Consider the following 144,179-nt stretch of genomic DNA (forward strand, 5'->3'; position numbering starts at 1 on the left):
CTCCTGGCTTCTATACTTAAATCCAATTCCTGCTTCCACCTCTGATTAATCTGTTTCCAGTCTCCTTGGGTAACCCTGATCTACTGCTTACATTTGGCACAGTCCCCTGGCAATAGTGTCCCTTATGGATTCCCCCAGGGCTGGGAGACAGAACCTGGCCAGCTCCCACCTACCTTCCAGCTCTCAGATCTCATATAACAACTCCTCTCCCTCCCAACCCATACCATGCCAAGGCCTCTTGAACTTGACTGCAAAGGAACAAGTACTTGCTCAGTAGCAGGGTGGAGAGTGGGAGGTAGTCCTACCCTCAAGCAATATATTTCTTTGAATGTGAGTGTTTTTATTTGCAAAGGGTCACATGCTTTAAGAAAAGCTTTAATCATCGAGATACGATTTATGTATAACATACATTCTTAGAAGGACACAAAACATAAACACATAGCAAATGAATTATCACCAGACACATGGCCATCAGGTAAACAAATGTACCAGGAGACCTCCCCTTTATACCTTACTATCTTCTTTCCAAAGGAAACCAACCACTATTTTGACCATTGATTCCATTGCTGAGTTTTGCTTGTTTGGAGATATTATGCAAATAGTATCAAACACTATTTTTTCCTTTGTGTACGGCTTCTTTCACTGCAAATGTTTCTGAGATTCCTCTGTGATGCTCTGTGTAGTTCTAGCTCACTCATTTTCATTACCATGTGTCCATTGAGTACACCACAATTTATGTATTTATGCATCTTGTTATTGGGCATTTAGGCTGTATCCAGTTGCTGGTAATTATGATTAATATTGCCATGCACATTCTTGTAAGTACCTGCTAGTGCACCTGAGCATGAATTGGGACCAGTATATATCTAGAAGTAGACTGCTGGATCATAGGGTTTGCATATTTTGACTTAAGTCAATACTCCCAGTTTTCCAGAGTGGCTGAATCAACCTGTACTCCCACCCTTCTGTCTATGAGACTTCTTGTGGCTTCACGTTTCATAGGTTGTTTATTCTTTATTCTCTATGATATAGCTGTGTTCATTTTCATTTTTGCCTTAAAGGGGAATGATGCTTCTGAAAGATGTACCAAGTTGGCTGCAGTTTCACCTGTCCCCGAGTTGGAGGAGCTCAGCTGTGTATCAACCAAGCAGCAGTGGTTCTTGCTCAGTGTCATGACCTTCTAGCCTTTCACCAAACTTCTTCAGATTCTCAGAACAGCTTTTCTCTGCTGCTGGAATAGCACCTGCATCATATTGGTTGAATGTAAGGAGGATCCACTGCTGACCTCCAGTCCATTTTGCCGAGACACTATTTATCTGAAGTAATATTATTTTGATTTCAGGTTCATTTATTTGTCACCTTAGATAGCCTCTAAGTCCTTTCAAGGAAGTGGACCATATACTCCTTTAATATATTCTTGGGATATAGAATGCTTGGGACCCCATGTGGAGCAATCAGTATTTGCTAACTGACTGACTGGCTCAGTGTAGCTTAAAATCCATCTTTATTTTTACATGATAGTTTAAGTGATTTAATGAGTGGCTGTCACTGACAATGCACTTGGGGACTGTACATAAAATGACACAATAATATAAAAATAAAGCTTTGCTCAGAGACTGATGCACAGAATTACCTTCTGTGTACACATTACTCTTGATACTGGAGGAAATAATTCTTCCTTTGGTCAAGTGCAGTTGTTCTCATTGATAAAAATAAATAAATCCACATTCCTTTTTGCTGCCTTATTTGAATGCTTACAAAATCAGGAATCATATATAATATTCATTTCAGCAATGAATATGCAGAAAGTGCAGCATTTCTTTATTTAGGGATTTTAAACATTGCAGTCATGCTCATCATGGTGACTGTAGGCTTTTATATCTAAGACAGACTTATTTCTCAAAGTCATATTTAAATATCTCAAGTGGTAGTGTTGGCCTCCTGGGTACTACACAACATACAACTGAAGAAGGAAGGTTGATCTCACCAAAAAAATGTAAAGAAAGGGCGCAGCTGTGGATATTTCATGTTTAGGAAGCAGAGGGACCAAAGAAGAACAGAGAATTCTAGGGGAAAGAAGCTTGCAATGAAAATCTGGATGTTAGCTACATCTTAGAGCAGAGAGTGGGAGTTGTTCCCTAACTTAATGATGCTCTAAGTGAAGTATACAATTTTTTTCTCACTTGCATGTTTTATAGGGAAGGTTTTTCTTCTGCTCCTCTCAATAATCTAAATACCAAATACTGACAATCCAGATGGTTATATGGACCTAAGCACACACAGTTTCATACCCATGGCTTTGCTCCTGATTTTAGATCCTGAGATAGTTTCTTTCATTCATTCATCCATTCATCCATTCACTTACTCTTTCACTGAGTTGTTCATTTGTTTAATTAGATGATCAAGTAGGAAGTAGCCAGTATCTACTATATACACCATGTTGTGCTTGGTGCTTAGTGGACAGTGATGTGTCCTAACCAGACATTATTCAAATAATTGTAAAGCTGCATCAGTATTAAGTGCTTCTGAAGGGAGAACATGGTGCAACAGAAATGTGTATGAGAAGGATTTGGCTTCTGGGAAGTGACCTTGTGGAAGTGATGACTGGGCTTATATCTGTTAAATGAGCGGGTGAGTTAACTAGGCGAAGCAGTGGGAGGGGAAGGGAACTTGAGGAAACAGTTCATGCAAAGGCCCTGTGGTGGGAGAGCATGTGACTGATACAGAATGAAGGTCAGTGTGGTAGGAGTGGAGAGAACAAAAGATGTGGGCAGGACCTTGTGGGTCCTAAAGGAATTTTATCCTTATCTTAAGGGCAAAGTTGATACATGGGGGGGAATAGGTAGAGGACAGGAAGAAATCCAATTTCACAGTGTGGGTTGTGGAACTCAGAGGTGTACAAGGAAGGGGGTTTTAGGACTTCTTGTCCTTGCCTCTGTACAGTCTCTGGTCAGCAACCTGACTCAATCACAGATGTCCTCTGACAGCTGTTAGCTGTGGGATAGGCTGGTGCCCCAGGCCCAAGTGGATAATAGGGAGGATGCTTGGGGTGGCAGAAAGACATGCTCCAGTGGTCCAGATCTTCTCTCTCCTCTGCACCCAATAAGCTATTTGGGCAGGAAGCCTGAGCTTGCTACTCACAGAGCCGAATGTGTTTAACTGTTAAGGCCTGACAGGGAGGCCTGGTTTCAACTTTAATAGAATGCAGGGTGCCCAACCAACTGGCATAATCTCTTCCCTGAAAGGTAATGTGTGGCCTTTGTGTGCTGGGGCTTCAGTTTGCAACCAAGATTAAATATAGACAAATTCAAAATATAAACGTATGGACTTGATTAATAATGCTAATAATAAAACACATCATAATAGCATTTTCACACTCCAGGTATTCAACATTTGGAGATTCAAAAGATCTGAAAAATATCTGTGGTTCAAGTTATTATGATGCATAGCATTCTAAGACAGCAGCAGATCTTGGAGGGGCAGAATTCTGGGCTGGAAGGAGGGGGAAAGGCAATTACTTCCTGACTGTTGACTGTGATTGTCACAGAGCAGGGTTTCTTGGCCTCGGCACTGCTGACACCTGGGGCTGCTCACCCTCTGTTGAGCTGTCTTCTGTATTGCATGCTGTTTGTTGACAGCATCCCTGGTCACTACTCACTGGATGCCAAGAGCACCCCACCCCTGACTGTGACGTCCCAAAATGCCCCCAGACATTGTCCAATGTCCCCTGGGGGGCTAAGTCCCCCCCACCCCCAACTTTTGAACAGCTGTAAGAGGATCCATAATTAATGCACCTGGTGTAGAGGGTTTTGTGAAATAAAACTAAGCATGGCCAATAATTTGAAGATTGTTTTACAAACACATTTTAAATGTTCCCTATGGAATGTGGCTAGGGGTTTTTCATCCTAAAATCAGTATCACTTCTCAAACGACTTTGTCACACAGCCTGCGTATGACAAATGACTGGACCAGAGCCTTCCTTGAAACTCCCAGCCAAAGGGAAGATGCCTTCCTATTGACGGAGAGAGGTTGAGCTGAATGATGCTGCAAGTCAACTTTTTAATCTTAAGTTTGAGGTGCAAAAACTGCTTTGTCGTTTCTTCCCTTGCAGAGGGACAAAAAAGGAACAGGATTGTTTGGTTTCTGTACACTTGAGACTTCTAAGTCTTTCTCCCCATCTCAGTTTTGGTGGGAGATGGGAGGGTATGAAAAACTATAATACAACCATTTGGATGCTCAACCATAGTCTGGTGGAATTGGAAAAGCTTTGTAAAATTTCCCAAGAGAATGCAGCGCTCTGTCGGGGTCTACTGACCCCCATCCTGTGCTGGGACAGACGTCTCTGCCCAGCTGGGGCTGCTGCAACCCTGTGGACAGAAGATGCTTGACTTTCAGCCTCTTCACCATGCTGTATGTGACCTTGAAAATTGGCTAAATCTCCTTGGCTCTCCACTGTGCTTTCTCTGAAAATTAAAATTAAAAACAGTGACTTGTCCGAGTCCGTTGTCCAGGTGTTATGAGGTTGAATGAGATCACAGTTCGGGAGCAGGGTCACCCTTTTGAGGGGCACTGCTTCTCACCTTGGTGCTGCTGGGGCTGCCCTGTATTTTATCTAGTTCTTTATGTTAAATTGGCTAGGCAGGCAGGTGCTTCTTTTTACAAAATTGGAGATGCAGGATTTAGAAACATCATGGAAGTACCAGTTAATCACCCTAAATTTAAATCTGGTGAATTGAGATTAGATCTCAGCAAGTTTAAACTTATTTTATGTGTACATGAAATACATAAATTATATAAACTTATTCTATATACAAAATAAGTTTAAACTCATCTCTAATATAGTTATTTGCTCTATATATGTAATGTATAAAATAGATTCAAAATTTATATGTGTATATATTATAAATACAACAAATGTCCTTGAATAGATGTATAATGTGAGTAATGATAAAATACCAACTAAAATATTAATAATACCGTGGCTTATGTGATTTGAAAAAGCTGTCGGTATTTTAGATTAGAATGTATAAACTACACGTACTAAAAATGTGAAGGGAGTTAGAAAAACTTAGTGTGACTATCAGAAATCCCTAGACAGAAGTGGCCCAGGCAGCCTACGTGTTTATCTGGGGGAAGAGAATTTATCTACAGCCCCTGGAAGAATATGGAGCAGGGCTTGTTTTGTTTTGTTTTATGGCCTATGCTTCAGGCAGTGGAAGGACTAGGCAGAGAACTGTTGGTCTGTTCACATTAAGCCTAAAGACTAATGTTGAAATTAACCAGATAAACTTGGGTAAGTCCAAGAAGAAATGCAAGTAATAACATGAGACCAACATCTTTGGAACTAGAGCATGATTTTGGAACATTCCAGTGGTAGCAGCATGAGATGTTTGTCTTACAAAGAGTGTGGGAGGGAAAGCCCTGTGAGTTTTTCAGCCGTGACACCCAGAAGTGTGTCCTTTGAATAGCAAAACTTTCCTCCGTGTCCAAAATGATACTAATAACCCCTCATTTGTGTAGTTTGCAAAGCACTTCCCCAGCCACCATTTCATTGAATCGTCAAAGCAATCTTGAGAGCGGCTTTCATCATTCCCAGTGTGTATAAAGCCAGTCAGAAGGGTCAAAGGACTCGCTCAAAGGTGCTTGATTGGAAATTGGTGGAGAACCAAGTCTATCACACACACCAAGTTGATTCTTAAAAAAAAAAAAAGACAAATTCCCTTTTTTAAAAAAGGTAAATTAAAAATTGAGAGCAGTCAGGACTCTAGATGGAATTGGAAATCAACAGAGTGGTTTTGTTTGCTTTTAAAAAAAGTTTCTTTCCTTCCAATTTAACCACCCTTCCCTTTTCATTTTAAATTCCTGCTAGCAGTGATCTTTCATTTTAAAAAGGTAAGAAAACCTGTCTGCTTGTTAACCACCATATCTCTCCCACTCTGAAACTTCCTGTGGGTTATTTGGCCAAATTTTAACATGAGCTGCCAGGCATTGTGTTGCCTGGTGACATGTACATGCACAAAGGCATGTTGTGGTTTCATTTACCATGATCTCTCCAAGGACCATGTCTGTCCTCCAGTGTGTGTGCATTCCAATTTATTAGTTTTAAGATGCAATGAAGAGAAGTCTGTTCCTGTAATTGACCACGAGGTCTTAGCCCTGGAAGGCATGAATCTTCTGATGAGTATGTGACCACCCTACTCCAAAGCCAAGCTCACATCTAAGCAGTTGCTACTTTCACTTCTTGGTTTTTTGTTTTTAATTTCCTAAATTTTTTATTTGCTTTTGCCCTTCGCTGATTAGGCAAATACATTTATACTTTTCAGATAGGTGTTTAAACCATTTGTGTTCAAAGTATTTTTTTTTAATGGTGTCCTGTCAATAATACGTTGAGGATACAGTTTTAAGAACTCAAAATCTGTTTAAACACAACTTCCTAAGTGTTACTGCCCATCATTTGCAATTTCATTTTGTTTAATGCCATATTCAATGTTCTTTATTGGGAATATTTTCTAACTTATTCTTGGTCTTGAAGGCACTATTTTTTTTTCTTTCACATGTACCCCATTTAATTTTTTCCTAATAACTGTTGCTCAAAATATACTGGATTTCTATGTAATTCATATCTACTTATGTGTCTGCCTGTCTATCGATCTATTGTCATTTATCTATGCAAATAAAAAGTGCTTACTGCAAGGCGCTGAGACAGTGCACCATCGTATATCTGGTCCAGAGGAGGTTCTTTGCTATACGGCCCCCGGTGAGTGTCACACGGGATTGCTTCTCCAAAGTGAGATATCCAGTTATCACTCACCAACCTGTTCAGCCTTTTACGGAGTAATTTTGTCACCTCTCCACGTCACTCAGATTTGAGAGAGTTAATTATTTAATATGTTTTTCAAAGCACATTGGGTTCCCTAGAGAATGTATGCCACATAAGTATATATAAATGAATAATTAATTAAAGTTGAAGCAGGTTACTTGGTGAGTTCTTCCCTAACCGCTCCATTTTCCTAATGAAGTATTTTGAAGTTACCATGCAGGTTTGGTTTCTCACCCCTCCCCCTTTCCGGCGCCTTTTCCTTCTTCCTCTTTTCATTTCCCTCCCTTCTGGTCGGTTCCACCAGTGCCTACCATCCTGTGGGCCCTTGATCAGTCACACTGACTTAGCACCGGATCTATAGGTAAAAGCCTTCATTAACTCCAACGAGCATCATAAGCACTCTAGAGTGAGATTAACAATTAGATAATGATATTCATACACTGTGAAAATGAGAAGCCAGGCTCATGAAATGCCGAGCATGGTGTGGTGATCAGTAGTTGAGAGACCCTTGTTTACTGACCGCTTTTCTCTGATCGGTTTCAAGTAAAATAAGAGATCCCTGATACGCTAAAAATTATAGGTCAAATCAAATCTATCCTACATCCTGACTCCTCTCACTGGCTAGAACAAAATCAGGAGCTTGCAATTAAAGAACACAGTTCAGAGGTCCGTTGGACTCTCCTTGAGGAGGGAACAGTGGACTAATTTAGATGGCGTTTGAAGGCGTGACATAATTGCTTATTGAATGTTTGACATCCAAATCCTAGTTATACCTTTACCAGAGATTAAGAAGAATTAGGGAGCAGTTCACATCCATCCTGCTAAACCTGACCCAGTTTATTTACACTGTAATCTTACTTCAGAGCATGAGAAGTAAAATGAGCTGCTCTTATCAATTAATAGCTGAAGAAAAATTTATATCTCAAGTTCAATGTAAGAGCTATTTATTCCAAAGCACTAGAGAAATGAAGAGGCCCTCCCTGATATGCTGGAGAGAGGTGCTGGGGGCAGGGGAAAATGCTGAAGAGTATTTTTTATTTCCTTCCTTCTTAAGAGTTTGAATTACTGTGCAATCTTGGATTTTCTAGTGACCTGTGTTAAAGCCCTGGGGCTAAAGGAGACCTATAATGGATCTATTTCTGAATTGTTCAGCAGTATTGGAGGTTAAGACAGCAGTCGTGGTACATGCGTATAATGAGGCCAATGCCTCCTTGTAGCCAGCAGGGCATTGGTCACAGCCCTGCATGGCCTCTCAGAGCAGAGAGGAGAGGACACTCCTCCTCAGCCCACTTCCAGAATTCTTCAAGTGGCCAGTCCTGTCCTGGGAAGACACAGAAGTTGCTTTAGGGATATGAGATAAAAGGTCAGTGAAAGACCCTATGGTTGTGCCCAAATCTGCCACACTTAGCCCACTCCTACCCTCAGTCTCATATTCCACTATCAGAAATTCACTTTCCTCCATTAAGGCACTATTCCCCATTCAAATACCTCTGGGAGGTATAACACATTCTCTTTACCAGTCATTAATAATTTAGTGTTCACTCGACAAACAGTTTTTGTTCATTGAATTTATCTATAACATGAGTTAGAGTCAGGGAGTGAGAAGATGTTTTGGAGTCCAATGCTGCCTTTCTGCAGGTAGCATGACCCCTTTGAACCTCAGCTGGCACACCTGGAAAGCCAGGGGGATGGACCAGGAGATGTCCTAAGTTGCTTCTGGTTCCAGCACCATCTATCTCTAAGACAGCTGTGGGAATAGGCAAAAACCAGACAACAGTGATGGGTGGGGGGATTCTGGGTGTAGAGATCCTGGGGGAATTCTGAGACACAGCAGGAGGAGAATGGAAACTCATGCAAAGGCTCCGGATCTTTGATTTGCTTAGTGTCAACCTGTAGACTTGGGTCCAAGCTCAATAGCTCAGCATAGAGCCTGGTACACAGTAGGTAACCAATAATACTGGATTAAAAAGTACAGGGAAAACGGCAACACCTATATATTAGTTTCCTAGGACTGCTGGAAGAAAAATTCTCCAACTGAGTGTCTTGAAACAACAGAAACTCACTGTCTTATAGTTCTGAAAGGCAGAAGTCCCAAACCAAGGCACTGGTAAAGCCACGCCACTGAAGCTTCTAAACAAGCATCCTTCCTTTCCTTGTGCAGTTTCTGGTAGCCCCAGGTGCTCCTTCAGCTTGTGGCAGCATAACTCCAATCTCTGACCCCACATGGCCGTCTTTACTCTGCATCTTCACATTGTCATCCCCCTGTGCATGTCTATGTCCAAATTCCCATCTTCTTGTAAGGACAGCAATTATACTGGCTTTGGACCCATCCTATGACCTCATCTTAACTTGATTACATATCCTAAGACCCTATTTTTGACTAAGATCTTACTTGCAGGCACTAGGGGTTGGGACTCCAAAGTATCCTTTTAGAGGGTACAGTTCAACCCATTGTAACTTATTCCACAGGATTGTGGAGACAATGAACTGAACTGTGGATGTGAAATGTTTTAATGATTGGAGAGTGTCCATGCAAATGTAAGATAATGAACTCAGCTGGGATTTGAGTCTGGCCCTTTCTCTCCAACCATTAGGCAATCCACAAAGAGTTTTAGCATAATGACTCTGAAGTCCAATTTAAGGGTGCGAAGATGAATGAGGGAAAGAGTATAGAAAATGAGATTAAGTACACATAAGACAAAGTTCACTACCTTCATGGGGTTGCCGGGGCTTCGCTCAGGTCCCAAGTGAGTGAGATGACCTCAAATAACCCCTATCCTAACCCAGATTTTTCAGAATGGGACCAGCAGGCAAGCAACACCCATTCACCAAGGCCATGCTGGAGAGCATGGAAATCATTGATTCACATTCATCTTTGTCTTTTATTATCACAGGCTTGGAAGGTCACTTAGTGAAGAAAAGCTTTAATAGGCACCAGTAAGGCATTAAGCATTGCTCTATTCAGAAAACAGATATGGTTCCTGGCCTTCCAGAGCCCAGGTTCTAAGGAGAGCCATGTATATATTTTAGGTGTTTTCCCTTTGCTCTTTGGAGGTTAATACCAGGAAAGTGTTGCATCCTTAGGAATCAAAATCTAAATTTCAATTCTGGGCTGAATAGTAATTTTTCCTGAAGGTTTGAATAAATTATCCAATCTGCTTCCATTTCAACTATTCTCAGCATTTCTATTTTAATCATTAATTTTGGCTGCTTAGGACCCCAGAGTCACTGAACCTGTTTGTGACTTAATTTGGGATAGGAATGAGATAGGAGGCAGAAGATGCTCTGAGAATCAACCAGGAGGAAATGGGCTTGAGCTACAGCCTGAAAGATTTGGAACAGATGCAAAGGACATTTGCTTGTTAGTGACAACTGTAATTCTTTGGTTTCCTCTAGGAAGGCAGATTTTAGAATTTGTACAACTGTAACTTTGATAAAGACAGGAAAAATTCTCATGTAAGGAAGATTATTTGATTTTCATTCTGATGTGACTGCAAGGAGTTGAGTCAGATGAACTATCCCCATAGGTAAATTCATATCTCAAGATAGTAAGAATTTCATATAATGCATCCTGCTTCCCTTTTTGCTTTGAATGCCAGGAAGCTCAAAGCTCTCTAAACTGCTCAGTTAAAACATTAATATCAGCCTAGGACACTCTGCCAGTTATCTATTGCTGTAAGCAAACTCCCTACAAATTTAGTGGCTCAAAGCAAAAAATTATTTTTATCTTTCATGGTTCAGTGAGTTTACAGGACTCAGCTGGGCAGTTCTTGCTCAGGGACTTGCAGTTTCAGTCAAATAGTGGCTGGAGTTGGAGTCATCTAAAGGTTCAGTGTGGGTAAGCATTGGAAATGGTTTGCTTATTCCCATGTCTGGCACCTGGGTTGAGATGGCTGGAATGGCTGGGAGCTGGCTGAGGATCTCTCTCCTTCCACATGGTGAACTTGGACTTTCTCACAGCATGTTGGTAGTGACAGTTCACACAGGGCAGCTGGCTTCCCCTAGAGGAGATACTGGGGGTGGGTATAATAGTAGGTGCGCTTCATGGGAGAGTTCATCTTTGGAGACATGCTACCATAGGTATTTATGGACCTTTTTCTGTCTCTCATGGTCTTACAAGGGATGAATCTTTGTGAAACTCATTTGGAAGCAGGCAAGTATGTTTGATACACAGTGTTTCACTCTTGCGTAGGGCTTGACAATTCACCATGCATCCTCACCTATGCTCCCTTACCTGGCCTTCACATCACCATATAAACCAGCCAGTCAGTGGCTTTATCCCTCCCTTTTTTTTTATAGATGTGGAGACTGAGGTTTGAAAAGGATTAGTGACCTGCCCAAGATAGCATAGCTAGGAAGAGGTGGGATAGATCCTGGACAGGTGTGTCTGTCATGGCAATGTATGTTCTCAAGCACATGGTGGAGTCCTGGACAGAGACCTAAGTCTCAAACCCAGGTGTGACTCTCCACATGCTGTGCAACACTGGTCTCTGTAATACCCACTTTCACTTCAGGAGTTTAGTTAATGGTATGAGTCTGAGTCCTTAAGCAAAACTACCAGAATCCATATTGGCTCCGCCACCTTGTGGCTGTGGACTGGGGAATCTTTCAATGACTAGGTTTCTTCATCTGTAAAATGGGCAGATGCTCAGACTTCAGGAGGATTAAATAAATTAATGCAACAAAGTGATACTTGATAAGAACGTTAAAAAGGAACCTCTCCATGAAAAACTGTAGAGATGAGTAGCTATTACGAAGACCCTGGTCTAGCTTGCCATCTACATGCCATTCTTGATTTTGTACAGATCTAAGTGTCCATACAAGTACAGCTGATCTTGATATTTCACTTTACTTGATATTGTATATTACTGAATAGACTAGAAGCCTTTAAGCTGATGTTCAAGCCTGCCTGAGTATCATGATTTCAGATGCAGGCTGCAGTTAGAAAATGTTGTTGGGACAATCACAACCTGCTTTTCCCAAGCTCTCACATGTCTTCACTTTTTCTCTTCAATCACTGATGCTGACATTCTCTCCCTCAGTGCCCAGTTGCTCCCCCCCTCCACTCTGTCCCAAATGGTTCTGCACATTCACACCCAACTTCTCTCCACCCCACTCCTTTTTCACACACATTACTCAACATGCTCACTCAAAGATATACTTCCACCTACAGATACATGCTCTTGACCTTCTGCATCCCAGAGTGTCTTCCTTCCTCGGAACCTCAGTATACAGATGTTTCTGTGCTCACCAAGCCTGAAACGTCCCTCCCTCCCATCCCAGGTCTTCAAGGATGACAGGAGAAGTTTTTCCAGTCATGACCAGTGGGCAGGATGCAGACGAATGTATGAGTGAGGAAGCTTTGGACACCTGGCTGCACTTGCCTGGGGATGTTCCACTCACTGTGCTGCCCTTCAGGGGTCTGATGGGCCCAGAGAGAGGATTTCCTTGCTGTTCACATGGACACTGTACAAACAGCTGGTACACAGTCCAGAGGGCTCATGATAGCTGCTGCTTAAGGGGCAAATGCTCCTGACCTGGGAGAAGCTTGCCTAAGGAAAATTGCCTGCTTTTTCCCAACTCAGGGTAGGGGGAGAATCAGGCTGAATATGTACCTTTTCAGAAGGGCAAAGAGCCAAAAATAACTAGGAGCAGCATTTCATTTGACAGGCCCAGAAATAGAGCTCATTTTAGAGCACACTGGGGCTAAGGAATGAGTGATTCTGAGACTTTCAGCATTTCCACAGAAATACATGGACAAACTCCCAGGTCATGTAAGTCCTTCCATCCCTTCTTTACTACAGTTTCTCAAATCTGGTGCTCTGTGGCCTAGCAGAAAACAGTCTTCAGAGTCAGAGAGACTTGAAGGCTCAAAAGATGGGGTCTTGGGCATCCCATCTGAAGATGGTATCTTGTGGAATGTTCTAAGGAAGAAATAGGAAGTAATTAACAAATATGAAGGATGCAAAAAAAGAGGAACAGATAGGAAATAGATTTAGGGAATGTAAAGCCTAAGTGTTGTGAGAAAAATGGAAGTATTGAACATTAAAAATTGCCTGCAGGGTTAGCTGGATCCTGAAGGTCACGTTGGGCAGAGAAAACGGCCATGCTTTCCCAAGAGGGCTGAGGAGTGTGTTACCTGACAGCAACCTCATCTTCTATTTTTGTTTTCTTCTCTTGTATTTTGATGTAAAAGGCAAATGTTACAGTTCTTTCACCTTTTTTCTGAGTATCTGAAATTGCAAAGAGCAGTGGGAGAGGAGAGATGGCAACGGGAATGTGGAGGACAGTGACTGTGGGAAAAGCTGGGTTTGAATAGGAAGAAGATGGAGGAGAGAACAATGAATATGGAAGGAAAGAGGGAAGGAAGGTAAGTAGGAAGACGGAGAAGAAAGTGCACAGAAAAAATGAAAAAGGATGATAATGGATGCAACTTTATTTAGTGAATATGTCTAAGAACTTTCTACATATAAGGCATGGCGGGAAAACACAGAGCTAATTAAGAAATAACCCCTGTTTTCAGGGAGCTTAGAGTCTCCTGAAGGGGGGAGAATGGACCAAGAAACCCACCGCAATGTGAAGCAGGGTTAGCCAGCCGATTGCCACATGGGGCTATGGGCAATGCTAGATGGGGGCAGAGATTGACAGCCCATTAAGTTTTGACCTGAGGTCACAAAGGAAGGCTCCTTCGAGTTGGTGGAATTTGTAGGAAGGCAGTGGTGGAGGGACCACTCGTCACTTGTACACAGTCCCCTTCCCTGCCACCTCTTATAACGCAGAGGTCAGTTGTCTCTACAGGGGCAGATCTCTTCACCCTGGACATCCTTGGTCCCTAGAAATGTGGTTTCAAGTGCCCTGGCATGGAAAAGGCCCATCCTCACATAAGTTTCAGCTGGTCCACAGCAAAATGAGACAATGGCAAGTTGGGGGTTTTTCACAAGCAAATTATATTCAGTTGAAGGGACTGTCTTTTATTATATTAGGTCCTTCCTAATCTTTGATGGTAAAAGTGCCTTGTCTCTCAATAAAATAATGTGGATAACGGAGATTATATCTGGGTTTTTTTGGTGTATTTTAAATACTGTCACTTGGCAAGTTAATAGTTGGTCAACTGCATTGGTCCCTGAGATTTTTACTGCTCTTAAACCATCTCAGAGCCTGAGAACTCCTAGCCTGGGAAGTCATCCTGTACCCACGCCACGTCCACAGAGGCGGTGCATTCAGTGGATGTGCTGCCTTCCTTCTCCAGCCCCTCCCCTCCAGGCCTCTGGACACCCCTCCACCTGAGCCTTGATGAGCAAGGCCACCATCCTCCCTCAAGACTCCACTACCTGTGTCCTTTTCCGTGTGGACTTACTCTGCTCGCAGGCACCTAGAGGGGATGTGGTGAACTGACTTATGCTAAGGCAGTAACGAGCAATACCAGTTAATACCGTCTCCCCAAGGGCCTTCACAGTTTAGTGGAGTATTAAAACTTAATTCAAACCAATGAATTGTAATGGTGGAATTTTAAGCTCTTCCACAGGGCAATAGGAAAGAACAATATTTTTAAATAAAGGGTCTTTTTCTGAAATTGGACCATACCCTTCAGATTACTGACACAAACAGCTGGAGAGGAGGCAAGGGCAATAACTGATTCTGTCTTTGGGATCAAAATGTCACACTCCACTGTGAATAGAAATCCTGACGTTCTCTTTCTCTGCCCCTCTCCAATACAAAATGAATCAGTCAATCCTGCCACCCCCTGGCCTGGGTGCCAGAGCAACCCAGAGCAAAAGATAGAAGACCAAATTGTGTCATGGTAAGTTCCCTGCATGCCTGCTGCTCCTCATGGAAATGAATGTTCACCCCCAGATTCCAAAGCCTTGGGTGGTGCTTACACCCAGAGTGCATCAGAAGATGGGGAAATGAGAATTTCCATACACCAGGTTAAAAATAGGCCAGTCCCCTCCAGGATGCCTCCATGTTGACTATAGTTAGGTAAATTCAAACCCTTAAAACTCACAAGGCTTTGACAGCTCTGATTCTGTGAATCCCAATTGCAAACAACCTGAGTGGACCATTCAGTTCCTTGAAGACCAGTTGAGTCTGTGTGCAGTGAAAGAGGAGAGAAATTCTCGAGAAAAGCCCAGGGAGACAGGTGGAACCCCCAGATATGTTATGAAGCTCCATTCTGCAGACAGGGAACAATTTTCCTTCCACATATATTAAAAAGTATATTCTACACTTTGACCTGAGAAGAAAAAAATATGGACACAATCTAGGACAAAGCCACTAAATCTTTTATCCCCTTTGACACTTGATAGAATAAATGGTTTTCCATATCACACAGGAGAATTTTAAGTGCTTTGGGTCTGTGGAAGTGGGATGGCTTTTTGGGGACATCTAACAAAGAAACCCTCAAATCCTTCTATGTAGGGCTGCTGGATCACAGAAAAGTGACCCTTTCCTATGAGCCAGTGCTTCTGGAAATGGGGTCTCTGGGCCTGCGATGACATTACCGGGGAGCTTTGTTGGAAAGGCGGCTTCTCAAGCCCCATTCAAGACCAAGTGAACCTGAAATTGTGGTGGGACTGCCCAGCAATGTGTGTTTTAACAAGGCCTCCTGATGATTTGGATGCAGGCAGAAGTTTGAGAACCACTGACACAGGCATTACCTTGCAGTGAGTGACTGTGCCAAGAGCTTGACCCAGGGCCACAGCCCTCAGGTGACTTAGAAAAAGTAAGGAATGACTCAGCTGAGTTGCTCAGTGCACAACCAGGCACAGAGATTCCAAAGCTGTCCTAACCCAGCCCTGTGCATCCCATTTTCACCACCAGCCTCTCCGAAGCCTGCCATGACTTGAACTTTCACAGTAGCACCTTTACAAGCAAAGGGCTGTGTTGTCTCAGATTCCCAGTCTATCATTAGTGCCAATCCGTGCAAATCTACCAATGCCAAAGGGAAGCTTTTTAGAACTTTTGAAGATGGATTAACTGTTGCAGAGTAGCAGCCACTGACCCCAAGCAGGTGTCTGAGCCACTAGACGCAGCCATGAACTTCCCAGAACGCCAGGGCAGCAGACAGCTGGGGCAGAACCCAGGCTGGACAAAGAGCAGCCAGTCCCAACCTGCATTCTCAAGGCGGAGGATGTGCCTGGATTTTTTTTTTAAAAAAAAGCTGTTTGTGCACTTCATTAGCCTCACCCTTTTTCATTTGTGGCTTCAGTACAGTTGCATTGACCTAATTAATTCATTTCCTTTTCGGTCCAAAGTGGAAGCCAGGGCACAGGGATGCAGATCACATACAAACCCGCTTTGGGCGCCGACACCCTGGACAATTAAAACAAAGAGCGCGGCGGCGGTGGCACCGTACGAAACCCCTCGGGAAACATCCAGAATGTACCACCAACCAGCCGGCAGGGTGGGGCGCAACCCGGGCTTAAAATGCGCCAGCAGGGAGGCGGCTCCACCCCTGCAGGTGGACAGGTGGAAGTTGGCAGGGGTCAAAATCCATCCTTAAGGACTAGAAGCTGGGCAGCTGCGTGGCGCAACTCCAGGGGGCACACGCGCCCTGCGCCCAGCGGGAATGGCGTCCTCGCCAAAAAAGCAACCAAACAAAAACCCATTGCCCGGGCGGGAACTGGGCTGCGTGACCCGCCAAAGGGGTGGGTGGGAGAGGGAGAATGCGGGAGGGAGGGAGAGAACGAGAAGGGGAAGCAGAGCGGGGGCAGGGAGAAAGGGGCGAAAGTGGGAAAAAAGGCTGTTAGGAAGAGAGGTGAGGGGAGAACAGGGGAGCGGGGAAAAGGGTGACGGAGGGAGGGGAGCGATCGCGGCGAGGAAGGGCGCGCTAGGGGGGCGGCGGAGGGAGGCACAGAAAGGGGGACGGCGGGCGGGCCGGGTCGATCCCCACCTGCGTGGGCGCCGGCTGCCCAGGGGGCGGCCGCTGGGGGCCCGAGGGGGCTGCCGGGCGCTGGCTGGGCAGCGAGGCAGAGGGGAGGGACGGGGGCTGGGAGGGGGGGAGGAGCCGGCGCTCGGCGGGGGCTGCGGGGGCGGTGGCGGCGGGTCCGGCGGCGGCAGGTGGCCCCGCGCGCGGCTGCCGGCCCGGCCGAGGGCGGGCGGGAAGGTGGCGCCTCGGGCGGGGGCCGGTCCCTGCACCAGGTGACCTGTTCCGGCCCTGATCCGGCCGGCCACGCCATGCAGCCGCGCGGCGCGGGGTTCGGGTGGCCGCGGAGGCAGCACCAGCCCCCGCCGCCCGCGGTCGGCTCCCGGGCCGCAGCCATGGACCCCCCGAGCGGCGGCGCCCCCCCGGGCCTCGGCGGCCGCCCTGCCTGCGCGCTGCTCCTGCTCTGCTACCTGGTGAGGTCCCCCCCCAACGCGCGGGGCCCCGGGGACGCGGGTGGGGCGGCCGGGGGCTCCGCCACGCGGGGCGGGTGCGGGGCTGCTAGTTTCCTCTTTTTCTCTGGCTGCGCACCGGGCGCGCCGGCACCTGGGATGGGGACCCGGGGCGCGGAAAGGGGTGCGTGGAGCGGACTCGCGGCGCTGCGCTCTCGCTGGTGTGCATTCCTCTTTCTCCGAGACCCGCTCCAGACCCGAGTCAGGGTTCCCCTCCAGACCCTGCCCTTCCCTCCAGACCCTGTCCTTCCCTCCACCCCTCCTGGGAGCCTCGCAGCCCCTCGTTTCCTCCCTACCCCGCCGCGCCTGGCTCCCCAGCTCCCTCCCTCCCGTCCTGGGCGTCCCTCACAATCTCCCCCCTGCTCCTTTCCTCCCCCTGCCCAACTTCGCCTCTTTCCGCCAGTGCCACCCTCCTCGAACCTCCTCTTAGTTTCCGCCGGGTCCTCATGGCCCGGACCGTTTTCTGCCAGCGCACCCGGCGGTGAACCTCGTATTTCCAGCGCACTTCAACTCCTCCATGGTCACTCCGGCCAAGTTGCGGATGCCAGAAAGAAATCTAGTTCTTTGTAACACGCTTGCCACCAGAGTGGTGACTTTAGCTGCGTCTTGAACACTGTCATTTCAGAGAATACACTTGGCTTATGCATGTCAGTTTACAATGTTCACACTTCTTGGTTTTAGTCATCAACTAAATGGCAGTAACCAATTTTTCAAAACCAGCTCATTTAAAGCATCAGAGTAATTTAAACCTTCAGAACAAGGTGGGGGAATATTCCTCAGTTTCTTTGATGGCTTTCTTTCTTCTGCTTTGAATTCTTTTAAACAATGGTACATTTACAGAAGGTGACACCCTTCCTGTCCAGTTTACCTTATGTTCCAGGATCCTGCAGAAGCCCTGTGATATCTTGCCATATATTACTGTAAATAAATGATATGGAAAATGCTGAATCATGAAACTGATGTAATAGGAAGTTCACAGAATGCTAAAAAAAAAAAATGAGCAGTGTCATTGTCCAGAATTTTTTTCATTTTTCTGGCATTGTCATTATTCAGAGTCTTTCTTCTTAAAGGCTAAAAACTGCTTAGGAGATGTTGGCAGGCATTAGAATTTGATGCTAAAGAAATTTGCCACCCAGCCCAAGTTTCTTTTAAAGTTCTTTTACTTCTCGGGTGTTTTGCTTCTTGAAGCAAGAGGGTGTATAAAGGCAAATTACAATTCTGCTTTTGCATCTACCTGTTGAATAATCCATGCTTTTCCTCATAGTTTAAAATCAGCCAGTGCCAAATTTTGTAGTAGGATTTACTTCATGTTTTCAGAAGAAGCTGTCAGTTACCATGAATGACTTTTTTTTCACCCAAGAGATTATTATTATTTAATATTTGTGCCACAGGGTCATAGCACATAGGCTTATAAATAGAACTGCCATAACAAATGACAGGGTTTCATTTCAAACAGGTGATCTCTGTCCACAAGGTGCTGGTTACCAACTCACAGAGGCAGAAATAATGTAGTAGGGTAGAGTGGTGAAACGTGAATGCACAGGTAGTCTGGAAAGTTCCACATGGAAATCCCGCTGGCGAGAGAAGACCCCTTCTTGATGGTTCCAAGAAATCAGAGTACCAACTGCAAGTCTAAAGGCCCAGTGGTACGCAGGAAGGGAGAGAGATAATGGAGCAAGTGTAAAGGTTCTGTATGGACCAGGGGGGATTGAAGAGAACAGATCGCAGAGAGGTAAAGAGTAATGTTCTGCATAGATGAGACTGAGGTAGTGAAGTGGTGAGGTAGGGCTCCGAAGAGAGAGATTATAGAAAAAACGGTAATGTGAGAAATAACTAGAGCATGGATGAATGTCTTGGCAGACGGGAAAGAACGGCTTTTGGAACTCTCATGGAGAGGAAAATGTCAGTGCTTCCTGATTGTGTTTCCTTCAGATGGGTTTCAGATATGCTACTGGAAAGGAAAGACCTTAATAATCAAGAAAGCCATTTTGCAACTGAATGTGAAGATTTTACAAAACCCAGGGGAGCAAAAATGTGACTTGGAAGGTGGGCTCCACCTATTGTTCTAAAGGTCCAGTGTTTGCTAGGGATATTGCACTAGAGGAATGTGCTACCCAAAATCCTGCTGAAAAGGTAGGCTTCTTGACCTTGGAGAAGTTCAGTGTGCAAATTGGGGAAAATAGAAACAACTGCATGAGACACATGAAAAACCTAAAACATGGGGAAAAGAATGCGTGTAGTTGTGTCCATTCTGCCCAGCAAAGAATACTTCCTAGAGGAAGAGATTGGTCAGGGAAGGCAGGGTGGACAGAATAGGTAGGCAAGATCTCAGGAATATGCAGACACTAGAGGGAGAAAGCTATCCCATAATATGGAAGCCTAAATAATAAATATGATGATAGTAATAATAATAGTTTGACTTATTACTAAGTCATTTATATGCATTATCCAACATTAATTTTTGTAACCTTATGTGGTAGGAGCTATTATGATCCCCATTTAAAGGTAACTGAGGCTCAGAGAGGTTAAGTAAATTGTGCTGGGCTACACAGGTAGCCCAAGATTAAAACCCAAGTCTGTCACCTTCCAGAGCCCCAGTTCTTGGCGATGCTAGCTTACTGCCTTTTGGGTTTTGGTGCTTGTATTTCTTTAGATGTATGTGCCATCAGCAAAGCCCTTCCAATTAACAGCTGCTGTGCAATTGACCAGGATGTGAGGTCATGTCTAAAGTATTGTAAAATATACAAAGCAGGAAGCTCAGACCATGGAATAGAAGCAGGATGTTAAAGAAAAAAAAAAGGTAAAACCAGGAAATATTTGCCATCCACATGGAGAGGTGAAGGATTGGATCTTTATGTAGTCCAGAGGCAGCTGGTGGGGTTTAGCACTGGAGTTTCTTATGTGTGTGCAAGTGTAGAGTGAGTGTGCCTTGGAATGCATTCCAAAGCAAATTGACCATGATGTGGGGACCAATTCCTATGTTATGTTATTTCCGCTGATTTGTTTGTTCACAAGGACTGGAGGTTGAGAGTGACTTTCTGAACAGATGCCTTTAAGCTGCTGCCCTCATGGGGAGCATGCTTCCTGGAACCAGGGTCCTGAGGCAGTGGGCATCTTCCTACTTCATTGGCTGGGACAGAGTGACCTTCAGGAGCAGCCCGAGAACAGTACTGTGACTGTAGCTAGGATACTGCTAAACCATGAATAATTGTGAGGAAGCCTGAAAGATAAGTCACAGATTGATGTCAAGCAGATTTCTGAAAAGATGATCTCTGGTTCCAGCAGCTGCCAGAACATTCTGAGGTCACCAAAGGTCAAGACACAGAGGGCCTTGTCAGAAATAGTGAGGCCTTGAAAGCAAAGGTAATGAAATTGCTTCCACTGTGGTCACTGGTGCTGAGTGGTGTGGTCCATGCAGGACTTGCTTTGCCAACAGACCCCTTGCCATTCTTGTACAGCATTGATTCTTACCTTCCTCCGATTTGGCTGGAACAGCCTGAGGCTGCCCCAGCTCCATCTGTGACAGTGGCACTTGCAGAAAGCAATTGTGTCCATTCTGAAGCCTAATTTCAAAATGTTCAATTTTTTCTTCAAAGAGGAAAAAACAAATCTAACAATGGCTAGTATTGATGTTAGCTGTAGAGCTGAAATATTCATAGTGGACATTCGCACTTGTTAGAAAAAGAGAGGACAGAGAAATAAGAGAGCATTAGTGGCACAACTAGAGGTGGGGTCATTAGCAGGTGGTAGCTGGGACAGTCTTGTAGAGAATTCTCTGTAAGTGACCACAGACCATTGATTATCCCTCTAGAAATATTCATTAACTCCTTACTCTGTAACACAGCACCTTGGAAGATCAAAACAAGGTATAGAGACCCTCCATAATCCAGTCTGTGCAAGAGTGATCATGGATTTCTGAAATACAGAGATCCTCCTCAAACTTCACATCAGCCAGTGGCTTCTGCAAGTGTCCTGAGAGCTCCTAAAATTGCCAAGCTGTATTCTTTCTCTCTTGCCTTCTTTTCCTCTTGGCAAAGGGGTAGGAGCTGTGAACTGGCTGACAGGAAGCAGCCAGAGGAAAGGTAGGAGAGAAGATGTAAAGAACCCAGCAGTTCACAGTGAGGATGGGTAGTCTCGAGGATACCATAACTAGCCTACGGTGAATTCAGTTGCCCTGTTTATTGGCTCATCCCATTCCTCTGAGAACAGGACCCCGGGGCAGGTGGGCTGTGCAGCATGTGAGGAATTGGCGAGGGGATTCTGCTCCTGTGGCCCTTATTTGTCTCGCATCCTCATTTGAAGAAGGGCTTGCTTATTTGGGCTGGGGAGCTGCTTCAGTGCAGTGCGTGTGTTTGTGGGGAAGTTGATATCAGTCCTCCCCAGACATAAGGTGTAGTGACCTGATGGGGGTTTTATTGCTGCCCCCCCCACCATCGTCAGCTTTCAAGATGGGAATGAGCAAAGTGGTGACAGGTGTAGAGATAAGTGGGTGTGTTGAGGGCATCATTTTGGATGTTTCTGGAAGGTGAAGAGGCCATTGCTGACGACTTTGGAGCCAGCAGATATGGATTTGAATTTTGGTTATGCTTTTTAATAGCTACTTGACCTTGGGCAAGCGACTTACCTTCCATTCCATCCCATTTCCTCAGCTGTAGAACTGGAATGCTGTGTCCCTCACAGGGCTGTTGTGAGGATTGGGTCTGTGAAGTCCTTTCTGAGAGGATGAGGTTGAGAATGAGTGGCAAGAAAGTCTGTACCTGTCCAAATGCCTGGCACACAGTAGGTACTCAGTGAAATCAAATCAAACCAGACCTCAGTTACCCTCAAACGATTTGAGCTGTAAAGAAATAGCATACCAAATAGTATTAAAGAGGGGAGAGGACCAACACAGTAAGAGTATTGATCATTACTGGGATGGGGTTTCTCTGCCCAGCTGTCAGGTTGGGCAGGCATATTGGTCAACTGGGAAATATTTCACAAGGCACGTCTTGGTTTTGAAGTCCGTATCTACATCACTGCCCATGCTGCTTAATTGCATGCTTTGTTGACATAAACAGAATTTTTGCTTATTTCCAGGCAGCAGAAATTGGAAAAGTAGGTCTTCTAAGCCAATGTAATTACCTTTTTGACCTATGGAAAGTTTGATCCAACCAGTTTGGAGAGAAAGTGCTCAAGAGCCAGCGTTTTCTTAGGTGACTAACAGGGCATAATGGGGAGAAGTGAGAAACACAGACACTCAATTATTGTTTGCATATCAGACAAGCCCACATACACGTGTAAGTGTAAATGAACTTCCCAGAGCGACATAGTGAATGATTTAAGATTTTCCAATCTTTCTGTCTCTTCCTTAGTTAAATAACTTGTGGATCATAAAGAGAACACAGCCAAGCTTTCTCAGCTCTTTGGAACAAGGAAGGGTTATTTGAGTAGAGTTTCTTCTTATTGATTTTGTTTAAAGGAATCAGATGCAGTCATTCTAAAAGAAGTTTAGGCAGTATTGATAGATTTTTCTTTTTTTCCATGCAGGAGATACATCTGTTCCTCAATTCCCAGGCTGAATTGAAATTTAGATCTCTGATTTTGGGTCTTTTATCATGAACACAACATTAACTGACCCATTTCTTTCTTAAAAAAAAAATATATCACAATACATACACAATTACACAAAGACAAGGGAATCTGTGTTTTGTGACTGGGTGTGACATTGTCAAATATGACTTTAACTGAGGCTTACTTCTGATATAAACAGATGTTTGCTGGCTCACTCACCTTTCAGAGCCCAGCTCCGCTGTGTGCAGAGCAGATCAGTATCTTCCGAGGTGGAGCATCTATGTGGCCACCTAAATGGTCTAATTTGAGGGGCACAGAAATGCCTCCCTTCACTTCAAAAATCTTGCTTACAGCTGCAGTGCATTTGAGCTTTGCTTTTAAAGTATTATCTCCACCGGGCTGGCATAGAAATGCAGATACGTGACATTACTGCAGTAGTTTCTTCCATTATCACATTAACATGGATGAACTTACCCGATTGGATAGGAGTCCAACAGGGAGTGGAGGGATAGGAAACTTCAAAAATTTAATTTGTATTTTTGGTGTGGAGAAATGGAAGAGTTCTAGAATGTTAGGGTGGGTGTCCGAAATGTCTGGAGGGCTTGGGTGGCTGGGAGAAGTCCACCCCAAGTGTGTAAGGTGAGTGCCAGAATGCCAGCTTCCCTGACCTCACAGTCCCCTAGGTCCGGTCTGACCCCCAGGAGTCCAGTGAGATGCCAATGGTAAGTGCTCTTTGGAAGGAGGCTGGATGGAAAATAGGGCCCCTCCTCACAAAAGAACTTGTGAATGTCAGGAAAGTGGGGAGGACTTAAGATTGGATCAAGTCCTTCCTTCAGTTTATATCCAGGTGGCCTCAGAAGGGATGACTTGGGATGCCCCTGCAAGGTGCCTGGCAGAAATGCCCATGACCAGTACTTTATGTCAGCAAGAAACACTTACCAAAATCCTACTACGTGCCAACCTCTGTTTCAGAAGCCAGAGACAAAGCAATGAATAAGACATGGACTCTGACCTCATGATTTCTAAACAAAGGGATGTTTGGGTAATTTTTAGCTTGTGTTAATGTAACCTGGCATGTGAAAATACCTATGAAGGTTGGACACGTGTCATGCCTGTAGCTGAAACTCTTCAAGTTAATTGCCTTATTTTCTTGGCAGGAAACAGCTCATAAGCACACACATGACTTGAGCCAGGAAATCAGCTTCAGCTTAATCAATATTTAGAGTGTGATGTGTTGCTAATCAGTGTTGGTTTTGTACATAACAAAGGTAACCACAATTCATGGTGTAGCAGCTTCCCACTGGGCCTGCTCCAACCCATGAGGTGCCAGCTTCCTGCATTGCATAGGTGTCCAAAAGACTGAAGATCATAATGCGCTCTTGAGGGGTTTAGACGGTGCCCCTAAAGCCCTGTACAGGGATTTTGAAGTCCTCTTTGGGGCCAGCACATCCACTTTATATTAAAACATTTCCCTATCCCTCAAGTTGCTCTTCTCTTTTACCCTAGCTCTCTCATGCTTGTCCCACTTCTCAAATAATCTTTCTGAGCCCATGAAATTATATGTCTTTGCTCAGCCGAGCTCCAACTTCTCATCTTCCTTAGATCAAAATTGAAAAAAACAGTAACAAGATGTCAACACCACCACCAGGGAATCTTAGTAAAATAAGAAATCAAGCCCTATCAGGTATGCATCTATGAAATTATGCCTAATTGGGTTATTCATTTTATTTCTCCTGTATGATAATTCCTTTAAAAAGCATACGTTCTGTCACTCTGTGTTCTTCAGAGCTCTATCTAGGACAAAAGTTTGATAATCTATAACAGTGGTTGGCAAACGGTGTCCTGGGGGGCAATCCAGCCAGCCTCCTGCTTTTGTAAACAAAGTTGTGCTCATTTGTTTGTGAGTTACTTGTCTGTGGCTACTTGCATCATACCACAGCCAAACTGAGCAATTTTGATGGACATTGAGTGGTCCACAAACTTAAATATGTACCATATGGCCCTTTATAACAGGAAAAGTTTGGTGGCCTCAAATCTCGAATAGTGTCTTTCAGTAGCCACAAATATGTAAGCCACAAATGAGAAGCCGCATATGTAATTTCACATTTTCTGGTAGCCACCTTAAAAAAATAAACACAAACAGGTAAAATTGATTTTAGTGACATTTAATTTTACTCACTATGCTAATATTATCATTTCAACATGTCATCAGTGTAAAGATTATTAACGAGATATTTTACAATCTTTTTTTTTTTGTATTGTTTGTGAATTCCGGTGTATATTTAAAGCACATCTCATTTGGACCAGCCACATTGTGAGTGCTTGATACGCCTTGTGGCTTGATATGACTTGTATCAGATAGTGTATTAAATTACAGAGCCCATAAACCTTGGATTTACTTTTATTGCACTTAAGACTTTGAAGCTGGTGAAAATAAAATAATCTTCCTATGAGTATATGGAGATTCCCTTTAATTTTGAGGGCAGGCCCTGGAGAGAGTCCATAGTCAGGTGTCCTATACCTTCTTCATTTTCATCTGTCACCACCAATCTCCGCAGCAAGTCTGAGGTCTGCAAAGTCGCAGGTCGTCAAGCAAAACTGAAACCATATGCAGCGTGCTGCAGCTTATTAAAGCAGAAAAGCAGACTGATGCATTTTTTAGCCATAAGATGGAAAATAATGAACACAATTATTATTAACTGCACTTTGCAGTGAAGTCAAACAATCTTTCCTTCCAGCTTTCTGTTTAAAAGAGGCATTCACTGGAGTTCCCAGTGCAGCAATAAAAAAAGTGATAAAAAAATCAAAGTGGAAGAGCTGGGCCGGGGTTAGTTTTTAAGGCATACATGAAAAGAATGAGGAAGAGGTTTGAAGTCATTCTTTGAAAAAAGAACACAATGTGACATTTAACGCGCCGCACCATGTCCTGGGCTGTGCTTTCTATTGTGTCACTGACTAGGCAAATTTCTCCTTCTCATGGGTTAAGGACAGCACCAGGAGCATTGGGAATGAGAGCGGCCGGCGTCAGTCCCTTTTGGCCTGGCGTCCAGCCGTACCCGCTGTCTCTGGCTTTGGCTGGGCTCTGGTGTGGGCTTAACAGCTTGATTTGCATCTTGAGAAGGGGACCCATCGAGGCACATCCAGCCAAATGAATGAACCACTGCAGGTGGACAATTGCTGGGTGTACCTCTAATCATATAAAAGCAGAATTCAGCCTGCAGTCCCTGGGAGAACACAGGAGTGGGAGTGGAGACCAGGAGCCGGGCTCCTGGGCTTGTCTCTGCTAAGCCACCAGCTGGGTGACGTTGGACACCATCTCCTCTCGGTTGCCATGTCCTTGTCCGAGAAATGGGGTGGGCTGGCTCATCACCAAGGACTCATCCATTCTGATGTTCAGTACTTCTAGTTATAAGACTACTTTTATATTTGGAAGTATAAGTGAGACCCTAGAGCAGTTAGACCTCTTACTGCAGGGAGTGGGTAGTTTGGACTGTACCCCCTTTACACGTCCCACAGGTTTCCCATGACTAATCAAAGGCAATGGCCAGCCCTTCTTTTTCCTCCTCCTAATGTTGGGAGAAGCCATATTTTCCATTTTTATCTTTTAGGACTCTTCCTTTTCTCCCCTCCTCTCCCTCTTTTTTTTTTTTCCAATAGGTCAAAATTCAAAGGGTAAGTAAGAATATACAATGCAGGCCTCTCTCTTATCTTGTCTCCTGGTCACCTCATCTTTCTCCATGCAGGCAACCAATGCTGTGTGTATTCAAGCGAATATATATTTTTTTTCCTTTTTTAGCTCGAATGGTACTTCTAAACTTTGCTTAAACAAAACAAAACAACTCACACTTTGGAGATCATTCCATTATCTGCACAAGCAGATCTTCCTCATTTTAACAGCTGGATGGTTCTGCAGGAGTGGATGTATTACAATTTATTAAACCAGGCCTCTCATGATGGACATTTAGTTTTCCATCTTTTGCTGTTAAAAACAGTGCTTTAGTTAAACATTCATCATTTTGCACAAATTTAAGTGTATTTGTAGGATAAAGACAATGAAGAGGAATTATTGGGCCGGAGGTGGGTGCCTTTTCCCTTTTGATGGATATTGCCTGATTGTTGTGCCCAGAGATCACTCCCATCAGCAGTGTAGAAGAGGGTGTGCTTCCGTACACCCCAGCCAGTGCAGTGTGTGTAGGACTTCCTGATGTTTGTGAATCTAATAAGTTCAAAATGATGTCTTGGTGTAGTTTCAATTTGCTTTTCTTTTACTATGAGTGAGAATTTACTTATCAATGAATCACATCATCTGCTCATTTTTCTTCACTGTTAGCTTTGTTTCTAATTAACTGTCAGTACTTTAAAATAGAACCACTGTCCTCTTTCATAGAAACCTTCATTGCTCCTTCATTGTCAGTATAATAAAAGTGCACATTCACTGGACTGGGACTGGTGCCCATCAGAGCCAGGGCCCTCCTTTTTCTTCAACCTCATATCCCCGTGTCTTTTTGGGTTTTTGCCCCTGTTCTATTCTCTGGTCAAACCAAGATGCCCTGTAGTTCCCCCCCGCCCCCCACTTTGCATCTCCCTGCCTTCTCGCCCCTGCTTACGCTGCTTACACCACTTGCAGTGTCTTCTCTTTGCCTCTTTTCGTAAAAAACTCTTCATCCCTCAGAGCTCAACTGGGTATACCAGTCCTTCCATAAAGCCTGTTCTGGAGCCCCAGTGAGAATCACTCAGTTAGGGCTGTGCTCCTTTAGGGCATGTTTATTGTTTGACTGTAGCCGTGACCTCATTCTATGGAGCCCTGACCACGTTCTGCCTTGTGTCATTGCTAATGGTAGACATGGCTGCCTGGTACCTGGCTGTGTGTCTTACCCACCTTTGCTTCTCCTTCAACCCTAAGTCAGAATTGAAGGAAGGGGCCCCTATTTCTTCCTTCTTTGGAGAATACCACAGTGACATTTTTCTTAAAAATTGTGGTGTAAATATTCCTAGCATAAAATCATTTAAACCATTTAAGTGTACAATTCAGTGACATGAAGTACATTCATATTGTTGTACAACCATCACCACCATCTGTCTCCAGGACTGTCTTCATAATGTAAAACTGAAACCGTATGCCCATTAAACACGAACTTCTCATTCTCCCCTTCCCCCAGCCCCTGGCAACCATCATTCTGCTTCCTGTTTCTATAAATCTGATTTAGGCACCTCATATAAATGGAATCATGCAGTATTTATTCTTTTGTGATTTGATTATTTCACTTAGCATAATGTCCTCAAAGTTCATCCGTATTATAGCATATGTCAGAATTTCCTTTCTTTTTAAGACTCAGTAATAGTCCATCATGTATATATCACATTTTGTTCATCTATTCATTCATCAATAGATATTTCGGTTGTTTCCACCTTGTGACTACTGTGAATAAAGCTGCTATGAACATGGGTCCATGTGTATGAACATAACTCTTAGGATCTCTGTTTCTGGCTTTTCTGGGTGTATACTCAGAAGTGGAATTGCTGGATCATATGGTAATTCTTGGTTGTTTTTAAGGAACTACTATGGTTTTCCTCAGCAGCTGTACCATTTTGTATTCCCACCAGCAGTGCGCAAAGGTTCCAGTTTCTCTACATCTTCTCCAACACTTGTTATTTTTGTTTTTTTCCTATTTGTCTTTTTTTGGATAATAGCCGTCCTTATAGGGTGAAGTGATCCAAACTAACCTTTTTTTGTTATTGTGTTATGGATGCCTGAAGCGCAGAGATATATTTAGAAGAGCTCTTTGCACCCCCATATCAGTGCCAAACATTGCCTTAATTTCATGATCAAACTTCCCAGATTTCTTCTGGAAGGAATGTCTATGTTGACAGGGCTTTGTCATTTAAAGAACTAGATAAGTAAACAGGCAGCTAAAATCTTTCTTGGCACATGTGGTACCATCCATGGTGAAAGAATCAGACAACACAGTCTGTGGTCCAAGCCTGCCTGTGTGTGATTTGAGTAATAGAGATCTGCTGGTCCATCCTTCATACATGCTTGTCCTGGCCCAGAATTTACAGGGAGGAAAAGATGCCACGTTGGCATCCCTGTTATGTTCCCTCTCGGGTACACCTTGAACTCTTCTGTCCCTCTTTGATTTGGCTGTATTTGACCACCATTTGAAGTCAGGACAACAATTTGGAAGTGTCTGAAGCTTGCTTGTCTCTTTTTCGCTCTAAGGCAGAGTCACTGCTACTAGATTTGTAGTGAACAAGTTCCTCCATTTGGAAGCCAGTTCTGGGATGATTGCCACATAGACTTGAAAGTCACATTTTGATCAGCAGATGCTACTGAGTCTGGGGAGAGACAATGTGGCCTCATCTTCATTTGTATGTGTGTTGGTTTTTCTCCAATGATTCAGCAGTGGTTTCAACATCTTTTATCTTCCACAGTCATTGCTTTATGTGGATGGATGTTTTTTATCCTAGGAAAATAATGATTCATGTATCTGTTAATACAATGATTTTTAAACTTCCTATATTTCTTTTCAGAATTTTGTACCATCTCTGGGCAGGCAGACTTCCCTGACTACACTGGTGATACCCGAAGCTGAGCAAAGTATGGCTTACAAAGACTTTATTTATTTCACTGTCTTTGAAGGAAATGTTCGCAATGTTTCTGAAGTCTCAGTTGAGTATTTATGCTCTCAGCCTTGTGTTGTCAATTTGGAAGCAGTTGTGTCATCTGAGTTCAGAAGTAGCATTCCTGTGTACAAGAAAAGGTGGAAGAATGAGAAACATCTTCACACCAGCAGGACACAAATAGTACATGTGAGATTTCCAAGCATCATGGTTTACAGAGATGATTATTTCATCAGACACTCCATTTCGGTATCCGCGGTGATACTACGCGCCTGGATTACTCACAAATATAGTGGTGGAGACTTGAATGTTAAATGGGAGGAAAATTTGCTTCATGCTGTAGCAAAGAATTATACTCTGCTGAAGACAGTCCCGCCTTTTGAACGTCCTTTCAAAGATCATCAAGTGTGCCTTGAGTGGAACATGGATTATATTTGGAACCTTCGGGCAAACAAGATTCCCCAGTGTCCTCTTGAAAACGGTAGGTCATTTGCCTTCTTAGGAACCTAATGCTTATTGCTTTAGATAGCATGTATTCTAAAAGTGGCAGGTAAAAATTCTAATCTAGCAGTGAGGGAGGCAAGGAAAATGGAGGGACACATTGCACCTATAATTTAGGGGACAATGGGGGAGAAAAATAGAAAGGTGAAGAGAGGAGACAGAGTGGGAGAGACCAGGACTGGAGAGGCAAGTGAGGCAGGGACAAGGGACCTTGAGAGCCTGGATCTGTTTTAAGTTGGAAAGGAGCATTCTTGCCACTGAAACAAGGATTGGTAGACTCTTCCTCCCTCTCTCGCCTCAAAAATCCCTCAAGCGTCGGTTGTTTTTAGCTGGAGTGTTTATCCCAGAGGAAACGGAACCAGAAGGAGCCTCTGTGTCAGACGGGAAGGTAGAAGCCCACAGTGGTTTTCAGCCAAGTGCACCTGGGTTCAGTTCCTGCCTCTGATACTTTCTACCTATGTAACCTTGGAATTCTCAGAACCTCGGATTTTTATCTATAAAATGGGGATAATAAATAACAGTGCCCTTGGAGCAGTGTTGTGAGAATTAAATGAGATGTAATTCATTTAGCACATAACCAGCATTCAGCAAAAAATAGCCACGATGATGGTAGAGTCCAAACTGTGCATTTTGTACCAAATAACGCATGGTCACAACAACCAACAAAGGACTAGTGCAGGAGGCTCCCATGCCCTTTCAGCTTCCCGTAAGCACTGGGGTTGGAGATCTCTGGCTACTCACACTTAGAATAAGGAGTCTGGAGTTCTCTTTGTTGGTATGGGGTGAGGGGACATGTTGCTGTGTGGATGCTGAGTGCTCACCAGCTCTTCTCCCTCTGCTGCAGCGGGGAGCCTGCCTGGGCATGCTCCTGGGCACCCACTCGGAGTCAGGCAGTGCTTCCTAAAGTGTGGTCCTAGGCCCACCTGCAACAGAATCATCCAGGGTTCTTGGTGCAAATGGAAATTCCCAGGGCCCATCCATTACCTACTCAGTCAGGATCTGTGGGGTGCATGGTCCAGGAATCAGCATTTTAAACACATTTGCATGATTCTGATGCACCCCAAAGCTTGAGAACCTCTGGAGGAGGGGCAGAGCTGGTGGAACTTTGGTCTGGAGTTACTATGGCCAGACCCTCAGACAGCCTTAGTAGGTGAAGGAATTTCAGGGGCTGTGACAGCACAATCATTCCACAGGACATAACTGATACCTCCTAGTCTTCAAGACAACTTGTTTGGGACAGGGTGATTTAGGACACAGCAGAAACAATGGCAATGTGTATTTCCTGGGGCCAACCCAAAGCAACCCAGCATATAATTAAAGCTTGAAGGGCCTGGGCAACCGTATGTCCTAGTTGCTCAGAGACCACTTGCCACAGAACCAACATATTTGGCATTTTAAAAAAAAAGCTCTCTTGAAATAATTGTAGATTTTCAGGAAGTTGCAAAACTGGTAGAGTGAGTTCTGTGTCCTGTGTGAGCTTCCTCCGTCTTCCCTTAATGGTGACACCTTCCATAACTGTAGTAGAACATCAAAACCAGGAAATTGATGTTGATCTAATACTGTTAACTAGATTATGGACCTTTTTCAGATTTCACCAGTTTTACATGCACTTGTGTGTGTGCAAGTACAGTTCTATACAATTTTATCCCCATTTTGTTTTAATAGCCCTGCTCTGTGCCTAGCTTATCCCATGTGCAGTGCTTTAAACACAGAGATGTTGGGAGGAAGAAAGCAAATTCCTTTTCTGTGCATGTATGTGTATGGGGTGTAGGGTGGGCAGTGATTAAATGCCTGCAATAGTCAAGCCACATGCGTTTTGATGATCAATGTGCATCCCTCCTGCAGGCAGAAGCCCATGCTAGCATCTTTCTTGAATGCCTTCCACAGGGATACCTAATTTATTAAGGAGAAGGAAGCACGGGGCATATACAGCCAGTTTTGATTTGCCTCTGATTCTGTCAGGGCTTAATGATTCCATTTCATGTTTGGCAAATCACATATTTCTCATTGAAGAACAACTGAATTGCAAGCTGGAAGTTTTCAAATGAAGTCATTTACGAACTGGCTGAGTTCTTAGGGTGTCTGAACATACCCTTAAAATGTGAAACGTCTATTCTTTCTTTTCTTGTTCCTTCCCATATTCACAGGACTTCAGAATAGCACAGTGGGATTTTTCTCCTCACCTTCAAAGCATGACTTTTGGGGTGAGAACCAGTATATAAAAAGCAAAACACAGAGAAAAACCTTTCAAAGAAAGTCACAGAAAATAGGAGGTGCTCCATACACCCTCAAAACCAGCTCATTACAGTTTGCATGGCTGTAATTTGTTCACCAAAAGAGGGGAGCATTTCCTCTCCCTCTGTCTTTAAAAGACAATCAAAAGGGCCCTATGGGAAGTGTCCATGACCTTTTTGCTTGATGTTGGCCGTGCATGGAAGGGGGCCAGGATTCTGGCTGTTCTTAGCAGGGGCTTCTTTATTCAGCTCTTGATGAACAAGAGTCAAGTCAGAACAAGAGGATGGCATTAGGGGGTCTCGGGGTTGCCTTTCATGTCTGGCCCATAGCAGTCTGCAGCCAGCACTGTGGTGGTGCACAGGGAGTGTTTTCTGTGTCCAGTGAGTGCCCTGTGTCCCACGGGGGTTCTGCCTCTGAAGTGAAGTGCCCTTGGATTTGCGTTCATTTTCTTTTCCCGTTATAAAGAGAGAGAGCCCACATCCTAGTGCACCATTGTTCTGCCAAGTACAGCTGGAGTGCCTTGCACCAACAGCTTAGGTGCAGACTCCCAGGAGAGGGCTGTGCGTGCCTGGACACACCGCTGCCGCTTATCTCCTCTGCCAGCACCTGTGCCAGGCCAGGCTGGTGGTCTGATTTCTGATGGAGGTGCAGCAGGCTTTTGTCCAGCCCTGCTGAGTGAACCTATCCTGGATCAAAAGCCAGCAACCTTTCAGGACACGTGTGTGCCCAGGCTCTCGCATGTGCCCTTCTGGGCATGTGGGCCATAGGTGGCTAGGCGCACCATACCTGTGCCTCCACTTGTCTGTTTCCTTGGGGGAGGGAACCAAACATTCGCTTTTGTCCCTCACCAGTCACACATGTGCCTGATTCATGTCTGAACTGATGGAGAGAAAGAAATCAACACACAGGCTGGGAACTCCAGGCCCATCTGGACTTCTCTTCCTGTCACCTCATGTTATGAGAGGTCAGCTGGTCCTGTCACTTCCATCTTCAGACTATATTGCATATTTAGTCACTCTTAACCATGTGCATCGCTGTCATCCTGGTCTAAGCCACCACTGACCATGTCTGGACTCCAGCCACAGCCTGTAAATGGCCTCCCAGCTTTGCTCTCATCCCCTAGACAGCAGCCAATGCAAGCAGATCACATCACCCGCGCAGGTGGTTAGGAAGGATCCACCCATGTCCCGTCCGTAGCCTGAGGAATCTGTCTCTGTCCCTTCCCTGGCCACATGTGCCATGCTCCCCCTTGCCCACCTGTTCCAGCCACACATGCCTGCTTGCTTCTCCTAACATACCAAGTTCCATCTTGCATTGGGACATCATCTTACTGCTCCTTCCATCTACGTGGCTTGCTGCCTACATTGTTCATTCCTCTGCACAAACATCGTCTCTCTCCCGACCACCTTACCTAACCCAGCAGCCACCCCCTGCTGTCCCCACTGCATGTCTGTCCACCTGTGTTTTGCTTCCGAGCTTCATTGCTGCTGAACATGGTAATGAAATACGTTGAGTGTCTCCATTCTGGAACCTGAGCTCCATAAGGCCAGGGTCCTGGTTTGTTTTGATCTGATGACCAGCACAGTCCCCTGCACACAGAAGGTGTGCAGTGACTATTTGTTGATCAAGTGTTGAGTGCTCGTCGCCAAGGGGCAGGGAGCTCTTTCTCTCTGTGACATCCTCACACAGCTGTGCAGCCACATTAGGGAGCCGGCGGGGGGTCAGGGCAGCTGTGTGCCTTCCCCGGGGCTGGCATGCACTCTGCGGCTTCCCTTCCCAGGTGGAGCCCGCCTGGGCTGTGGTGGTTAAGGTGCAGCCTCCGGGTCAGTGATCCTGCTTCACAACCACACGTGAGCTCACCTTCCCCCTGCCTTTTACTGGGAATAGCTGCCACCCTTGGCTTCCAACCGCCACTATCCAACGCCACCTTCCCTATTTTCCTGGCCAAATCATACCCATTTTTCTGTAGCCAGTTCAACTTTCCATCCTTCCCCCACCCCTGCACTGAAGTTTTTTCTTTTCTTTTTTTTTTTTTTTGATACCTACAATCAGAAATGAACTGTTCACCCTCTGGCTTCCCTTTACCCTCTGTTTGTACTAACCCAGCATGCATACGATGGGTGTCATGTTCAAGTCAATTAAACAGAGATTGGGAGCCTACAATAGCTCCATTTTCCTTTACCAAGCCTGGAAGCTGAAAGATGCAGACATGGTCGCTCTGTCTCGTTAGGTGGTTACGTGGGAGGTAAACACAGCTGCCAATAGTAACAGCCACTTTCTGTTACTGAGCACTCACTATGTGCTAAGTGTTTTGAGTCTAAGGTAAATATGCTCAGTGCTTTACTGTCATAGTTACAGAGGCGGAAACAGACTCAGAGAAGTGGGCACTTGTCTAAAGGTCCTGCAGCTCTTCAGGATGGAGCTGGGATTTGAACCCAGTTTGGTCCCCACACGTCACGCTTCCTTATCAGTCTATGCTTCTGGGTGATACCATGTAGTTATTTATCTGTTTGCTTTAAGTCATTCTTTCATTGAGAAAGGTTGTGGAGTAGTCTGTGTGTTAGGTGCTCTGCTAGGCTTCTTCACAGGGAGGTGACATCTGAAGAGATACTTGAAGGATGAGGAGAGTTTTCATAGTCAGCAAAGGAATGGAGGTAAAAGGGCATCCGGGCTGAAGGGAAAGCATGGACAACAGCGCACAGAGAAAATACAGCGCGACAGGGAAATGGTGACGAGCCTCCGTCCCTTGATATGAAGGACGGCAAATATGTTTCATCTTGCACATCAAGTCAAAGTGCCTGGGGGTGACTCCCCAGAGTATAGTGTTGAGAAAGATTCTGAGGCCGAGTCTGTGCCTAGTGAGAAAGAGTGGCATGTTTGATTGATGACAGCATCTGCCATGGGGCGGGAGTGTGGAGTAGCAGCACTAGTATGTGTTTGCTCCCCCAGGTGGAATCTCAGGTGCAAGGTGCACGATTCAGGAAATAAGACTGGAAGGGCAGGTGGGGGTCCCACTTTGAAGGGTCTTCGATGTCATGCTAGTGATGTATTAAACAATCTTCCCTGCCTGACTCTATGAGCATTTTTCAGATCTTCTCTCTTAGGCCAGAAACTGGGGAGCATGGCAATTTTCTTCTTCTCCCCTCTTTTACTTTCACTAAAAATTCATTCTCATATTCGGATCCAATGGATTGGAAGTGTGATTTCTTATAACAACATTCTATTACAACAAAATAACAGAAGCCTAAGCAAACATTGGGGCCAGACTTTACCCGTGTTTGTGAAAATGTCAGTTTATACTATGCAACTATTCAAATCGATGACATGATAGTACTTTTTGTAATTATAAGAACTATATATTTGGCACTTTCAGGAAAAAAAGACTCTTGGTTCTTTTTTTTTTTGCTCCAGTTAATCGCAGTAGTCTGAATTTTTCAGTAATAACACTAATTAATGCCTAGTATCTGCATTGCTCTTTATGATTTTCAAAACACTTTTTCCATGTAGATTGTCTCACTTAATCCTCATAATAGTCTCACGGGAAAACATATTATTCTCGTCTGCTCTTTACAGAGGAGAAAACTGAGGTTCTGGGAGCTTTTTAACTGGAGTCCATGCTTCCTGATTCTTCAACTTTCTATGCTGCCTCTCTGAAATATGCTAATGCAGCCCTAACCCAGGTTCTAAATTAGAAAGAATACTCTTTTTTTAAGTTGAATTTTTACTGATGTGAATCATCCTGTTTTCCTCACCCACTGGACTTTGTCTCTTTGAAGAAAACTGAACAGCCTCAGAGGCCCAGGGCAGGGAGGCCTGTGGAAGCGGCCAGCTCCTTCTCCCTGCTTGCATGGAAACACAGAATCTTGTTCCCTTCCTTTTCAGTCAAAAAAATAATACACGTGCTGGTAAAAAACTCAGAGAGTGAAAAGGGTTTGGGGGAAGAGTAAGTTTCCACCCACTGGTCTTCTAGTCCTGAGCGATACTCAGAAACTCAGTAGCACTTACATCTTGTGTCTCCTTCCAGAAATGTTCGCTGCACATAAAGCATTAACTTGATAGATCCTTCACTTTATACACTCAGGGGAGGATCCTAAAAATTCTGCCCTATGCTCACAATATAGGAGAGGTTTCCTGTATGGGTACAGACTACTAGGCCTTGTTCTCTTCAATAGCTGCTTAGCATTCCTTTGCCTGACAGGCCATAATTTATTTAACCTGTCTCTTGCTGATGGTCATGCAGTTCATTTCTAGTCTATTATTATGAACAGCAAAGTTTCGCCAAGCATCCGTGTACCTGTATCTTTGGGCACATAAATAATGTAAGTATTTTGGCAGGATAAATTACTGGGAGTGGAAATTATTTTATTCTTAAGACTCCTATTAGAAAATATTTCACAGCCCCTCATTTCACTGCATCGTATCCTTTTGGAGGGAAGTTCTGACTTAAATCATACTTGCTAGGAAGTAGAATTATTTTTCTCAGGCCATGGCTTTAAGGAAAATAAAATGCCCGGTGACCATTGCCTTCTTAATGCCCTGTGTTTGGAAAGCATGATTGGGTTGCCTGTGCTCCAGCTGACCTCTCCAGGTTGGACAATCTTAGCTTCTTTTCCCCTGGGTTCCGCTTACCGACCTTCAGTCATTCCTTGCTTCAAGACTGTCTCTAACTTCTACACACATGGGCTGAGGATCTTAGCTGCATCATAGTGGTGCATTTGAAGCACATCCTAAGTAGGGTTTTGCTACATGGAAGTAGAACCCTCCCCAGAGCAGCTGTCCCTATTAGAGCTCTGATCACTCTATAATGAATTGGAGAATGGACTACAGAACCCCCCCAGCCATCCTAGTTGTGGGTGATACTCAAAATACTTAACAACCAGCATGAGGTGGGGGCCCGTCAGTCTCCTCAGGTGCCAGACCTAGTGCTGAAGCAGGGGATGCTGGGAAGCCTGGCTGAGCCAGCCTCTGTCCAAAGCAGAGGCTAGGGTGGGTAGTGGGTAGTTGGTACTGGGGCCTTGGAGGTTCAAGGAAGCATCATTCACCTAACCAACATAGATATATTCCAGCGTCTTAACAACCAGTATGGCTGTGCAGGTTTTGTTGGATACAAAAAATGTTTTTGTAAAATTATTTGGGTCATTGGGTCTTAATGTTTTCCCTCCTGAAGCGAAAAAAGTCAGTCTTTTGCTTCAAGTTCTCCTGCCCTACCTGCTTGACTTTGATCCCTGAATAAGGGAGAGGCTCATCAACATTCCCTTTTAACTCCGTTCACTTTGGATGCCTACTTTATGAAGTCTCCTTCTACTAGAGTCGGGCTGGGCGCAGTCACATCCCACGCATCTGGATAAGTGTTTCCACTGCACACTAGGTAACGCAGCAGTGGTTACGGGCAGAAGGCTCCCAGGGCCCCCCCGGGCCATCTGCACTCTCCTGGTCCATGCAACACCTTGGAAACCAAACCAAGTTGGGATGATATCAACCTCTTAGTGAATTTTTGCCATGATTCCAAAGACACCCTTGCAGTATTTCCATTTCTAATCCCCTTCACCCCCACCCATCCTTATAACAGACCAGTGAGTTCAGTTTGCCCAAATTGAGCACAAATTATAACCCGGTGGGGTTTCCAAATGCATCTCTACCTATAATAAAGCAGGTAGATTTGTGAGCTTTGGAGGAAATTTGGCTTATTTAATTCTACTAGCTACAGTCACAGGGGTCTGAGATATGAAAACTTTGCTCATGATTTTAATGAACCAGAGGTATCATTCTCTATAATAAAACATTTTTCACCATTGAGGAACAAGGACTGGGGTGTCCAGTATCCCAGGCTGAGGCCCCCATAATTTGTGCTGTGGCATTTGGTAACTTGCTCAGAATTTAATTCTTCCCTCTCAAAAGCCCAGGAAAATACATTATTTCCACCATTTAATCATGGATGTTTAAGCCAAGGAGCATTTTAAGGAAGAGAAAAGTAATCTTTATTCTTAGGTTGAGTTCAGTGAATTCATTTTTCTTTGAAGTGGGGCTGGGGTAGATATGGGAAATAAAGAATTTATACTAGACTTGTTTAAAGCAGTATGTGTTAATATAGATGAAATAACTCTGTTCTCCCTTTAAGATTTGTTATGGACACACCTATCTTATCTAGAGCCACCGAAAAGCATTGTCCCACATTTACAAAATAAAGTGGAAGGCTCCCTAGTTTAAAGGGATATGCTTAGTCATTTTTGCATAGGGTAATGTGTTAATGTATGTGGAGAGTCTGCACAGAAGGAAAAAAAAACCCTGTAATTTTAAGAACATGGATTCTGAAACCAAAATACTTGAGTTGGGATCCTCTTACAGTCTAACCCTTTCTAAGGCTCAGTTTTTTCATTTGGTAGATGGGGATAATAATAGAACTCATTTCTAGAGTCTTTATGAAATTAAATGAGATTTTCCCCTGAAATGTGCTTAGCATGTTGCCTTGCATGTTCTGTGATAAATAAATGTTAGTTGCTACTTTGGCAGCTGTGCCTCCATTTTAGCATCTGTAGACTAGGAGTAATAAAGAGGATTAGATTGCCCACATGTATATATTTGTTACACACACATATATATTTGTTACAGCAGCATGGACCATAGTGAGTGCTACTAAAGCCATAACTGCTATTATTATTACACAGATTCAAAATGTTTTCCTTAGCCTTAGAAGGGCAGCACATAAAATGGTTGTGCACGCTGACCCTTAGCTCGACACTTGAAATCTGGCTCTATGACTTATTAGCTCTCCAACCTTAGGCAACTTACTCTACCTCCCTGTGCCTTGGGCTTTTCACCTGTAAAATGGGACCAATAATAAAATGTTCTTTATAGGGTTACTATGAAAATTAATGGAGATTAGCTCTGTAAAGTGCTCAGCAGGTGCTTGGCATGTATTCAGTGCTCAATAAATGTTTGCTGACATTTTCAGAATATTGCATGTAAATGTTTGATTGGATCGAGGCAGAGGGTTCCAGGAAGAATGTGCTTTGGGAAGCAGTGCTTTTCTGGAGATAACTGAAAGGCAGCTGTCTTGCTGTTTGTAGATGTGGTCACCCTCCTGGGCTTTCTCTATGCCTCCAGTGGCGAAAACACGGGCATCGTGAAGAAGTTTGCGAGGTTTCGGAACCGAGAGCTGGAGGCTACGCGACGCCAGCGGATAGATTACCCAGTGTAAGGATGGGCAGGTGATGGGGGCTGGTGGGCGAGTGCTCTTTTTCTCTGAGGACCAGAGCAGGCTAGCGGAGCCCCTTAGGAAGACACACCTTTGTTACACGCTTTGTTGAGATCCACACAACTTAGACAGAATCTGTGCACCTGACAACCTCATAGTATTCCTGAATCATTCTTGCACTTAGCGATCCTTGTTTGCCAAGGGTATTCTATACAGTTTGCCTTGGACTCGCTATGCTGGTCCCAGGAATGCCATGAGCAGTGAACGAGGTGTGGGAGCCCGAGGCCTTACAGGGCTTCAGGGGCAGCCAACCTGTGCCAGCACAGACTGTCTCCTTTGCCTTCCTTTTTCTGTCTTGGAAGATGGGACAGGCTGCTTGAAATTTCACAACTTCTGATCTCCTCCATTAATTTCAGCAAAACCCAGGTATATTTTTTTCCTTCTGCTGAGTTGAAGATGCTGAAAATGGTTCCTGGTTCACCTCAGAATGGATGGATTTAGCAGAGTGATTTCATTCTTCCCATGCTGCTGGCTGTAGAAAGATCTTGAGTCACTTTACTGAGCGTATGTTCTTGCTAAGCTTCCTTGCAATAACTTATCTTCATGAGCTTGCTCAGCTGGGTGGGTCAGGAGGGAGCTGTGTGGCACCATCTGTTTGCGTATCTTACCACCATGGATTTTGAGGCCAAATTATAAAGCCCAGAATGTCCTAAATGACTTGTTTGAGGTAGCCCCAAAGAACTTGGGGCCACTGTCACTTTAACCCACATAAAGAGAATTCTATGCATTTATTTTGACCTTGATTCCTGTTTCAAGTGCAAAAATGCAATGACTGCCCCCCATCCCCCGCCAGCTCCCCATCTTTGTACTGCTGGTCAGTAGCACCATGTGGGCATCAGGCAAGTGTTCAGCAAATATTTGCTGAGTGATTGAAGGATCATGTATCTTGGCCAAATGTGTCCTAGTTGACTACTGCTATTTTATTCTTACTCCACAAATCACAGATGTACAATATATATTTTTTCAACTAAAATAGCCCCAGTCCAGAAATGGAACAATTAGATTAGTTGTTCCATATTGGTCAGCCAGAACTGTGACACTGAACAACCTGAATGTGCATGGAAATAGTATCTATGTGTTCCAATTAGCATATAGGGATGCCATTTGCCAATTATGACATTTTTCTACCTTAGAACTTTTATCTTTGAAAGAAACAAAATTACTCAAAAAGCCCTAATTATGTTTTTTCTTTTAATCATTGAAACTAGAATATCTTCTTATCAAATCGTCTCTTAATTAAAATCCAGATTTTTATTCTGTGTCTGGCTTCATAAACCTTAAGAGTTCAAATGGTGGGTGTGTGAGATTCTCAAAGAGGCACAGAAACAGTTTTTGGTGCGAGGTACAGTGGCTGCTAGATTTGTACAAGGATGCTTAACTCCTGTCTTTTGCAGTTACTATAACTACATCCTTTGCCTCAAAAAATCAAGCTTTGCAAGCTGATCTCCCATGATGAAGGCAAATTCATCCCTTCATTGGAAAGAAAGCAATTTGCTTGCTCATTGTTAACTATAATTACCTGTTCTTGAATGATATCAATCTGCAGAATTTTTTTCTCTTCACTCTTATAGGTTTACTGTTTCATTGTGGCTTTATTTACTCCATTATTGCAAGGCCAGTCTCTGTGGGATTCTGTATTTTGTCGATTCTAATGAGATGTACGGCACACCTTCTGTATTTCTTACTAAAGAGGGTAAGTATAAAACAGAACCTTTAAAATGATGTTGTAATTTTTTTACTCTGTCTACTGGTAGATACATCTGTCTAGAATAAGGAAGATATTGTCAATGTGGCAGCAGTGAGAGTGATAGCTTTCAAATGTGGGCTTCAAATTACCTTTTCTTTCTGGAAGCTTGACTAATGTCTTCTTTACAAAGGAATGCATTTATATGTTCTTTTGTTTGGCTTTGTTTAAAAGTAGAAAGACTGTGATCTAATCTTGTAGCTTCTTAAGACGACTGTTGAAAAGGTATAGCCCCTTCATTCATTCCTAAGTATTTTGTCATTTTCATGAGCTTTAATTTTCCTTTTAGGCCACTTGCATATTCAAATGCACCTTGTCAAAGGAGAAGACCTTGCTGTAAAAACTAAATTCACCATGCCTTTGAAGGAGTGGTTTCGACTGGATATCTCTTTTAATGGAGGCCAGGTATCTGGATACAGACTCCACCAGGAATCCTATCAGCATCACCACTTAACATTAAGCATTGCTATAAAGTCAGGGAGCAAGAAAATCTGCAAAAACAAATTTTGTAGCAAATGATGAGCTCTTTACAACTATACACTTTTTCAATCAAACTTTTATAGTTGGAAGTTTAAATCATATGAATCCCATCCCATTTAATTAACTTTTAAAGTGCTTTCTTCAACCATATTGTGAATGAGTAAATAATATAGCCGGTTATATACCTCAGTATATGAGCAATTCAGTCCTCTTCCCCAAGGGAGATAGGCTCTGTAGAGATAAATGTTAAAACAGCACCGACCATGTTTATATAGTGTTATCAGAGCTACAACTTTTTTTTTATAGGAAATTTATTTGGTTAGTTCAGCTGAGAAATAATTTGACTGTTTTTGGCAGTTGAAACAATTGCTTATGTTTGACATTAAACAGACAAATAATGCCAACATCCTAAATTATAATATCAGTGGGACAGAGGGTCTTTATCTACTCTGTACTATAAGACACTGCACGTAAGTGTTTTTATAAGACAGGCTCTCGTAACACAGACTTTATGGATTATGGTAAATCTGTTGTTATATTTGAGGACAATCCCATTTCTCAATATACACAATGCCAGTATGCTACTTTTTTTCCTGGTTACTTTACTTCCTCATCAGCTTTTCTTATTGATTTGTGACTTTCTAGTAACAACACTAGAAGAGACATTTTGTTTGTCTTGTGTTGTTAGATAATATGCAGACTTCCCTCCATGTTTGGGTTTATCACATTTCCTTTTTCTGAAGAGAAAAGAAATCAGGTCAGGCCTTGTAGCTTTCCTGAGAAGAGTCTGTAACATGTTAGCTGGGATTTTTTTTGTGTTTGTTTCCTTGATGATGTTATTAAGGTGACATAAGGTGGCATAGCTGTGGTCCCAGAGTTTTAGTTCCCCGTTTACATGAGGATTGTGATGGCATAGCTGGGTTGCTGCTTTCTCCCAAGGAGAAGGTCAGCTCATTATGTGTCACTTAGGTGTCAAATTGTCAGCACAAATCATAGATCTTATTTTGCACCTGCTGTATGCAAAGCAGTATGCTCAAGGAGCTTTTAGGCTATTTATGGAAGTACCATTAGGCAGGTAAAGGGATGTCATAAGGTGAGCTTAATTGCCAAATGATTCATACTGATTCAGAGACGAGAGACAGCCCTTCATGCTGGGATGCTCAGAGAGGGCTTCATAGAGAAGGTTCATACAAGTTGGGCAGAATTAAGATGAGGATGAGAGGAGGGGTCATTTTAAAACATCACTGGGGGTTAGCAGATAAACCAGTTGGGAGCAGAAATTTGCAGACTATAGAAAATGAATAGAAGCAAAAAATGTCCTTCGGGCTAGAATGTAGAGAATCTTGAATATCAGGGAATTTGTGTGTCTACTTGCAAGGCAGCGAGGTGTCATGGAAGACTTTTGAGCAGAAGAAATCAGAGTAGTCCTTTAATTAAAGTAATGAATCTAATGGCAGAGTCCACGATGGGGTAAAGCAGGAGAGAAGAGTTAGGAACACTCTCTGGGTTGGAAAGAAAAAAGTAGTTTTGTATTTTAGTAGACTTTTGCCATTTGTCCTTCTTTCTTGCCATCCTACCTGGTTTCCCTAGTATATGTAGGTCCCAAAACAATAGTGATGGTTGCTTTTCTATACAAAATCCACCTCTGTGGTGGTGAACAAGGGGCTTAAAGTAAATGGTTGACTAGCCCATTTTATGAGTAATTTATGCCTAGAACTGTATTTATGATGTGGGGTGTGGAGTCATAACTGATCCTTGCCTATCTCTCCCAACATAGATAGTAGTAACCATCACCATTGAACAGGATTTGAAAAGCCACCATAATCAGACCATTAGGTAAGTGCAAATTTTCTTTTTTTATTCAAAAATTTGCTGGATGAGGTTTAAGGAATCCTCACACGCAAATGTTATTCCCCACCTCCTTATGCAACTTGCCCAAGTGTGGAATGTGGCCAATCTGCTCTGCTAGTCTTTTTTTGTTTATAATTTTTAAGTTAAAATTTTTTTTCATGGATATGTTTATTTATATTTTCTAAATTGAAACATAGCGGATAGAGAATATTCTATTGGTTTCAGGCCTACAATGTAGTGAGTTGACAATTATACGCATTACTGACTGCTTACCACCGTAAGCAGTCTATTAACATACAAAGATATTGCAATATTATTGACTGTATTTCTTGTGCTGTACATTCATCCCCGTGACTAATTTATTTCATAATTGGAAGTTGGAGGCTCTTTATCCTCTCCACCTTTTTTGCCTGTCCCTCTAGCCTCCTCCACTATGGTAAACACCAGTCTGTTTTCTGTGTTTATGAGTCTATTTCTGTTGTGTTTGTTTATTCATTTGTTTTGTTTTGTTTTTTAATATCCACAAACTCTCTGTTCCCCCCACAACTGTTTTCTCTAAGCAAGAGAAACTACTTCTCTTTCCAGATTTCATTGTAAATTCTTCCTTTCATGGCACTTTATAATTCATTTTCTTTGAAAATTATCTTCTACAGAGGTGTCTGAAAAATAAATCAAGGTATTAATGCTGCTTATTGAGAATGGTTGGTAACTTTGGCCGTGTATAAAACATAAAAGCAGACAGTGTTCATATTTGTATTTATAATCTAAATTTGAAGCGTGTACCACTATTGATATTGGTGTAACTTTTCATCCTTATGTAACCATTCTCCACAAGAGTTACAGAAATTGAGAATTGGGTCCCTTGCCTTGTATTTCATAATTTTTTAATTTGCTTCTATATCCCTGTGTGATGGTGGGTTTTGTTGTGGCAAAACTATGGGGTAGCCTTTTTCAGGAACTCAGGATACCTCAACATAGCTAGATAATATACATATAATCAAATATTTTAGAATAAGTATAAAGAACAGAAACAAAAATTACAGCTTTCTGTGTATAATTTATATATCTATGAATAATAGATACATACCATCTTTGTATGTATAATATAAAAAATGTATCAGGCCCTTTGGCTGGGGGAGGGGAGGCTCATTCTCTATCTTTTTGTCGTTTCACTACACCAAGCAGAAAGCTGTCTCTCCAAACAGCTTCCATGCACTCAGAATCCCCACACAATCCAAATTTCCTGGAAACCAATTATTTAATAAAGAAAACAAAGAGGGATGGAGACAGGAGAATAGAGAGGCATACACTTTCCTTCCCCTACCCCATCAATCATTCTTGTTTACATTTAGGTCAAACTGATTTTTTTCAGGCTCTGGGCACATAGAACAATTCTTAATTTCATGGCCAGATTAAAGGATTAGAGTTATATGGGAGGCTTGAGAATGTTATTCCTTAGCCTGCAAAAAGAAGGTAAGAGTGACTTGAGATCTATATTGAAGCATGGAGGCTGAAGCCTAAGAACGGAGCAGAAGTCTTAAAGGCCTCCAAGTGGATTTAGACCGGTCAAAAAGTTCAACAGATATGAATTTTGTTATATAACAGGTGACCACAGGCTCTTTTCTGGGGTGTTCAAGAACAGGAAAAGCCTGGGTGTTCACTTTGGACAAGCAGATGCTGTGTGGCTCCTTTGGAAATCCCTTCTGGCGGCCTGATCTGGGAAGCAGACCCCAGAAATGAAGGGTTCAAGCATTTTGGAATGTGAAGTCTAAGCAATACCTTTTTCTTTCTACCCTGACACCTACCTCCAACCCATGACATTTTTGACAACCAGGAATTTCCTAGACTCTTTTTCATAGTCTTTGGAAGGTTTTCCTTTCTTAAATCCCAGAAACTGAGATGCTAACAGGAGTGAGTCCTAGACGGAGAGATCACAATACGATCCAGGGCTGGAACTGGCATGAGGGGAGAGAGGCACATGCCTTCCACATAAAATTCAGGAAGTGTCAAAAAAACTCTGTAATTGTATTTGTTTGCTAGGATTGCCAGAACAAATACCACAAACAGAATGGCTTAAATGTCAGGAATGTATTGCCTCACAGTTCCAGAGGCTGGTGGCCGAAGGTCAAGGTCAAGGTGTCAGCAGGGCCGAGTTCTCTCTGAAGCCTCTAGGGAAGGATCTGTTCTAGGCATCTCAGCCTCTCTCCAGCTTCTGATAGTTCCTTGTGTCATGCAGCATGCCTCCAATCTTTACAGGGCATTGTCCTGGGGTATGTGTATGTGCATCTGCATCCAAATTTCCCCTTAGTACAAGGACACTGGTCATATTGGATTAAGGGCTCCACCACCATGCTAGTAGGCCTCCTGTGAACTAATTACATCTGCAGTGACTCTATTTCCACATATGGTCACATTTCAAGGGACTGGGAGTCCAGACTTCAACATAGGAATTTTGAGTGAAACGCAGTTCAAATTATAACAGTAATCATGATTAATAACATTTAATACAATATTTTTAAAAATCAAAATTAATGTAAAGAATCAATGATGAACAAAACATCACAATTTTAAGTAAGTACAGAATCAGTGTAATTGTATAGGATCCCAGAGATGAGGACTGATTTTCAGGCACATGTTCATTCAGCATCCCACTGAAAGCATTGAAATGGTTCCCTACCCCGTAGTACTGGCAGTCCTGAGACCCAGCAGTGCCCCCCCAATACCACCTCAGCTGCTCTTCCTGTATTCCTGGGAACTCACCCATCAATAAGAGTACTAAGATTTAATGCCAGGCCTAGGGATAAGATATTTGGAATCTCATCCATCAGAGATTTCAGAGTGGCCCAGCCAATGAACTAAACACCAAATATTTCAGAAGTTGTATTATAACAGTGATAAAAAAAAAATTACAATCTGGTACCATAGGGACCGAATAATTCATTTATTCATTATTCATTTATTCAGTTAAAGCAAAGACCCATTAAAAAAAAAAGATGCTGTAAACATTTATTCTAATTAAAAAAAAATACGTATGTACATTCATTTGCCAATCTTTCCAGATAGGACTTTTTCTTCGATTAGAAATCTGAGGGATTCCTGGTGGTCTTTTGTACATATATGGTACCCAAGTTCTGTTTCTTCCAAATGAAAACAAAGACACTTGTGTAACTGTCAGAGCCCAAAATCCAATTTCAATTTCTTTTCCCAAAAGTTTTCAGTTGTCCTGATTGCATGACAGTTTTTTAAGTCACCTTCTTGATAGTCTACCCCAAATACTCAATGTAATTTTTACAAAATAAGAAACTCTTTCTTCCCCATCCATATTTTATTGAATAACATTTAATTAAATCGTATGATTACAATGCTCATACAATTGGCATGAACACATCTGGGAACAAACACATCTTCCTCTTACTAAGTATGCAACTCAAGAGATGGCAGCCAACAGTCCAACAGTGGATTAGGTAAATAATAATTATAACCATAGTTAACAGTTATGGTGCTTACTATGTGTCAGACACTGTTCTAAATGCTTTGTTAAATATTAGTTCATTTTACCCTTGCAATGACCAAGTAGGTAGGTACTGTTATTATCTTCATTTAAAAAATGAGAAGACTAATGCTCCCAAGAGTAGCCTCCAGCCACTGGGGATCCAGCCTGCCGTAGGGATTGGCTAGCAGGTGAGTTGGTAAGTTGGGTAAGAAAGTTCCATCAAGAGGGGTTCTATGCAGAAGCATTGCTTCATAGCCACCAAGTGCCAGGTACTGTGTCCTGAGCATGGTTGCAGTGTTCATGTCTTCCTAAAGTCTTGAAAAATAGAATCACTTCACAGCCCTTAGACATAGTAACTTTGTGGCTCCACCTGACAAAATGGGAAGAGACCATTATCATCTTCTCATGGCCTTTCCAGCTTGAGATTCTGGAAAGAAAAATATTAGCTGACGAAGCACTTCTTTTCCATTTCTGTGGCTTCCATACAAAGCTGATTTCTGAGTGCTCACTTTGGCTGCATCAGCTGGTGTTATCAAAGAGTGTTTTTTCCTTTACCCTTTTGTCTTCCTCTCAGCCAGGGGCCCCTGCTCAGGGCTGGGTTTCTTGCTAACAGTCAGTGTGTCTCCTCTCCCAGGATAACCCCAAGTCCCATGGCTTCTCTGCCCTAGCTGCTGGTAGCTTGCTCGGTCCCCGGTGGCGTCACCCTGGCCCGTTGCTCTCGCAGCTTGCTGGGTTCCTGGCGGCCTGCCTGACATTCTGTTTTCTTTCCTTTGCTTCCATCTGCCCTCACGCTCCCTGGCTCTCTCCTCTTTGCCTGGCTTCTCACTTGATGTTTGTCTTGACCCCCAACCCCTTGCTGTTCACATATGTTCTGATTGCACCTTGTTTACCCATTCTTATTTTAATTTTTAGATAGGTAATAAAATGCACATGGTTTAAAAAAATCCAAACCATATGAAAAGCTGTATAGTTAGATGTCTTGCTTCTAGCTCTGCCTCCATCCACTCTATCCCCTACCCACCCTTCCATGGAGAAATATTTGTATTAGTATCTTGGTTATACTTTCAGAGGTTTTTTTTAATGCAAATTCCAAAAAAATCCATTCTCCTTTTTGTTGGATAAAAAGTATACTCTTTGAAGACAAGTAGTGAGTCTGTGGCATCTTACTACACTGATGGACAGTGACTTAAACGGGGTGTGGAGGGGACTTGATAATATGGGTGAATGTAGTAACCACATTGTTTTTCATGTGAAACCTTCATAATAAGAGTGTATATCAATGATACCTTAATAAAAATAAAAAGTATACTCTTTGTTCTGCACCTTGTTATTATTTTCAGTTAACAGGGTGTTTTAGACAGAGTCCTTTGTCCCTTTTTTTAAAGCTGTAGAGTTAAAAAGCTCAGGTCCAGGGTCCCTTGGATGGATGTGGGCCAGTCCTGATAGACACCTGGGGTTCTTTTTGTGAATATAAACAATGCTGCAAGTAAAAACTTTGTGCATTTTATTCATGCCAGCCCATTTTTTCCCTCCCTTTTCCTTTCTGATCCTTCAAGTCTTTCAGGATGAAAAGGACTTGAAGCACATTATTTGTGCTGATTTCTGGTCTTTGGCCAAACCCTTTGACCATGCTGTGGCCGCCTCCTCCTAACTCATGTTTACCTCAGTCCTTATCTAATAGGATATGTTGCTCATTTTCCTCCACAGCTGCCTTCAATTCATTCAATAAGATTTTTTTTCCCTTTTTTTGAGCAAAGTATTTCCAATTAAAGCCAGCAGTTCCAAATAATTCCAATGATTCCAAACACTCTCACCAGTACCAATAGCTGCTGGTATGTATTAAGTATTTACATTGCCCAGGCACTCAGCTGGATGCTACACACCTTTGAATTTCACTTAATCTTTTTAGCAATTCAGTAAGTAAGGAACTAATTTACTAATGTGAAACTCAGTCTCAGAGAGGTTAGGAGACTGATCCAAAGTCACACTGCTAGTAAACAGCAGAGTTGCAATCCTAGCCCAAGTCTGCTTGACCGCACTGTGGTCCCGGGCTAGAACTCAGAGTAAAGGGCTTGGGGAAACCTGGGATTTTAAATCAAGGAGGATCGATGAAAGCATCTCTTTTTAAAAAATTTGGCTCAAACTCAGAACTCCTTTGTTCTTCTCTAGCTTCCGGGAAGATTTCCATTATAATGACACGGCTGGATACTTCATTATTGGCGGGAGCAGGTATGTGACTGGCATTGAAGGATTTTTTGGACCCCTGAAGTACTATCGCCTCCACACTGTACACCCGGAACAGGTGAGCCTAGGGGATCAAGGAGACATTTCAGATACTCACGGGTGATGGGCATGTGACTCCGGCTTGGAACCCGGGGTAAATGACAGACTTATCCAGGCTGGACCTTACATCGGCTCGGTCATCCAACATAATTAATATTGAGGCTTTCCTCCAGCAAAGACGATAATAGATTTCTGTTAATGTTTGGTTCATTTAAGACGCATAAAATGGAAACCATTTGCTTCCTCTGTTTTAATAACTACTAGCTTAATTATAGAGTAGATTTTTATCAGGCTGTTGCCTATCCAGTGATTAAGCTAATGGAAGGAGAAAATCTTAGTTATTTGGTAAACCTTCTTTTATATGCTATTATTTAAAGTATCAGAAGAGGTGAGGCTCGAGCAGATTAAAATCTTGGTTCCTTTCACTGCTCTCTTCAGAAGGGAGGCTCACACTGGCGTGGTTTGGCTGCATTGTCGAGATCGCAGAGGGCTTTGGATTCAGAACAGAATCTACTACATAGTGACTCACATCTAAAACCCACCCACAGATGGGATTGTCCAGCTCCCCAGGCCGGCTCAAGCAGGGCTGGTATCGGGAGAGGAGGGCTTTCCTACAAGGGGCCTGCATAGCCGTTGTTTCTTCTGCCTTGGTACAGAGCTCACCAGACAAATGAACAAGGAACATTCTTACATTCCTGTGACTGCACTGGTTTGTTCTGGGAAAAGCAGGAGTCACTAGGAAGTAAATCAGAAAAATGTCCTACCACCCATGGGAGCATCTTTAAGCCCCTATTGAGAGACCTGTATGAAGAGGGAAAGAATGAAATTAATTTATTCATTTGTGCAGTAGATACTGTGTTCCTACTCTGTGCCAGGCTAGGTGTTGAGGTGTTCAAGATGAACTAAGATAGTAGCTTTCAAATTTTTTTGAAGGTGGTTCACAATAAGGAATCTATTTCATATCATGAACAGTAAATATATATACATACACACAATACATACATACACACAAACACATATGTATACATACAAATACAAATACATATATATGTAAAGCACAAAACCAAAACAAAAATTTACTAAGACTGTATACTCTTGCTACATTAACTGTCCTCTGATATTTTGTGTTCTACTTTGTAAAAAAAAAAAAAAAGTAACTGCTGGTTACAACCCACTGAAATCATTTCATGAGTCTCCAATGGGTCACGTGTTTTGAAAACCACTGAGTTGAGATAAGGTCTTTGTTCTTGAGGGGCTCCCTGTCTGGCTCTTAAACACATTAAGTTATGAAAGACTACAGTACATGCTTTACTTCAGACTTTAATTCAGACGTGAGCCCAGTGTTTGGGAGCCCTGAGGTGGGAACATTCGCACAGACACATTTGTGAAGGTGGGCTGCTAGAGAAGCCGCCCTGAAGCAGTGACCATGGATCTGGCTCCTGGGGTTGAGGAGGAGACTGCCAAGCAGGAGAAAATGGGAGGCGGTCCCCCAGGCAGCAGCCCAGCACAGGGAGACAGGGCTTCCCTTGGGAATAGAAGAGGCAATGAATGTGAATTTCTAAGGGCAGTGTAGGTGCAGAGAGACGAGGTGGAAGCCTGGTCTCTGGGAAATCTTGATATTTAGGAAGCTCTGCAGAGGAGATGATGCTACAGAAAGAAGCGAGAGGGAAGCGGCCAGAGCTGGTGTGTCTTTGAATTAAGCCCTCCCTTTGTGAATCCGGAGTGGGTGATCGGGGTGCAAACAAGCCATCTGGTGATAGCAATGAGCGAAGGAAGTCAAGCCGGACGCAGCCTCATAGGTATCAATGGGTGTTTGATGATGATTTTTGTTCATTCGATTTTCTTAACTTCTTGCAGATTTTTAATCCCCTCCTTGAGAAGCAACTTGCCGAGCAAATCAAGTTATATTATGATAGGTGTGCTGAGGTTCAAGAAATACTGTCTGTGTACACATCCAGGGTCGAGCAGGACAGCGGGAGGCAAGAAGCATGTGAGTATCCAGCTTCGGGAGAGCACCGTGTAGCTCTGTGCATTTGTGTCAATACATGTTTGCCTTCTCTGTCTAATGGGGTTAAAACAGAACATATGTAACTTGACCAGTGGGGACAAATATGATCTTGATCCCTTCACAGATGATGCGAGTGAAAGCGCAGATTCCGTCTGGGGTCCAGCAAGACCAACCACCAAGAACCCAAACTTTCCTCAGAGCTTCAACCACACGTGATTTAGCTTAAGAATACAAATGAGTGTTGTGAGCCTCAAATTACATTATTCCCATCTGCAAGGGGAACCTAGGCCAGGCTAAGAAAATGAGAATGAATTGGAAAATAAATTAATCATTAGGAATGTTTCCCCATCGGTGCACTGTTGTTGTGGGCCATTCATATCTGAATATTAGCTTTCAGAAATGTTGAACAATGACTTTGTTATTTAGGGCTCCGTTTTATTTTTTAAATCCTTGAAATTGATTCATTCTGGGAGACCTTAGTAATTTTCAACAGAAGGAATGAATTTCAAATCGACTACTTTCATGCCAGCTTCTGTCTGCGCTGACATCCTTTCACCCATACAGGGAGGGTGTTGACGGTTCTAAAAGTTGGTCCTGTCTTGTCTTCTGCTGTTCCAGCTTGGATCTAGCACTTACAATGTCTCTGTGCTGTAGATCTTCTTGCTTCATATCATGGCACTAGAGTGAGTCACATATGTTCCTTCTGGAAGAGACATTCCTCAGGGCCTTTGCCATCAGCACAAGAGAGTCGAGAATTTCAGTCTTGCCCACATATCTCACCATCTCCAGAGCTGAATTTCTCATTCTAGGCTGTGGAGGGATGGACACATAGTGAACCCAGTCCAGTAGGGTTCCCACAAAACAGTCTCAGGAAGTGTTTAGAGGTGGTGATAGGTAAGGGTGGAAAGGCAGGATTTCTGCAATTTAATTTAAGAATAGGCTGTACTGGTCCCCAGCTGCTGCTTTCACTGCTGAATCATCCAGAAAATACGATGCTGTCAGAAGTGGGTGGGGGAAGATATATAGGAATAGTAATATCCAAAGCAGGAAAGAAACTGATTTTGATAACTAATATAATTTCAGGAGAGATACCCTGACCTGGAAGGCCAGCCTTGCTGATCTGTTTGGTGGCACTGGGAAGATTTTCCTGACACCTACTGCCTTGCCTCCCTGGGGGTCCTTGCGCTTTGCTCCTCAACTCACACTGCCAACAAAATGGCCTAGATATTGGCCTCCTGGGGACCAGCCCGAGGCCAGCTGCTCTTTCTGTAGAATTATTCAACAGCCATCAGCAACTTTGGCACATTTCCCTGGGCCTTGGCTTTGAATTTGTGACCCAGAGGCAAAGGCATGGGAGCCAATTTCAAATCCCTGATGCACCCAAATCAATAGACAGTAACATTAGGTCGGACCTCTTATTTCTGTAAGGGAGTTCCTGTAAGGAAGCCATGATTTAGAATGGGGAGACTTTTCCTCTCCTAAAGTGGGGTCGTATCTTATGCCTCCCCGTGCTGCAGGTGAGCTGCGGAACTCCTACCTGGACCTGAAGCACAGGTACGAGAGCCTCTCCACTTGCAGAGCCCTCCCCTGGGAGAAGGAGCTGAGAGACCAGCACCCCAGCTTGTTCCAGGCCCTGCTGGAGATGCATTTGTTGACAGGTAATTGTGCCTTGGCCTCATCTTGGATGAGGCCATTTCTCTGTAGTTCCCTTGTCCTCTTAGATGATTTATGCCCCAAGGTTATTTTTAACCCTAGTGTTCTAGCTTCCCTTCAGATTCAAATTCTGCCCTTCTACGTCCACAAAGCTCAGGATGTCTCTGCATATTTTCAGCACTAAATACAAAAACTTAAATTCATAAACCGCTCAAGCAATGCCTTATTTAAAACCAAGGCCATAAACAATGGCTGGCAGCCAGAGCTGGCCACCAGATGTGATGGGTTTGGCACATTCAGTATTGTCAGTTAAAAAAATAATCAGTTATCAGTACCTAAAAGCTTGTATAAAAAAGCAAATTTTTATCTTTTCTTGAACAATCCAAAGATCTGGCAACGCTGGGCCTCCCACATGGCAGCACCCTGGAGGTGAGTGGTTGGCACAAGGAGTGAAAGGGATAGAGGGGATGAAAGGAAAAGAGGGGAGAGATGAAAGAAGAGAGGGGATGTGAACTCAACAGTCCAAGTAGGTTTACTGCTGAACCTGAGAGGGACCCCCCTGTCCTGGCCTGCAGAACAAAGGAAGAGAGTCGGGAACAGGTTAAGAGGCGTTTTATGGCCAGGGTTTTCCGTGGGATCTTTGAGGGGAGGGGTCAGAGGAAAGGTGGGCTTGTGGCTTGCTGACGTGTCCTTTGGAGGATGCTTGTAGCCCAGGTGAGATGACACCTAGGTCTCTCTGTGATGGTGGGTGGGCTCATCCGAAAGGTGGTCCTCAGGTCCGGATTCTGTCAGGGACGTCTGTCCATCCACAGCCTCTGCCCTCTATTTCAGTGCCTCCTCCCTAATTCATGGATCCTACCTGTGTGGGCCCGTAGGCACTTGAACTTGGGACCTCTGATTTGAAGTAAACTTTAAGCAGCATCCCAGAATCTGTGTGTACTACCCAAAGTGGCCAGCTTCTCCTTTGGCTCATTGTGATTTGGGTTTGTTTAGGTAATTAAGTACACACTGTAGGGTCACAAGGAATCTTAAAACCATGTCCATTAGGAAAAGGACAGAAGCTAGGGTAAGGGGATGCTGAGGGGGTGGTGGTAACCATCTTAGTGGTTAGGGGGCGACCCATGTGTTCCTAGTCAAGGCAATGGAGAAACCCGCCTCTGCTTCATGCAAGAACTTCCTAAGAATGGCAGTGTCCAACAGAATAGATTCTCTTTGCAAATAGTGACCTTCCCCACCCCCATCATGAAAGAATGCAAGCTGTACAGGATATTTCATCTTTGTTCATTTGATCCTTACTGAGTTTCTCAGTTTCTTGGCTAGACTTTACAGATAAGGAAAATAACACAAAGTCCCTGCCCTTGAGGGGTAGACTTGAAGGCAAGGGAAAATGGTAATGCATTTTTAATAAAAGCTGTGGGAATATATGGTGGGGGCACAAAGAAGGGAGTGGTCAATTGTACCAGGAGGCTGTGGTGTTCCGGGAAGGCTTCCTAGAGGAGGTGACACTACGCTTTATACTTGAAGTGTTAGTAGGTGTTTGCCAGATAACCAACGTGGAGATGGGCATTGCAGACAGAGTGGGGGCAGAGTGGTGGAAATAGCACAGCATTTTTAATGATGTGCCAGGGTTTGGGGAGGCAGGAGAAGGCCTGGAGAGTGATAATTCCCAGTGGAGCTCAGACACCATCCTGAAGAGTGTGGGCTTTAGCTTGTAGGTAACAGGGACCTGTTGAAGGGTTTCAAGCAGGGCACAGAGGCATGACCAGATTGGGGTTTTTGAGATGGCTCTGGCAGCAGTGGGAGGGTGGTAGAGGTAAACTAACACGTGTGTGGAGTTGGAAGCAGGAGTCCATTGCTATGGTCTAGGAGGAGAGGATGCAGGCCCTTCTGGTGCCAAGTCTGCTTAGGTGTCAGAGATGGAGCTAAAGGATGTAAGAGGCTGGCTCTGAAGGACTCTGTGACTGCTCAGATTCAAGCAAGGAGGACGAGGAGCATGAAGGCTCTGTGGAGTCATGTGGCAGCACAGCCTCTAGAGCCAGGTGGCCTGCTTCTGATTTAACTTAGCATCTACCAGCTTGTGATCCTGGGCAAGCTACTTCATTTCTCTGAGCCTTAGTTTTCTCATCTGCAAAGTGGATCTCATCTGCAAAACCTCTCTCCTAGTGTCGGACTAAATCAATTGATACTTAGAACAGTACCAGCATGTAGTGAGCTCTGTGTAAGCCACGTTTCTCAAGTGCAGCCCTACTGACATTTTGAATAGGAGAATTCTCTGTTGTACGGTCTTTCCTGTGCATTGTGTATGTTTAGTTGCGTATCTGATGTCTGCAACTAGATACACCACCTCCCCTCCCACCACTGCCCTCTTGAGTTGGGACAACAAGAAATGTCTTCAGTCATTGCCAAATGTCCCCAGGGAGACCAGATCTCCCCCAGCTGAGACTCGCTACTCAGTCAGTGCTGCAGCTATCACCACCAGGACAAGACAATTCCCAGGTTTCCGTCGGTCACCTGGGAGGTGGTAGAGCAACTCACCCAGACAGGAGATGCACGTTGAACAATTTAGGTTAAATGGATTGAGACCACATACACATGAAAACTGTTTCTATGAGATTTCTGATATTTAAATATATTTTGTTGATTGGGAATAGGAGTGAGTCATTTTCATAAGACATTCTTTTTTAAGTAAATACTCCCAATAAGAAAGAATGCTTTCATGTCATTTTCACAACTCAGAAGTTCTGTGTATAAGAATTCAGAATTATTTTACTCTCTGTGGAGGCCTGGAAATGGAATCTAATTAAAAACCCCCATCATGAGCCCCTGAATCTCAAGACTTCCTGGGCTGTGGCACCATGCGACGCTACATTGCAGTGCAGCAGCACGTTCTGCTGACCTGTTAGGCTTCTGGGATCCCATCCACGGTGGAAAAGGGGTGGATCCCATCCACCCCTGAAGCCAGACTTGCCCCTTTAGGACCCACTGGTGGTGCCAAACTAGCCAGTCGAGCCCTTCTGGTGCCAAGTCTGCTTAGAACATTGCCAAGGAGCTTACCCCGAGAAGCTATCCCTACCACCATGGCATCTGCCTCCCTTGGGCATACAGCCACCTCCCCTCCCTGCCATTTCCTGGGGCCTAGGAGCAGGCAGGGAGGGGAGCCGGGGAGGCAAATCTCCAGAGCCAACCTTAAGTTCCCATCTGCCTTTAGCCCTTAGTTTTCTAGGTTACATTGCCCCATTAAGGACTGGGGAGTCTCTGCAGAGGTAGGGCATACATTCCTCATTAAATTCATCTCTCTGCCTGGCACACTGCCCTTGTTTGAGGCTGTCATATCCTTCCACTAACCCCGGAGAAAGGGTGGTGTTGCACATTGTGCCCAGTGTCTAATAAGGCTGAGAGAAAGCAGAAAACATTTGATTTCATAAATCGGGGATAAAGAAAACAAGTTTACATTTTTAACATATCCTTTACCCTGGTCTCCTATAAAAAGAATAATAGTAAGACCTACGTGTCTATATGTCTATTCCTGCTTCCTCACATATCCTTCCTTTCGAGTTCACCTTGCTTTGGTGTTTAGTTGGCTTTGGAGTGTTCAGACAACTCTAGTTAATAGGCACCATGTTTGTGTTATGTTTTCAGCTGCTGTCCCAAGCTGTTCGGTCCTGTTGACGAGTAGACTTTATTAGAACATTGTCATCGTATTACATTTTTTATATCTGAGATCAACTATGAGAACAGATTCAAGTATCAAATGTTTGATGCTTAGAATTCTGGCTTCAGGAACTGAATAGGTGCAGTAACAAAGATAAGGAACTTACCTGTGTGAGTAACTCCTTATATTGCTCATTCCACAACCTTCCTCTCATTCATTCACTCCATGAGTATTTACTCAGTGCCTGCTCTGAGCCAGCTTAGGACAAAAATGGGACCGTGTTTAGAAAGAGAGTCATTTAGGTAAATAAAAGAGAAAAATGTCAGTTCCCATAGTTCCTACAAAGGCAATTAATTTGTGGGCCTATTTTTTTTCTGGCATCTTGAAAAAATAAGACAGTGTGAGACAATGGCCTGTGATTTCTGGTTCTTTGTGACAGTCATCTTTTCTCCTGGCAGCAGCCCCTTGCATATACGGCCGACTCCGCTCTCAGGCTGCTGCGCTTGCACATATCAGACCTGAGAGTTCTTTTCCCCCACACTGTGTAATTCTGGGCAGATACTCTGCTCTTGCTCTCAGCCAACATACTTCAAAGGAGTGATGAGGACATTGCAGGGAGTGGAGAGGAGGGGGCTCGGGCCAGGTCCACAACCAGTAGGCAGCCCATAACAGAGTGTCCTCTGCTTTCCGGCCCAGGGAGGTCGGGGCTGGTCACCACTCCAGTTGTTCCTGAGAGACTGAGCTGTGTTTTCCTACTGCATAAGAAAATTGCCAAGTATTTATACTCTCACTCTTGAAAGACTGTAATTTAAGAATTTTCATGGTGATACAATACACATAATATAAACTTTCTCCATTGTGACCATTTTTACATGTACTCTTCAATAGTGTTAAACACGTTCATGTTGCACAACAGATTTCTGACCTTTCTCATCATGTAAAACTGAAACTCTGCAACCATTAAACAACTCCCCATCCCCCTTCCCCTGAGGACCTGGTTACCACTAGGCTATTTTCTGTCTTTCTGAAAAAGGCCCTTCATATCAGTGGAATCCTACAGTTTTCGTCCTTTAGTGACTGGCTTCCTTCACTTAACATAAAGTCCTCAAGGTTCATCCATGTTGTAGCATTTGTGAGAATCTCCTTCCTTTTTAAGGCTGACTAATATCCCATTGTATGTATTTAGCCCATTCTGCTTATCCACTCATCTGCCCATGGAACAGTTGGGTGGCTTCGACCTCTTGGCTACTGTGAATGGTGCTGCTATGAACATGGATGTGTGCAACTATCTCTTTGAGACTCGACTTTAAATTCTTTTGGATATACTCAGAGTTGGGATTGCTGGATCATATGATTAACTTTATAAGGAAACTCTACACTGCTTTTCTTACTGGCTGCACCATTTTACATTCCCAGCAGCAGTGCACAAGTGATCCAGTTTCTCCGCATCCTTGTCAACACTTGTTATTTTCTGTTTTTTGGACAGTAGCCATCTTCATGGGTGTGAGGTTTAATTTACGTGTGTAGTTTATGTACTGGGAAAAGTCTGAGTTAATAGCAATTAAGAATTAAGTTGTCACAAAATGACATATCTATGAAAGAGCTTCATGGACAGAAATGTACCACCTGGACATGAGGGATAAAGTGACCTGCATAGAGCTCATCTCACTCTGCCTTGGGTTACAGCCATTTAGTCTTATTTATGTCTGTGTATCACTTACTCAATTGCAAGCTTGTTGAGAGCAGTGCAGGAAGTAGGAAGTATCCCATGGACACTGCCAATTCTCTGCAGTGCCTGCAATCGTGCTGGTCTTGTGTTAGCTGCTTGGTTACTGACCCTTCCTCCGTGTGACCCTACACAGCACCTTTCTGCCCTACTCCCCTCAAAGAATGCGAATCACCCGACCACGTTCCTCAGCTCGTCTGCCATATAGATGTGGCACAATACCCTCCCTGCCTCCCAGCATTCCAGAGCTACTGCTCTGTACCCTGATTCCCTTGCTTGGCGTAAGATTTCTCATGCGTTGCTCTGTCCTGAAGGTCCCCACTGTCCCCAAACAGCCTTCAAGTCCCAACTCAAATACTGCCTCTTTACATCATCTTCCTGTTCTCCCAGCAGACAGCTCCTTCTCTGTGCTCCCTGACCATCTTGTAAGTTTCCCCTTTACAGGTCCAGTCTCATGGCATTATAATTGTTGACTTGCCTATCTGATTCCACAGTGGAGCTTCAAAGTCTTCAAAGACAGAAATAGGAGCTAGGTTTCCTTGAAGACTTTCAATAAGTATTGCTGAATAAATGAACTCCAAGTGAATAAGTGATCTATCTCATGGTTAAGTCTAAAAACATCCTGTGGAAGGAACAAAGAATTTGACTTCCAAGAGATACAAGTTCAAGGTCTGCACTCTTCAAGCATGACACCAACCCGACTGGTAGAGTTCTGTGGGCTTATTCACTTTCTTTCTATGTTTTTCTCATTTCTCACACACTTCCTTAGCCTCGCCCTCTGAAGAGCTGCTGTCCTAGCTCTGAAAACACCTCTGCAAACATAGTTGTCTCCTGGTCTGCCAGCATGCTGCTTTCCAACTCTCTTGTGTCAACAAAAATAGACCAGAATCCTTCTTAGTCTATGCATGCCTATTACAAAAGAATTCCCAAAATGTAGCCCTCATGGTTCTTGCTTTCATATATTTGCAGTCTAGTTGCTGAAGTATAAGGTTGCCAGGATGTGAAACAGCCCTGAGGTACATGCACACCCAGTTTGGCACCATGTACTGGGGACCTCCAAGCACTGTGCTGGGCCCTGGGGCAATGGTAATGAAAAATTTGGATTAACCCGTACACAGCTGCCAAGTGCCAGGGGTGCAGAGGAAGGAGGCTTCTTAAATGTGGATTGCTGGTTGGCAAACTTGGTATAAAATGCAGCTGTCTCCACTGGCCGTTCTTCCTCCGAAGTATCACAGGACATGTTCCCCACCTCCCAGAGTAGGCATGTCTTTGAACTGAAGATGGCAGCACTCCTTGGGGTATCCAGCAGCAATGCAGAGGTGAGGCAGAATCCCCTTCCTGTTGCCCGGCATGCCAGAGCCACTGCTCTGCATCCTGATGACCTTGTTCCTGTGCTCCTCTGTCCTGAAGTTTCCCACTGTCCAGGGTCTGGATGCACACAGGACTCCATGCTCAAGACTTCAGGGGGACCATTCTGGTTGTTTCCTGGGGAACCTCCAAATCTCTAGGAAAATGGCTCCTGTCAGAGCATAGAAATCGCTCTATTAGCATTCAGGCGTTTGATGCTAGATGGTAGTATTTTAGTATACATACTTTGTCACTCAGAGTGTGCTGGCTATTTCTTTTACTCTCATGTCACACCTTTCTTGTCAAAATGGAACTCAGAGCCCTTTGAATGAGGCTCTGGCATTCAGGGAAGAGAGGTAGTGGGGACTGGGCTGGTAGGAAGTGGCCGGCATGGCAGTGGCAGACGGGCTTCAGGCCTTTCTGACTGTGCTGGTTTGGGGAGGAAGGACACAAAGGTTCAGGTGCAGGTGGGACTCAAAGGCGGGGGGGACCGGTGAGTGGGCCGGCTGAGCTGGCCAGCATGGCCCTCTGGACATCTGCCCTGAGGCCAGAGCCGCCTGTCCTCCTAGGCTGGGCACCTCCGAGCCCCTGGGAGTAGAAGCCTGGTTTAGAGGAAGTCCAGGGGCTGCCAGCAAATGGTTCTCAGGAGGAGGCCAGGTCTGAGGCTGGGCTCACCCCTCAGGGCTGACACCATGGGCTCCATTCCTTCAGGGCCTGGGCCTGACTTTGTCCCAGGCTTTGGAGTGCCAAGCTCAGGGGAACAGGTGCCTCCACATGGTATGCCAACGGGCTGCTGGCGGCACTAGCCCACTCGAGTGTGTTTTTAACTCTTCTTGTTTTTGCAATATTTGTTTATTTGGAGACTGAAAACTGCAGAGCATGGAAATGGTAGAAATCCAATGATACTACTTAATAACGCCAGGATTCTGAATCTTTTAAGAGCTATTTTCACTGTTGTTCATTAGAGAACCATCATCTTTATTTTTTTTAATTTAAGAAAGCATGCATTATAGTTTTTAACAAATACACAGAAGCACAAAGGAGAAAACAAAATAAGGGCCATACTTTTCCTGCCCAGATAATCCTTGATGACAGTCCTGAAAGGAGAGGGAAGGAAGTAAGGAGGGAGGAAGGAAGGGAGGGAGGGAGGAAATTGTATATATAAAACCAGAAAAACTGCATAGTACTGAAAAGTACAAAGAGTTTACTTTTGAGAGAGAAATAAGCTACCTCCTCAGCTCCCGGGAACTCAGTGGGGCTCACCAGATCAGACTGAGGAATGTGCTGGGTTTTTTTTTTTGTTTGTTTGTTTGTTTGTTGTTTTTTATTAAAATATCACTGATATACAATCTTATGATGATTTCACATAAATGACACTGTAGTTTCAACATTCACCCATATTATCAAGTCCCCCCCACCCCATAGCAATCACTGTCCATCAGCGTAGTAAGATACTATAATCATTACTTGTCTTCTCCAGGCTGTGACACCTTCCCTGTGACGTACCTATATTGTTAATGTTAATTATAATGCCCCTTAATCCCTTCTCCCTCCCTCCCCACGCACCCTCCCCACCCCCTTCCCTTTGGTAACCGCTAGTCCCTTCCAGGAGTCCGTGAGTCTGCTGCTGTTTTGTTCCTTCAGTTTTGCTTCATTGTTATACTCCACAAATGAGGGAAACCATTTGGTACTTACCTTTCTCTGCCTGGAATGCATTGTGTTCTTTAAACTAGTACACTTGGTGAAGATCTTCCTTCTCTGGTTAAATGACATTTTCTCCTTTCACTTTTTTTCCCTTTCAACCTTCTACTTTGGAAGAATTACACCTTTTAGAAGCTCCAAACTAAAAATGACTTTCCTGTTGATGTCCCTGTTCCTCTCCCCGGAAGGAGTCTGCCTCTCTCCTGAATCCTCAATCAGATGCCAATTCCAGCTCCTTCAGCACACGGCTACCTTCTCATTTTCTGCTTTTTGCCTGTTTTAACAATGAGCACACAAATGGCAACCTTATGGTATTTTGCTGTAAAAAAGAAAAAAGAGCACAATAAGCAGTGCTGTGCTACTTGGAAAATAGTGTGGGCTAATTAATGGGGTGGTACCTTTCCTTTCCTTAGCTTCTGTGCAGGAAGAAGGAAAATGGGGAAATGGTTCCTTCTTCTATTTTGTTTTTTTGTTTTTTTATTGCACCATTAATCTCACTAAACAAGGCATGTTTTTTTAGTTACAGATCAACTAGAAAAAATGCATATGCTAAACCAGATGGGCAGAATTGACAGTTTCATTAAACTGATTTTTAAATGGCCAGTTTTACAATATCACCGGTAATATCATGGCTTTGATTTTGGAATTCAAACGTTAAGGAATGTGCAAAAAGAGTAATTTTACTTTAGAATTATTATTTTTTATTGTATTCACTATGCAGAAAATTGGTTAGGTTCTTCTGCAGAGAAAATACTGATTGGTAATATTTGGGGGAGTTAAGAATGTTAATATGTAAAAGAAAAAGTGAAGCCTTTTCAACCTGCCTGTAGTTCAGTCTGCAGGGTATTTTTGTGCTAAGGATTTGAGCTTTGTGAAAGATTCCCCTTTTGCTTCTTATTCTCCAGCAATCCCAGCAACCTGGACACTCTTGCTAATGATTTCTGGGGTTCTGTGCCATAGGTCAGAAGGGCAAGTGTTTCATTTGGAGCTTCATTTGGTTTGGAGTTTCTTCTCTCCTCTGAGCCCATAAACCCTGTGTCCGTGGGTACTCAGGCAAAACTCATCATCTTAGTTAGGTGTTTGAGCAAGTGAGGTGGGGATGAATTGTTAACAAAATGATAATGTTGTTTTGCTCAGATGGGCACAGAGGAGCATGTGAGATGAGTACATAGTTAAAAGTAAATGTATGAATAAGTAGGAGTGGGACTTATTTTGAAACTCCATCTGAGTGCTGCCATGCATACTGAATCCAGGGGAGAAGGTTCTTATCTTGTCTAATGGTTGGGTAGGATGGAATTCTTTCAACTATGCAAAGGGAAAAATCCAAAATGAGATCCCCAGACTCCAGGTGGGAAAGGGTATTGTTATTCAGATATATGCCAGCAGATGAGCAGAGGGAAATGTTCAAGGATGTTCATTGTCGTGTTGTGGGTTATAGCAAAATCACTGGAAGCAACCCAAGAGTCTAAAAATAGAGAACTGGGTGGAAAAACAGCACTATTATAGAATGCGATACTATTGAAGCTTGAGAAAGAATGAACTTCTGATAGCCGTGGACTTCTGATAGCCATACTCATATGATACATGGTTATTTCAAGAAAAGAAAGTTGAGGGTCAGAATCTACAGGATCTTTTTGAAAAGAAAATGTGTACTTATCTATGCAGCTAGATGTGTATGTGAATTACTGCCTGAGCAAAGGAGAAGTCTGGAAATCTACACACCAAGCTTTTAACAGTGTTTTTACTATTAAGGAAGGACTGGGAGAGAGGGGAACTTCTGTTTGTATTTTACACAAATCTGTATTGTTTGTTTTTTGACAACACAAGCAGCTATTTCTTTAGGGATTAAGAAAATACAGAAAGAGGAGCAAATTCCATTTGTTTAGTAGGGCGATTTTTTGTTGTTTTTTAGCAACTACTGTGCTTAGATCAAGAGCAAAAGTAGCCCCAGCTGCTGCCTCTTGGAAACCTAGGGAAGCCTGGGGTGAGGAGTCGCAGGAGCAGCAGAGGAGACTGACTGCCTTGCACCCGGTGGAGGTAGTGGGCGGGCTCCATCCCCACAACTCAGCAAGCGAGGCACCGGGCCCCTCTCAGGGGCAGCCAGCCCACCAGCCAGCCCGTGTGCCCAGAGGGACAACCCCAGCTCATAGCACACAGCTTGGGTCTCACAGATTCATTCACGGACCCCACTGGCCTGTTTTGAGCGTGGATTTCTGTGAGAGAATGGCCCTCAAATAACTCCAATGTAAACCTTCCCATTTGAGTTTTCCTGCATTGGAAACTCATCTCTGTTCATTGTTTGATGGAGTGCTGATAGTGTGAGTCTCTTGTTGCTTCCTGAAAGTTGTTGGTAGCATTTTAATTTTGGATAAAATTAAGAAAATAAGAGAAAAATGCTGGGCATAGCGATATTTAGTCAGATAAAATCTTTTGTCTTAAATAAGATGAGCATAGCTCTTTAAATGTAAATAATACCTGTGCAATCCTATATGATCTTTTGTAACATGTCATCTAACAGATGCAAAGAAAAGAAGATACACATGCCACATTTGTTGCCTGAATTAATAAACAAGAGAGACAATAATGTAGACCAGCTTTAGAAGATCGGAACACTAACATTACAGAGCCATATATCTTGCTAATTTGGCCATATGTAAGCTTAAAATGCTTATCAGATTTATGTGAGGATTAGGTAAATTAAAGTGTCAAATAGTTTAAGGTTGTTGCATAAATACAGAGGTCTCTATCCACAGTGGAAAGGCACTTATTAAAACAACGGGTTGCCTATTAGTCAGGAGGAGGGTGTCACAGAGCGAGTACAAGTCTGGATTTTGTCACCTCCAAAGCTGTATTCAAAGTTGGCACAGCCACTTGCCAGTTTTTGTAACTAAGGCAGGTTAGTAGACTCTTCAGCATTCAGTCTTCTCATCTGGAAAATGAGGATGCTAGTAATAGTACGTATCTCATAAATTGTTCAGATTACATGACAATTTGCATAAGACACCTAACCCAGTATATGGCATCTAGGAAGCCGTCTATAAAAGTTGACTCATTCTTTTTATCATGTTTAGAAACCCACGAGAAAACATGGAGGCAAAAGATGATAAGAGAGCATCTCAAAATAAGGGTCTTTTGCTTCACATTTTGGAGCAGCACCTAGGAACTATTTCTGAGATATAACACATTCTTCTTCAGAGGGTCTCAGAGGGAAAAAAAAATCTCTCTGGAAGTTTCGGTGGTGAGTTACACTGAGTAAATTACTCTCTCAAGGTGCTCTCTCAGCTATATAAGGCACATCCTTTTCCCCAGGATACTAGACTGTCGTTTAGCGACAAAGAAAAGTCTATTTACAGAATGACACTATGACATCCCCAAAGGGTTTAATTTACCTGCCCAGAAGGTGGTATATTTCAAGGCATGGCAGGGCCAACCATATTAATAACTCAGGTGGTTTAATTGGTTTTTCCTCCTTTCTAAAGCCACGTCGATCCCATGGGAATTAATTGTGTATGCTGTGAATTGTGTTATTTACAGTGCCAAGGAACCAAAATGAATCTGTATTAGAAATCGGTGGGAGTATATTTGAAAAGGCTATAAAGAGGCTCTCCAGTGTGGATGGTCTTCACCACATTCGCTCTGTCATCCCGTTTCTGATGGATTCCAGCTGCTGTGGATACCACAAAGCATCCTACTACCTCACAGTCTTTTATGAAACTGGATTAAATGTACCTAGGGATGAGTTGCAGGTAGAGTATTCCATGGGTGCCAGAGACACGAGCCACCTGCCTTGTGTCTGCAGAGGACTACTCTCATGCCCGACAACTGGACATGTTCATACTCCCCAGAGTCCTTTAAAAATCTTTGCATTCAAGGAAAATGTCCTAGAGGTGTGTTAAATATAGGATCTCTCTCTGTCACAGAGGGAATAAGGGGCCTTTATTTCTGGACATGGCCCTGGGGCTATGATTGATAGACTCTTAAAACAGTGTGGGCAGAACTTACCAGAATTCCAGTCCTTCAAGAACAGGTGCCTCTTACCCAATTCTTGTAATGGCTCTGACTGTAGGGCCATTATCCCATATGAGATTTCTGCTAGGTGAAGTCCTTTGGACCTCTAAGCAAAATACTGTCACATCTAGCTTTTTATCATCAAAATAAAAAGCAGGCAGTTTCATTTGTGGTTTTTGAAACCAAGTTTATGGTGTAACTTGCCTAATATTTGTAATTATGTTTTTATAAATCCTACCAAATGGTCCCCAGTCACTTTTAGTTTTCAGGTTTGCATATGTGAATGTTTATCCTGGTTTGAAGAGACTCAGACTGTGTAGACCTACCCATGTGTCTCCATGTTGCATTTAAATAGCTTCTTTGTGCATCTATCTGGCTTATAGACACTCCTGATTGATGGCTTGCTTTCCTGAGTCCCTGAGGCAATCCCCACAAAAGTGGAATAGTGTAGAAGATTGTAACTCCGTCTCTGCCACAAAGTGGGTGGTTGACCATGGATGCATGACTTCATCTCTCTCGGCCTCCATTTCCTCACTAAATGATCTCTAAGAGCTTGAGAGCATAATGTTGGGACATGGCCCCACTGTTCAGCTCATATGGCCATAGATGACGTAGCTCAAGCAGACCAGGGATCCTGAACAGATGGCAGATATAAGAGGTGCTTTGAAAGATCTCAGGGGAAGACCCCTATTTTCGATGAGAAAAGGGCAAAAAGGAATTTAAGCTATTATGCACTAAGAAGGCCAGATAGCTAAGACTTTGTAAACCATTAGAAAGCTGTTAGGGCTTCTTTTCTAAAGACATGTTCTGGAATGCCTATGCTAATATACAGGGACAGGCCAGAAGACCTTTTGATATTAGGATTTCATGACCCTTTTCTATCATCCTGTGAACATTGTCAATTTCTTCCCAACAGGGCATGTTGTATAGTTTGGTTGGAGGCCAGGGCAGTGAGAGGCTGTCTTCAATGAATCTTGGGTACAAACACTACCAGGGTATTGGTAACTACCCCCTGGACTGGGAGCTGTCCTATGCCTACTACAGTAACATTGCTATGAAGACTCCCCTTGACCAGCACACACTCCGAGGAGATCAGGTATGAGAAAGAAGTGGGTAGAAATGGTTATAGCCTTATTTACCAGGGCTTCTCAATATTTTATAAAGTGTCTGCACCAATGGCTGGTGTATTTTTGGGCCTTCAGAGGGTGAGCATCATCGAATGGAGAGAAAGCTTTCTTACACTTTCAGGTTCGTATTTCCTGACTGGGGTCTCAGACTGGGTGCCGGCGCAGTCCTCATCTCTGCACAGTCCTTTTCAGGAGTGGAAGGACTGATATGGGAAGGGTAGATTTGGCCCTGGACAGATATTGATTTGGGGAAAATATGTAGAAACACAGGCATCTTGTCTTCGTTCCAAGACCATGTGAAGTGGTGGGGTACAGAGATGTCAGGGGGTAATTGAGTCAAACTGAGTGGCTGCAGTAAACCAAGGATTCCTCTCAATATGTAATAAATAAGCAGGGTCTATGATGTAAAGAAGCAAGCTCCATCCCTAGCTATGTTTCTGCTTTTGGGTGCCTTGAGAGCACCTGCCCCCATCGTGTGAGCCTTGCCAGCCAGTGCTCCCAGGTGACTGGCAGCCTAGGATGTTTGAAGACCGCACCATCTCTGATTAAGGACCAGATGAGGGGCACTAACTCCAGCCCCTAATTTTGCAGGCTCCCAAATCTTATTGACTCACTGGACAAAGAAATCAGTGGCTCACATCGCCATAAAAACAGACCGTGTTACATTGGACTAAGTGATGTTTGTTTTGAGGACCGGGATGAAAGGGTATGAGTAAAAGCGATGGTGTAAGAATAGGCGGCAAGCTGCTGCTGGATGATGCCAATCCGCAGCCAGTGGGAGGAGACTGACACGACTGGCTTTCTGGAATGTATTTTTATGTATCCTCTGTCTCCAAAATAGATTTATGATGTTTCGGTGGTTCACTTGAGGTGGTCAAGTTGAAAAGAAGTCCAAGTAATGTATACCAGGAGTCAGCAATTTTTCCATAAAGGGCCAGATAGTAAATATTTCAGGCTTTGCCCATAATCTCTGTGGCCATGACTCAACTCTGCCAGAGACAGTATACAAACTGATAGAATTCTGAGTTTGTAGAGCCATTAATAGTATGTAAACTGCATGGCCAGATTTGGCCCTGGTCGAGGCCATCAACCCTTGATTTTCCCTGCTTATGCTCAGTGAGCCCAGGGAGAGGGTAAAGCTAGGTCAGGATTGTGGAATCAGGCTGAGCAGCTAACCGGGAACCAGACTGACCCCTCCCTGTTCCCTGGCCCTGCTTCTGGATTGTACTCAGAAATCTGCAGCAAAAAACAGAGGCTTTGATGGTTGGGAATACATAGTTTCTGGAAATGAAACCTACAGTGGCCACTGTACGCCTATGAAATAAATGACTCAAAGATACATGCTGCCAGTGAACATTAAACATGAGTCAAACTGTAAAACACCAGAAGGCCATCTGTATTTCCTTTAAAAAAAACAATGATTTCTTCTGAATAAACTTAAACACTCTCACCATTATCATTTGTATTCCCCTAGTGTATATAAGCTATATGCAAAATTTGATCCCAGTTTGACAGGCATTAATTTATGAAGTTTTTTTTAAAGGAATTATTCTTAGTAAAAAACATTTGTACAAAATCAAGCTACAAAAGAATGTTGCATTGTTCTACTAAGCCTGAATGTGTTAGTAAGGTCCTATATGTATATATTATACTGTTAGGAATTCTAATTCAGCATAAATTAGCAACGGGAAATGCTCTGTTGCTAACAAGCTCCTTTTCTTTTGAAGATGTGGCACATGAAATGTTATGATTATGAAAGAAAATGTTTCATTGGTCAGAACCGGAGAAGATGAATAGAAAAGATCCATCTTGCAGCTGAAAAGTCGTATGATTAAGAATCACAGATACGAATTATACAGTTAGAAGAGTTGTATCATAGCTCATTTTCTTAAGAATGTGTAATTAATGGCTCCTTGAAAATTTAAGCAGGTGTCACACATTGATTTAAATGTCCTGTTGTTAAGAAACCTGTTAATTCACCCGCAGCACGTACTGAACAAGGTACGGAAAGCCAGACCTCCAATTAACAAAGCAAGGATCTGTCAGTAACTCCTTTCTTGAGTCTCATTTCATTTTCTCTTTTGTAACTCATGCTTCATTCACATCATTTCATCTTCTTTATTAGTCATCTTGCTTCATGTCACTTCTTTATGATTTACCAGGACTCTGCTTCAGGTTAAAGAGAAAGAAGACGGCTGCATTTTTTGTTTGTTTGTTTTGTGGATTTAACGTGAATGAGTTCCTTTCATTCTCTCCACTCCTCAGAATTTGTTTCTCTGCAATTTTTGGTCCCAGCCTCTTCTTGATACACATTTTAGAGGAACAGACCCTCATCCACACCCCTGGTTTCCACTGCCCTCCACAGGCTGGCGACACTCCAGCCTCCCTCTCTGGCTGATATGTTTCTTCCAACCCTCATCTGCACTCATAACATATTGCAAAGGAAACTCACCATCTCCTCTCTGTTCCCTATAAATATGCTCACTGATAGATCATCGCCCATGCTGGCCACGGGGGACTCATCTTTGATACCCCCCATCCCATCATCCCATCAGGTACAACCTCAACAGCTCTACCTGCCTGTTTCCCTCTCTGCCCATCTCTGTCCCCATGGACACCTCATTTGCCCTTCACCATCACTCCCCATCGGGAGGTAGCCTTTTGCCATGGGCTGAATTGTGTCTCTCCTCAAACTCATATGTTGAAGCGCTAACCCTCAGAACCTCAGAATGTGGCTGTATTTGGAGATAAAGCCTTTAAAGAGGTAATTAAGTTAAAATGGAGTCATTAGGTGGGTTCTAATCCAATATGACTGGTGTCCTTAAAAGAAGAGGACATTAGGACACATACAAAATAGACAGGGGCGACCATCGAGGACACAGTGAGAAGGCAGCCATCTGCATGCTGAGGACAGAGCTTCAGAAGAGACCAGAGCTGCCGACCCCTTGACCTTGGGCTTCTAGTCTCCAGAAGTGTGGGAGAATAAGCATCTGGGTTAGCCCCCCAGGCTGTGGCATTCTGTTGTGGCAGCCCACACAGACTAGTACCCATCCTACCTGGTCCTCCTGTCACCAGTCTGGGCCCTGCCCACTGTCTTCTCACTGAGGCCAAAATGAGGGTCTCAATCCTCGAGGTCTCAGCCTGGCTGCACATCAGAATCCACAGGGGGGTTAACAGTACATCTGCACCAGCTCCATCCCTCATTCTAACTGAAATGATGGCCGTGGGCTCCAAGCATAAAATAACATGTATATGTATCTGTACATGTATGTGTGTATTTAAAAGCTCCTCAGATGGTCATGATGTCCGGCCAGTGCTGAGAAGCTCTGATACAGAATAACTAAGCCCAGCTGGTCACTTGGCATGGGAGCTGCTCCTTGATTTGTCCCTCTGTGCTGCCCCGAGCTCCTTTCCCAGTGCTCCCTGCTTGGACTGCCCACTCTGGGGGCACCAAGCTTTTGGCCACCCCATGCTGTTCATACCTCCTGGCCCTGCCTGGTTTGCTTTCTGCACACCCCCTGCCCTTTTCCTGCTTGCTGACCCCTCCTTGGGCTTGAACCCTGGGCTCAGATGTCACCCCCTTGTCTGGATCTCCGCTTTGCTGTGCTGTCACGGCATCTGGATGGATCCCTGCCTTTGCTCTTACAATGGGTATTGTGTACAGGGTCACAGTGCCAGCTCCCCCCATAGATTTTGAGCTCCCTGACTCAGGCACTTTGTCTGTTCACATCAGTGACCCCAATGCCCAGCACTGTGCTTGACAGGTAGTTGGCACTCAGTAGTTACTGTTGGGGTGATGGATAGGATGAGAGTACAAAGCATCCAGTAATGAACATACAGTGCTTATAATGTCTTGTTGACTTTCTGGTGCTTTTTAATGCTGTCAGTGTTCATCGTTGACAGCAAGCACCCAGAGCACTTGGCTTGAAGCTCTGCCTCTTGGATTCAATTTTCGTACGTCGCATCTCCCATTTGGGAGATCTTGGACACTTGCTGCCCAGTCTCTCCTTACTCACGGTGATATTTCTCCCTTCTTACTTTAAAATCTCTGAAATGTTAAACTCCTCAAAGAAAACACACACCTTCTTGTTGGGATCCAAGCATTACAGCTGATTTTAAACACCCTAAGAGACAGGTTCCTGAGGGTGATTCCCACTGGCTTTGGCGGAAGTTAGTGGATGCAGGTGGTTGAAGTGTCGGCTCTAAAATTGCCCTGCCCCAGAGTTCCCAGGATTGCTGGCTGACCTGTTCAGTTTTACACCAGAGAACCTAGATGCTCTGGAGAATGCTGGGCTGCTGAGGACCTTTGCTCCCCAGTGGCAAAGTTGGAAAGGTTTTTAAATCGTGTCCTTTCTGTCTTCCTTCTTCCCTGTTTCTATCTCTGTCTCTCTCCCCTGTTCTTTCACACACCTTTCTCTTTCTCTCCTTTTGTCCTTCTTTCTCTCAACTTCCTTTCCCTGTTTCTACCACTTCCTTCGCTGTCCCTACCCCCTTCCCACTCTCCCTTCTCTGCCTTTCTGTGATCAATGCCAGACAGCTGATACGATATGAACACTGTCTTTGTAGCCTGTAGGCTGAGCAGAGGGAACAGAGGTAAAGTGTGTGAAGTGACAGCATCTCTGAGATGGTGGGGACCTTCTCTGACACTGGATTCAGGGGCTACTGAGGACTGCAGATGCTTCAGACATTGGAGCTCGTCTGACCTGGTCCCAGGTATTAACCTTGCAGTGTAGGGTAGGAACAGCTCAGTCTAGACATGTTGCCTTTGTAACACAGCAACAAAGGAAACCTGCTGAAGCTACAAAAGATCCTGGAACTGGTCAGCCTAGCACTCTGGGTCGCTGCCAGCATCCACCATGCTTTGCCCCCCCCCACCTCACTCCTGCTCTTGCTTCTCCGCACCACAGCTGCTTCCTGTCTTGGTCGTGTTTCGTTCTGAGGCATCACTCTCTGGCCATAAAATGTTGCTTGAGTGAATGAATGAACAACCAAACACTACCTCCTTGGAGGGGCTGTTCCTTCATCAGATGACTTTGCAGGTGGTCGGGTCATGCCCTGGTCACCACTGTGGTGACCCCAGAGCTGTGGAGGAGCGACCTCCTGCCTGGGTGTGGTAGGCGGTTGTGGTGTACCTACAGCGCAAGATTTGCCCGGGTTCAGGCCCCAGAGTGCGGCTCACTGGGTGTGAAATCTTGGATAACCCCACTTATCTCTCTGTCTCTGGATAGCTTTTTACCTGTAGAATGGAGGCCATGATGGTCCACACCTCACACAGGTGTTACAGCCTGAATAAGTTAATCCACATGACCTGTGCTGAGTGGAGCCCAGCACATAGTATGAGCTCTCTAAAATCCATCCGGCCCCAGTACTCCCTCCTCAAATTCTATTCCTTCCACCTCTTAAGGCACAAAATTCTCTTAGACAGACCTTCATCCCCACAATGTAAGGTTTTGAGCCATGCAAAACTGCAAATACCAATAGTAGAACTAATGTTCTGAATTGTTATCAACATTTTACTTGTTAGAATAAACTAAGGAACTGAAAAATAATGAGTTCCCATTACTGTTAGCCATGTTAGCAGTTAGCCATGTGCCAGACACTCTGCTAAACTCTTTCATAAACAATCTCATTTAATCCTCACGCAACCTTATGAGGTCAATACAACTATGATTCCTATTTTACAGATGAAGCAACTGAGGCTCAGTTAAAAAAGCTAAAGAACAGCCCAAGGTCACATGGCAAATGAGTAGTAGAGCCTACATTTGAACCTAGGTCTTTCTAACTCTTTGCACTATAAAAACATCATGACTAATAGGCTAAGCACTTTTGAAGTAGCAGCTACCATGCTAAGCTCCATTTTATGGACATACAAACTGAGCCTCAGGTAAATAAAGTTAGTGGCCCAAGGCCCACAGGTACTTAGTAGTGAGTTAAAATTCCCCTTGGTCTGATGTGAAAGGTTGTGCTCTTAGACACTCCACCCTGCTGCAGAGTTTGATGACAACCAAAAGCAGGAGGCAGCTAGGTTATGGGACAGCAATGTAAAAAACAAAAGCGATCCTTTTCAGAGTTATGCGCAGTTGCCCAGGCCCTCTGAAAACTTGGGCTTTGCTGAGACCCTCTCCTGACACTGTTAGATGAAGTTCATTATGTGTAAAGGGAGACAATGAAACCATCTGCCGTTTGCTTCTTCCCAGGTGCATGAGTCCTTGTCAGGGTGGCAAGGCTGGGTAAGCACTGTGGGCCCACAGCCAGCCCACCCGCGCTTGACTTTTAGGTTTGAAGAGGTGAATGTATGTTCCTGGATAAGGTGCTTCACCTCTCTGGGCCTCACTGGGGAAATTAGGGATATTGATAGTGACTGTCTTATGGTTGCAAAGATCAATGAGTCGATCGGGCTGAAGCGTTTAGAACAGTGTCTGGTACGCAACCTATGATGGATTGTATGATGTATTATCACTACCAGAGAGGGGCAGAAACACCTGAGTATAAATCCCTGTAGGGTAGGAACTGTGTCTTCATGTGTGCTGCCTTCCGTTCAAGTCCCGTGACAAAGTTAAGGAGGAAACAAAGAGAAGAAAGCAATTGAAAGTCACAACAGCCAAACTCTCCAGCTGACCAGAAAACTTCTTGTTGAGAATCCCATCATTTGAGCAGCTCCAGCTTCAGCCCAGTTCTGGGCCCATCACAGACAATAGTGCCACTGGCATTTGAGCTGAAGCACCCACTCGTTGGCCATTCACTTGGCAAAGGGTCAACCGATAGAGCAGCTTGTGCCCAGACAAGATTCCAGGGCCTTCTTGTTAGAGGGCGACATGGGGAGTCCGGCCGGCCTGGATTCCACGGTTAGTTCTACAGTGTAATCTTGAGTTCATGGTTTCACCTTCTGAGCTTCGGCTTCTTTGCCTATAAGTTAAGGACACTGATACTGGAGTTGTGGCCTCGTGAGGATTAAATGAAAAAATATTTGTTAAAAACACCCAGCAGAGAGTTGATTTCAATAAAAGGCAGTGGGCATCATTATTCTAATTGTTGTGATTTGCTTGGTGGCCTCCTGAGGTGAGACATGGAACAGGAATTGATACCCGCTGGGTTCTGAGTCCCCGCTCAGTCTCCGCAGTCTCAGCCCCTGTGGTACCCCTGAGAGGGACCCTCAGCTCCATGCAGGTACAGCAGAACAGCGCCGCAGACTGAGTTTGTCATCGAAGGAACAGAGAGGGTCACAAGGGACAGCAGCCTGGCTCCTTGTTCTCTGCGGCTTCTTTCCCAGTTTTTTTTTTGCCATCTGCCTGTCGCATGTGCCGGTAAGAGAGGCCCTTTCCAGGATGTCTCACAGTGTTGTTAGGGCTCAGTATGTGTAAGGGGAGACAGGACCGGTTTTTTGATAAACATCCAAAATTTACACATCAAAATGAGACTTAACGTCATTCTTCAAAGGAATAGGATACCTGACAGGCTGTGTGCAAATTCAAACAGTTTGTGAACTTACGCTTTGGGTTCATGTTTAGTGCCTCTAGCACCTTCTCCATCTCTCCTCAGAGTTAACATGCCGTCTCTTTTTCCAGTAGATTCAATTTTTGGAAATAGCCAAAAGGCATTTAAAGCAGAGCTTGCTAAATAAAAAGGGTTAGTCATGCAGGATAATAACGCTTAGGGATTAAAAAAAAAAAAAGGTTATACTTAGAAAATATTGATTTACCTTTTCCAATGCTATGTGTAATGTGGCTCTGAAATCAGTGGCACAAAAGTGGCCTTTCAAATAAGTCTGAGCAATCCAAGTGGAAATGGAATAAATTTTGTCATCCTAAGGCAAACACTTTGAACAGAAGAGAAATACCTTTTTAGATACATGAGATATGATACATTCATTTAAAAAGAATTTGATCTTATGGCATTGTGAACACACCTCATGTTTCAATTCCTTGAAACATTTTTGCTTGAGCAATTGCTGGTCTTAGAAAATGTGGTGTCTTCCTGATGCCCATATCATTTGGATATTTTTTCTCTCCCCCTCCTTCCCTCCTTGCTCCCCCTTCCCTCCCTTCTTCCCTTCTTTCCTACCTTTCTAGGCATATGTTGAAACAGTCAGACTAAAGGATGATGAAACACTGAAGGTACAAACCAGAGAAGATGGAGACGTCTTTATGTGGCTGAAGCATGAGGCCACGCGTGGCAATGCAGCAGCTCAGGTGAGAATGTGGGCTGCTGTCTTGGAAAGGCTGTCGGCCATGACTGACCAGTGTGGGTCATGGTAACACAACACCCCAAACCTTCGTGCCTTAAAACAACACCGGGTTATTTCTTGCTCACACCACCTGTCCAGTAGGGAACAGTACAGGCTGTCCTTTCATGTGCCCTGGGAACCCAAGATAACAGGGGCCTCATCCCCACACAGGCTTCCACAACCACTGCATTTGGGTGACAGCCAGGATACATCACACGCTGGCTCTTAACGCTTCTGCTCAGAAGTGGCACGAGTCACCTCTCACGTTTCTTTGGCTAGAGCAAGTCACTTGACTTCAGGTGGGCCAGCATATAGTCCTACCCCACGCCCAGAAGGAGAGAGAGTCAGGGTATTCATGTTCAGTCCTGAAGACTGTACCATGAGACATTCTAGTGCATCAGATAGAGATAAAAAGAAGCCTCATGGGGTGCAGGTGGACTTTGAGAAGGCAGGCCAAGAATTCAGCTAAAAGAATAGTAGAAAATCAAGTGTGACATTTTAGACCAAAAGGAGAGACCTCATCTCTTGAACATGTCTTCTGGATTGACTTTTAAGAGATGCAAGAAAGGACCAATGGCTGGAAGAACATCACGATCTGGCTTCTGGCCTTGATTTCATTATGAACAAAAGCCCTGATGGCAGCTGGCTAACACTTATTGCACCAGGAGGTGGGCAGCCTTCTTCCCATAGAATGGATTTAGCCTCTGCTTTGTGCTTCTGGTGAGCACAAGGTGTTGGGAAGAGCCTCTGGGTCTGCTAAGCACGCAAAAGACCAGAGATGGGAAAGAGAAAGAAAACAGGGAAGAGCAAACACAGTGACAGAGACCATTCCAGAGACCCTTTATTAGCAGAGAGTTTCTTCCCCACCCCCATAGAAGTCTCCTAGCATTTCAGGAGATACTCTGCAAGAAGTTATACAGATTTGGGAGGACAAGGGAAGAGAAGGCAAAGAGAGGAGAAGTCGAAACAAGGAAGAACAACAGTGTGCCAATAACAACAAGGACTGCCTGTGTCTCCTTCGCGGACATGTCCTGAGCCTGCAGTCTTTCTGCTGCATGGAGGAATCCCAGCACAGAGCTCTGGAAATGCCACTGTCAGAGCCATTTCCTGGGTGCTCCAGAATTGGTGTGAACTTTCCTTCCTCCATTCAGGAAACATTGTTGAGTGCTTCTATGAGCTTCTATTCAGCTCTGCTGAATGAGGGCTGAGCAGATGAAGGCAGATGAACAACATGTGGAGGTTCCTATCTCCAGAGAGCTCCCAGCCGTGGGTGTAATGGTGGAGGCAGCCTTGTGGAAAAATGTTGGGACAGGGGGAGATGAGTGCTGTTGAGGGTGCCCTAGTTGGCACAGATGTGCATAGGACTCCATGCAGTTCACTGGGCCAAGAGGATGGGCAGTGCCTCCCAAAGCAGAGGGTATTTGAGGACTGGGGACAGCTGTGATTGTTGATCAAGTTCCATCCAATCTGGCTCTGGGTGCAATGGATTCATTCACACACACACACACACACACATACACACACAAACACATAAGCATGCAAACACATAAGCATGCAAACACATGCCATTTCCAACTTGTGTCAAAAACTTACATCTACACAAGTTCACTTTCAAGGGCTCTGCTCCCAGTTGGAAGACAACACGTGTTTACCTAATTCTTGGTTCTCAATATAAAAACATTTTAAACTAGGTTTGTTATGCCCCCTTTTGAAGTCTTATGTTAAGCATTGTGGAAGGAAGTCATTATTTTATACTGCTTCTGTCTTGAAGCAACGATTGGCCCAGATGCTGTTCTGGGGCCAGCAAGGTGTGGCCAAGAATCCCGAAGCGGCAGTCGAGTGGTATGCCAAGGGCGCCCTGGAGACTGAGGACCCTGCGTTAATATATGACTATGCCATTGTGTTGTTCAAGGTAAGAATCATTCCATTCGTGCTGACGTTGTGCAATCCTTATCAGACTTCCCGAGCAGTTTCCTGTAGGCACACAGGCAAACAAGGCGTCTAACTGTAAACTTCCTGTACGCTTCTGTCACTCTTCATGGAAAGGGCATTTGCTAAAAGGGCAGTCAGAAGCAGTCCCCTGGTCTTGTTTTTAATCATTAGTCTGATGTTTGGTATCTGGATTCTCTTTGGTTTTACAAGAATGGTAGCCTTCCAGTGGAGACCCCATATGTCAGGGATGGCTATATGGCTGCCACTCCCAGAGATGCTGTACGTTCTCCACCAGGCACAGCTGTCACTGGGTTACAGCTTCAACCAAGTGCCTGTTTGGGCTGGATCCCACCAGTCCCATGGGTCAAAACAAAGATTTTGGTTTAAAGCCAACAGAAGGATAGGGGGACAGGTGGGAAGAGCATTAGCCAGGAGGCAGAGGAAGGAGGTCAAGGCCTCCACTGAAGCCATCAGCACGTGTCCTTAGAGTTATCTGACCTCATGGGACACTGGTAATGGCCGCAGACAGATAGCATAATGAAGAGGCTTTGAGAACTGTTAAATACTGTGTGTATTACACAAAATAATAGTAGTTCACACCGATCAATTAGGTGCTTATTACTTGATTTACATGTATTAACATGTATTAGCACATTTAATCCTCACAACAATCTTTTGAGTCAGGCCCTGCTGTGTATTATGATTGCTGCTTATGTACACGGTAGCAGAGGCACAGAGAGGTTTGTTAATCCGCCCAAGGTCGCACAACTGGTACATTTCAGACTTGGGAGTGCAATCCCGACAGTGTGGGTTCAGAGTCTGTGCTTTTCACCCCAAAACACACAGACATCAATTCTGGGAAAAGCAAAAAGCTATTGGCTCTGGTAAGGAAACCACTGGAATTTTGTCCCTGCCCAAAGAAGGCAGCTGTCCTCAGATAGCGAGTGTCTTCAGTGACGTGGATTCATGCACCCAGGCCCATCTCCAGGAGCACAGCTGTGGCCACTCACTGATTAACAACCATGACTTTTGTTACAATTCTAACCCTCCAAAACCTTAAAACCTATTGACTGTTATGGCTCCCAAATTTAGAGCCTGAACTTTCTCTTTCTAGTTGTCAGATCAACATAGAAATGGTTTGATTTGTAGCCATATGCCAATGCACCCATGTAGTTATTCAATAAACACCTTTCAGGGCTGACAAGATGCCAGACTCTGTGCTGGATGGAGAGACATATGGATGCATGAGCCACGCCCCTGGCCTCAAGGGGCTCATAACCTAGTGGAGAAAACAGGCACAGGGGACTCCCCTGTCCACCAGAGTCAGGGACTGGCCGTTGCCCCAAGTGAGGATAAGATACAGGCATGACCTGGGTCACTTCTGTGACCCAGGAGCTGGCAATCTGAGGGAGAGGCAAATACATAACTAAAGGACCCTGGAAGTGACATAATGTTTCCTGGGGTCTGATTTCCCAAACCTAAAACTTTGTGACTTTCCTGCATTCTAAGTTAATCCTGAGTGGAATGTAGGAAGCCCTTTATCAGTACTTCAAGGAAGTATTTTACCTCTGGCTGGAAGGTCTCTTTAAGTGTATTCCATGTGAAAGAACCGTTTGCAGAAAATGAGCTTTCCAGATGGGAAGAACAGTAGCATGTACTTAGCTGTGAATGGGCGTTCAGCTTATTGCATGATGGCACCACGATGGCTGCGGGTTGTCTAAGACAGTTGAGTCCATCCCATTTTGCACCCATGAGAGGATGGAGCTTTTGACTTTCACTGCAGCCACTGTCCCCATAATCCCATCAGTGGGTATTAATGAGCACTTACTATGAACCAGAATGTACATTTGTCTCACTTAACAATTTCCAACACTGCTCAGATTTGTGTGTAGTGCAAAGTCTTTGTGCAAGAAATCACCCCACTTCTGATTGAGATAACAAGTGTCCTGGAAAATCCCTGGCCCAGAATTCAGTGTGTTTGAGTTCTAGCTGCAGATCTAACTGAGGCTGTGGGCAAGTCACCCCCTCTGGGTCTCAGGGCAATTCCTTCAAAATAAGATTGTTGGACGAGGGAAACTTTGAGTTCACCAGATTCTAACATTCTGTCATTCTGGTCTTTCTGATGCTTTGCTAGAATTCCAACAAGGTTGTCTTACTCCCCATCCAGTTATTCCAAGGAGCATTCTTGTCCTTTTCCCTTTCCTCTCCCTCTCTAATTAAATGAAGTAATGGTGCCCTTCTGAAAAATATTTTCATCTTCCACTTTGCTTCAGCTCACCAGTTTCATTAAACAGGTCAGTTAAAGTCTAGAAAAAACTGGGTGTATGTAATTTAACCTTTAGTTGGATTCATGATTTTATTTAGGGTCCTGAAATATAATAGAGGTGAACATATCCTGCATATTTTCTCTATGCTGCAAGGAGGTTATGAATCGTTATACTTTCTCAGCATAGAATGGAAACATAGAAGAAAAATATAACCTGGTAGTTAAAAGCTTGGACTCCAGAGCCCTCCTGCCTGGGTTCAAATCTTGCCTCTACTTCCCTCTCACTGACTTCCGGGCAAGTTTCTTGGATGGGAATCATGGCAGCGCCTCTGTGGGATGACACAGGACAGGACAGTGCTTGGCCCACGTTAATTAAGACAGGAACATTTCCTAGTGCAGTCTTCATTTACTCTAGAGCAAAGTACTTAGAGTTAAAAACTGTATTCATTGCAAAGCCCTGTTGCATTCTGTCATGTGTGATCCCTCTGATGGCCGTGTCCCAGACCAGGAAGAGTCTGTGGCACACCCAGGAGGGAGGGGGTGTCAGTTGACAGACACTAAGTGAGTTTGGAAGAAGCAGTGGCAGTTTTCAGCTGACCCCCCTTTCCTGACATCTTCACTGTCAGACCTCTGTCAAGAGAGACCTCAGGGACCCCTCCCATCCCACCGTCAGGCCCACCGTGTCCCCACAGGGTCCCACGGACACTTCAGCGTGGTCCCGGGGAGTTCTTGTCTTGTAAGGGGAACCCCAAAGCCCTTTGTCTCTCTGGTGTATAGACCACCTGTGCTGGGAAAACCCCAGTGTCTTGGAGGAACCTTGTCCCTTCCTGTCAGGGCCCGAGGCAGCCGATCCCAAGGGGTCCTATCTCCTTCTCCTCAGTTCTCAAGCTGGTTCCGGAGCCATAATGTTCCACCCCCTGGATTCCTGTGAGGACCCAGGAATGCTGCAAGTGACAGCCCAATAACTCTTGACTCTCTGGCCCAGATAAAGCGCTTTCCTGGCTCACCAGTTAGGTAATCCCCAGAGAAATCCAGGATGACCAGTTATTTAACCTTATTCACAGTTTATCCCAACACCTGTGCATTGACAGGAATGCGATTCCCTCCATGATGAAAAGGGAATTTTGTTTGGATGCTAAGCTGGCAGGGTGAGTTTTTTGTCACTGCTCCAGAGAGAGAAGCAAAATAATAATGACAATGGTGATAACAGCTCTGCATATAGAAACCTTTAAGATTAGGTTTTTAGTTAAAAAAGCTTGGGTTTTATTTTTAAGTATTTTAATATTGAACACTGATGTAACTGTGATGTTTCCCAGCGCACCCTGAATTTGTTTTCTTTGTAATCACTGCTGTTTATCATTGTTTAGGGTCAGGGAGTAAAAAGGAACAGACGGCTTGCCTTAGAGCTGATGAAGAAAGCAGCTTCCAAGGTAACACTTTTGCATATTGTCAGAGGGAAACATTTCCACCACACACACCCACACGCTCACTCGCAAGTCTGCGAGCTGGCCAGCCGGCGGCCAGTGGAAACGGAGTAGGAAGGGAGGGGTCTCTGGCTTTGCAGTGGTCTGTCATTTTTGAGCTAAGACACACACAGAAACCTGCCACAGTGAGGACGGGGGAATTCAAAAGCTGAATTCACCTTCCAGTCAATAAAATTCAGGCCGATTTTGTTTGAAGGCTAAAATTATAATCACAGCTTCCCTGATAACAAGCAGCAGGGGGCTCCTTGAAATTGAATGGGTATAAATGCCATTGAACTACGAAAACCCAAAGCTTAATTCCTCTGGAGGTTAACCCTGTCATGTCCAATGCATGTTTGCTTCTCATGCTCTAAAAATGGGGCTGTTTGTCATGTTTAGGAATTCCTTTGCTTTGGCCACTATTTACGCTTCGGTATTATCTTCAAGCCAGCGGGTTTCAGAATAGCACGACAGAATGGAGGTTAAATACCACTGGTGAGGGAGCACACACAGGCATGCACCTGTGTAAACATGCATGCCCCTGCATGCACACCCACACAGGCACACTCACACACACCTGCATACAGATTTGCAAATCAGTGAGTTGTAGAGATCACTGTGATTCTGCAGCCTCCCCAGGGCAGCTGGTTCTCGGAAGTGCCTCCATCCCCAGAGCTGCTAATATTTGCCCTGTTGACAGACTCCTGTAATAACCATGCAGACATTTCTTCCTCATTCCCTTCCTTTAAGGAGCTTGGCTTCTTTTTTCCTGTAGAAGTTGGACTATGGAATAAGAGGTCCAAGAGGCTTCTCCTCCACCTTTGTGGTGTCAAGAAAGCCAGTTATGGGGTTTCCTGGCGGGTGTGAAACTGGCATCTCCTTAGCCATCCTGGTGGTCAGCGTGCTTCATTTTGAAGGGATTTTTCTCAGAGCTTGGATAAGTATCAGGAAAATGAAGGTTAATGGCCTAGAGTAGTCACATCCTTAAAAGTGGTATGTGTCTCTTATTCAGACACTCAGCAAGAAGTTTTTAATTTCCTTACTCTTTGTCAGGCACTGTGGTAAAGGTTCCATATAGCTTGATTTTTGGAATCAGCCAAAAGTCACATGGAGGTAAATCTGTTAACCAAGCTGTTAATGTCTAGAATGAAGTATGAATAGTAAGCACTAAGACAGGACTTTTTGTGGGGCTCCTTAACTGGGTCCCAGTGCAATTCCTAAAGGATTTCTACAGATGTTTAAAATGGTGAAAGGTACTTTTGAATAAGCCTGTGGCCTCTGGCTGTACTGTAAAAGCCACTTTGATGTGTATATTCCCTCAACTTGTTCCAAAGTTCCTATCACTTTATAGTATGGCCTAGACTATTACTTGATTGAAATGTATTCTGCAAGACTTATCAGAATCTACCTTGCACCTGATAGTGTGTGAGGCTCAAGAGGAATGCTTCTAGGACTAGATCTTTGGCAATGATACTTTCTCAAATGCCGGCCATCCTGGGCACCTTCAAATCTGAGCCCTACTATCAATGGTCAGGCTGTAGAAATGGGATTCCTTTTCGTTTAGCATCAGCATTCAAAGGGTGACTTTCATTAACTCAATAAATTGAGCAACCCACTCTGTGTCAAGCACTAATAGAGGGATACAAAAGAAACGTTCCTGCCCTTAGGGAGCTTCTATTCTAATGGGCTTTGTTAGTTACTTTCTCTTGGTCTTCCTGGCATGCAGATTCCAGCCCAAGGGCTTGGTAGTACAGACTTTGGGGAGCCATTGCAGACTGAAAAGCCTCAGACTGGGATCTTGGCATCTGTTACTGAGGGACACTTGTCCTTCACTTGTGAAGGGGGAGGTGAAAGAGATCTGGTTCCATCCTGGCAAGTCTCACAGATGCTAGGGCTGTTTGGGAGGCAGGAAGGAATGAGAAGACTGTATGCTCAGGTCTGCACACAGGTGCCTCACTGCTGGACGGGGGCTCTGTCCGGGGCACTGGCATCTCCAAGGTCACCTGAGCCTTCCAGAGCCAAGCTGGAGCTGCCGAGGGGAAGCAGGTGGGAACACCTGAAGAAAGCAGAGAGCCCCTGAGAGCAAGAGTCAGCAGGAAGAGAGGGGCTCACGACTAGATTCTCAGAACCAAGCCATTCCCCTGCCCCAGCCCCAGGCTTAGACACAGCTCCGACTCCCTCCTCTCATCTCCACCACCCTCCCCTCCTGCTTCGGAACTGGGGGGCCAACCGTCACAAAGCTCCTGTGTTTTGCAAGCAGGATGTTGCAACTCAGCTGCTTCCCTCAGAAGGTCTGTTGGTGTTCAGAGCAGAGTAATCAACAGATGGGCAAGCAGGTCACCTAGAAAGCATCCCAGCCAGGGCAGGTTTCAGGCCTCCTGTCGCAGTTGAGTGCTCATGAATTTCAAGGGCACCATTAATACTGCAGGGCAGTAAGAGGCCTTTTGTAGACATGGGCGTTGCACAAGAGCCCATAGGAGGCGAGTGATGGTTTGGGGGCCAGCATCACTGTTAAGTTGGAAGACAGAAGTCTCAGCAGCAGCCGTGTGAAATCCACAGGGAAGACTCTGAGGCAGGCACATGTTTTCTAGCATTTAGCCTTTCTTTAATGCCATCTGCGCCCAAAAGAGATAGAAATGGTTTTGTTTAGACTCAGGCAGAATGCTTTTGTGGCAATGGATTCTCTTTGGATTTCATTAAAAAAAAAAAAGTAATTCTTCTTTGTTCTGAAATCCAGGGATTGCATCAGGCAGTCAATGGCCTGGGATGGTATTACCACAAATTCAAGAAAAATTATGCCAAAGCAGCAAAGTACTGGTTAAAAGCAGAAGAAATGGGAAATCCAGACGCATCATACAATCTTGGAGTCCTGTATTTGGATGGCATTTTCCCAGGAGTTCCTGGCAGGAATCAAGTAAGGCTTGATACCACCTATGCAGTCGGTCAGTCACTTGATCATGAAGGCTTTGTGAAGGTGTCCTGTGTGTCCCACCTGTATAGATACCACCTAAGACACAGACCCTCCCCCCACCCCTGCCTCAAGAAACTCAAGGATCCAGTTAGGAAGATAAGATAGTGAAAAATAAAAAATGGTATTTAGCCAAGTGTTGAGTGAGTGCTAATTGCTGTGACCCAAACATTTCTGGAAAGCGGAAATGTGAAGGCAGAGTAACCAGGAAGGCTTCATGGAGGAGGTAGGCCTGAGCTGGGGAGTGAAGGGGAGATGATACAAGCTGAGAATGAGTGAGAGACTGATCCTTTTGAAAGCAAAGAAAAGTGGGTCCAGATAGGGTTGCCTGATGTGAAATCAGGTTCAAGAATCATAAAAATAACAGCGACAATCTTTAGTGTTTGTTGAGCATTTGCTTTGTGCCGGACACTCACAAACACTTCCCATGTACCATCCCTTGTCACCCTAACTATCCTCTGGAATGGATGCTATTAGTATCTATTTTACAGAATAAGTCATTGAGGCTCTGAGAGGTTATATAACTTTACTCAGTCATACAAGTAGTAGGGTCAGGACCTGGATCCCTTTGTGAAAGGGAAGCCCTTCATTATTAATAATAATATTGAGGATGGTAATTATAATCCTTCCACCATTACATTCAGCAAAATTTATTGACCTCCCACTCTATGCCAGGCAATCTTCCAGGCACTGGGGATACAGCAGCAGACAAAATAGTCCCTGTTCTTGGGAAGCTTACATTCCAGGGGGCAAGTAAAACAATAAACAAATAAATATATAATGTGAGGGCAGATGGAGGTAAATGTTATGGAGAAATAAAGCAAAAGATCAGAGATGGCCTCTCTGATAATATGACATTGTATAGACTCCTAAAGGAGTCTTGAAGATATCTGGGAGAAGAACATTCCAGAAGGAAAGGAACAGCTAGGACAAAACCTCTGAGGAGAAAGCAGCTTGGCATGCTCCAAGAGGGGCAGGGAGGCTAGAGTGGCAGGAGCAGAAAGCAAGGGAGTTGGGGGCAGGTGGGAGACAGGCCAGAGAGGCAAGTGTCCAGCTCATTGTGAGGACGCAGCTGCTCCAGAGGGGATGGAAACCCCTGGGCAGCTTTGGACGGCAATAGGTTGTTTTTCAAAAGGCTACTCCTAGATCCTAGCAGAGACTAGGATTGAAGGAGATGAAAATGGAAGCGGGGGATTAACGCATTGGATCCAAGTGAGGAAGGATACACAATATCACAGGAGCTGAAATGTGACTGGATTCTGGATATATTTTGAAGGTCAAGGTGACAGGACTTGCTGATACATTGGATGTGAGGTGTGATGAGGGAGAGGAATCAGGATGATGCCAGGGATTTTGGTGATGGGATGGAGACATTTGCATGGAGATGGGATGGGTGGATGGGCATTTGGTGGGTGGACGAGACTGGCAGCAGCAGACATGCGGGGTGGGGAACTGGAAGATTATTTTTTGTGAAGCACCTCCTAAGCCTCAAGAATATGTCATCCCCTTTAATCCTTGCAACAACCTTTCATGCCAGGTGCAATCAGAAGCCACATTTTTCAGCTGAAGAAATGAGTTTATCTCAATCATGTTTCTCTCAGTTGGAAAGATTAACTAAATGCCCACACAGCTAGTGAGGAGCAGAGCTGGGATTTGAACCCAAGCCTGTCTGACTCCAGAGCCCATGCTTAAAAATGGGAGCTCCCTTTCTCAGAAAAATAATGGTAATCAGTGGAACATACCCATCTAAGTGTATTTTTTCCCCTCTGCATCTGACTACATCGGAGGCTGTATATTTTTATGCATTGCCAATGTCTGGTAACCCTCCCCTACACATCTGTGAGTGTGGGCTTTTTTATTGTCATATTCTAATTCTCACCTTCCTAATGGAAATGCAGTTTTTGCACATGAGTTTGAAAAAAAGGTATGAAGTCGGGTTAGGAAAACAAATGCCTGAATTTTCACCTGGTGTGACTCCTGCTACCATCTTCTGTCTAGCTTGCAGGGGTTACGTGAGGAGCAAATGAGATGACAGTGATATTTGTAGTTACATTTTGGCTTCTTTAACTTAATCACCAGAATAGCTGCAGTGAAGATCATCACACCTAGAGGCCAGCTCCTGTGGTTGGCTGTCTTCCTGGAACTTGACTTGTTTTCTTAAAGGTATCAGAAGTTATAAGCTGTGAGAATATCGAGTGTTAAGTATTTCACGGCCTTGGCCCTGGTTAAACCACCCCCAGCCAGGCGGACTCTCACTAGTGAGAGTGACATTTTGTTTGTCTCTCTACAGACTCTCGCTGGTGAATATTTCCATAAGGCTGCCCAAGGAGGACACATCGAAGGAACTTTGTGGTGTTCCCTCTACTATATGACAGGCAACCTGGAGACATTCCCTAGAGATCCTGAGAAGGCTGTTGTGTAAGAATCTGTCAGTTGTTGGGTCTGAAGGGGAAGCCATGTACTTACATTCACCAAGCCTCAGAAAATGGAGTTCCTTTTCCTTTGTTTTTGCATGTTTTAAATTTCATTTTTATTTTTATCAGTATGCATGTACATAGTTTAAAAATCCACATAATTCGAGAAGCAAAAATAAATAAGTGTAATTAAAATCAAATCATCTGACAAGAAAGAATAGGAAATCTCGGCCTCCTCCACTCCAGACTCTGTTGCCTGCTCCCAAGAATAAATCACTTTCTATCATTTATTGGTTTCTTTTTTGTTTACCTCTATCTTTAAATGACACACTTACACCACTATTTCTGTTACTTTCACTTACAGGCATTGTCTTCCTGCCCTCTCCCATCTTCCTAATGAGCATTTCATTAGTTTGGTTAGATTGGTATCAAGGTTTACATTATCATGACCATGTAAATGCTAGTCACAGCTGAGCCATGTAGTATTTTATAACTACTTTTTCTTTCTTGCATAACTTTTTAGTTTCTGTGGAATAATCACATTTCATTTTTAACTTATTTATTGTAAAGTGATTATATTTGATTGTTCTTTAGGTATGTAGCTTCTATGTACTTACCATTTGCTACGTACTTGATCTCCAAATTCTCCTGTAGTTGTCTGAACTCTTCTCAGTATGGCAAGATCCACCAGCCACCCTATTAATTTAATCTTCTTTGCAACATCTCTTCTGACGTCATTGTACAGGACAGGGCTCCCCTCCTGAAATTAACTTCCATCATCATTATGGGGTTCCCTTTCCCTTTATCTCTGTCTTTTTTGGTTCTCTTTGCTACACTCTGTTTCTTCCTCTTTTTCAATTTATTCTTACATTTTGGTACAGCATAGCCTAATGGTAGCTTCCTAAATAACATGAGCAGAAGGCACATTTTTGAGGTCATACGTATCTGGAAATGTTTTATAGGGGTTGGCAAACTATGGCCCACAGGTAACATGTGGCCCACCACCTGTTTTATGTGGTCCCGAGAGCTAAAAATGCCTTTTAAGTTTGTAAAGAGTTATAAAACAAGCAAACACACAAACAAAGAAGAACATTCAGCAAAGACCATACATGGCCCTCAGATTTTAAGACATTTACTGTCTTGCCAACAGAAAAAAGAGTTTGCAGACCTCTGCTTTAGACCACTGTCACACCAATAGTCTGGCTCTCTAAAGGTGGTTTTTCATGACATTTGAGAGCAAACCCAACCTGACCTGAACTCAGTGATAAAACTTAACTTAGACTTGAGATTTTTTATCACTGTTAGGCTATTTGATATGAACATTTGTATATTTCATGGCTTTTACTGGTATCTTTTTGTATTGATTTCTAGCTTAATTCCACCATGATCAGAGAATGTATTCTGAGTGACTTCAATCCTTTGTAATTGGTTGAAGCCTGCATTATGACCATCATATGGTTGATTTTGGTACACCTGCTTATTTTGTTACAGTTTACATTTTGTATCTTTTTCCATCCTTTTACTTTCGAGCTTTCTCTGTCCTTTAATTTTAATATATGTTTCTTATAAGTAGCATATACTTGTAAGCAACATATACTTGGGTTTTTGCATCTTTTTTATTTAGTCTGACAATTTTCGTTTTTAGTTGGTATATTTAAACCATTTACATTTAATATAATTATGGCTGTATTTAGTTTTTAAATATACCTTTTACTATTTATTATTCCTTATCTGTTCTTTCTGTTCTTTGTGTCCTTTTTCTCTTTTTTTAAACTTCCTTTGTATTAGTCAATTGTTTTAAAAATTCTATTTCCCTCTTCCATTAGCTTTTAGTTATGTACTCTTATAATAATGATCTTTTAACGGTTGTAAGCCTAAAAATTACAACAGACTAGGTTATTATTAATAAACCTCTCCAGGAGAAATTATGGGACAGAAAATAATAGGGTAACCTTATAATAAATCAATAAACATGTTTCAGTTGAGCAGTACTGGAACTATTGGTGAAGACTGTCTTTCTCCACACTGGTGGTACATATTTTTCATTAGGTACCTTTCATTTCTTTGTTTCCATAAATGACAACTCCTAAGCATCTGTAAGAAAGGGCACTGATTGCAAAGCTCTCAAAATGTATCCTTTTTTACCTTCTAAACATTCAGTTCTGGTTTGTTGCTCTATAAAAATTCTAACAAGCAAAATATTCCCCCAGTGGGATTTACTGAAGTCATATAAAGAAAGAAAAAAGCAATTATCTAATTTGCCACAGTTTGGATATTTTCTTTTCCCTTTTCTTTTCAGATGGGCAAAGCATGTAGCTGAGAAAAATGGCTACTTGGGCCATGTCATTCGCAAAGGCCTCAATGCCTACCTGGAAGGCTCATGGTAAGCTTGCGATCCACGTTAGAGTGAACTTTCTCAGCCCATAGCTTCAATCTGTCAGTGCAATCTTATGAGATGGAATCTTAAAATGCAACCAAAAAAGCAATTTGCAGGGAAATCATTGCTTCCCAGCAATAGTATTCAGAGTATCACAGACTGATTGGCTGTTGATTGGAAAACATAACATCTCCATATTTAATTTTGGACAAAAATTAGTTCTCTAGGGGGAGTGTCCACGTTCATCAAGTTGAGAGACACACGAATGCACTGACTTCTCCTTTCTTTCGAAGATGTTCCCTTGATTTTAGAGTCTGGCGATGGCACAAGGGATCTTAGCTGACCCTCTGCCTCCTACTGGCAGACCACAGAAAGGCCAGGATTTTCTACCCTGTCCATGGGAGGAAGAGAGCAGCGTGTTCAGGGCTCAGGCTACATCCTTCCAAGATATTTTACTGCATCTTCCATGGCCAGGAGCCTGGGATTGCTGGAACTTACCAGCCTTCAGTGTCACAGCCAAACAGACTTCCCTGTCCTAACTTTCTTCTTTTGGAGATAGCAAATCTCATCCTGTACTCTATAGGTTAAGGCACCACATAGGAGGACTTGCAAATGCCCCCATTTGCTATTATTTTTTTTACAAATAAGGGCACACCTCTCCAAACTCTGACTCCATCTTTTTGTTTTCTTTTACCAATCCTAGCACTCTTGTCTTATTTTTCCCTTGGGTCACATTTTCTTAACTGGCTTATTGCCTTAATGATCTAGGTATTTCAGTAATAACTAAAAAAGGGTCTGCAAATCAGCACATATCCATTTGGTCCACTGCCTCAAAGACATTAGATCAGACTAATCAGAGATTATACTCTGGTCTGAACACTAATTAAAAATTAAAATGGAAGTCCAAAAGAATGCCATTTTCTCCTTTGGTCCATGGGTGCCCATATAGTCAACGGATAGCATTTCAGTGAACAATAATCTTACATTAAAGAATGCAGAGGAAATGAACCCAATGAGAAAAGCACCAACTAAAAATGTTTATCATCATCTTATGAGAATTTATTATCTGTGGCCTCAATTTGCATAACTGAAATAAAATTTTTTAATGAAATGATTATTTTCCAATGACACACCTTACCATTTCTGTGGTGTTTTATCTTGTTTTCCAAGTGAGCGTCAGTTCATAAAACTCCCAAATTTGACTTTAATTCACTCTATTTCTCAGCTTCCAAACTTCCCACCCCTTACTCCCACAAGCTTCTTAGGAGGAAGTAAGCATTCAAATATCAAAGTGTTCATATGTGGGTTTTCCTAAAGGGAGCACATCTGTAAACACATCCCCCACCCCATTCCCACTCAAACCAAGATGTCTAAACAGTTTTTTCCATAAAGAATATATCTATTAATAGCTTAGCTTTCTTGCCTGCTTTTGAATTTAACATCACAAATGCTTTTGAAGCACATTTTAAAATGTACTGTGAAGGCTGAGATGAATTAAGATTTTTGTGCTCTTTTATCCTTAGAATATTCAGCCATGACATGAGATTGGTCTTTTTTTTTAACCTTGGTGGATACAGGGAAATTAAGTGTGTTCTACATTGTCCATGAGTTTGGGTTCAGCTCAGCAAATTTTACTGAGCATGTATGAATGTAGGGTGCCTTTCCCAAGCTGCAGGGCATGCCCAAGAAGGGCTTGGGGGGGCTTGCTTCCTCTCCTCTTGCTCATGCTGTACTGCCTGCAGTGCCCAGGTGGCCCACATTCTGTCCTCCCTCTAGGCCTCTGCACTTCCCTCTGCCCAGAAGTCCTGCTTAACTCCTTACTCCTTTGTGCCCTTCCATGGATTACGATTGCTCTTTACTTGAGGGTTGCCCTGTGATTTGTATCCCAGTGCCCAGCACCTAGTGGTACCTGGGAAATGCTCAAAAGCTACTGGATGAGTAACTAAGATGCATAGACAGAACAACTGCTCCAGGGCCATAAGCAGTATACACAGACCATCAGGGATTCTAAGAAGGAAAAGATGTCATCTGATTTGGAGGATTGGGGCCAGACTTTATGATGGAGGTAGCAGAGGATATAGCCTTGAGGGAAGGATGGAATTTCTACTTAGCCATGCAGGGAACAGCATTTGTGGTGAAGGGAATAGTGGGAACAAAAGCAAAGAGATAGGAGAATTCTGGGTGAGTCTAGAAAAGTTTAAGCCATGCAGTTTGCCTTGAAGGTAAGATTTGTAAGAGGGAGTGATGTATAACTAGATCAAAGAGATGCTGCTTTATGGAATCTTGAATGACAAGTCCTATATTTTTTACTTAATTTGTGAAGCAGTGGGGAGCCATTGATAGTTTTGGGAAAAGGTAGTGACATAATAGAGGTGGGCTGCAAGATGTTGAACTAAACAACTGTGTTTGATGGTAAAGAGAAGGGACAGTCTGAAAGGGGGAGCTAGTTCAGAATCCAGCTAAACAGAACTGAGCATTGGGAGATGTGCCATGAGCCAGTTAAGTTGTTTTTTTCTTCTATCATATAATAATTGATATGTACAAAATAATATGTAGTGTATATGTAAGTCTCCAAAGCAAAACAATAAAACAACACCTATAATGCTAATTGAGAAAATGAACTGTTGAAGCCCTCTGCATTTCCCTCCAAGATTAAACCTACCCCCCCAATACCCAGAAGTAACCATCATCCCAAATCTTGTCATTGATTTGCCCCTGACTTTCTTTATGGTTTTGCCAAAATGGATATATTCCTAAGCAATAGATTTTAGTTTTCCTTGTTTGTGAACCTCATATTATTAGAATCCTAGGTAATTTTCTTCAGCTGTTTTTTTTACTAGACATTATGTTTCTGAGATTCATATCCCTTAATGCACACACTTGTAGGCCATTCATTTTTTCTACTGTCATATACCACAATTTACTTACCAATTCTCATATTAACACATATTTAGGATGCTTTTTTTTTTTTAAGAATAACATGGCCATGAACATTTTTTTACATATATCCTGGCACTCATAGGAAGAGTTTCTCTAGAGCACTTAGGAGTGGGGTTAGGAATAGGCATATGTTTGACTTTACAAGATAATGCCAATTATTGTCCAAAATGATTTTACTAATTCACTCTCCTGCCAACCATGTATTCATTTTTGTTTCTCCATATCCTTGCCAGTCTTGATGCTAATGCTGAATATTGTTAAAGATAAATCTCACTCTGGATTCAAGGCCTTTTCTTATCAATAGAAAGAAACATCTAGTATCCATTCCAATGGGAAAATCTTTGTCCACATATATTTGAAGCAGAGGGCTCCTATCTCCTTGGTACGCCAAACCTCCAAACCCACCCCAGAGATTAAATAGGAAATATATGAGTGTTGGCCTCCCCATACCACCACGTGGCTTTTTTTAGTACTATCTATTTTGCTGTAATAGAACTAAATCATCCATCAATGTCCCAAGTCCATCCCCTTTTTTTCATTTTCTGTGAGTGAATTTATTCTGGACATTATTTTCAACTTACATGTGTCAGTTTGATGAGCTTGTGCTTTTCTGCATTGTTCTAAGATTTATATGGGATAGTTTAAAAGAGGAGCGTGATTGAGGAAAGGGCCTTTTGCTGCATAGGCATAAGATAATGTTTTCATGCCTGAGGCTGTCCTCAGACACCAGGAGAAGTCAGCTAAGGAGAGGCAGGCTGTCATGTTTCATTTCTGTCTACCTTACTCCCATGTGTTTTATCTGAGAGCTAGGTGTTTATTGTCCTTTATCTTAAATGTATCCCAAATATTAACCCAAGAGGTTAGCCTGATTATACTGGGTTTGAGACAAGATAAGAGCATGCAAAGATCCCATTGGAAGAGATTCACCTTTTTGGAGTAGAGCCGGGTTTCTGAATTCCACTGAGACCCCAGGATTTTTTTCATCCATCCCATTTGAGCTGCTTCAGGTGTTGACAGAAAAGAGGCACAGAAAAAATTAATGCAATTGTTTGAGAAACTGCTTAGAGGTGCTCAAAATTCACAATTCACAGCAAGCAGTCACAGGCTTGATTAGTAAGATCTATCGTTATAAAAGTTCTATAAATGTGTATGCCAAGTCTGAAGTGGAGGGGTAGCCCCTAAACCTGTTCTTTGCTCTAAATCCCTTTCTCTTCTCCTCCATCTCCCACCCATCCCCGTCAGAATGACTGTCTGGGGGAAAATTTCACTTCAGTGCATTGGAAATAAACTGAAGCTCTGGCTGGCTTCCTAAACCTTGAGGAAGTTCACGGCAGGACGGCACAGTTTTGTGTCTTGTCTTTGGGCTTCCTGCCCACAGCAAGCACTGAGTAAACCTGTATTTCATGAATATAAACATGGAAATATCTGTAATTAATACTTTGATGCAGTTTCTGTTGAAACACAAATAAGAGTAATGTGCTGGGAGGCTAAATATGGGTAGGGTTTCTGCAGAGGTATTTTTTTCTCAGAAGTTTTAATAAGCTGAGAAAGTCTGGTCTTGAATGTTCTAGTCCCCACCTATAGTTCACTCTTAAATATACGAAAATGGTGGTGGTGATATGGGGTGCACTGACATCTGATGATTGCTTCTGCAAGGTGGAAGACAGAGGTGATTTCCATTTGGTACTTCTATTGATAACGATGTTTTTAGACATATCTTTTTGATGGCTTTTAGTGCTTCCTCAAAGGAAACACTTGAAAGCTCCATGAAATGTCCTCCTGACTGATACAGTAATTGGACAGTGGAAATCTCCTATAAAACTTACTCCTCCTTGCCCTCCACCCCCACCAGAGTAACTTTAGAGACAAAGTATTATTTTTATAAAGGTTATCAAAGTGAGTCTGTTCTTTCAGGCACTGTTTACCTTATCCCTTTTCCCCCACCAAATTCTAACAGTCTGCCAACTGCTGTCTAATAAAAACTCATTTTATTACATTTAAATAACATAAGCCACAGTCCATTTATTAATGGTGGCAGAGAGAGTCGGCTTGATGTTTGACCTTGAGCTGGCAAGTCTACACCATCTCCGTCCCTCCCCATTCCTGGGGAAAACCAAGCACTGGGGCCAACCTGAGTGTCTCTGAAGAAACTTGAGATGATAAGACCTTTGGATGGTTCCTTACTGCAGAATGTTAGGCTTCCCTTGCAGCCCCTCCGTCTGAGCTCTGCTCTGAGAATACTTGTCACCAAACGTAATTTTGGCAGGCTGTGTAAGATAATGCCTAGGCATCTTTTGTGGTGTTGCGGCTGCAGCTGTGGGCTTGTTATCTGGCTTGCCTATGCAGAGGGCAGTGCATAGCCCCCCTCGTCTCCCTTTAGCATGAGTCATGGCTAATTGGTCCAGCTGCCTTGGTTATCTTGGAGGCTGAGAAACAGCTCACTCAGCAGCTACGTGGCTCGTGAGCTGCAGGAAGTCTGACTGAAGGTCTGACTGTCCTAATTTGACCCCCAGTCACCTCTCTCTGTCCCCAAGGGATGGTCTGTCAGAAGCTGCTAGTAGTATAGAAAAGATGATTTCAGAATCTTCTTCCCTTATTCCCACAAGCCCACCTTCCCCAACTCTTCCTTAAACCAGTCCCTAGGTGAGCTAAATTGAAGAAAGAGTTCTTACTGTTAAGTACTTAAAATGAAAAATCAGTTTCAGAAACAACTATTTATAGTTAAAATAATTTTTTACTCAGAAACTGGGTAACAGAGAAAATAGGGGAAATCAGAGAAGTAAAAAGAAGAAAATAAATATTACTTGCATTCTCACCACCTACAGATAACTGCTGTTAGCATTTTGGTAGATCGTTTTTAGGTTTTATTTTGTCTCTGCATATGCGTATCTCTGTGTATAGAGTGTGCATTCAGTTTTATTTTGGTCTTACAAAAATGTACTTTTAAATTCTGCACTCCCCCCATTGAATGGAAAATTTGCATAAACATCTTTCTACGTTCTTGCATACTCTTCTGCAACATTATTTTAATGGCCTCATCTGAAAATGGTTGCACTGTGGGTTAATTTAACTGTGATTTTCAGATGTTTAAGTTGCTTCCAATGTTTTTTTATTCATATAAATAGCTCTACTATGAAGTCTGTTGTCACAGAATCTTGGCACATGTTTGTGATTATTTCTTTAGAATAAATCCTCACAATGTCCCCCAACAGGGAGACCTGTTGGACCAAGTGATACATATATGCATTCTTAAGACTTTGCACATTTAACGATAGCAGTGGTTGTAGGAGTATGTCCATTTCCCCAAACCCTTGCCATTACTCTATATTATGAATGGTGTACTAGTCTTTCAATAGTTAAAAAGTGATCTCCCATGGTTTGCAATTATTCAAGTAGTAGTGGTGTCAAACATTAGTTTTTTTCATGAGTTTTTGGCCATTGGTAGCAAGCCCCCCTCATAAACTGCCTCTCCTTTGCCAAACTTCTAATGGACCACGAAAGTGCAGCTTTAATTAAGCTTGTTCAGAATCCTAAGCCCTGTAAAGTCCTTCACAAAACAGAGGACTCAAAGGCAGAGGGCTTTTTCTTAATACCATTTTTCCTCTCTAAGCCAGGATGGAAGGATTCAGGGACCTAAGGCTAATAGACAGCAGCCCAGCCAGCCAGCCATACACCATCGGCCAGTAGAGGTAGCTGTTGTACCAACTAGCTCTCCAACCTTCTCTCTTGAGTTCAGCCTTTAAGACAGAAAATAAATCAGTGCATGCAGTATTTTTAATAGTATTTATTTTTTTAAAAACCTCATGATTTTGTGGTTTTTAAAAAAAACTGCTTATTTTGTGCCCTCTTATGTTTGAATATAAAGCTCTGTGAATATTAGTAAGAGCCACTATATGAAATTTATTATTAATCGTCTATTTTTAGGCATGAAGCTTTGCTGTATTATGTTTTAGCAGCAGAAACTGGAATTGAAGTGTCACAGACAAATTTAGCACACATCTGTGAGGAGAGGCCTGTAAGTAAATGTATTCTTCTCAGAGTAAAAGCTCTAAAGTTAAGGATAATAAATTGGATTTTATGGAGGCAAAATTAGTCACTTGGCCGAAATATAAATGAATTAATTTTTTTCCCCTTTTCCCCCTTAGGACCTGGCCAAGAAATACTTGGGTATTAATTGTGTTTGGAGATACTATAATTTCTCTGTTTTTCAAATCGATGCTCCTTCATTTGGTATGTATAGCAAAATGGGTGCTAAATTGAAGCACTGGAAGCTTTTAATCTTTAGTACACAGGGAACATCTAACAGCTTTGTGTGAAGTGTGATATTTCTAAACAATTAGGAAAGAGACTGAAAAATATCTGCCATTAAGATCATGACTGAACTCTGCTCTCAGTCTCAATCAATGCGCTGCTCGTACATTATCCACTAAATGCTTGGACCCACCATTTCTTGAGAGCTGGAGAGAATTCTAAAGAGAAAGCATTATGGAGATTCTCTGGGCCAGTCATTTACCTTTTTGCCCTCCGATGTTTTCCTCATCCTCCTGTGCTCTGCCTGTATGGGAAAGGGCTTACCCCAGGAGCTGCAGGCTCCTTTCTTTGTGTGATTAGTTTCAGCCAATGGGAGGAGCTGGCCAGAGATGGCAGGTTGGGAGCTTGTGAGAAGCCCAAGTATTTTTCCCCTTTTCTCTCTGCTTTGGGATGTATCTCCAGCAACGGCCTCATCTCCATGGCTCCAGCTTCGGTGGTGGCAGATCTAGGCAGGGTAACAGCGTGGCCCTCCATTGCTGAGCTCTAGGCTGCCTATTGTTAGGCATGTGACTTTCAGCTCTTCCAAGGCCCTGGTAACCAATTCCCAGTGTTATAATCCTGCCTTTGAACTCCTTGACATGGAATCTGTTTCTGATTGGACATGGAGTGATACACACACTCTTAAACAAAACTTTTCCTTGGAGGAAGAATGCACTATATGGCTTAAACAGAGTAAAAGAATGCCCATCAGTCATGAAGCCCAGGCAGCAAAACTTCAGATGTGAAATAAAGTGCCTCCAGCCACATTGGCTGATGGGAGTGTGAGGTTGCAGACTGCACTTCTCACAAACAGACCCATTCAGGAGTGCTATGCACAAAGGAAGAAAATGTGTCTAGAAATGGGGATGCTTGGCACAAAGCCTTTTTCTCCCCTTCTGACCCCAAGGAAACAATGATGTCTGTGTCCAGATTCTGACAGGAAAAATGCTCAGTCATGTGAATGGGTCCATCATGTACAATGTTGGTCTGAAATAAAACTACTTGACAAATGGACCTGTGCTTTTTGTCCTGCAGCATATTTGAAAATGGGAGACCTTTACTACTATGGCCACCAAAACCAGTCACAAGACCTTGAGTTGTCTGTGCAGATGTACGCCCAAGCAGCTCTGGATGGAGACTCACAGGTAAACAGCAGACGTGAGCTCCTAGCAATGCCCGTTCGTGAGGCTACAAGGACTTGAGTCTTCAGAAGCCCCCCCACAACCCCCTCACCCTCCATCTATATCTGCCTCACAGTTTACAAAGCCATTTCTCATCCATTGTCACAAACCCCTCACAACAACTCTACGAGGACACTAACCATCATGGCAAGTCTTTATGAAGCACCTACCATGTTTCTCACACCGTTCTAGCAGCAGCCTCCTGAAGATGGGATTTATTATACCCATTTCATAGTAGAGGCAACCAAGACTACAAGGTGATAGAAAGTTCAAGGCCCAACAATCAGGTTGTAGGTAAAGCATTCAGGACCCAGGTCTTCTGGCTCCAAGCCCAGGAGTCTTTCCACCAAATTCCATCAAACTAACTCTCCAGGTAGAAATTCAAGAAACAGGAAGTGTGGTCAGACTGGGAAGTGGTTTGCTCATATAGTTGGGCCAGCACTTCAGTGATAGGACTTTGCTCTCAGTGACTTTTTAAAAAACTTATTATTTTGGAATATTTTTAGATTTATAGAAAAGTTGCAGAAACAGTACAGAAAGTTGCCATATACGCTTACCTAGCTTCCCCTATTGAGAATATCTTGCATAACTACAATATTGGTGTCAAACTAAGATATCAAAGTTGGCTTGATAACATCAGGTACACTTCAGACTCTAGTTGGACATCACTCATTTTTCCACTAATATCCTTTTCCTGTTCCAGGATCACACCCTGCCTTTGGTTGTCATTTCTTTAGTCTTCTTTAAACAGTAACCGTTTCTCTGTCTTTCCTTGCTGTCATGACCCTGATGCTTTTGAAGAACACTGGTTGGGTATTTTGAGACTGTGCCCTGATTTGGGTCCATCTTCTGTTTTCTCATGAGTAGAATGAAGTTAGGCATTGGGTAAGGGAAGCACAGAAGTGATGTGTTCTTCTCACTGTATCATATAAGGTGTACATGATGTCAGTATGTCCTGTTAGTGATCGGGCTTATCTCAATCACTTGGTTAAGGTAGTTTTTAACTATGAAGTTAATATTTTTCTCCCTTTTAATGTATAGATATCTTGGGGAGATAGTTTGTGATTATTTCTTCTCTAACTTCTGCCTGCTAATTTTAGTATTCTTCCTCAGATCTTGCCTGTGGTAATTGGTGCTGCAATGTGCTCACAATGATTCTCTATTTCCCTAATTCTGCATTTGCTCATTGGAATTCTCCTGTGGGGATCTTAGGATCATTTTCACAATAGAAGTTGGGAAAGTTGTCCCCTTATTGTGCAACAGGTTTCTGGTGGTACATTTTGGGGTCTGATCACAGAGCAAAAGTTATAAAATCATCCTATCATAGTCTTTTTATTTTTTTTAAGGAAGTACTACATATGAGTGCTTTTTTGTAGGGATTAAAATCCCTCATCTCTATCACTTCATAGCTATTTGTAAATGGCAAGTCATATATCACTGAGTCTTTGCTTCTCATTTGTAAACTGGGGTTAATAATAGTATCTGCTTCATAGGTTATGAGGATTAAAATATTTAAGGTAAACTTCTGAGCCCTGCAGTAAGTGCCTGGGATGTGATCTATTCTATTATTACTTCTGGAATGAAATAGGAGTTGGTGCTAACAGGATTTGCTATCAAGCCAAACTTCCTTAGGCGATATCGGCTGTCCCTTGAAATTAGCCTTGAACTTTTTTTTTCAACTCCAATTGTTATTTTTTGGAAAGACAGCGTTATGAAAACATTAAAAGATAATTTTAAAATAAAATAAAAGTTAAAGAATGCCCTCACAATTCCATGACAAGAGCTTTCCTCCTTCCTATCTTCATGCTCCCTTCTCATCCCTGCCCACAGGCAAGTGCACCCCGGTAGTGTTCACTAGCATGTGCATCCCACTTCAAAAATCTGCCTCCTCTCACATATTATAGGAATGTGTGCATTTTATTGCCTAGGCTGTGTAGTGATTACTTAACCACTGCCTCATATTCTGTTGAGCTGATAGACTGTAATTTATTAAGCTTTCTCTTATTGGGGGACATTTGTTCTCTCCTTTGTAGATTTATTCATTGATCTGTTTATTCAGTCCTGCTGTGTCTTAGACACACTTAGTGGTGGGATGTGAGATGAAAACATACATAATATTCTTGCCTTCATGGGATTTATAGTCTATGAGGGAAGACTCGAGTACACTTTCCTATTGTGTTGCAATTATAGCTAGTGCTACAGTGAACACTTTCATATTTTCATCTTTATCTCCATTTGAATAATTTCCTTAAAATCTAAGGGATACTATTACTTAGTCTAAATGGTTTGATGACTATATAACAGTATATTACTGATCTGCTTCCTGAAAGGGTTTTCCAATTAATCTATCACCAAGCAGTATGTAAGTATAGAATAATTGAAGTCTTATCTGCACTGGATGTTTTCATGACTTAATTTTGCTAATTGAGTAATTATAAGTTGGTACTTTCTTACTGCTTTAAATTGCATTTATTTGATTACTGGTGAGGATGGACTCTTTTGCATGTCCTTGTCTCTGATAATTTATGCTTCAGATTTGTTAAGTGAATTCTCTATTCTGTACCTGTTTATCGATTAGAGTTTTGATACTGGTTTTTTTTCATTTAAATCATAATTAGTTCTTTATACATTTGCCCAATAGATAATGAATCTTAAGCTACTATGTTGCATATAAATATTCCCCTCATCTATTTTCCCATTTATTTTAATTTTGTTATTTTTCCATTGTTCAGAGATACTAAAATTTTTTTATTCTTCTCTTTTAACATCTCGAGTTTTAAAAGCACCTTCCTTTCACAGAGTGGAGAAAAATTCTGTTTTCTGCCTCTGTGTGTGTGTCTTAAAGACAGTTAACACTTGCTGTTTGGAGGTTGGCTGGCAGCATGGGAGGTTAAGATTAGAGACCCTGGGTCCTGTGCCTTAGTTTCCTCATCTGTAAAATGGGGAAGATAATAGTACCTAGCTCAATTTGCTGTTATAAGGATGAAGCTAATACATATAAAACAGAACAATGCCTCACATAGCATGCACTCAGAAAATGTTAGCTGCTGTTACTTTTACCATGATTATTGTATAGGATGCTTTTGAGAGTCTTAGTGTATAAAACCCCAGGGGATGGTGGTTTCATTTCGATTGTTGTCTGTGGCAATGGAAAGGAGAGGTAGAAAAGGATCTAAGTCATTAAAACATGATTATGAACTCTCTGAAGGGCAACAATCCAGTGAAATTTGTAAACCCTAGTGGTAAGTAACATATCACCTTTTGTTTATTTCTTCATCTGGCCACATGCTCAGCTCAAGATGGACAGTGCATCTCCTCCAGGTAGTATAATAGTTTCCATCCATTATAAGCATCTCTCTCATCAGACTCTTAAGTATGTTATTTTATTGGATCTGCACAACTCAGTGAGGCAGGTCCTTCCTCTGAGGCTCAAGAACAAGGCATATGAGGAAGAGGTGTAGAAGTAACCAGAGTAGAAATCTGTGCCAAGAAGATGGTGATAGGAGGTTTTCCACAGTGGCCGAGGAGAGATGAGACAAACACCCACCCATTATTCCCTGCATGAGAGATTCTCTGCAGTACAGTGTCAGTCATGAGTAGCACCGCCAGCCACAAAACCATTTTGTTAGATTTCTGATGTGCTGATGGTGACCCAGAGCATGCAGCCCATAAGCGATGGACATTTGTCTTCTGCTCGGTATTCTGGTTTTGTTGATGATACAAGGGCACATTTTCCAATGAGTTCTGTTTTGAGAGAGTGAGCAGGAAAGGACAGATCCCCTGGTTGACTGACTTCTGAGCAGATGGGACACAGCATCCTCTGAAAGCCTCCTGGTTCTCCTGCACATAAACTTCTCAGATGCATAGAGTTAGAGAAACAATTCATCAATGAAGATGACAAAACCGTCTGGCTCAAGGGGCTGAAAAAGAAGTCTAAAGGTTGCAAAAGCTTACACTCTGACAAAGGGTGTGTGTCTGGGTTTTATCATAAGGAGTTGATGAGTTTGGTTTGTGGCTTGTTCTCAGGGGTTTTTTAACCTGGCCCTGCTAATTGAGGAAGGTGCTACAATTCCACATCATATTTTGGATTTCTTGGAAATTGACCCAACTATCCATTCTGATAACATCTCCATCCTCCAGGAGCTGTATGAAAGGTGAGTTCAGAGCCTCCTTAATACCGTGGAATCTGGGAGAACCCAAGAGGGTGATGTCTGCTTCTTGGCTGAAGTCAGCCTTCCTCTTACTCTGTAATGTCAGTTGTTACAAAAAGGGCTCAGGATTCCTGTCGATCAGAGAGAGAGCAATGAGCTAGACCCACACTTACTTCCCATTTCTAGTATCTGAGGCTTTAGATACAGAATCTGCTTGGTCTGAAGTTAAAGTGCTGACCAAGGTTTTCCACGAGAGTGGAAAAAATAACGTATCCGATTAGACAATAGTTTTCTGCAGGATAGGGAGGCATTCCAAAGCTTGGACTTTGGGCAGACACTTGGACGTAAGTATCCCTCTGGCAGCCCCTGTGCTTCAGGGTCCTCCTTGAGCCTTTGGCTTTTTATTAAGCACAAGACTGACCTTTTTCTGAGATTACTGCCAGGACCCTGGAATTTGAGGGCAGGCCCAAGCCCCTTAGAACTGGCCTTATTTCTTCATCTCTCATCTCAAGTGTGCCCATTTGCCCAAAGCAGAGGGCGGTGGGTTTGATGATCTGAAAGTGCCAGTCACGGGTAATGCCGCCAAAGTTCACCAGCACGTCAGGATGCCATGTACTTTCCGTCCACAGGTGCTGGAGCCACAGTAGCGAGGAGTCCTTCAGCCCCTGCTCCCTGGCCTGGCTTTACCTTCACTTACGGCTTATCTGGGGCACCATCCTGCACTCTGCCCTGGTAGGTACAGTCCCCGCCAGCTCTGCCCTCAGAGTCCCTGGCCTTTGTCAGCCACCTGACACGTGCTTTGGATTTTGCAGATCTACTTTCTGGGAACTTTCCTGCTGTCCATAATGATTGCCTGGACTGTGCAGTATTTCCAGTCTGTCTCAGGTAACTTTTATAAAAAGCCAGGGCAATACAAAAAATCGGGGGGTTCTTTTTCCCTACCAGAAAGATGACACTGTCCCTCCTCCTGCCCTTGGCCATGCTATTTCTTTTCAGGAGGATAGTCATTCATGGGGTGGGGGTATCCCCTGGGGTGTATCATCATCTCTGGCTGATAGAAAGTCCAAATTATTGCTCTAGTTCTCAAAGCAAGCAAGAATTGTTCAAAAATAAGAAGCTTAAGAAATTAAACTAAAATATTTTCACCGATTGAAAATACATCTGGTATCAAAGTTCTACCTCTGTGTGCCTTAAAACCCAGCTCTGAAGTCCCCTTCAGCATGAAGTGTTCTTATTCACCCCAGTCAAGGAAGCAAATGTGTGGGATGGTAAATAAGCACTCCTGATGAACAAATCACCCAGTCACATGGATTCAGAGGGCAGGGCCAAGGAGGAATATAAAGTGAATCTTTGGTTTACTGTGCTTCCGACTAGTCATGTTTTTTTTTTTCCTCAGCTCATGTAGGGCAGTGTTTAAGGAGGACTTCTCCATTGATTTGGGCTTAGGGTCCAGGCCTGGCTACTTGTTAGCTGCGTGACTACAGTGAGTTATTTCAGTTTCCTGATCTCCCAATTTCTCATCAACAAAATGAGGTTCTAATAGTAGCTCCTTCCAGGGATGCTAAAAGGGTCCATAAAATAACTATGCATGACACTTAGCAAAGTGACTACTATAGTTAAATCTTAGCTATTATGTTTACCTGGCATATAAAACTCTCTCAATACATGTTAACTATTATGCTTATCTCTCCTGTTAGACCATAATCTAGGTCAGAGGAAGGCCTTACTCCTGTCACTTATGCTATCTCACACTTAGTAGGTGCTCAAATTTACAGACATCTCTCAGTGGAGAATTACAAGTTTCCACCATCTTGGATGGCTGCAGAGGACATAATCCCTCATCAAGACCAACAGGGTCATTTATAAATGGGTAAATTAGGATTGGACATGGCCTGTGAGCATCCTCACAGCCATTATTTGTGTAGCAGGCAATGAAAATCAAAAGGATTTAATAGTGAGAAGGAAGTCACTGTAGCAAGAGGCTAATATGGAATCATTTCCCTCTGATTTACCTGAGAAGGTGAACTAGGACCCATCATAAGCCCTTCCAGGTTTGATGCCCTGTACTATGCTGGCTTATAAATTTTTCTCATGCAAATTTTGTGCCATCTCTAAATTTGTTGCCAGGTATAGCACATTTATTTTACTTGTCAGTGTTTTCCATTTCAAATTATCTTTGTCATTTTTATTCTGTAGAAATATTGTTATGATTACTACAAATGCAATTCCGTTAGAGGAGCTGAAAATTGTCTTTATGATTTTACGCCAGCTGGTAGCCGTGAAAATTCATGGGCTGGTGGAATTGTTTTGATCAGAAGTTGTCTCTTTTTCCTTTCTTCATGTCTTCATTATCAGTCCCTCCACATCCTTGTCTCCTTGTCCCTCCTGCTCTTTGGATTACCTTCCCCTTCCTATGTATCCTCTGCTCTCTCACACATTTGCTTCATTGTTTCCAAATTCCTTCACTTGCTTCTTGCTGTGCCTACCTCCTTCCCTGTTGACTAGCCTTAGGGAAGTCTGGATGGGATCTTAAAAATGATTTAATTCCATGCCCTTCATTTTACAAATGAAGAAATTGAGGTCAAAGGGATGAAGTGTGGGATACCTAAAATCACTAAATAAAGGAAGGATGTAGGGCGGCATAATTTTAAACGTGTTCAGACTCACAGCACTTTAAAGTAGCAGTTGCTACCTCTCTCTGACATTTTGTCCCCTTATGTAAGAAATATTCTGTAGTACATTCTTCACTCTGAAATGAATGATAATTAACCTGCTTACACACACATTTTAAAAAGTAATGCCCTAACAGTAATATAAAGGAGAAATAAAAATAAACTAATCATTATAAAATCATATGTATTATAATATGCAAATTCTAGCCTGTGCCTCTTAATTCTAATGTGCATGTGAATCACCCCAGGCTCACACAGGTTCTGATTTGTTAGTTCTGGGGGTAACTTCTGAGATTCAGCATTTCCAGCAGGGTTTCAGCTGATGTCCACATTGCTGTTCCATGGACCACACTTTGAGGAGTAACAGCCTAGGGGTAGAAAAATAAATAAAATAATTCTTCACATACTTCCAAAATATACCCCCATAGCAGTGCCTTTGTTAGAACTAGTGTTGAGTTAAAACATGTAGTAAATTATTTTCATATTTTTAAAGTCCTCGACAAAAATGCAAATGTGTCAAAAACTTTGGAATAAAAAGGTATTCCATCAGTGATTGCGTGGTGGGCAGGGGCCAAAGAGGCACAGAACAGGCTGCAGGGAGCCTGCTCAGAGGCATGGTTTCTACCACTGGTGTGTCTGGAGGAGCCGGTGCCCATGACCTGCCCCACGGGGCGGGGGCGGGGAGCCTGGGGTTGATGCTGGCAGTAGATGCATTGAGAGGCAAACATAGTGATGGCCTCTGTGCTGACAGACTGAAGAAGGACGGGCCCAGAGAGTTAGGAACCTCCCTTAAGTGACTTTGTGTAAGGATCGTGCTGTAAGTTAGGGATCTTTGTCATTTTGTGACTTGCATTTTTCCAGTTGGTTGTTTTTAAAAATTAATGATTTATGATCAGACCTTTAAATTGAGCTGTCCATCCATTTTGTGTTGGCTCCAATTGCGTTCATTTTCCTCCAGAGTTTATGTGCTCTGTGATATATAGCCAACACTTCACCATGTTTGCCACATTAAATTGTCCTGTGTTCATAAGGCTAAGCAGTGCAGGACAGTAGTTAAGAGCACAGGCTTGGGAGTCAGGTGGCTGAGATTCTGGCCCTGACCCTCACTCACTGTGTGACCTTGGGCAAGGGAGGGTATCTGGCTGTGCCTCAGTTTTCCCTTCTATAAAACAGTGAAAGTAGTTGTACACCTTCCTCCTGTTGTAGTTGAGAGAACCAAGTGAGATAACACAATGCAAGAGGCTTAGAATTCAACAAACGTTGGCGGGTAGCTCCCCAGAAGTAATATCCTCGGGGCATTTTACTGCAGTTAAAGCATGCTGACACCAGGTGGCGCTGGCCCTTACCTAGCTTGCTTTACCTCAAGAACAGACACAATTACCAGAAACTAGCATGTTTTTCTATATTGTTAGACTCTTTATAAAACAAAAAACCTTTTTTAAAAGCATCTAAACAAAGATATTGACCAGTCTATCAAGAGAACTGAAACTCATATGCAAAAAACATTGCACATCTCTTTTATTTCCTTTGAGAGAGCTTGTTTTTTGACTCCTCGCTGGCCTTCCACCAGGCAGCTGGGTCTCCCTCGGGGCTGATGTCTCCCAGGTCGCGCAGAGGTCCCTGGGTGTTGGCTAGCGCAAGGACCACTCACGTGGTCATTGGTCTGACAGCAGTGCACACCCAGCCCCGGCATCTGCTGCCCCTCCAGGCCCACTGACTTTGCAGCTTCTGGGTCACCTGGGAGGCCTGTCATCTCTGCCAAAGCTGAGCACCATTAGCTTTTTTTCTTCCAACTCTTCCTTCCTCAAATAGCTACAGGACAAGATGAGGGCTCTGCCGCAGGTACAACCCACAGCTGGGCTCAGCCACTTTCCCAGACTCCAAAAACCCCATTTTCCTGCCTCATTGCATCTCTAAAGCCCTCTCCATCTCCTTTCCCTGTCAGAGGTGCCAACCGTAATTGCCTTAATGGACTCAGGCTTTTAAAAAAACAAAAATTCCCAAAGTATCTCTACAACCATCTTCATTTCTGCCCTGCCACAAATCTCCGCTGAGACAGAAAAAAGCACGGAGCCTGGCTGGCTGCCTGTAGAAAGGTAAAGGGGGGAACAGAGGGAGAGACTGGAAATTACCATGTCAAAGAGAGAGTCCTGCCTTAGTGGTTTTAGTGTAAACTTTATATCTAAATAGACTGCACACTATAGACCAAGATCTGCAGGATCACCAGCTCCCAGGTATGACTAGTAGCTCTTTAACCACTGTCAGCCTAATCAGAATGTTCATGATTTCAGCTGATGCATCCTTTCTGCCCAAATGGTTAGCCTAGTGGTCTTTTTAAAAGAGTAAGATGGTATGAACAAGATCAATTAAACCGTTTCCTGCTCTTTTCTCGTCCTCCATATTTCCAGTTAATGAGGTTGCTACTAAAATTACAGGAAAATGTCACAAAGTGGTGCTCATGAAAAAAAACAGTAGCCTTAAAGTCAGGGCCATGTAATGGGGAGATGTGACTTTTTTTAATCTCATGAGCCTTGGTGCCCATGCAGTAGTTCTACTCCTAAGAAATGTTTAGGTGACATGAACCTCATACTTACCGTGGGCTCTGCTACATCCAGGGGCCCAAATTTAGTAGCATGTCCCGAGCATATGATCTCCAGGGTTTCTCCCTGGCTCACTGCCTTGTACCCCATCTTTGCAAACATCCTACTACTGAGGATTAACACAATATACTCCCTTGTGTTCTTTTTTCTGTTATGCTCCCATCTGGTCAACTGGCAAGCAGACATTTTTCCAACAATGGTCCGTAACAGAGGTTGGCAAACTTTTTCTGCAAAGGGCCAAATAATAAGTGTTCTGGGCTTTGAGGGCCATCTCTCTCACAACTCAACTTTGATATTATGTGAAGGTAGTCATTGATGGTATATGAAAACCAATGGATATGACTGGTTTCCAGTAGAACCTTACTTTATGGACATGAAAATAGGAATCTCATGTGTTTTTCACATGTCACGAAATAGTGGTCTTCCCTTGATTTTTGTTTATCCATTGAAAAATGCAGAAACCATTCTTAGATTGTGAGCCATACAAAAACACACAGCAAGCCAAGTTTGGCCCGTGAGCTGGCTGCAGTTTGCCAATGCCTGGTCCACAGCACTTGGGGCCAGTGCTTGATTATTTTCACTAATGTACAGAAAATGGTCCCCTGAGCAGCAAGTAATCCAAAATCACTTCATTTGGCTCCGGAATATACTCTATAATTTTTTAAATAGCACACTTACTTTCCTGGCTACCTTGATTCTAATCCTGTAATCAAATTAGCACATATTCCAGGTGAGCAGAGACAGAGAGGCGACTTTGAAGTGATGATGGGCTGTTGGGGGCTTGTCCACTGATTGCAAGCCCCCCAGTGGAAAGGGAAGAGTACTCACATGGATAATAACAAACTTGGTGTAGAAACATGGAACATTTTTATTAAGCTCTTTCAAGAACATTTAAACTGTGGCAGTACTAATGTGTTCCTTCCCCATTTACACATTGGCACTTTTTTTGTTTTAATCAGAAAACTGATTGGAGATTTATCTTGTTACCATGGCAATTTAAACATTTCTCTGAGCTTGAAAAGGAAAAATACATGCCTTAGTACCTCATTTACTTCCTCAGAGATCATCAGAAAGATAAATCATAGGCCCAAGGGGGTTTTGGACACCATCTGATCCAAGCCCTTTACTTCACAGAGAAGGAAAACAGGCCTATGAGATTTAAGCATTTCTGGGTGAATAAATGATATTTATTGGTGGATAAATGATATTTGCCTTGACCAGCTCTCCTGACTCCAGCAAATGGTCTTTGTACCGCATCACTGGACCTCATGCTTCTTGTCTTGGTGAGATCACCTGCCAGGGCAATGCCTTTAATCTAGAAATGTCACGTCATTATGCCACACCCTGGCTTCCCTCCCACAGCTGCTGTCCTGTTGTTTCAGAACAGTCTCTGGATCTACAAGATCTTCTGTAGCTATCTGAAGGAATTCCTAGGAGAATTTCTTTATATATCCAGCAAAGCCAGAGGCCTTGGAGCCCATTCCTGAATTTCCTAGAATGGCCCCTTAGAGGTGGTATTCTTGAAGAGTTTATCTAAAAGTCAGATTGTCAACATGTGATGACATCTCCTTAAAAGTCAGTGCATTTCAGGCTGGACATAGGCGAACCTTTAAAAATAGATTGCTGAGCTTGGTGAAGATCACTGCTTAAAGACAAACTAACAATTGTTTGCCCCAACTATGGCCACTGTGCTAGCCATCTGTTACGTATCCCTGCAAACTGAACCCATTTTACAGATGAAGAAACTACAGCTCAGGAGGTTAAGTAACTTGCCCAAGATCACTCAACTGCCGAGTGTCAGAACCATGTGACTCCTGGTCATTTTGGCTTCAAAGTTTCTGCTGCTTTCATAGGCTACTGGGGCCTAAAAGAAAACTGTAAGGATCCCAGAAACAAATGCACCAACTCTTTCATCAGCCCTGCAATCTGTGTCCCTGAGATCAGTAAATCTTAACACATTTCCATGGCACACCAGGTCACTGGTATTAATAGCTAACATTTGTTGAGTACCTAGGCATGCCAGACACTGTTCTAACCACTTCTTTACATTAACTCATTTAATCCTTATAACAAACAACAAGGTACAGAAACTATTTTGCCTATTTTATAGAGGCAGAAGGAGGGGTAACTTGTCCAGGGTCACATAACTGGTAAAGGGCTTAGTAGCTGGGTTCTAGAGGCTGCAAGCTTATTAAGCACGACATCTGCAGCCTCACTGCCTGAAGTAGGGTGTGTTAGGCTCAGTCTCAGCACTGTTGATACTTGGAGCTGGATCATTCTTTGTTGTAGGGGTCTATCCCATGCACTGTCCCTTAGCAGCATCCCTGGCCCCCACCCATTATATGCCAACAGCAATCTGCCCTCCCATTGTGAAAACCAAAAATGTCTACTGACATTGCTGACTTTTCCCTGGGAGTGAAGAAGACCCACATTTGAAAATCATTATCATCAAGTGTAAAACTTTATAAGCCTCCCTAATGTTGGTGGTGGTCCTGCCTCCTTACTAAAGGTAGATAGCTAAAAATTCAACCTAGTAATTATGTTTTCCAAAACTTAAACACATTTATTTAAATAAAAGTAACTTAAGCCAACTTTAGTACGTCATCCGAATGGGCTATGAATGTGAATAAAACCAACTGTCCTTTCTGATTGATGGGGATAATTTACAGCTAGCTTTGTATCAGCATCATGGGAAGAAAAGAGGTGACCACAGATGCATAGAGAGTTGCTTTTTTTTCTTTTTTCAATTAAAATATTTTCCTGGAAGTCACAACATAATTGCAGAACTTAGAGTCTCTTAGGATGTCAGAACCATCAGAGATCTTTGCACATCTATTGCAGCCTACCATTTGATAGAAGGGGACACCAAAGTCCAAAGAACTGAGATAATAGGTCCAAAGTTGCTTATCTAGTTAGTGTCACGGCCCCTAGACTAGAAGCATCTCTTGGTCTGCTAGGGTCTAGGTGTGGTTGTGCATCCTGCACGCACTGTTGAATATTCAGCACCTGTTGTATGTGTGTCTTTGCAGCCAGCGGTTCCCAGATGACACCAGCCCAGACCTCCTCAGACCCAAGTGCTCCCCCTGCAAGTGCAGCTGGGACTCTAGGTGCAGACGCCTCTGCTCAGGACCAGCCCACAGTAGCCAATAACCCAGAGCCACGTGGGTGAACTGGGCATCCCAGGTCTCTCCAGATGAGAGAGTCCTTTCAACAGCTGGTATTGGAAAGCTGGGGACAGAGCATTATACTGATCAAACACCTTAAATGTCTTGTCAGCTGGATGCGAATTTTGTACTTGGTGTCTTTCTTTTTTTTTAATCAAATTACAAGGAAATACCCAGAGCAGACAGAGGTTATGCCAAAGGTTTTCAAATACAAGGAACATTCTGATCAGAGGGGTGTGTCTGAAAGGTTAACTGGGTCATTGCAGACACCCATTCCTGGTGATTGTGTGTGGGGAGTCACAGATCACCCTGAGGCATATCCAAATCCTTACACAGAGAGATGTGTTTGAAGAATTTAGCCCGTGTTTGTTGCCTTTCATTAAAGAACAGAAAATTGTGATTTCTCTACCAGTCAGATAATATTGCAGTACATGTGTTTGCCACAGCCCTGCTCCTCGAAGTCCAATCGACAGATTTCCGTTTGACTTCCAAGACCCAGCAGTTCTAAGGCACCTTGAAATAAATAGGTTATGGTTGGAAATGCACAGGAGGTGATAGCTTTGTAAATGGGTTTACATTTTTCTCCTTGAATTTTTCTGGGGTCATAGTGCGTCTGAATCATTTAATGACACTGTTGGATATCATTTACTTTTCAAATGCAATCCAGACAATAACATTTAGAAAATCCTTAGTATTTAACAGCAGTCTTCTCCATGAATTACCCATTAGAATAGACTGGCAGTAGTGGAATATGCAGGAAAAAAAGCCTTCAGCTCATAGTCTCATCCCCATCCCTATGCTTGCCTGTGTCTGGGGTGTGTGTGCGTGTGTGCGTGCATGTGTGTGTGTTTGTGTGTGGAGACAGAGAGAGGGAGGGAGGGAGAGAGGAAGGAACAGCAGACTGTACACTATATGCTGCTAAGGTAGTAAATAAACCAGTGATGCAATATTGTGGGTCCAAACTACTCTTTGCACTACTTTATTTACAGTAGTAAATAAAAATTATTTTTATACCATTGACTCCCGGGAAGTGGTTTTTATTTGTTCTTTTTCATAGTTGTGGTTGTCATCATACAGAAGTCCTCAGGTCCAGGCATTCTCCTTAAAGAGACAATAAAGGAAGTCTTCCTTATGAGAGGGATTATTTCTGGTAACCCATTAACTTTTGAAGATACATAGGTGGCAGAAGGCCCCTCTCTCCAGGCATCCCAGGCTCAGAGTCTGGCCCCTGTGATGTTAACATAGTATCAGACCTTGTTTCAGGGCCTCTCGCTGCTATGAGGCTGGATTTATATAAATTTTGGGTCAAGTCTGAGTCCCTTCTCTCTCTCCCATGTGTGCTGTGCTCTTATTTTAGCAAAGATTGTCCTTCCTGCTTGCAAAGGAGCCAGATTTTGGGGTCAACAGCCCTGGATTCAAATTCTGATTCTGTAACTTACTAGCTCAGTAACCTTGGGTGAGTGATTAACCCTCTCTGAGTCTTAGATTACTGTTTTATGAAGTATGAGTAATAAAATCTGCCTCTTGGGCTTTTCATGAGACTTACCGGAGATAATGTTTGTAAACCCCCAGGACACTGCCCTGAACATGCTTGGTTGTTATTTCCATTGGAAAAAGAAGACCAAGGGGCCAGATAAAGAGCCCTTTGCTCTGCCTAGATCCTCTCTTTATAGCAAACACACCGTTTCTCAGTTGCTGGGAACTGAAGGCTGCTGATGGCTCACAGCTACACCCCTCACAGGGGATTGCCATCAGCTGTAGGGACCTGCCCAAGGTCATGTCCTTGCAAGAGCAGCCCATGGCCAATGGCTTGTTGATACAGGACAGGATTTCTCAACCTCAGAACTGCTGACATTTGGGGTCTGATGGCTCTTTGCTGTAGGCTGCCTTGTGCCCTGCAGGATACCTAGCAGCAGCCCTGGGCTCTCCCCACCAGATGCCAGGAGTGCACACACCCCTACACACCCCCACCCTAGCCCCCAGCTGCCACAGCCAAAAATCTCCAGACACTGCCAAAGGTTCCCTGGGGTGTCAAAATCACCTCCGCCAGGTCATCTTAAGAATGGCCAGAAGTAGGAAAGCAGAGGCTCCTTGCCTCAAAATCACCTCCGCCAGGTCATCTTAAGAATGGCCAGAAGTAGGAAAGCAGAGGCTCCTTGCCTGAATTTGGAATGGCTCTGAAGGGCCATCCCAGCTCCGGGACCGCACCTTGGTGGGAGCCTCACTATAGTTCCGTTTCTCCCTCTGCCCGAGTCTGTCTTCCTTGTTGCCATGAAGGATTTCCTGACACTGCTCCCATTAACTGTGTGCACAGCTCTGCACCTCAGAGTCTATTTCCAAGGAACATGACTATATTAACCTACTAGAGCTGTTATAACAAAGTACCACAGCGTGAGCAGCTTAAACAGCAGAGATTTATTTCCTCAGAGTTTTAGGAGACTAGAAGTCCAAGATCAAGGTGTCCGCAGGGCCACTTTCTTCTGAGGCTTCTCTCCTTGGCTTGTAGAATGGCTGTCTTCTTACTGTATCTTCACACGGCCTTCCTTCTGTATATGTCTGTGTCCTAAATTCCTCCCCTTATAAGGACACCGGTCATTGGATCAATGCCCATCTTTAATTACCTCTTTAAGGGCCTTTTTCCAGATATAGTCACATACTGAGGTACTAAGGGTTATGACTTCAACATATGAACTCTGGAAAGACACAACTCAGCCCGTAACACCAACCTGACACCGTGAGAGGCTGCTTGAGGTTCAGAATATGGACTGGTGGGAGCACCTGACCTCAGATAGTTGTCCAAACATGCTCATCTCCAGGTGACTCTGGGAAGGGCTGGAGTGGTTCTAGCACCAAACCCCTGCAAATGAAGCTGGTAGTTTCCATGTCAGTTTGGGCCCCAGCTTTGACACCCATTCTCTTGGGAGTTCTCAGGCTGTATGATCTGGGTCCAGCCCACTTCACCTCAAGCCTTGACGTCCCTCCTCTCCTCAAGTTCTGAACTCCATTCCCACAAGGCTGATATCCAAACTGGCTGGAACAGAACCCTGCACAGTGAAGGTAACATGGCATAGAGAGGAAGGGGAAAAGGAATGGAGGGCTCTGATCCAGAGGTGATATTCTTTTACTTCCCTATTGCCCCTCCCCTTGAAAATTCTTAGAGCCTTAGACTGTGAAACAAATCTATCACACAGATGTGATTCTTTGGGCCCAGCCAATATTTTTAAATTTTTGAATTAGTACCTAAGATCTTGAAATAAAAAATTGGGGGATTCTTCTAAAAAAAATCTAAAGACATAAAAAAACTGGACTTTGATTGCTACATGGCAAGAATTAGCTGAAGCTGAATAGGCCCGCCCCTTTCAGACTGAGCCTTTCTGATGTTCCTCAGTCCCCACCGTTCCGGGCTGATTGACACCCAGCCCGCCTAGGTGCCTCAGTTTACAGTCCGTGCTTTGGACTTCCTTTTCTTCATTCTTAGCGACTTCGTTTTGGCAAGTGTGATAGAGATCCCCAAATTCTTCTACTGCTCAATCCCTCTCAAGCTTCTGAGAACCGGGAAAGTGGTAGTCTTCCCTTCTACTTTTTGATAGAGGGAGATACCAAGTTGTGAGTCATTTAAAGTCCCAGTAAATTGTCCAAAAAAACTGCAGGATAAAATGTCAGTTAAAAAAATCAATAGTGTTCTTCCTATACCAACTGTAATTAAAAATATTAGATTAATATTTTTGAAGTATTTGATAAAATATTTAATATTGTGAATGAGATTAAGTATCTCATTTATAGTAGCAACACAGTTATAAAATGTCTACGAATTAGCCTAAAAAGTAAACTCACTAGATCTTTACCAAGAAATCAAAAAAATTTAAAGTATATAAAGAAGGTATAAATGAAGTAATATGCCATGTTCATGGATAGAATAGGAACATATAAATATGATAATTTTTTCAAAATTAATTTATAAATTTATTGATAATTCAATCAAAGTATTGATTTTGTGGGTTTGTGAGGAACTGAGAAGGTAACGTCAAAATTTGTGTGAAAGAGTGTAAGTCCATGCATAGCTGAAGAAAGTTCAAAAAATGAAAAGGAAAGAGAACTGATCTACCAAGTATCAATATATTACAAAGCCACAGTAACAGAAACAGTGAGGTGGTGATGCAGGAATAGACAAATGGTTCAAAGGGAAAGAATGGAGAGCCCAGGACCAGGCCAAATATATATATGGAAATTTGGTATATGAAAAGGTGTCACACAAATCAATTGGACTAGGAATGGAATATTTAGTAAATAGAGTTAGGGAACTGGCTAAGTACATGTAGAAAGGTAAGACTGGAACTGTACCACAGTCCCTTATTTAAAAAATTAATTATAAATTAAAGACAACTATGAAAGATTGAACTACAAGGCAAGTAGGGGAAAATGTAGAATATCTTACATATTTTGAATCAGAAAAGATTTTTTAAACTATATATAGAAATCTCTTTTGAAAAATGAAGGATTTCTTGGATCAAAGACCTAAATGTAAGTCATGAAACCATAAAACTCTTAGGAAAAAACATAGGCAAAAATCTCTTGGATATACACATGAGCAACTTCTTGGGCATGGGAAGGGAAACAAAAGCAAAAATGAACAAGTGGGACTATATCAAGCTGAAAAGCTTCTGTACAGCAAAGGACACCACCAATAGAAGAAAAAGGCAGTCTACAGTATGGGAGAATGTATTCATAAATGACAGATCTGATAAAGGGTTGACATCCAAAAGAGCTCACACACCTCAACAAACAAAAAACAAATAATCCAATTAAAAAATGGGCAGAGGAGCTGAACACACAGTTCTCCAAAGAAAAAATTCAGATGGCCAACAGATGAGTGAAAAGATGCTCCACATTGTTAGTCATCAGAGAAATGCAAATTAAAACCACAATGATATATCACCTCACACCAGTAAGGATCGCCACCATCCAAAAGACAGACAACAACAAATGTTGGCGAGGTTGTGGAGAAAGGGGAACCCTCCTACACTGCTGGTGGGAATGTAAACTAGTTCAACCATTGTGGAAAGCACTATGGAGGTTCCTCAAAGAGCTCAAAATAGAAATACCATTTGACCCAGGAATCCCACTTCTAGGAATTTACCCTAAGAATACAGCAGCCCAGTTTGAAAAAAACATATGCACTCCTATGTTTATCACAGCACTGTTTACAATGGCCAAGAATTGGAAGCAACCTAAGTGTCCATCAGTAGATGAATGGATAAAGAAGAGGTGGTACATATACACAATGGAATATTATTCAGCCATAAGAAAAAACAGATCCTACCATTTGCAACAACATGGATGGAGCTAGAGGGTATTATGTTCAGTGAAATAAGTCAGGCAGAGAAAGACAAGTACCAAATGATTTCACTAATCTGTGGAGTATAAGAACAAAGAAAAAACTGAAGGAGCAAAACAGCAGCAGACTCACAGAACCCAAGAATGGACTAACAGTTATCAAAGGGAAAGGGACTGGGGAGGATGGGAGGGAGGGGAGGGATAAGGGGGACGGGGGAACGAAAGGGGGGCATTATGATTAGCATGTATAATGTGGGGGGGAGGCACGGGGAGGGCTGTACAACACAGAGAAGACAAGTAGTGGTTCTACAGCATCTTACTATGCTGATAGACAGTGACTATAATGGGGTATGTGGAGGGGACTTGGTGATGGGGGAGTCTAGTAACCATAATGTTCCTCATATCACTGTAGATTAATGATAACAAAATAGAAAATAAAAATTAAAAAATGAAGGATTTCTATTCAAGAAATAATACCATACCCAAAATGGGTAGATTGGTGACAGAGGGGAGTGAGCAGGCATTTGCAATATCCAACACTGCATAGAATCAATATCCACAGCACACAAAGAACACATGCTACTCAAACAAAACAACCAACAAACAAAATCCAGTAGAAGAAATATTCAAAGCATATGGTCAGGCAATTCACGAAGGAGAAAAATCTAATGACTTACGAGAAGATGAAAAACAGCTAAACCTAACTTGAAGTAAAAAATGTACACATTAACAACAAAAGATAATACTTTATTTATATCCACATATTTTCAAAAATTGAGGACAGATAATAGTCTGCGAATGTGGGGAAATAGAAACAATCTTCCCTAGCTAGCGGAAGAGTAAACCAGTGAGCATATGGTGGTAATGGGCTTAGTGAAGTGAAGTGTTTTTTACCCAGCAAGCCTGCTCCCAAGTATGGGCTCCACAAACTGCGCAGGTCCAGCAGGGCATATGCATGAAGGAGGGTGTTCATCACAGGTCTGAGAGAGCAAGGAGATGGAGCAGTCTGATGGTCCTCCAGTTGGAGAATGGATGTGACAGATGAATGTAGTGGAAAACAACACACCAGTTGAAAAGTAAGGAACTGGATTTATAAGCAGCAACATAGAAAGATGTAATAAAGTATATTGATAAATGAAAAACGTAAAAAACTCAGTCAGATCTATACCTCAATACTACTTGGGTAAATTAAAAATCAAACCCCCAAAGAATATTATATAAGACCTATGTGTATACATACACATATATGGACATGGACATATTATATATTATACATACAAATGTGTATATGTATGTATACATTCTTTATACATATTCTACATACACACATATGTGTTGGGGACCACCTTTGTCTCCTCACATGTTTGTAGGCAGAATGGGAAAGCACCTTCCCCCATGTCTGAACGCAGCATGGGAAAGCACAAGCTTGAGAACAACCGGTGCCGTCCTTGGAAGTTACCTGTCCACAAAAACATATCTTGTCCCCGAAGACCAGTCAAGACTCCTCACTCTGAAAATAGGGAGACCTTGAAGATGTGTAGAAACACTGCCCCTGCTTCTGGCTATGCCCTTCCCCCACTTGCTGATGTGGGGGGAATGGAGAACAAAGAACATTCTGTTTACGCATTCCATGAGCAACTAACTGGAACCCTGCTGAGCCTACCTTTGCCCGGCTACTGCTGACATCAATACTGTGCTTGATTGTCTATTGGATAATGCTATGTCCTGGAATCATGTAACCCCACTGCGTTATATAAACCCTGGACCTTCAATAAAGTTTTGCTGGTGACGCATGGGAGCATCAGCTCTCCCAGTTCTTTCTGTCTTTCTTTCTTTTCTTCGCCCCCCTTCCGCACTTCAGGACCTGCTCGACTAGGCGTGGCTGGACCGTGTCACATATGTATATACTTTTTTCAGGATGCGCACATAACTCTCAACATTGGTGATACTCACATTTGGACCTAGATGGTTCTTCATTGTAGAGGGTCTTCCTATTCATTGTAGGTGCTTGGCATCCTCCTAGACTCTCTCTACTAGATGCCAGTGGAGTTCCCTCAGTTGTGACAACCTAAGATTTCTCCACATTTTTCTAAATGTTCTCTGGTGGTTAGGATGGGGGCATTGCCCTTGTTAAGAATCACTGGGTTAAATAATATATCAAAGATTTTGGAGCGGCTGGTTAAGTGTTCAGAGGAAGGGAATGGGAGATGGGCTGTGTGAGGAAAAGAAAACAGAGCAGGCTCTGCACACAGTGGTGATGGTGTGCCATGAACTAAGGAGAATAATTAACTCCATTTTGTGTCCCTAAGGTTCAAATACAAAAGATAAAGAAACACAAAACAAACTAAAATTGGCCTCAAGGACTTAGAATTAGCAAATGTTTGTTGGAATTCAGTCTGTTACCACTTGAGTGCCCGTGAGGCAAAAAAAGTTAAGGTACCATATAATCTCTTGCTTTTTTTGCTTTACCCCTGACTTTAGACAGAGTGAGGAAACCTTGGCTTTCCTTCAATGAGCCTGTGCTTAAGCATATTTTACCAAAGCTCTGGCATCCGAAAAAGTGTGCTGAATTAACCAACAAAGCATGTGCTGCAGAGATCAGCAAAGCAGAGATCCTAACGCCCATGAGAAAAGATCAGCCCAAATGAACTTACCTGGATTTTAACATTAGAAAAAGCTAGAAAGAAACCTTTAAAAATATGTAATATTTTCTAAGAATTGCATATCACCAAAAGGTACAAATAAGAAATAAGAAAGCTAGAGTGGCTTTATTAATTTCAGATAAAAGAGATTTTAAGACAAAGAGTATTATTACAAGAGACAAAAATGGGCACTTTGTTATGTTACAAGGGACAGTAAATCAAGATGATAGAATAATTGGAAATAATAGATGTGCCTAGTAAAAGAGAATCAAAAATGTATGCAGCAAAAACTTACAGAAATGAAGAGAAATAGATAAATCCAAAAACTGTAAACAACATATTTCTCTCATTAATAAAACAGTTTTAAAAAATCAGTAAATATACAGAAGATCTGAATAATACACCCCCTTCATCTAATTGACATTTATAAAACACTACACCCAATAATCATAAAATACATATACTTTCAAGGGCACATGGACTGGTCACCAAGATAGACTGCATCCTGAGCCATGAAACAAGTCTCATTGGAATATAAAATATAGAAATCTTATAGAATATATTGTCTGACCACAGTGGAAATAAATTAGCTAAATAAACAAACAAATAAAACAACCTGAATAGCTGCTAAATAAGCAACACATGCTAAACAATTAATTGGTCAAAGAAAAAAATCTCAAAGGAAATTAGAAAATATTTTGAACTGAATAATAATAAAAACATAACACATCAAAATTTGTGGGATTTTATAGCATTAACTGTTTATAAGAAAATAAGGTGGATCTCAAATCAATGACCTAAATTTTTACATAAGAAAAAGAAGAGCAGGAGGCAGAGCCAAGATGGCGGCGTGAGTAGGACAGTGGGAATCTCCTCCCAAAAACATATGTATTTTTGAAAATACAACAAATACAACTAATCCTAAAAGAGAGACCAGAAGACACAGGACAATAGCCAGACTACATCCACACCTGCGAGAGCCCAGCACCTGGTGAAAGGGGTAAGATACCAGCCGCAGCCCGGCGGGACCTGAGGCCCCTCATCTCAGCTCCTGGCGGGAGGAGGGGAGTCGGAGCAGGGAGGGAGAAGGAGCCCAGGACTGCTAATCGCCCAGCCCCAGCCATCCGCACTGGAGCACAGACACAGTGCTTGCGTGGGGTGCTGGAAACTAGGGAAACAGCAGCAAGATCTTTGAATGGGTCCCGAAGCCGATGCCCCTGTGACAAATAAAAGCGAGTGCTTTTTGAAAGTCTTAAAGGGACAGGGATGCCACAGCTGAACGGAAGCATCCCGGGTCATAGTCCAGCAGCTGGAAATTCCAGGGAACTCCAGGCACACTAAGCCCCTGGGCAACAGCTCTGAGACCCCTCACGGAGGTAAACAGCCAAACAGCCCACCGTCCATTACCCCTCCGGGGTCCCGCGGTAGCAGAGCAGCAACCTGAGGCTGGCCATGCCCACAGCAAGGCAGCTTCCTCCATACTGGCTGGACAAGATACAGAGACCCAGTCTACACGCAATTGCCCAACACAAGCCACTAGGGGTCGCAGTTGTCCCAGTAAAAAAAGGCCAGTAGCAAGTGGAAAGCCTTGGCTCTCCCAGCTAACAGAAAGTCAATAGCTCACCATTGCACCTATCAACATGAAAAAGCAAAAAAATGTGATCCAGACAAGACTAACCCAGACAGCTTCAACATCTTCTACATCTTCCCCTGAGAAGGAACCTGGGCAGACAGATTTAACCAGTCTTCCTGAAAAAGAATTCAAAACAAAAGTCATAACCATGCTGATGGACTTGCAGAGAAATATGCAAGAACTAAGGAGGGAGAATACAGAAATAAAACAAGCTCTGGAAGGACTTCAAAACAGAATGGATGAGATGCAAGAGACCATTAATGGACTAGAAAACAGAGAACAGGAAAGCAGAGAAGCTGATGCAGAGAGAGATAAAAGGATCTCCAGGAATGAAAGAATTTTAAGAGAACTGAGTGACCAATTGAAACGGAACAATATCTGCATTATCGGGGTACCAGAAGAAGAAGAAGAGAGAAAAAGGGATAGAAAGTGTCTTTGAAGAAATAATTGCCAAAAACTTCCTCAAACTAGGAGAGGAAATGGCCTCTCAGACCACAGAGGTACACAGAACTCCTATGACAAGGGATCCAAGGAGGGCAACACCAAGACACATAATAATTAAAATGGCAAAGATCAAAGACAAGGACAAAAGTATTAAAGGCAGCCAGAGAGAAAAAAAAGGTCACGTACAAAGGAAAACCCATCAGGCTATCATCAGACTTCTCAACAGAAACTTTACAGGCCAGAAGAGAATGGCATGATATACTTAATGCAATGAAACAGAAAGGCCTTAAACGAAGATTACTTTATCCAGCACGATTATCATTTAAATATGAAGGAGGGATTAAACAATTCCCAGACAAGCAAAAGTTGAGGGAATTTGCCTCCCACAAACCACCTCTACAGGGCATCTTACAGGGACTGCTCTAGATGGGAGCACTCCTAAAAAGAGCACAGAACAAAACACCCAACATATGAAGAAGGGAGGAGGAGGAACAAGAAGGGAGAGAAATAAAGAATCATCAGACCATCTTTATAATAGCTCAATAACCGAGTTAAGTTAGACAGTAAGATAGTAAAGAAGCTAACCCTGAACCTTTGGTAACCACAAACTTAAAGCCTGCAATGGCAATAAGTACATACCTATCAATAATCACCCTAAATGTAAATGGACTGAATGCACCAATCAAAAGACACAGAGTAATAGAATGGATAAAAAAGCAAGACCCATCCATATGCTGCTTACAAGAGACTCACCTCAAACCCAAAGACATGCACAGACTTAAAGTCAAGGGATGGAAAAAGATATTTCATGCAAACAACAGAGAGAAAAAAGCAGGTGTTGCAATACTAGTATCAGACAAAATAGACTTCAAAATAAAGAAAGTAACAAAAGATAAAGACATTACATAATAATAAAGGGCTCAGTCCAACAAGAGGATATAACCATTATAAATATATATGTACCCAATACAGGAGCACCAGCATATGTGAAACAAATACTACCAGAACTAAAGGAGGAAACAGAATGCAATGCATTCATTCTAGGAGACTTCAACACACCACTCACCCCAAAGGACAGATCCACCAGACAGAAAATAAGTAAGGACACAGAGGCACTGAACAACACAGTAGAACAGATGGACCTAATAGACATCTACAGAACTCTACATCCAAAAGCAACAGGATACACATTCTTCTCAAGTGCACATGGAACATTCTCCAGAATAGACCACATACTAGGCCACAAAAAGAGCCTCAGTAAATTCCAAAAGATTGAAATCCTACCAATCAACTTTTCAGACCACAAAGGCATAAAACTAGAAATAAACTGTACAAAGAAAGCAAAAAGGCTCACAAACACATGGAGGCTTAACAACATGCTCCTAAATAATCAATGGATCAATGACCAAATCAAAATGGAGATCCAGCAATATATGGAAACAAACGACAACAACAACACAAAGCCCCAACTACTGTGGGATACAGCAAAAGCAGTCTTAAGAGGAAAGTATATAGCAATCCAGGCATATTTAGAAGGAAGAACAATCCCAAATGAATGGTCTAATGTCACAATTATCGAAATTGGAAAAAGAAGAACAAATGAGGCCTAAGGTCAGCAGAAGGAGGGACATAATAAAGATCAGAGAAGAAATAAATAAAATTGAGAAGAATAAAACAATAGCAAAAATCAATGAAACCAAGAACTGGTTCTTCGAGAAAATAAACAAAATAGATAAGCCTCTAGCCAGACTTATTAAGAGGAAAAGAGAGTCAACACAAATCAACAGAATCAGAAACGAGAAAGGAAAAATCACAACGGACCCAACAGAAATACAAGGAATTATTACAGACTACTATGAAAACCTATATGCTAACAAGCTGGGAAACCTAGGAGAAATGGACAACTTCCTAGAAAAACACAACTTTCCAAGACTGACCCAGAAAGAAACAGAAAATCTAAACAGACCAATTACCAGCAACGAAATTGAAGCGGTAATCAAAAAACTACCAAAGAACAAAACCCCTGGGCCAGATGGATTTACCTCAGAATTTTATCAGACATACAGAGAAGACATAATACCCATTATCCTTAAAGTTTTCCAAAAAATAGAAGAGGAGGGAATACTCCTAAACTCATTCTATGAAGCCAACATCACCCTAATACCAAAACCAGGCAAAGACTCCACCAAAAAAGAAAACTACAGACCAATATCCCTGATGAATGTAGATGCAAAAATACTCAACAAAATATTAGCAAACCAAATTCAAAAATACATCAAAAGTATCGTACACCATGACCAAGTGGGATTCATCCCAGGGATGCAAGGATGGTACAACATACGAAAATCCATCAACATCATCCACCACATCAACAAAAAGAAGGACAAAAACCACATGATCATTTCCATAGATGCTGAAAAAGCATTCGATAAAATTCAACATCCATTCATGATAAAAACTCTCAACAAAATGGGTATAGAGGGCAAGTACCTCAACATAATAAAGGCCATATATGATAAACCCACAGCCAACATCATACTGAATAGTGAGAAGCTGAAAGCTTTTCCTCTGTGATCGGGAACAAGACAGGGATGCCCACTCTCCCCACTGTTATTCAACATAGTACTGGAGGTCCTAGCCATGGCAGTTAGACAAAACAAAGAAATACAAGGAATCCAGATTGGTAAAGAAGAAGTTAAACTGTCACTATTTGCAGATGACATGATATTGTACATAAAATACCCTAAAGACTCCACTCCTAAACTACTAGAGCTAATATCAGAATTCAGCAAAGTTGCAGGATACAAAATTAACACACAGAAATCTGTAGCTTTCCTATACACTAACAATAAACTAATAGAAAGAGAAATCAGGCAGACGATTCCATTCACAATAGCATCAAAAAGAATAAAATACCTAGGAATAAACCTAACCAAGGAAGTGAAAGACTTATACTCTGAAAACTATAAGACACTCTTAAGAGAAATTAAAGGGGACACTAACAAATGGAAACTCATCCCATGCTCCTGGCTAGGAAGAATTAATATCGTCAAAATGGCCATCCTGACCAAAGCAATATACAGATTCGATGCAATCCCTATCAAACTACCAACAGCATTCTTCAATGAACTGGAACAAATAGTTCAAAAATTCATATGGAACCGCCAAAAGACCCCGAATAGCTAAAGCAATCCTGAGAAGGAAGAATAAAGTGGGGGGGGATCTCACTCCCCAACTTCAAGCTCTACTACAAGGCCACAGTAATCAAGACAATTTGGTACTGGCATAAGAACAGAGCCTCAGGCCAATGGAACAGAATAGAGACTACAAACATTAACCCCAACATATATGGTCAACTAATATTCAATAAAGGGGCCATGGACATACAATGGTGAAATGACAGTCTCTTCAACAGATGGTGCTGGCAAAACTGGACAGCTACATGTAAGAGAATGAAACTGAATCACTGTCTAACCCCATACACAAAAGTAAATTCAAAATGGATCAAAGACTTGAATTTAAGTCATGAAACAATAAAACTCTTAGAAAAAAACATAGGCAAAAATCTCTTAGTCATAAACATGAGTGACCTCTTCTTGAACACATCTCCCTGGGCAAGGGAAACAAATGAAAAAATGAACAAATTTGACTATATCAAGCTGAAAAGCTTCTGTACAGCAAAGGGCACCATCAATAGAACAAAAAGGTATCCTACAGTATGGGAGAATATATTCGTAAATGACAGATCCAATAAAGGGTTGACATCCAAAATATATAAATAGCTCACACACCTCAACAAACAAAAAGCAAATAATCCAATTAAAAAATGGGCAGAGGAGCTGAACACACAGTTCTCCAAAGAAGAAATTCTGATGGCCAACAGACACATGAAAAGATGCTCCACATAGCTTGTCATCAGAGAAATGCAAATAAAAACCACAATGTGGTATCATCTCACACCAGTAAGGATGGCTACCATCCAAAAGACAAACAACAAATGTTGGCGAGGTTGTGGAGAAAGGTGAACCCTCCTACACTGCTGGTGGGAATGTAAATTAGCTCAACCATTGTGGAAAGCAGTATGGAGGTTCCTCAAAATGCTCAAAATAGAAATACCATTTGACCCAGGAATTCCACTTCTAGGAATTTACCCCAAGAATACAGCACTCCAGTTTGAAAAAGACAGATGCACCCCTATGTTTATCGCTGCACTATTTAAAGTAGCCAATATATGGAAGCAACCTAAATGTCCATCAGTAGATGAATGGATAAAGAAGATGTGGTACATATACACAATGGAATATTACTCAGCTATAAGAAAAAAACAGATCCTACCATTTGCAACAACATGGATGGAGCTAGAGGGTATTATGCTCAGTGAAATAAGCCAGGCGGAGAAAGACAAGTACCAAATGATTTCACTCATATGTGGAGTAGAAGAACAAAAGAAAACTGAAGGAACAAAACAGCAGCAGAAGCACAGAACCCAAGAATGGACTAATAGTTACCAAAGGGAAAGGGACTGGGGAGGATGGGTGGGAAGGGAGGGATAAGGATGGGGAAAAAAGAAAGGGGGCATTACGATTAGCATGTATACTGTTGGGGAGGCACAGGGAGGGCTGTGCAACACTGAGAAGACAAGTAGTGATTTTACAGCATCTTACTATGTTGATGGACAGTGACTGTGAACGGGGATGTGGGTGGAACTTGGTGAAGGGGGGAGCCTAGAAAACATAATGTCCTTCATGTAATTGTAGACTAATGATACCAAAATAAAATTTAAAAAAAATAAGAAAAGAAAAAACATTAAATCATCTCAATAGATGCAGAAAGTCATACTAACCTAATAAAGGGTTTCTCTAATAAAAGCTATAGCTACATTGTACTCAATGGTGGAAGAATGAATGTTTTCTTCTAAATTGGGAGCACAGCAATAATGTCTGCTCTTACCAGTTCTATTCAATAATGTACTGGAAGTCCTTTGTAAAACTAAAATCCTAAAGGATACACAAAAAAGAAAGTATAACAACTAAATGACCTTAGCAAGTCCACAGGATAGAATGTCAACATACAAAAACAATTATATTTTGCTAAATTAGCAATAAGCAATTGAAATGTGACCATTTTTTGAACACTGTTTACAAGGGTATAAGATAATATCAAATACCTACTGATAAATTTAACAAAACATTTATAAGATCTGTATTCTGGAAACTCAGAGTATTACTCAGAAAAAAAAAGAAGACCTAAATAAAATGGAGAGATATTCCATGTTCATGGATCAAAAAGACTTAATATTTTCAACATGTAAATCCTCTTCAAATCAATTTATAGATTCAATGCAATAACAATCAAAATCTCAGCAGGATTTTTTTGGTAGAAATTGCCAAGCTGATTCTAAAATTTATACAGAAATGCCAAGAATGTTAAACAGCTAAATATTGGAATACTGAAAAAAAAGAACAAAGCTAGAGGATGACATTACCTGGTTTTATGACTATTAAAAAACTGGAGTTATTAAGACAGTGTAGTAATGACATAAAAATAGATATATAGATAAATGGGACAGAATGGAGATTCTAAAAATCCCCATGCATGTCAATTAATTTTCAACAAAGTTGCCGAGACATTCAATTGCCTTGGAGAAAGGATAATCTTTTCATAAAAAAAAACAACTTGATATTCATATGCAAAAAAACCCCACACTTGACCCTTACCTCACTCCATATATAAAAATTAACTCAAAATGAATCATAGATCTAAATGTACAGGTTGTCATAAAACATCTGGAAGAAAATATTAGTATCCTTGAAATTGGTAAAGATTTTTTTATGGACCACAAAAAACATGAACTGTAGAAGAAAAATATCAGTAATTTGGACTTGATCAAAATGAAAAATTCTTGCTCTTCAGAAGACATGATCAAACAAATGAAAAGGCAACTGAGAGAACATATCTACAAAAAAGGTACATGACAAAGGACTTGCAGATAATGTACATATAGAACCTTTAAACTCAATAATAAAAGACCAGAAACTCAACACAAAAAATGTGGAAACACACAACTGAACAGCCTCTTCATCCAGCTAGCTGTAGGGATGGCAAATAAGCACTGAAAATATACTGAACACCATTAGTCATTATGGAAATGTAAATTAAAAACACATTGAGATACCACTGCATACTCAATAGAATGGTTAAAATTTAAAAGATTGATCATACTAAATGTTGGTGAAAACATGATGTAATGGGAACTCTCATTTACTACTTGTGAGAATGTGAAATGGCACAACCATTTCAGAAAAAAAGTCTGGCAGTTCCTTAAAAAATTAAGAGAACACTTCCTAATTTGTTGTTGCCAGATAAAATAAAGGACACCAGGTCAAGTTTGAATTTTTCATAAGCAATTAATAATTTTTAATATAGGTGTATCCTAAGTATTTCATGGGACATAGTTATGCTAAAGAATTCCTTGTTCTTTATCAGAAATTCAAATTTGAGTGTTCTTGCGTTTTTATTTACTAGATCTACTTCCCATACAACCTAGCTATTGCACTCCTAGGTACTTACCCAAGAAAAATGAAAATATATGTCCACTTGTACAACAATATTCACAGCAACTTTCTTTGTAATATCCCTAAACTGGAAATGACACAAATGTCCATGAACAAAAGAATGGATAAATAAATTATGGTAGTCATAGCCATACAATGGATGACTACCCAGTAATAAATAAGAATAAATTCTGGATACACAAAAAGCATGGATAAATGTCAAAGCAATTATGCTGTGTGGGAGAGACCATACAAAAAAGAGTACATACTAAATTATTCCATGTACATATGGTTCTAGAAATGGAAACTATCCTATAGTGATAGAAAGTTGATCAGTGACTTCTTGGGGCATGTAAAGTTTAGGGTAAAAGTGTGTGGGGAGGAAGCTTTTTAAACTTCTGGGAGTAATAGATGTATTCATTATCTTGATTGTGATGATGGTTTCACAAGTGTACATATATGTCTATAGCTCTGGGAGGACGGGACTTCCTGCTCAGGAAAGATTCTTTATGAATCCAAAAACCGAATGAAAACAAGGGTGAGAGATTGGAAATGAAAGAGTTTATTCTCATGGCTCACTCTCTCTTCACTCCAAACCCTGGCTGCTCTGCCCCAGCACTGTTCAGGAACCCCTGGGGCATGGCCCCCAAACTGCCTCCCGCCTGGCCGCATTGCAACTGCCCTCCCCCACCTGATCCACTCTCTCCCCTGCTGCACTGGCAATGCTACCACACTGGGAAGAACTCTGGTTGGGTTCCAAGTGGGTTCCAAGTGACTGGTGGGAGCCTGGCCAATTACATACCAGAAACAGAGGGGAAGAAAGAATGGGTGCTTCCTCTCCACCCCTACCCTGGACTGGATCCCATGACTGCAAACATTCCCCTATTAAATATGCAATGGGCACTATTAAGGCCAGGCAGGAATCCTGGTCAGAAAGCTCCATTTTCCCTACAATGTCAAAACTCATCAAGCTGTATTATTTAATTTATGTAATATATTCTGTGTCAATTATACCTCAATAAAGTTGTAGAATTTTATTTTTTATTTTCTTGTGTGAATCTATTCTGTATATAATGGTGTCTGAAATTCCGTGGTGAAGTATAAAAAGCATTTTATTTACTTGGAGAGATGAGACTAACAAATAATAAAAAGTAAATAAAAGCACAAGTGGTAAACAAGATGAAGTTCTAGAAAGTATTTGCAGATATTAAACCAATGTATTTTAATTCCCCCTACAACTCATGTTCCTTCACAGCCTTCTCCCTGAAGAGCCCTGCAGCTTGTAACCAGAGAGTGAAAGAGAGCAGATGGTTGACTTCATTATGAGGAGAATAGGCTTTTAAACTAAACCTGGTGGAGGAATACCTGGTCTCGCCTAACATTTCTTTAGTATATTGTAGCTCTGGGGCAAAGTGCATTCCTGGCCCTGGGCAAGTCCGCTATAACACTGGTGAAACTGAAATAAGTCAAAGGAAAGGGTATGTTGCAAAGAAAGACATCTATTGCTTAGAGTCGCTACCCAGGCCTGACTCCGTCCAACTGTTCCAACCATGGCTCATGCTCTGCTGCCTCAGTTCGCTCTCCACTTCCCCCAACACCCACCACGCCAGCTCCTTTTGGGAGGAACTCTGTGGGCGGGTCCTTGGTGACTGGCAAGTGCCAGACCAATTACGTACCAGGAATGGAGGGGAGGAGAGAATGGCTGTTTTATCTCCACCCGTTGCCCTGTGGGAGGCCGCAGTGATAAACACCTATTGATGTGTAAATAGACTAAAGCTAGGCTGAAGATTCTTGAAATTCTGCAGTTTACCCCAGAATCCACCCCTCCAGAATTCATACATCAAAATCAACACACCCCCAATCTTCCACAATGGCTCCTGTGCAAGAAAACTGGTGTAATGCAACCAGAATAATAACATATGATAGCAACAGGAATTATGATACAGCTAGAAATAAAATCATGACAATCCTCAAGCCTGAGGATCCAGCTGGGTTCAAAGACCTACTCAGACTAAGTCCATAGCTTGCCCATTCCACAGGAGGCCAGCAGCTGAACTGGTAGGGAACTCTGTACACACTCAGGAAGCAGCAGCTGTGGTTAGGAGGTGGGCCCAATTCACAAGGACTGGGAATAACCTTACCCATAATAGGACTTGATTTAATGACACCAGCAGGAATGGGGTCCTGTCCTGGTCTAGCATACCAGACCTTCACTCCTCTCCCTGTGGGATTTATGAATGGGTCAATATATAGAGTTATGGGAGGCACATGCACTGGCCATAACGACAAAACAAAACTTGTCTATTAGATGCTCTTACCTTCCCCCCATTTGGGGTACACTACTGTGATCTTTAGGGGCCACTCCACTTTTACTCCAGGAACAAACAGGAGGCCATCTTCCAGGCCTGTCCCCAAGGTGCCAGAAGGGCCAGCCATCACTGATGCATGTACCAAAATATCCAGGGCCACATCCACTCAACAGAGTCTCCAGGGTTTAGCATGGTTGGTGCTGGCAGCAGGATGTTGCCCTGCTGGCTGAATGCCAACTTCAGTAATTCCTCCTAGATTTGCCCACACAGTTAGGAGAGGCAGCGATGTGTGTTAGCATGTCCACAGGGCTCAATGCCCCCTTCCAGGGCTTCTCATTCAAATGCTGTAGTACTGTCCACTACAGAACTGACCAGCCACATAGGCTATTGGTGTCTGACTTCAGGCCAGATTTTAGCTAACCATTGTACCTCTCCATCATGCCTGCCCTGGTAGGGTTATATGGTACATGAAACTTCCACCTTATCACTAATTGTTGAACCCATTCTTGTAATGCATGTCTAGTAAAGTGGGTGCCTTGATCACTTTCAATCACCTGCAGTCAGCCATAGGCTGCAAAAAGATTCTCTAGTGCCCTTTAGGTCATTTGATGTTCTGCATGATGTGCAGGAAAAGCAACCAACATTCTGGTAGCTGTGTCCACATAAGTCATGGCATACCGATATCCTTCTGATATGGGCAGAGGCCCAATATCATCAATATACCACCAGAAGAGGGGTATCAGCCCCTTAACTATTGTCCCATGTTGCTGCAGGACTTGGTGTAAGTCTCTCTTAGAGCACACAAGGCACTCCCACCTGTCTCTGCTGACTTCTTCAAAGGTAAATGGCAAGCCCCACCAATGGGCTACAGCCCACATTGTTTTTTTGTCCTGCATGCAACAAATGTTGATGTAACCATTGGGCTACATCAGAGGCAGGTTTTCCTTCTAGCCAACGCACCTGGGCCAATGTGCCTGCTTCATCATACCCTGGGAATGTGAAAGGCAACTGGCTGGTCACATGATACGCAGTGACTGTTTTAGTCTAATCAGAGGCACATAGGTCTTGCCGCAACTCTTGCTCCCAAAGGAGCTGGTAACCAACTGTCTTGCCAATGGGTTTCAGCCCTGGGCAAATTTGCTATGGATTCAGTGTGACCAAAGAAATCGACAGCAAAACATTCCTGGGGTGAAAGGGTTGCTTAACGGGCTTGTTCTCCGGCGGTAGGTCGAGTACTAGCATCTCCACCTCTGCCCAGAGCACACAATACATTCCTGCTCCTGCTGGCCTCTGCTGACTTCTTTAAAGGTTAGAGGGAGACACCACTGGTGGGCTAGAGCCGACATTTCTTTTGTCCTGTATGTAACAAGCACTGATGTGTCCACTGGGCCACATCAGAGGCAGGCTTCCCTTCCAAACAATGTACCTGGGCCACTATGTATGCTTCATCATTTCCCAGGGATGCCAGCAACAAATGACTTGTCACATGATATACTGTAACCATTTTAGTCTGGCCAGAGACCCATAAGTCTTGCTGCAACTCTTGCCCTGAAAGAGCTTGGTAACCAACCAACTAGTTGGCATGATGCCATGTCAGTAGCCACAGTGTCAAGCCTTGATAGATGGCCCTGCTGTCAGTGAAGACAACGAGTTGGGAGGGTTCCCGGGTGATCACATGCAACACCTCTCGCAACTCTGCCCACTGACCGCTGTTCCCCTCATCATCTTTCATCCATGTTGTCTCAGTCTTAGGATGGAAAGCTATAGCTGTCCATTTCAGGGGCTGCCCATGGCTGGAGCCATCTGTGTACCATGTATCTGCAGGTATGGGTGTTCTTCCCTCCTGATAAGGGCTCTCTGTTACTAGTGGCTCTAAGGTGGGTTCTTCCTGCCTGTCACTGGTATATGTCATTGGCCCCAGAAAGTGTTGGAGTTCTCCACTCAGTGGGCTAGTGGATAGGGAGCTATGCTGCCATGGGTATGCACCCCACTTGGCCAATGCAGGCATCTGTGCCATGCCACTCTGTAGTTTTGGGGTTGAATCTCATACCTACACTTTGATGAGATAGGTGGTTCTAACCTGTATGAGGGCCATGCTGGTAATGGGCTCTATAGCCACTGAGGAATGGTACACAGAAGCTGATTATTTTTCTATTAAGGTATACCGTACCTCTGCTCCTTTCCAGAGCTGTGATTAGAATCCTATAAGCTGACAAATCTATTCAAGCTGCTGCCAGATGCCCCAGCCATAACTGTCTCCAGTCACATGGACATCAAACTCACAGGGCCCTGTTGGGTCTATCACACTCAAGGTCTGCATGCCCTTGACCATCCATTGTGCAGCAGCAAAGGCAGATTCACATGTCTCATCCCAGTCCTGCCTGACACCCTTTTGTGCCAAACAGTATAATGGCTTCAGGATTTGTGCAAACTGTGGGATAAACACTCTCCACTAGCCTAAAAGATCTCAAAACTCTTGCAATGGTGTTATAAGGGGTAAGAAACGCCTGAATTTTATTTATCACTGCTTTCAGTATAACTTTAGTCTTACCTGACCAGACTACTCCCAGTGATTTGACAAACAAGGCAGGTCCCTGGACTTTGGTGCCATTCACGGCTCATCCTTTCTCCTGCAGATGTTGCAGCAGTCTAGGTGCTGCTCCATCTAGGTCTGTAAGAGAATCAGAAGTAAGCACGACACCATCAATACAATGGTACAACCATACCATTGATGGTTTCTCCCATGCCACCAAATCCTCAGCTACAAGCCTATGACAGATGGTGGGACTATGGAGGTACCTCTGTGAAAAGATGGGAAAAGTCCATTGCCACCCTTCCCATGTGAAGGCAAACTCTTCCTGACTTTCCTTATCTATTTCAGTAGAGAAGAAGGGATTAGCAAGATCCACAACGTAATGATATGTTGCTAGTTCATGACTGAGTGTGTCCATGAGGATAGCAATAGAAGGGATGGCAGTATTCAGAGGGGGTGTGACTTTAGTCAATTCCCAGTAATCCATGGTCATAAGCCGTCTGGCTTTTTTAGTGTTTAGGCTTGGGAATTGAAAAGGCTATGGGTGAGCCATATAATATCCAGCCTCTCCAGTTCCCAGAGGGTTTCTCCAATTTCTTGATGTCCTTCCAGCAACCTGTATTGTTTGGTATTAGTCACCCACTAAGGCACGGCAAAGTTATGGGTGTGTGCTTAGCATGTCCCCTTGAAACTGACTTCACCACGTGTATCCTCAGTCTGAAGTCACGTGCAGTGGTCTGTAACCATAGGCCCTGCAGGATATATATCCGCAGAATATACTTGGGGATGGGAAGTACTCCTTTGCGGGTAGACACTGCAACATTTACAGGAGAAAGGATGGGCTGTGAACAGCACCAAGGTTCAGAGACCTGGTTTGTCTGTTAAATTCTCGGGGGTTGTCTGGTCCAATAAGACCAAAGTTATACTAGAAGCAGTTATAGACAAAGTCCATGACTTTCCTACCCCCACAACTGTAACATTGCTACAGGAATTTCTGCGTCTTCTAGACTACTGGAGAGTGTTTATACCACACTTGGCGCAAATTCTGAAGCCCTTATACCAGTTGGTACGAAAGGGCGTCAGGTGGGACTGGGATGAGACATGTGCATCTGCTTTTACTACAGCAAAACAGACAGTCAACACCATGCAGGCCTTGAGTGTGAGCTGGATGTTCATGTCACTGAAGACGGTTATGGCTGGGGTCTCTGGCAGCAGCTTGAATGAACTCACCAACCCATTGGATTCTGGTCACAACTCTGGAAGGGGGCAGAGGTATGATACACTTTGAAAGGAAAACAACTGGCTGCTGTGTTTCACGCTTTCACTTGCCTCCAGTCCTGGGGTGGGGTCCAGTCCTCTAGGAGGCAAGCCACCTCAGACCACATACCCATTGGGGGATGATCCACTGTTTCCCCATTCACAGGGGCAGCCCGCTGAAGCACCCCTTCCATACGGGCAGCCTGTCTTTTCCCTTGGTCAACAATGAACCCTGCTGTCCTGCCAATGGATTTCAGGCCGGAGCATGTTCGCTATGGATTCAGTGTGACCAAAGAAATTGGCAGCAAAACATTCTCGGGGCGAAAGGGTTTATTACCCGGCTTGTTCTCCAGTGGTAGGTCGAGCACTAGCATCTCTGCCTCCGCCCAGAGGACTGGGCCAATCTCTCTATATAGCGCAATAATAGCTTATTGCCCACAGGTGTGGAAGCGGCAGCCCCGCAACAGGCCAGTTACATCATCAGGTGGTTTAAGTTCAGTGAGGATCCTGGCCATAGGAACCCCAACTTCCCCACACCAACCATCCAGTTGGCATGGTTCCATGTCTGTAGTCACAGGGTCAAACCTGATAGATGGCCCAGCTGTCAGTGCAGATAGCTATTGGGGAGGGGATCACAAACTATACTGCCTGCAACTCAGCCCATTGACTGCTCCTCCCCTCCCCAGCCTCCATCCATATTGTCTCAGTCTTAGGATAGAAAGCCACAGCCTTCCACTTCAGGACTGCCCATGACTGAAGCCGTCTGTATACTAAGCATTGTCAGGTATAGTGGCTACTCACCCATGATGAGCGCTCTCTGTTACTAATGGCTCCAAATCAAGTTCTTCCTGCTTTCTACTGGTGTATGTCCCTGGCCCTAATAAGTGTTGGAGTCCTCCACTTAAAGGGCTAATGGAGAGCACACTATGCTGCTGTAAATATGCACCCCACTTGGTCAGTGTCGGTGCCCACACCTCACTGCTCCATGGCCAGCAAGTTGTGGTACACAGCAGCCACCTCTATCAAGGTGTGCCAGACTCTGCTTCTTTCCAGAACTGCGACCAGAATCCAATAGGTTGGCAGGTCTGTTCAGGCGGCTGACAGAGGCCCTATCCATTACCATCTTTGGTTACATGGACATCCAGCTCACAGGGCCTTCATAGGTCCATTACACTCAAGGCCCGCATGACCTTTTCTGCCTTTTTAGCAGTGGTAAAGGCAGATGCGCATGTCTCATCCCAGTCCCCCCTGATGCTTTTCATACCAACCAGTATAAGGGCCTTAGATTTTGTGCCAACTGCAGGATGAACACTTACCAGTAGCCCAGAAGACCCAAAAACTATTGTAATGCTATTACAGTTGTAGGGGTATAAAAAGCCTGGACCTTATTTATGACTACTTCCGGTATAATGTTAGTCTTACCTAACATGACCAGATAACCCTCAAGAACTTTATTGCAAACCAAGTCCCTGAACCTTGGTGCTGTTCACAGCCCATCCTTTCTTCTGTAGATGTAGCCGTCTAGGTGCTGTACCTTCTAGATCTGCAAGAAAATTAGATGTGAGCTATAATGTCATCATTATAATGATACAGGCACACCATCGGCGGTTTCTCCCATGCTATCAAATCCTGGGCTACAAGTCTGTGACAAATGGTGGGACTGTGGAAGTATCCTTGTGGAAGGACAGTGAACATCCACTGCCATCCTTCCCACATGAAGGTAAACTGTTCCTGACTTTCCTGTGCTATGTCAGTAGAGAAGAAAGTATTAGCAAGGTCCACAACATAATGATATGTCCCTAGCTCATGACTGAGGGTATCCATAAGGGCTGCTAGAGAGGGAAAAGCAGCATATAGAGGGGGCGTGACTTAATCCAATTCTCTGTAATCCACAGTCATGGTAGGAACTGTCTGGCTTCTTCACTGGCCACACTGAGGAATTAAAAGGATCATGAGTGGGCTTCATTATGCCCACCTTCCCCAGCCTATACAGTTTCTCCAATTTCTTTGTGCCCCCCAGGCAATTTATATTGCTTAGTATTTTTCACCTACTGAGGTACAGGCAGAGCTACAAGTGGGTGCTTAGCCTGTCCCCTCAACACTGCCTTTACCACACTCACCCTCAGTCTGAACTTACCTGCAGTGGTCTATAACCACAGGCCCTGCAGGATATCCATTCCTAAAATATTTTCAGGGATGGAAGAAATATACACAGTATTCTCTTGGGGGTTAATGCCCTATTCCCAATGGGATTTGGGCTTTCTTCACTCTAAATGCCTTACCCCCATATCCATCTATCACAGTAACGGTCCCAGGAATTCACTCCGATTTGCCATAAATCAGAGAACATTCAGCTCCTGTGTCCACCAGTGCCAGGACATGTTATACGTTCAAGGGGAACCAATGAATTGCTAATTCCACATGTGGCCTCTGGTTCCCACCACATCCCCTAAGGTGGGAGACTTGACCCTCTCCCTCAGTCAAACCACAATACCCAATAACCTTCCTGTTGTGGTGGGGGCCCAGGTGGGGTCTGGGTACTCTCCCCCAGGAAATCCTGCAGGCAGACAGGCTGGACATGGGGCTTTGCCTCTGGTTCCTGTGTCTTGGACCTCAGGGGATGGGACTGCTGCTCCAGATTTAATTGATGCTACAGGTCTAGCAAGATTCTATTGGGTTGTCCATCAAGTTTTTCTTTCACTGCTCCTGCCTTTATCAAATCAACCACATCTGGGTCCTCGAAACCATCACGGGGCCCTTTGAACCTCTTCTTTCAGTCACAGACCTATTTTACAGAAGGAAATATTATATTGGTTGAAAAATTTTATTATTTCAACCTCTGCCAGATCTACTATAGTACAAGTAACCTCACTTATAGGTTACCCTACATGGAGCACCAGGCTTCTCATCCCCACAGTGAACAATTGGCTGCTGTGTATCACACCTTGCTGGCTACAGAACCCATCACTGGAATGGCCCCGATAAAGGTAATAACCACCTATCCCATCTTGGGATGGCTATGAGACTGGACCCAAAGCCAAGGAATGGTGTGGCACAAACACCCACACTAGCTAGGTGGGGTGCTTACCTACAGCAGCGTAGTGTTCTCTCTAGTAGCCCCTTGAGTGAAGAACTCCAACGTTTGTTGGGGCCGGCAACATATACTAGTGAAAAGCGGAAAGAACTTGCTTTTGAACCATTAGTAACAGAGAGTCCCTATTGGGAGGGAAGAGCCCCTCTACCCAAAGATGCATGGTACACTGATGGCTCCAGCTGTGGGCAGCCCCCAAAATGGAGGGTCATAGCTTTCCACCCTAAGACTGAAACAATATGGATGGAAGATGGTGAGGGGAAGAGCAGCCAATGGGCAGAGTTGCGGGCTGTGTGACTTGTGATCAGCCAGGAGCTCTCCCCTATAGCTGTCTGTGACAGCTGGGCTGTCTATCTGGGCTTGACCCTGTAGTTACCAACCTGGTACCATGCTAACTGGCTGGTTGGTCACCGACCCCTTTGGGGGCAAGAATTATGGCAAGGCTTATGGGCCTGTGGTCAGACCAAAATAATTACAGTATACCATGTGACAGGTCATTTGCCACTGACATCCCCAGGAAATGAAGAGGCAGATAAATTGGCCCAGATATGTTGGTTAGAAGGAAAGCCTGCCTCTGATGTAGACCAATGGCTACATCAGCGTTTGTTGCATGCGGGGCAAAAGACAATGTGGGCTGTAGCCCATCGGTAGGGCTTGCCTTTGACCTTCGAAGAAGTTAGTAGAGCCCAGCAGGAGTGTGTTGTGTGCTCCAAAAGGGACTTACACTGAGTTCTACAGCAACATGGAACAATAGCTAAGGGGCCTATACCCCTCATCAAGTGGCAGATAAACTATATTGGGCCTCTATCTGTGTCAGAAGGATATCAGCATGCAGTGACTTGTGTGGACACAGCTACTAGGCTTCTGGTTGCTTTTCCTACCTGTTGTGCAGACCAGCAGGCAACTAAAAGAGGCTTGGAGCATCTCTTTGCTGCCTATGGCCGACCACAGGTGAATGAGAGTGATCAGGGCACCCATTTCACTGGACATACACTGCAAGAATGGGTGTGACAGCTGGGAATCAAGTGGAAGTTTCATGTGCCATACAATCCTATGGAAGCAGACATGACAGAGAGGCACAGTGGCTTGTTAAAATCCGGACTAAAGTCAAATACCAATAGTCTGCAGGGATGGTCAGTCTGCTTAAAGACTGTGCTACTGTGTTTGAACGAGAGACCCCGAAAGGGAGCCCTGAGCCCTGTAGACATGTTAACACATATGGCTGCCTCCCCTATACAACTGCAAGTACAAACCAAGGAAGAATCACTGAAGCCGAGGTTCGACCACCAGAATAACATCTTGCTGCCAGCACCAACTGCACTGAACCCCAGAGACTCCATTGAGTGGATGTGGCCTTGGACCTTTTGACACATGGACCAACAATGGCTGGCTCTCCTGGCACCTTGGGAACAAGGCCTGGAAGCTGGCCTCCTGTCTATTCCTGGAATAACAGCAGAGTGGCCACCAAAGATCACAGTAGTATATCCTGAATGGCCAGAGGTAAGAGCATCTTACCCGGGAGTTTATTTTATCATTATGGCCAGTACATGCAGCTCCAGTGGCACTATATATAGACCCTTCAGTAACCCCCATGGGGAAAGGAGTAAAAGTATGGTATACTAGACCTGGAAGGGACCCCCTTCCTGCTACAGTCCTATCACAGGACCACTCTCTTGCATGCATCCTACCTGATGGACAAGGTTTGCATATGCTGGTGGCTTTAAAATATGTGTCTAATCACCCCTAAGGTCTTTGTGGATTGGGAACTTCCTCTGGTTTGAGGATTATTATAATTTTTGTTATTAGGAACCTCCTCTGGCTTGAAGATTATTATAATTTTGTATCAAAATCTTGCTGTATCTTAATTTTTATTATCTCTTAAGTTGTTGTTATCCTCTGTTGCTGTTGTGGAATCTGGTTACAGTGCTCCAGCTTTCTCACACAGGGACCATTGCAGAAGATTGAAAACGTGTAGATTGTAAGGTGAGAATCCTGGAGGGGTGACTGTGGGGAAGTTGGGGTTCCTATGGCCAGGATCCTCATTGAACTTAAACCACCTGATGATGTAACTGGCCTGTTGCGGGGCTGCCGCTTCCACACCTGTGGGCAATAAGCTATTATTGTGCTATATAGAGAGCTCGGCCCAGTGCTCTGGCGGAGGCAGAGATGCTAGTGCTCGACCTACCACTGGAGAACAAGCCGGGTAATAAACCCTTTCAGCCCAAGAACGTTTTGCTGTCAATTTCTTTGGTCACACTGAATCCATAGCGAACATGCTCCGGCCTGAAACCTATTGGCAGGACAGCAGGGTTCATTGTTGACCAAGGGAAAAGACAGGCTGCCCTTCTGGAAGGGGTGCTTCAGCGGGCTGCCCCTGTGAATGGGGAAACAGTGGATCATCCCCCAATGGGTATGTGGTCTGAGGTGGCTTGCCTCCTAGAGGACTGGGCCCCACTCCAGCACTGGAGGCAAGTGGAGACGTGATACACAGCAGCCAGTTGTTTTTCTATCAAAGTGTATCATACTTCTGCCCCCTCCCAGAGTTGTGACCAGAATTCAATGGGTTGGCTGCCAGAGACCCCAGCCATAACCGTCTTCAGTGACATGAACATCCACCTCACAGGCCCTTGATGGGTCTATCACACTCAAGGCCTGCATGGTATTGACTGCCCGTTTTGCTGTAGTAAAAGCAGATGCACATGTCTCATCCCAGTCCCACCTGACACCCTTTCATACCAACCGATAGAAGGGCTTCAGAATTTGCGCCAAGTGTGGTATAAACACTCTCCAGTAGTCTAGAAGACGCGGAAATTCCTGTAGCAATGTTACAGTTGTGGGGGTAGGAAAGGCATGGACTTTGTCTATAACTGCTTCTGGTATAACTTTGGTCTTAATTGGACCAGACAACCCCCGAGAATTTAACAGACAAACCAGGTCTTTAAACCTTGGTGCTGTTCACAGCCCATCCTTTCTCCTGTAAATGTTGCAGTGTCTACCCGCAAAGGAGTACTTCCCATCCCCAAGTATATTCTGCGGATATATATCCTGCAGGGCCTATGGTTACAGACCACTGCAGGTGACTTCAGACTGAGGATACACGTGGTGAAGTCAGTTTCAAGGGGACATGCTAAGCACACACCCATAACTTTGCCGTGCCTTAGTGGGTGACTAATACCAAACAATACAGGTTGCTGGAAGGACATCAAGAAATTGGAGAAACCCTCTGGGAACTGGAGAGGCTGGATATTATATGGCTCACCCATAGCCTTTTCAATTCCCAAGCCTAAACACTAAAAAAGCCAGACGGCTTATGACCATGGATTACTGGGAATTGACTAAAGTCACACCCCCTCTGAATACTGCCATCCCTTCTATTGCTATCCTCATGGACACACTCAGTCATGAACTAGCAACATATCATTACGTTGTGGATCTTGCTAATGCCTTCTTCTCTATTGAAATAGATAAGGAAAGTCAGGAAGACTGAAAGCAGTGATAAATAAAATTCAGGCGTTTCTTACCCCTTATAACACCATTGCAAGAGTTTTGAGATCTTTCAGGCTAGTGGAGAGTGTTTATCCCACAGTTTGCACAAATCCTGAAGCCATTATACTGTTTGGCACAAAAGGGTGTCAGGCAGGACTGGGATGAGACATGTGAATCTGCCTTTGCTGCTGCACAATGGATGGTCAAGGGCATGCAGACCTTGAGTGTGATAGACCCAACAGGGCCCTGTGAGTTTGATGTCCATGTGACTGGAGACAGTTATGGCTGGGGCATCTGGCAGCAGCTTGAATAGATTTGTCAGCTTATAGGATTCTAATCACAGCTCTGGAAAGGAGCAGAGGTACGGTATACCTTAATAGAAAAATAATCAGCTTCTGTGTACCATTCCTCAGTGGCTATAGAGCCCATTACCAGCATGGCCCTCATACAGGTTAGAACCACCTATCTCATCAAAGTGTAGGTATGAGATTCAACCCCAAAACTACAGAGTGGCATGGCACAGATGCCTGCATTGGCCAAGTGGGGTGCATACCCATGGCAGCATAGTTGCACTTCTGGTTGCTTTTCCTCCATGTCACGCAGACAAGCGAAGGACCAAAAAATGCCTACAGAATCTCTTTTCGGCCTATGGCCAACTGCAGGTAATCAAAACGAATCAAGGTACCCACTTTACTGGACATGCACTTCAAGAATGTGTGGAACAGTTAGGGATAAAGTGGAAGTTCCATGTACCATATAACCCTACCAGTGTGGGTGTAATAAACAGGTACAACAGTTTGTTAAAAGCTGGCCTGAATCAGACACTGATAGTCTACAGGGGAGGTCTATGCTATTATGGACAGTGCTATGGCAGTTGAATGAGAAGACCTGGAGACTCCATTCAGTGGACATGGCCTTGGACATTATGACAGGCAAACAAACAATGATCTGGGTACAAAACCCAGAGTCCAGCGTCCTGTGCATTCCTGGAGTAACAGACAAGTGCCCCACATCACAGGAGTATACTCTAAATAGCTGGAAGATAAGTGCATCTTATCGGGGATGTCTTATCTTCACGGCAAGTGCATGCACTTCCAGTAGCACTATATATAGACCCCTTGGTAACCCCACAGGGAGGGGGTAAAAGTATGGTAAACTAGACCCCAACAGGACCCCCTTCTTGCTTTGGTCCTATCACAGGACCACTCCCTTGCATGCATCCTACCTGATGAACAAGATTTACCTAGGTTGGTGTCATTAAAACATGTGTCTTATCACCCTTAAGGTTAAACTCCTCTAGTATTTTTGTGGATCGGGTACATACTCTAGCAAAAACTCCCAACAAGTCTGCCTATTGGGTGTGCAGGAGCTCCCTACCAGTTCTGCTACAGGCCTCCCATAGAAAGTGCAAGATGTGAACTCATCTGACTGGGACTGGTTTGAACATAGCTGCAATGACCAACTCAATACCACTTATGTGGAATGACACAATAATGGCCATATACTGACTGGTTTGGGAGCAGGTCAATGCCTCTAGGCCAGTTGTAGAGTATTCTATTTAGGATGGAATGGTTTTTGATTATTAGAATAAGTGTCTTTTAATACATTAATTGATCAGCAATGTTTCCTCTTCTATGAATGTTTTGATCTTATTTTCTGTCCATTTTCCTTTTGGATTGGTCTTTTTCTCATTGATTTGGAGCTTTGCATACTAATCTTTTGTCAGTTACATGTGTTGAAAATACATTCATTCCCTCAGTATATGACTTATCTTTTCACCTTTTTTTGATTTCTTTAATTGTATAGAAATTTTTTATTTCAATGTAGCTAATTTGCTAAATTTTAAATATATTAACCTTTTATTTGAAGGATAATACATGCATATAGCTCAAAATGCAAGAGTACCAAGAGCCTACAATGGCAAGTCTCTCTTCTCTTGTACTTCCTCATCACCCTTTCCCTTGTTATCCTTCCAAAATTATATTATGTACACAAAAGCAAAATATAAATAAATATATTCAACTTTTAACCCAAATATAAATATATTGTACATGCCATCATATATCCTGGGGTTCTTTCTCCCTTTATGATGCATCTTGAAGATTATTCCATAGCAGTACCATATGAAAGAGTTTTCATTTTCCAGCTCCAAAATATCCCACACTATGAATGCACTATAATTTGTATTTAACCAGTTACTTATTATGGTAGTTTGCCATCTTTTGCTATTACAAACAATGTTGCACTGAGTAACCTTGTTCTTTTATCATTACACACTTGTATTTATTATTACACACATATATCTAGGGAACAAATTCCTAGATAAAAAAAAGCACAGTCAAAGGCAATTCCAATGCTTTGTAACCTTTACACATCATAAACCACATAGAGAATCATTATCTTCACAGGACACATTGAAGTAAATGGAACAGGCTATCAGTGTCCTGTCCCCATTGCCCCCCAACCCTCACGTCCAGCTACAGCTGCTTCCAGCTTCCCCTAACCACCCCACAAACAGACAGCATCAAAATTAGAGGACATTTTCAACACAAGGAGGAAAGTCAAGTCTGTTTACCTTAATGCCAAACTTCTCTATTTCAATAATTAGTAATAAAACTTAATATTTGCTTGGTAAGGCAAGTTATTTTTCTTCAAAATTGTCTTAACTGTTTTCTGTCCCTTTGCTCTTCCAAAATACATGAATTTGATTCCAGAATCAATGATAATAGAGGATAGATGAATTAGTCTGTGGAAAGTACTTAGAATAGGGCCATGTACATGGTATATACTCTACACATGTTGTTTATCATTATTATTAATTCTTAGCCAAGGTACCCACTAGAGAGCTTCACCAAAAAGTCTTAATGCAAATCGCTTCCTCATTCATTCCTATTAAGATAATAAAAAATCAAATACTCCTTCATTTGAGTGTAACTAGCATCAGTGGAATCTAGAGCCAGGTACTTTGCAAATACTACCACACTCATCCTTCCATGTTCTGGGTAGGCCTATGGTCCCCATTTTGCAGCTGGAGAAACTGAGGCTCAAAGAGCTTAACTGTGACCAGTACCTCACAGATGGTCCAGAATTCAAACCCAGTCTGGCAGTTACCCAGACTCTCTAGTCCAGTGCGCTGCGTTCCCTCCTCAGAGTCAGTCTCTGGCCACGCTCATCGGAGGGGGACATGGGTGAGAGGTGGAGGTGGGAGCAAGAACCACAGGGCACAGGGAAAGCTCCGCAGGGGTGTGTCAACCCTGCTGACTGGTGTGCCCAGCATCACCAACTTTCTAGTTGGCCTCAGTTATATCCTTGATTCCTCTCATGATACATTAATCCCAAGCACGAAACTGGGACCATCCTGAGGTGGCCTCACCTCATTAAACCAACCTGCTGATTGGAAAGGAGTTCTAAGATATTAGCCAGGAAAATGCATGGGAACCAGAGTCCTCTCTCTGTGCTCTGCTCATGCTGGATGTGAGGGGCTCAAGATAGAGGTGTCAGCCTGAATCACCCCCGATAGGGTAATGCTTCGTCCCTGTCCTCTACTCCTCCCAAAGCACCACTGTCCCTCCCAGTGGACCTGGGGTTGTCTGTGTGATTGGCAGCTGTTGGGGGCATGGGAGAAAGACCTCAGCTAATCAGCATGTGCTGTAGTAGCTCAGGGTCAGAGCCAACCAAAAGGTGAGAGGCAGGGACTGTTGCTGGAAGGTTGAGCTGGCATGAGTGGGGGAAAGCAGAGATCCCCAGTTTAATACTAAAAGGTGCCAGCCCATTAGCCAGCCCACGTACATAGGGCTGATGGCAGGTCTCTGTCTCTGGGCAGTCTGGGTGCATGGGACACTGATTCTCATGTCCTCCCCAAACCTCCTGTCACATGGTGTCACTGTGGCCCTACACCTGCCCTGGGTTCTCCTCTCTTCTTCCTACCCACCTGGGTCCTGGGTGCCTGGACGGCTGTCCTGGAGTTTGTCCGCTTTGGCCATGAGCTGGGGAGTGTGGGACTCCTCAGTTAGAGGGCAGCAAAGCAGACTGTAATCCCACGTTAGGACTAGGACACAAAACATAAAGAAGCACTTGCATGACCCCGAGAGTGAGGGCCTCCTCAGCCTCTGTGCCCCTGGTGCTGCGCTTGCCTCAACTCGGTCTCACCCTGCTGGCCCTCAGCCACACCTGGCTCAGTAATCTGCACACACGCAGCAGATTTGACTCTCAGGGCACAGACTGCCATGAAGCCAGTGTAGGAAGCTGGTGACTGACACCAGAGAGCCCATTTGTTCATTTGCCGGGTTTAAGTAATTCAGGCAGTTACAGATTACAGAGTGTAGGGGGTGGACTATAATAATACTCATACCAAACCCTTACTAAACTTCTGAGGGTCACGCAGCATCGTAAGTGCTCTATTCAGTATCTCATGTAATCCCCACAAACAACCCTATGAGACAGACATATGAATGTGTTGTCCCCATTTGTCAGATGAGGAAACTGAGACTTAGTGAAATTCAGGGATAAAGTGATTAGCTTAGCATCCTGTAGCTTCCTCAGTCTAAGAATCCGGATGTGAGCAGCAGTGAGACTGGTTTGGAGACCATTACAAAGCATGGAGTGGAGAGTAGGAACTGCAGGACAGTGCATCGCATGCAGACAAGGGACAATAGTTATCAGTGTTGGGAAGGGAATCTGAGGGGCCTGTCACTGCTGGCTGTGGAGGGTGGGGCAGTGGGAGGAGCTGCAAAGAGCTCCCACCACTGGGTGGTGAATGACGATCACAACAGCACAGCACTTTGGACAGAAGAACCTCATGTCAGAAACAAAGTGCTCATTTCTGCTGAAATAAGAGTTCCATGTGGATGCCTTATTTGGAAACCCCAGTTAGCAAATGAAAAGATGGGGACTGGATGCATGAGAGGTGTTTTTACAGATTTCTCGGGCTGCCTTGGGGCAGCCTTCTGCTGAGCCCCTCTGAATCATTCTCTGAGACCTTCTCAAGCTGTAAATGGGATTGTGATTCCTCAGCAAGTTTCTCCATATTCGTCAGTATTAAGCCCAAACTGCTTGGAGAGCAAGCACACCCTCCCTTATCTTGATCTGAATGGCTTTACAGTCCCTCTGGGCTCATCTCTCACAGGCTCCCCCCTAACCCAGCCTGGCTGCCCTGCAGGGAATTCCTCGAATGTTCTATGGTCCTGTTCTAGATCCTGTCCTTTGTACCCTTTTCTTGGAAAGTACCTCCCCACTTCCCTCCTGCCTTCCCTAAGTGCTTCCACCTGCCTGACAGCAGCTCAGGCTTCAGGCCTGGTTGGGCATCACCGCTCTGGGCAGCCTCTTTCCTCCTTCTGCTCCAAGGCCTTGTGTCTCCTCACCTGCTCTGTTCTTATCTCTCAGAATCAACAAAGGTAAATGTATTTAAGCCTTGTCATGAAGTAGCCACGTGTTGCGTGCTTTAATTCTGAACCTCAGTATTTCCCTAGCCCTTGGGGACATGTGAAATGCTTCTGATCTGAATGAACTTTCAAAATTTTAATAGATATGCACTTCTTTAAAGTTCATTATAAAAAATATAATAAGACTCGCACTAAACCCAGAATTTCACAAATATTGCTCCTTAAGATGAAGCCAAAGTGGGTGGCAGTATTAATGACCTAACTGTAGAGGGTGCAGGGAGATGGGGCAGACATTTCCAAAGAGACAGGCTAATACCTAAAGTGTGGGGAAATCTCATTAAATTCCTGCAGGAACCCTGTGAAATAAATATCTTCACATTTCAGAGAGAGAAGCCCTTGAGTCACAGGAGTTGAAGAGCTTGCCTCAGGTCACAGCACTCCCAA

At 43.3% G+C, this 144,179-nt stretch overlaps 1 protein-coding gene across 2 annotated transcripts; it reads left to right on the top strand.

The window, feature by feature from the left end:
* The first annotated feature begins 16,878 nt into the window (after positions 1-16,878).
* Positions 16,879-110,091, top strand: SEL1L3 (SEL1L family member 3). 2 transcript variants are annotated; one of them, XM_073237766.1, is made up of 25 exons: positions 16,879-17,158; positions 29,276-29,846; positions 39,169-39,295; positions 40,928-41,049; positions 41,390-41,505; positions 43,358-43,416; positions 49,094-49,226; positions 51,065-51,197; positions 52,733-52,873; positions 64,829-65,040; positions 66,219-66,398; positions 74,499-74,618; positions 76,425-76,565; positions 80,219-80,281; positions 83,052-83,228; positions 85,573-85,700; positions 87,996-88,079; positions 94,938-95,028; positions 95,159-95,243; positions 96,339-96,448; positions 100,511-100,638; positions 101,265-101,367; positions 101,448-101,520; positions 102,032-102,118; positions 108,937-109,172. In XM_073237766.1, exons 1-24 carry the CDS (start codon positions 16,997-16,999, stop codon positions 102,079-102,081), a joined length of 3,309 nt encoding a protein of 1,102 aa, XP_073093867.1. In that variant the 5' UTR covers positions 16,879-16,996; the 3' UTR covers positions 102,082-102,118; positions 108,937-109,172. The 2 variants fall into 2 exon arrangements, with proteins under 2 accessions (XP_073093867.1, XP_073093865.1); XM_073237764.1 differs by lacking the exon at positions 102,032-102,118 and having other exon boundaries at positions 16,880-17,158; positions 108,937-110,091.
* The last annotated feature ends 34,088 nt before the right edge of the window (positions 110,092-144,179 follow it).

This window comes from Manis javanica, chromosome 5 (genome assembly GCF_040802235.1).
Source record: "Manis javanica isolate MJ-LG chromosome 5, MJ_LKY, whole genome shotgun sequence".
Classification (NCBI taxonomy): domain Eukaryota; kingdom Metazoa; phylum Chordata; class Mammalia; order Pholidota; family Manidae; genus Manis; species Manis javanica.

What these genes read in the sequence shown, in the direction of transcription:
- SEL1L3 (XM_073237764.1), top strand. Translation starts at nt 16,997, where the DNA reads ATGCAGCCGCGCGGCGCGGGGTTCGGGTGGCCGCGGAGGCAGCACCAG. An exon ending in TCTCTTTTAATGGAGGCCAG is followed by an intron (nt 41,506 to 43,357) that starts GTATCTGGATAC and finishes CTCCCAACATAG; the next exon opens with ATAGTAGTAACCATCACCAT. An exon ending in GAGTTCCTGGCAGGAATCAA is followed by an intron (nt 83,229 to 85,572) that starts GTAAGGCTTGAT and finishes GTCTCTCTACAG; the next exon opens with ACTCTCGCTGGTGAATATTT.